Source organism: Lepisma saccharinum, chromosome 25 (genome assembly GCF_977018435.1).
Source record: "Lepisma saccharinum chromosome 25, izLepSacc3.1, whole genome shotgun sequence".
Taxonomy (NCBI): domain Eukaryota; kingdom Metazoa; phylum Arthropoda; class Insecta; order Zygentoma; family Lepismatidae; genus Lepisma; species Lepisma saccharinum.
The window spans coordinates 54,708,159-54,852,337 of record NC_139253.1 but is presented as its reverse complement, the minus strand read 5'-3'; the positions used below and the strand labels follow the sequence as shown (position 1 = coordinate 54,852,337).

The 144,179-nt window shown below is 40.2% G+C and overlaps 1 protein-coding gene across 1 annotated transcript; it reads right to left on the bottom strand.

Moving 5' to 3' along the window:
• Positions 1–59,908: 59,908 nt before the first annotated feature.
• On the bottom strand, positions 59,909–129,347 carry LOC145978789 (uncharacterized). Its single transcript, XM_083111608.1, has 4 exons — positions 129,258–129,347; positions 65,912–66,119; positions 63,055–63,287; positions 59,909–61,144 (listed from the first exon to the last, which is right to left on the bottom strand). The coding sequence occupies exons 1-4, from the start codon at positions 129,282–129,284 to the stop codon at positions 59,909–59,911; spliced, it is 1,704 nt and encodes a 567-aa protein (XP_082967734.1). The 5' UTR covers positions 129,285–129,347.
• Between the last annotated feature and the right edge of the window lie 14,832 nt (positions 129,348–144,179).

The following is a 144,179-nucleotide window of genomic DNA, read 5'->3' as shown; positions in this document are numbered from 1 at the left end:
CATTTGCCTCCAACCACTGCTGGGTGGTGAGTGCTTTGTGTGCTGGGGCTGAGTCCTGCTGGAAGCTCCAGTTCTCTCCATGGAAGATGGTGTCGGTAAGATTCTTGCATCGTTCTTCAAGCACTGTCTGCTGGTACACTTTGGCTGATGTTTTTACCCCTTTTTCACAGAAATGGAGCGTGCCCTCATAGCAAATGTTCCAGACTTCATTTCCACTTAAGATTGGCCTTCTGCAAGTCCGGACCTATACCCTTTGGACTACAAATTGTGGTCCAAGCTTCAGGAGATGGCTTGGAAGAACAGACATCCCAATATTGAAAGTTTAAAGCGGTCGGTCTCTTCTGAAGGCAGTTGCTCATTCTCCAGTCGATGTGTTGCGTAATTCAATTGATGCGTGGCCACGAAGACTTCAGAAGTGTGTCAGTGCTAAAGGTGGCCATTTCGAATAATTATTTGTGATTTTGGTTCATAATGCATCCATGCACCTCATGTTATTCTGATATTACAATATCTCTCACCATTTTGTGTCTATTTACTTACAACTTTGGGACAGTATTTATGGTAAGACTAGGTATATATATATATATATATATATATATATATATATATATATATATATATATATACACACACCCACACACACACACACATACATATAGAATAATGGTAGCCTATCTATGCATAAAGTGGACTTAAAACACCACTTCAAACAAACAGACAATATAGGTTAATTGTTTATAAATTGTAATAATGTATACATTGCAATTATATAGAGCATCTGTATTTCAGACTAAGGGATACATTTCTTTGAGTTAAATTAAATTTCTAGTCAGTGTTAGCGGTGTTGCCTCGTTCCACATGCACTTTTACTTCTTTGAACTAAAATCTGTAAAAAATCGGTGTCGCAATGTGAATTGACAATGATAATGAATTTTAAAAACAGATGCAAAGAGCTTCAAAACAAGACGAATATTGTATTTTTAGGACTACCCAATACATAGAAAAGTTGTTTCGCAAAATTGATAACAACTGTTTTTTGACAAAGTTTAAAAATTTGAAAATTAAGAATTGTGTTTAAAACCTTTCTGTCTGCACCATACTAGAATTTCATCGCGATTGGACCACCCCTTTTATATTTATAGAATTTCAAAGATACCGATCGTTTGCTAAACTCGAAAAAAACGGCACTTTATTTGTTCTCACGACGATAAAAATAGAAGGCATACTCGAAAAAAAATGGTTAGCATAGATTAACGTGGAATTAAATGAGCTGAATTTAATGTAACTCGTTTTTATGTAGGTCTATCGGTTAATTTTCAATTGGAGTCCAAACTCGACAGTAAATGTACTCGTATACAAGATTATCCGTGTGCATTGAATATTAAAAGTTGATAACAAAGCTCACTTTAGTCCACTAGAAGTTTGCAAGTCTCCCGAGGGCTCTGACGTCGCCAGAAATTTTTCTTGGGGTGGGCTCAAGGGTGAATAAAATATTTTTAGGTGGGCTCTGGTCGGGACCATGGCCAGGACCGGCTCTAAGAGTTTTTCAAGGTGGAGCGACGTTCATGAACGTTGTGCTCTACTGGAGCATTCTTGTTCATGGCTCAAGTTCATACTTATAATGCAATTATTACAAATATTTTGTATGCAATTTATATTAGTGTTAAAAATTCGGCATATAAATTTCCTGTATTTTGTAAAAAAAAATATATATATGAAAATAAAGCGAAATAAGCTTCCATCGGTTAAAGAAGTTTCTCTATGTTCTCTTCTCTTTTTACAAGCTTGTAAACGTAATAATGGAAGAATTATATTCAACTGATAACATTAAAAGAAATATATTTAATTTACCAAAACTTATTTAGTCACAGTTACCGGAATGCTAAAAATTAATTCTGGAATAACCATTTTGAACAAATTTATTCAATAATTTTTTCCTATTTTTGTAGGTTTACTCACTGTTTTTAAATGTGTTAAAAGTTTAATTTGATCATTTTGGCGCACGTTAATGAAAGGAAACCAACCTAATGGAGTATCAAGAAGTGAAACTGACTTATATTAGTCAATTGTTAAGGTCGTTTTGTGTGCTTTATACTATAATTATTTATTAGCTTGTTACTTTGCGTTATCTAAATAATATATATCATGTATTCATTCTATTTGGGTGGGCAGACGGGTGTGCTGAGACTATTTTAAGGTGGGAAGCCCACTCTCGCCCACCCAGTGGCGACGCCCCTGCCCGGGGGAAGAGTAACAACTTTTCTCTTGAGATTTCGGCCCGTGTATAGGACCAGTGGCCACCCACCATCGTGAGGAAATTTGGGAGCTCTGAATGAGTAGCGTAACCTGGTCATGGAAATCTACAACGACTGTGGGTTCGTCGTGTTGATCACACGTCATCCTGTAACGGGTTGGATGATCTCTCTCTCACCTCTGGTAGGAGTGAGGCCGGCAGTCGGTAGGTAGGTAGACCCTCACGGGCTGTTACGCCACGAGTTATAAATATTTTACACGCGTTGGCAACTGGAATGACGTCTTCCAACAGACAGTGAAATTATGATGTTAAGAATTGAACATCACCGTCACGTGAGCGATGATTGCAGAAATAAACACAGTTGCGCCATCGCTCACTGGGTTTAACGCTCCTTGCTCAAGGAGTGGTTTAACTGCAGGTTGTGCAATATTCGCATTTAGTTACGACAGGCTCTCTTCAACGCAGTGCTCTTTTTCAGGTTTTAAGTGGCAGTCACTTTGTGGAGTTCCTGTCTTCTACTTGTAGTGTGTCACGCAACACAGTGACATATCTGAGGGCGATATTGTGCTTGAGACCTTGAATTATCATCACGTCTTGACTTTAAAATAAATAATATAATTGTAATATTATGAATACGAAGGCATATCTACAAAACAATAATGTGATTTTCGTATTATACGTACACATATACAGCTATGGACGTCGCCGGAACATTTTGTATTTGGGGGGGGGGTTCAGGCTGTTGACAAAATTGAATAGTAGATACAACAGCAATAATTAATATCTTTAGTATGAAGAATAATAAACTATTATTTTATTGTAAAATTGTATTTTAGTTTTTCCTTGGAGAGACCTTCAGACTTTTTCAGCAGATAAGTGGTTATCCAGTACCACTTTTTCCTTATATTTCATATAGTTAATATACTGGAAAATATACGTGTGTGTGTGTTTATACAGTGGCGGCGATTGGGTTCCAAAACGGGTGGGGGGGGGGCAATGTGCCAAAACTGGAGGCAGGGCAGTTTACTTTCCCTTAGTAGATAAGATTCAGCATAGTGCGGGGTCAAAGGTGGTAAGAAGTGGGGGGCAACTGCTCCCCCCACGCCTTCCCTAAATCATCGTCTGGAGTCACCTTACCAGTACCGAAATGAAAACAGGGAAATAAAATTAAACCTTCGTAAAATTTGCAGGACCAACACCCAATGACTTTTTCTGTAATTTGAGTATGTTTGTTATGTGTGTGTTTGTGTTTTACGTGTAATTTTTTTTACTTTTCTTACTGTGTATGTATTTTTCTGTTTTGATTTTTTATGTTTCTTCTTTGCGTGTTTTTCTTTAATTTTTTCTTGTGCTTTCTTTTCTTTTGGTATCTTAATGTTCTTATTTTTAATATATTTCACAAACAGTTAGCTATAAAAATCAATTTATAAAATGTAAAGTAGAGATAGTTAAGTGGAAAAAAAAATCGCTGCCACTGTGTTTACGTATGTATACGGCTGAACCCGTCATCGGCCGATACCAGTGGTATCGGTATCGGAAAGTATGGGTTGGAATTCATTTACCGATACCAGCCGATACTTTTCCGGCATATTGGTTTTTCACGGTGTCCGCAAAAATGCCACGCGACCCTTTCGCGGAGTCTAATTATCCCAGAAATTATGCAAAGTTGAAACTTTCATTTTATTTTGCACCAATTTTGCACGAAAAACTATATTTTGTGATTACATAATATCTATTTTCATATTCTCATTTAATTATTGAATATTCTGAACCAAATTTATTGGTAATTTGATGCATATGATTGCAGGTGAATATTTACACAGCAATATTGATGACATTTTGAACAAATTTTTATTATTGCAATTTTCAATCATCGGTAAGCAACATATACATATACCTATGAGTAGGCTATATTGATTGAGTTGGTATTTTAAGCGTTTTATGCACAGTAATGCTAATCGGGACCGTACCTACAGTTTAAATTGGGATCCGAACAACTGTGTGCCTCCACCGGGTATCGAACGCGGAACCTTATATATGTGTATATGTATGTATGTATGTATATATATATATCTTCTGAGAAGCTTTGTGTGTGTGTCTCCAGCGGCTGCTCTAGGATCAATCATCTAGGGGTGCTGAGGAGGTACAGAATAAAATTTAGGGGGTGCGATCTTGAAAATAAAGGAATAGTGAAACATGCATGTATGCTTTGGCCACTACATCTAATACCGACGAACTGTGAGAGGGATGCGGGGGAATGGTATCCTTCTCCCGCCCCCCTCCTAGCAAAATGTTTTCAAAGCATCCTCCCAGTTGACCAAACATCGCTCCAGCTAGCAATTTCCATTTCAAACGCCGGAATATGCAGTGATTTGATTCATTTTTCTTGCTTTCTTTGACCACAACAACGACATGTGCAGCAGAGAAGTGCATGCGCCTTCCCTGTTACGTTAGTAATGGGTTTCCTGTATAGGGTTACCAGATCGCTGTAAGGGAAATGTAGGACATGCTGTCCCAAAATGTAGGACACAAAACATTCTCAATAAATAATACATATTTCTATAGAGCACGTTAGAAAGTAATTGAAAAATTACACTTTTCAATTTTAAACAAATGAATTTTTAAATGCAAAATTTCAAGACTTGCAATCATACTAATCAATGCACGTCTTACTACATGATTTAAGTGGTACTTCTCTGAGGACACAATTTTTTTATCAAAATTTCAGGTTTAGTAACACTATATTTATGTTAGAGTGGACAGTCAAACGCTTTGAAATTATAGGGACCAATAACAGACAGACATTTTACAGACTTTATGAAAAAATAATTTCTCTCATTAGTCTGTTGAGCTGATGGTAATAAAAGTACTCTCTGAACATTTTAATTATGACCTGTAATGTTAAACAAATATTCATAATTATTTTTAGTTTGTGTATTTTACTTCCTTTTTTCCTGCAACTTTTGGCTAATCGGGAACATGAGGATGGATTGTGATAAGATGAGGAGATGATGGGAAAATCACAAGCACGTAGGGACGACACAACCCGACAATTATACTAGCAGCGAGTCCAGACACAAGAGCCTCGCTAGTCTGCAAAATGCAGTCTAGGTGGCACTACGTGGAAGGGTAACAATTAGTCAGTTTAAGTAGCTTCATATAGTGTGTTCTGAAGTTCTCAGCAATTACCGTAATTTAAAATTCGAGAAGTTTAAAGTTCGAGAAGTTTCATCTTGGGTAGTCTTTAGTTCAATAACAGGGTGTCTACCAAAATAACATATCCAGAATTATTGACTTTTTCTGGACTTTTCTAGACCTTTTTCCCGCCTTTCTTAACGTTTATTTATCCGACACCTACTTAGGTAAAATTGGAAATTAGTAATTAAGAAAATAAATATTTATTTATTGAAAACCCCTACCAAAGGGCCAGTTAAGATGAAAACTGAAGCTGAATTTAAGAAGAGAATTAGATCTGCTTTCTCGTATTAATGCATCCTGAACTGTGTTTGGCAGATAAGCGAGGCTTTGGCGTCTGGACTCAAGCCAGTATAATCTCATGTAGGGCTTGTGTCGGTTGTCCCTATATGTTTGTGACTGTCCCTTCATCCATCTTACTTTACCGCCATTCATTATCATTTTCGCGATTAACCAAAGGGACAGAAAAAAGTTAAGTAAAATAAACTAAATCAACTAACCAGTCATTATGAAGCAAATATTCTTGACCACAAGAATAATTTATTGCCTTTGTATTGACTTCTTGACCTATTTGTTGATTTCTTTACGTTTTCTTGACTACCATGACTTTCTTGGCTGGTAGACACCCTCAATAACTTTGTTCTCTATACCCCTGCTTTACAATCAAATTATATTGAATAAGAATGGCAACACCTTGTTCCATCAGTATAAACCCTAAGGCAAGAGATTCTGCTCAGGCATTGAACAGTGATGTTATCAGAAAGTGGTCCCAAAACTTTGTTCATTAAGTGCTTCCGTTTTTCCGTATTTTTAATAGCAGGACAAAGTTTTTTTTTCTTTTTGGGCAATGACTCAATGACTGAATCAAAATAAATTTCACAATTGAGTTTGGAAGCGCAGTCCATAGACTTGTAACTTGCATGATTTTTTTCTGTTACCTACTTTCCTAATTAATATTATGTGACGCTCAAAATGTAGGACATTTATCATATTTTTCAAATTCCTCCCGGACGCCGAACATAAGGCTAAAATGTAGGACATGTCCGGGAAAATTCCGACGTCTGGTAACCCTATTCCTGTAGTACACAGTAACAATGGTATTTCTTCAGCACCTAACATTCTACGCTCAGTGATTTGTTTATCGCATGTTTGGTTGCCAGAAACTAATTTTTGGTTATTCTAAACTTTTTATCTGTTAAGAGTTAATAGTATCTTCGAATGAAAATAGGTTATGAAGAAGGGATGATGAAGGGGGTGCGGAAGGAAATCAAATGGTGCGCAAGCACCTTCTCGCACCCCCTGACGCCGCCCCTGCCTCCAACCCTCTCGATCCTGTCGTGCCCAGGATTTTCGACTACCTTTTTTTTAGTAGTCAGCAGTTATTGTGCATCTTTTTCTGCCCTTGACGTTTTTTATTATTATATTTTTTCAGAAGTGCTCGTCCGAAGGACTGGCCAACTTCCGAACTGCCGAAGCTTAAAGTCTGTTTCACACACTGGCCTTCCGTTAAAAGGTTATAAATTATAATACACATTTACACATGAATGCAGCGTTGAAACTATGCGGGGATCATGGAAGCAGATAAAATTGAGAGAAGTGAAGGGAAGGAGCCAGCAATCTGCAACACTCCTGCCATCTACACACAGAACCCTGAACCCACATCCTGAAATAAACATTCATTGAAAGTAGTTCCCATCATGGGCAACAGATGGCAGCAGCATGAGAGGCGTTTAAAATCCCATGTTGGAATTGTGTGGCATCTATCGAGAGCTGACAGAAGTATCAAAAACTCATTCTGCCACCTTTTTCTACCATTCACGTTTTTTTTCTTCTTTTAGAAATAATGAGGCAAAGGAAATAGGTTATGACAGCAGTGATTTATCCACACACCCCTAACACCCCCCCAACACCCTCCCAAATTTTGACGAACACCCCCCCCCCTGTAGGGGGGTGTAAGTATGGATTTTTATATCAACAATAGAATTGTAATAGAATTACAATACTCCAACATAAAGGAACCATTTGTAGCTCTACCAAAAGTGTAGTCCAATGGACCTGGAGGGTGGAATGTTCAGCATGGTCATTTCCTGGAAACACCAGCTTCCTTGACAAGGCTTTGGAAGGAACACTACCATCTGGAAAATATAAAACTGACCTCCCACCCTCCTTCCAGGGAGACATACCGCACACAGTGTTGACAGTTCAGCGTTTGAATACCTAAATAAATATTTCTTAAATACGTTACAGATTTGTAAATTGAACCCCTGAGTCAATGAAATTTACATTTTGTTGCATTTTCCTTTCGATTCGTTCATGTGAAAAATGTACGATAAAAGTAAGGGAAGATATTCAAAGATACAGGTTTGACTTCTTGTAGTGAATTGTGTTACTATGGTTAGCAACACTTTTTTCTTGTAACTTGGGCGAGATGGATGATTTTGGAGTGGTAGAGAAAAGAATGGTCAAATGCCTTAGGCCTTAGGTCAGAATCTCAGTGTAGCATCTCAGTTCGTGTGTTGTCGTTCTGCTTAGTGTAACTGTCTGAAACTTTATTGCAAAAGTGGTTGAAGAAGATACGGGATTTTGACAAAGAGAATGAAATCAGACAGAAAGAAACCGAAAGGGGTGAGTAGAGAAGCAGTAACACTATATGGAGGTATAATTTCTCCCAATGGATATTCATAAAGTCCCGGGTTCGATCCCCGGCCGCTTCAAATCCGTGAACTTTTCTAACGTTGGAAGCGGCCCCGGCGCCCACCCAGCGTCGAATAACATGGGTACCTGGTGGAAACCCTGGGGGGTAAAGGCGGTCAGGGGCGTGATGCTGATCACATCACCCCCACTCACGACCGGATCAAGGAAGTGTGGGGCGTTACCCCCACACCCCCTATACGCCTTCATGGCGTGGTGCTAAGCACAGGGGAGCACTTTACCTTTTTTTACCAATATAAAATTTACTGACAGAGTATTCGATATAAAACGGCAAATATTTCATGAAGAACCGAAGTGATTCATTCACGTCTATAGTTGATGTATTGACCATTTTTGTAGCTCTAAGAGTTCTTAGCTCTGTAAAAAAACTATATATTAGAAAGAGAGTTGTAAAAAAGGGGGGTTCGCACGGGGTGGTTGCCTGGGAGCTAAGTACAAATGGGCTGTCGAACAAGCAAAACAGATAAAAATAGAAAAGCGTTAAGGTCGTGGTGACCTGTGAATTGACTGGCATCCTATTAAATTAAAGTTATTGTCAGTTTGCAAAGATATATATTTAGTAAAAATTGTCTTCCTCTTTATATGTAGGCTAGTCGGTTCCCTGACATAATGACATATTTAATTTTTTGCAACTTTTAAGAGGAAGCAAATGAAGTATAAGGAATTAAACATAAAAATAAATTTAATTTACATTAAGTCCCAAATTTATATCTGACCACAGGCGCACCAGTGGGGGCACGACGGTGCTTGCCACTCACTACCTGCTGGAAAACGTAGAGATAAAAAATTTGTTTGGTTCATTGTGCTCTTTGTGCTGGAAAGTGAAATAAATGCTATTCAATTTTTAAATAATTGAAAATAAAACATTACTTCAATTTAGAAGTGAAAATTCCTTGCCTTCCCTTTGCAGCTAACATGCCATACGTTTATTTGCATATGTTTTTTAGTTTTCTTTTAAGGCAGAGATACACATGACTCCTAATTCCCTAGAGTCTCTCGTCCAGTATTTGAAAGATAAACTCTGAACAGCGTGAAGAGTATTTTCCAAAGTTTTGTAAGGGTATAGGACTTCAATATGAAATTCCTTGACCGATTTCGTTCAAAAGCAATACCAAGCATATATGAACTTGCATTCCAACTTCCGCGACGCCAAGGGACCCGGGTTCGAATCCCGGTCGGGCTTGGTTGTTTGTGAATGTCCATTCATCAATTTCATCATTTCATCACTCATTCCCATCTTCGCAAATTAGCCATGAGGCACAAAACGCGAAGTAAAATAAACTAAATCAATCAATCAATCAATAAAGCATCCCAACTTCCCACTATATTTTAAAGTCTTCATAACCATGCTCTAAATATATACGTAGTTTCATTACTTTATTTCAGTTTGTGAACCATTGTTTAAATAGAGATTTGAAAACAACAGCAGAATTTGTAACTCACTCGCAACATAGAACTATTAAAATTATATATATGCATATTTTCTAACTGAAGCTAAAACAGGAGGGGCCAGGGGGCATGTGCTGAGCTAAAGCGGGCGCCGAACGAGCAAAGCAAGATTGTAAAGAGTAAACATCGTGGGATACTGTGAAATGAAAGTATTGTCGCTATGTTTAATTAATAATATCCATTATCAGTTTGCAAAGAAATAGTTCTAAAAATTTTCTTGCTCGCTTCGCTCGCAGTGTGTTGATTTATTAAAGAGTCATATTATATTTGTATTCAGGCATGAAAGCGCGCACACACCCATGCAATGCATTTTCACTGATATTTCATCGATGAATTGGGCACCCCCTAAGATGAACTCCGTCTTACACCTACGACAAGAAATATACAAATAAAGTTAGAGAATATTGCGCAAGTGTTCCTAATTTCTTTAAAAATAGCTTAAGAATTGCATGAAATGGTTTCTGGTAATAATATGTTTAAATTTTGTGTTTTTCAATGTCATCTCTTGTCTTTTGCAATGTCATCCCTTGTCTAACGATTGATTAAATCAAGTGAACTTTAATGGAGAGCAATACTCGAAACGTTAGACTGAAATGTTAACATTATCACAAAAATCTATTTTCCATCTTTTCCTGCATTTGACATACAGTGAGTGTAAAAAGTGTTTGGACACCATTGATGGTACGTAAACAAGGGATCCGCTCAGGGTTGTGGGTGCAGGTAGGCGAATGGAATGAAAACCACATTTTTCTACCTCATATACTTGTTTATCTGATACAACAGGAAAATACAAAATATAAAAAATAAACCATCTATAAACAATAATAACGAAAATATCACATATTTTGAACACAAAAAGTCTTTGGACACTTGCCATTCTTATCCATATTTTCTGCAAAAACAAAAGCATTTAATATTTTGTTGGATTTCCTTTGGCACGAATCACTGCCCGGAGCCTGTCTGGTACAGATTTAACCAGATCTGCATTAATCTGAGGTGAAATGGCATTCCTTTCTTCCTGCAATACTAATTTTAGGTCGGATTTGTTGGATATGTTTCTTCTTCTTATCTCTTTCTCTAATACACTCCATAAATTTTCTATGGGGTTCAGATCTGGGGATTGAGGGGGTGTGTGAAGTTGTTTTGGGGTGTTATATAACAGCCACAATTTTGTATTAAGGGCGGTATGCTTAGGATCGTTGTCCTGTTGAAACAAGTAACCATTACCCAAGTTCATTTTAGCCGCACTAGCGCTCAAATTATTCTTCAATATATCAATGTACATGTACTGATCCATCGTCCCCTCTATGAAATGCAAACTTGCCGACCCCAGCAGCACTCATACAACCCCATAATAAGAGTGAACTGCCACCATGTTTGACAGTTGGGATTAAGTTTCGCGACTCCAACTCTATATTTCTTTGCCGTCATACCATATGCCTACCATCCGACCCAAATAAGTTGAATTTGCTTTCGCCCGAAAAAATGACTTTGTTCCAGAAGTCTGCATCGTAATTGCGGTGGTATAGGGCAAATTCGAGGCGTTTCTTTCTATTTTTTGCACTAACCCAAAATTTCTTCCTTGCCACTCGTCTATGGTAGGCATTTCGTCGGCATATATTACGAACTGTACTGGAAGAAACTTGCTCAGCTCGGTCTTGAAAGCTTGCAGCCAACGTCGAAGCACTAGCTTTGGGGTCTTTTTTTTATAGTTCGCAAAATAAACCGTTCGTCTTGCACAGAAAACACTCTTGGTCGTCCAGTCCTCAGCTTATTTTCTACTGTTTTTGTTTTCGCCAAAGCGATCTATGATCACGTGCACTGTTGATTTAGGAATTCCAGACAAGCGTGACATTTCCCTTACTGATTTGCACTGATTGTGAAGCCGGATAACTTGCCGACGTTAAAAAACTGAACTCTCTCCTTCCGGAACCCATGTTGCACTATCGTGTTCAATGAGGCGGAGCTACTGCCGGTACTGAGACTTGCGAACTGACAACTGCGAGCCCAAAGGTTGAAGGGGTTAGTGGTATGTATATGGTAGTCCAAGTTTATTGATCGTGTTTCACAGATGTCCTTTTTAATGTTTTTTTTACTAAGTGTCCAAAGCCTTCCTGTGCCCATAATTTGTGGCATTTTTGTTATAATTGTTCATGGATTGTTTGTTTTGATATTTTTATTTCGTTGTTTTGCCAAGAAAAAAAGAATTTGAGGTAGAACCATTGCACTTTTATCCCGCTTACCTAGCATCATCCAGAACGGCAAGATAATCCATTATTAACGTAACTACTGCAGTGTCCAAACACTTTTTGCACTCACTATATCTTTTCTACTGAAATGATACGTGAAGGGAAGGGGGGGTTGATCTCTGGAAACATCTATGAACAAATTGAAGTAGAAACGGTCCAAAATATTTACTTAACATCCCCAAACTTACACCCCCCCAAAAGTTTCCAACACCCCCCCAAGAGAAAAATCCTGGATAAACCCCTGTATGACAGTGGCGTAGGAAACCGCCTAAAGGGGTCTCGCCTTCCATGGAGTTGTAAAGAAAAATGTAATAAATAATGAATAAAATATGGAAAAGGCTATTTTTTAGGGCAATAAAAGTAAAACATTGTTTTATCTGGTTTTAAATTCTAGTTATACGTTAGAATTTTAATGAATACGTCAAATCAGGGGCGTAATATTCAGGCAGACGGACCTTAAGCCTAAGGGGGCCCGCAAAAAGCAAAAATTAACGTCGTATTTCTCATGTGAAACATTCATGCAAAAATTCACGATAACTTGAGTGGACAGTTTTACCCATTTAATATTTTCTTGAATAAACAGCACTTTGTCTTGTATTTTCTTCTTTCTCTTGACTGTGAACTCCCGATTTTAATAAGTTAGGAATAAAGCACCTCCAACTGCCACGAAGCAAGTAAATGCTTGCGTTGTTTTTTCCCCTTCTTATAGCAGGTCCGTACCCAGGATTTTCATGTGTGGAGGGGGGGTCCGAAATGCTGTTGGATTGATTGAGTTAGGTTATAATACGTCCACTTTGTGACACTTATGGCTAATCGCGATAATGGGGATGAGTGATGATATGATTAAATTGAGGAATAATAAAATAAATAAATAAATACAAAAAAAAAAAAAACACCCATGCTCATTCGGGATTCGAACCCGGAAACCAAGGTGTCGTAGCGCAATAGGCCAACCACTCCGTCACGTTGAGCGAAACGTACTAGTTTTGACTACCAATGTTATGGTAGTATTGCAGCTAGTGCTAAGCGTACACCCAATGACAAAAGTACGTAATATATCCAATACTATTTTCATTCACTCTGTTTTCCACGATGTGACGTGATGGGTTGAAATAAAAACGGCACTAAGCAGAAGTCATCAGCTTCACATCAAAATAATTCCATTCGTTAGAACAACACAAGATGTAAAGTCAGTGCCGGATCTACAAGCCGTAAAACCCCGCAGTGCGGGGGGGGGGGGTCCTGAGACTAGTAAGCCTTTAGGGGGCCCTCAGCCATTGACATAGTATAGGGTTCGTATTTGCGTATCTAAAAACAAACTTAGTTATTCATGGGTACAGAAACGAATACAATATATACAGGTAAAAGAAAAGTTATATTCCTTGTGCATAGAGCACCATGACATGAAGGAACATTTAGGGAATATTTTCGATGTCGGCCATCTTGGAGGTGATGTGATCAGCATCACGCTGCGGCTGCCTTTACCCCCTTCCTCCACCGGATAGCATTTGAGTTGAGGTAGGGTGGACCCTAGAGTCACTTTATACGGGGACAAAGCCGGAAAAATTCCGACCTTAGATCACCCACCCGAGTGGCAGTCAGACTAGAATCAAATGAAGCTAGAATTTTATAAGAAATGCAGGATTGAAGGTTTCTTGAACCTATCTTTAATGAGGAAAAAAATATGACTGCATGATTGTTACAAATGCATCACTTTCCAGGTGTGAGAAAACAGTGTACTATATATATCACATAACCCCTTCCCATTTAAAAATTTTGAGTTGGGTGAGTATGTGTGGGTGGGTGTAGGTAGAGGGAGCATTTGGGAATATTTTGCGGGGGGGGGGGAGCAAGACTTATAGATCCGGCACTGTGTAAAGTAAAAACAGAATGAAAATAGTGATGAACAATTTGGCTACTATTATCTTTTCTGTTGACTGTATAATTGTAAAGTTGCAACTTTATAGTCAAAGGTAACTGGAAGAAACAACTAATCGATCCCTCCGTCTCGATCCGACAATCAGCAACACAGTCCTTTACAGACAAAGCTTGTCACATGGCATACTGCATAGTGGTGATTGTTTACATTCAATCCTCAGATATATTCGAATTGTACTGTGGTTTTACATATTTAAATTGTTTTCAGTTTATTTTAAATTTCCTTACACCACCACCATTTAACAGCTATGACAATTATGTGGTTAGAAAATAATATTTTTATAAATTAAATGATACTTAGCTTATTATCCCATTACTGTCCAAATTATTTATTTTTCGAAATTTCTTGTATCCTTTGAAACCCTTTTGTAGTTTGTCTAAAATAATGCCAAAATAATGATTTTTATTTTTTTCGACCAATAGTCTTTTAGTTTTAGCATGTCGACAAATGTCGACAGTGAGCACGGATGGCACCATCAATACTGAATAACAAAACCTTAATAAACATGATTATTTTACTAAATACCGGGCGTCCATTTCGATCTGCAGCCGAGAGATCGGGAGAAGCGTGGCGGGCGGCACTGACGGAGATGCCGACATTTGCGGCCTGAAATGCCCGCTTATTTTTATGGACATATGCAGACATTTATATAAATATTGCAAAACGAGCACTAACCTGTGTTATAAGAGTATGGTTTTAATTTTAGTAGCTTAGTGACTGTATGTGCCGATGATTTTGACACGCCCACCTCTTGTGAAACACGGCGTAGAGGTTTGTTTGGAGAACGTTCTAACGCTGCACCAATATCATCGAGTTTTGCTTCGGTTAGAATCCGTCGTTTTTGCTTAGGTGTTTTAAAATTTAACGATACAGTTTCTCGTAATTTAAGGACAAGATGTCTAACCGTATCTCTGTGTGGAGTTGAAACGCATGGGAATTTCTGTACAAATTACCTACACACGTCTCGACACGAGTTTGTTTTCACGTAGGTACGTGTCATACATAAAAAAAATCTTTGTTCTAACGTGAATCTTGCGGCTGGCATTCCAATCGTCTCACTGACACGTCACACATACACACTACAATAACACAAACAAGTAACTGCAAGTAACCAAGAATAACACTCTTGCGCACAGTACGAAATTAACACGCTCTTGGTTTACATTGCTCGCCACTACATTTACAACTCTGTCTTCATCTAGTCGCGAAGGAACAAAAAACTCGAGCTCGGAGATTTCGGATTGCAAGGAAGCTCACGAACACTATTGACTTTTAACGGTTTCTTCTACAGCGTAATCTTGATACAGTGTTGCACATTCAAAACCTCCAAACGATCCCCATCGGCACAAAACTCTTTCAAGGATATAAACTTAAGCAGGACGTTACTGGTCAAAACTATGATTAAAATGTTTTATTATCTGTGGCTCTTAACATCGTTTCTAAAGCGTATTTATTTGTGCATATAAGAGCAGAACTTGGATGAATTACAGAAGAACTTTTGCGTGTTATAACACAGGTTAGTGATCGTTTTGCAATATTTATATAAATGTCTGCATATGTCTATAAAAATAAGCGGGCATTACAGGCCGCAAATGTCGGCATCTCCGTCAGCGCCGCCCGCCACGCTTCTCCCGATCTCTCGGCTGCAGATCGAAATGAACGCACGGTATATGGGCAGTTATTACAACGAAATTCCACATATTATATATTTTTATTGCTTGACATTTAGATTATATTGATACATGGACATATTTACAAGAAATTACAATGCTCATTCATATTTTTACATTTGCAGCGGTACATAATAAAATTCTATCAATTATTTCTGAATTGAGTTGCTACTTTCGAACCTAACTAAATAAAAACATAATTAAATTTTGGAAATAGAAAACAATGCGACTTTGTGTAAGTGTTGCTCATCTATTTCTGTGTGTGAAATGCCTCTGAACACTGTATATGGCATCCGACATTGCACTTCTTACATTTCTTCCTTGTAGCCTTTCCACAATGTCCACAACGTACTTGCTTGGAAACAGTTTCCAAATGATGTGATGTGCCATCAAATCGCACTTCAGGCAATACTCTGGACGAGACTTCAACGCTTGGCCTTCCTGCTAGTGGACGGTTTTTCACGTACGACTGCATATAATTCCGTACTACGTACCTCGTAAATGAGAGCAGATCAAGCCCATATCTTCTTTTCCTTTAGCTGTCAGGCGGTAAAGTTGCCATGCGTTGTTCATGGAAACGTTAAGCAGATAACTTATCATTGGCCAATACCACTTCTTGTTCCCGATACTAATCCTGTAGCATGCAATGTTTTGGTCCATGCGGTCAACACCACCCACGTAAGTATCGTATAGAGCAACACACGAAGGTTGAGGAACTGAAATGTATTTTTTGTCCGCATTGCTCCATCGCCTTGCATGTCCCAGAGGTGACACACCCGAGACAGTTGATGCTACCGTAACGATGTTGTTATCATGGTAGCGTACAAGAGTAATGCCAGTACTTTTGTCTGTTAGTTGATGGTAACTTCCCCGCTCTTGTTTCCTGCACGAACTAACATCCGGAAGTGGAGCATTTTCTACACGATTTGGGCGAACCGTACCAGTTCCATCGTGACCGTTTGCTTGTAAATGTTCCAGCAGACGAACGGAAGTAAAATAGTTGTCAAAAAACAAAGAGAGCCGTGAACGAGCCGAAAGTTCGGATATCAAATCCATGACTACAGAGCCACCTACTCCCAATTCTGGTATTGTATTTCCCGTCGCAGCACCTTGATACGGCTCTCCTCGAATAAGATATCCAAGACGCGTCGACAATGCCCATACTTTGAAACAAAGCGAATGGGTTTCCCGTGGATGTGCTGTTTGGCGCCATGTCTCCCATAATATGGCACCACTGACTCGTCAATTGAGAGATATGTATCACTTGGATAAAATTGAAGCCAACGCTCATTTATCATAGACCAAACTGGCCTTATCTTCCCAAAACGATCAACAGCGTCTAGTTTTGAATTGTCACAAAAATGTATGTATCGCAGTATTTCTTCAAACCTATTCCTTGACATTGCTTTCGAAACACCTGCGTGATGTACATCTTCAGATAATTCCCAATACATTCTGGTTCTAGCCATTACATTGTATCCAGAAAGGAATAATATTGCAAAGAAAAGTTTGAGTTCATCCTTGCACAATATAAATGCAGGTTTTCCCTTCTGTACAGCATACTCAATTGTGGATTGAACTATAAATTCAATAACTTCATCGTCCGAAAACATTTCGAATAATTGTACCGGTGTGAAATCATTTTGAAGAAAGTCGGGCCGTGTGAACTCGATCGAAGGTTTGTCTCCGATGTCACTCTTTTCCCACTTAGGAACTTGAGACTTTATTCTCTGATGTGAAGGTATAACTTTTACTCCAGTCTTGATTTGTTTACTCTCGATTTGAACACAACTACCGGGATCTTTGCTTGTTGACGCTTCACATTTTGGTCGCTTCTGCGGAGGACTTCCAAAATCAAACTGAGGCACACCGGACACTGAAACAGCTACAACGTTATCGCACGCATCATCATCTGGTTCACCCTGTCTCAAATGCACTATTCCCTTATCGGTGATTTTGGAGCAAACCAGCACTGCACCTGTCCGAAGTTGATTACCAGAAAGTTTGTTCGTATCTCCAACGGGTTCATCTTCATCACTATCACCATCGCTTAGAAGAACATTCTCAGGAGGCTCGGTGTATACAATTGCATCTAAGAGGTCGTCTGTCTCTTCTAATATACAAGCGATCTGCTCTACAGTCAACCTGGAAAAATTATACAACCGATACCGTAACAGGGCCGGTGATGAAAACAGTGGACCCGTCCGTGCTCACGGTCGGCAAATGTCGACACTAAATTATAACGACGTACGTAGAAGATGATAACAACCATTCAACGAAAGTGAACATAGCGTAAATATAACCAACATGTGCTATTTATGCACACATAAAAATAACCTAATTAAGATTTAGGATAATACGAAAAAACATACCTATTGCTAGCAGCCATAGCGCACGATGCAAACACAATGCAAACACGTGTGAACAACAATGACTCCCCAAGCTCTGTGGAGGGAAACTGAAGGTCACTCTGCTGCAGTCGCTGAAGTAGTTGCCAACTCATCCACGAAAGTTATCGTTGTAAACAAATATCACAAAACCCATGAGAAAAAAATTATACTAAATTATTAAATTTTATGTCGACAAATGTCGACAGTGGGCAGTAATGGGATGATTTAAAACGAAGAACATGTCTAAATGTGAGTTAACAAAAAAAAAGAAAAAAAAAGAAAAGCGTTTTCGCAACACGTGTTGCTGTTAGTTTTGTATTAGCAACTAAAACAAATATATTATTTGTTTTAAGAAAGAAAAATACTGAAATCTACTTACGAATTGATGTATATTACACTATATCCCATAATAATAATTAGAACAGTAACAGTGATAATGAAATGTCTTTCTTCTTATCAAAGATTTTTATCATTAATGCAACTTAATTGTGAATGTTATAAAAAGATGACAGTCACAATAATCTCCCCTCCTGGGGTGAAGAAAATATAGACATCATACTTTGATGGCTTAAAAAGATACAAGATTTTAAATATACACATCGAACAGTTACATAACTTTAAAATATTCAACATTCAAAACAACATTTAATACTATAACAAATCTTTCAAAGAATGACAATCAATTCAAAACTACGTTGTTACCCTTGCGCACCTATTTGTTAACATTCAACAACAACTCGTGTTTCTTCTCCAATGAACAGTGAAAGGGTTTGATATTTTGTAAATTGTGTCTACACTTTATCTGTTGTCCATCTAAAGACACCAAGTTCACGAAATTGTTCTTCACTTCCTCCACCAAAAATGGCCCCACATATAAGTCATAAAATTTATGGATAGTTTTGTTCAAGGCAGAACTTCTTGCATGATTCCTAACCATAACCAAATCACCTTGAACAATTGTAGGGGTTTCTGCGTTTGAATGAATCTTCTTTCTAGATTTTGAACGTTTAGTTGTTTCAATTAACTGAATATATTTAGCTTTCCAAGACAATTCGTTCATCTCTTCTGGCCAGTCAATAACAGAAGTTATTTTATCTTGAACTTCCTCGTGTAGAAAAATTTCAGCCGGAGTGAAACCAACAACCTCGTTATATGAGTAATTTAGTAATTTTATAACATTTGTTAAAACTTTGGACCAAGATCTGTGGTTGGTTTTACAAAAGAATCTAAGCAAACGAATGATCTCTTTATTATATCTCTCAATTGGATTCGCATGAGGCGAATATGGTGAAGTGAGAATATGCTTTACACCAATTGATTTCAAAAATTTTTCCCATTCATTGGATTTAAATTGTGATCCATTATCCGTTAACATAACTGTACACATAGGATAATGATGGAAATAACCTAAGTTAATTCTGTTGATAATTTCTCGAGTTGTAGCCTTCCTGAGAGGATAAGCCATAACATATTTGCTGGTTAATTCTACAATAGTCAGAATATGTTGATATCCTTGAGATAATGGCAATGGACCAATCAAGTCTAAAGATAAGAACTGATGTAATTTGTAAGAAATCACGTGAAGCTCCTCTTTGGTAATATGTTGTGTTTTTTGTTTCGTCCTTGCACATTCCACACAATCACTTAAATATATCTTGACACTTCCTCTCATCTTAGGCCAGAAATAGAATTTAGAACACTTCTTATAAAGCTTAGAAAACCCAAAATGGCCAGCCAAATCATGTTGTTCATACAAAACTTTCTTGACAGCTGCTTCAGGTACAAAAACTCTCCAATGATTCGAGTTAGTAGATCTATAAAACAATATATTTTTATGTAGTTTAAATATTCCCTTAATTTCGAAATGGTCATGACCCTTGCCTAACATAGAAATTATTCGTTGACATAATTCATCGTTTTGTTGTACTTTCATCCAATACAAAAAGTATTCTTCTTCAAGTAAATCAATATCTGTGCAGTTTACATGTAAAGTGGAAGGAAACAAATTGTTTTGTGACTTAATTGGATATCTACTTAACGCGTCCGCGGCTGTATTTGCAGAACCACTAACATGCTGAATTGTATAATCATAATTTTGCAATTTCAAAGCCCATCTATTAAGCCTTGGATTTAACGATCTTGCTGAATGTAACCAAGAAAGTGATTGATGGTCACAGTGTATTACAAATGGTCTGCCCAATAGATATATTGAAAATTTTTCCACGGAAAAAAGAATGGCAAGACATTCTATTTCATGCACAGAATATGTTAATTCTGAACCTCGCAAAACTCTGCTCGCATACTGGATAATCAAAGTTTCACCATCGTCAGAATATTGCCATAAGACTCCGCCGATTCCAATTTTACTGCCATCAGTATTTACATGGAAAGTGTTGTTCAAGTTAGGTTGAGCTAACATCTCCGGAGACAAAGCCAATTCCTTCAGACGTATAAATGCCTGGAGATGTGCTTCATTCCATTCCCATTTCTTATTCGTTCTAAGTAAATCGTATAAAGGAGCAGCAATCATTGCAAACTTATCCACAAATTTTCTTCTCCAATTTACCATTCCTAAAAATTTTCTTAACGCTTTTCTATTTGTTGGAGTAGGATATTCAGTTATTGCTAGATTTCTTTCTGGATCTACAGCGATGGTTTCACCTGATACTATGTGACCAAGAAACTTCACTTCAGTTTTACAAAATGTGCACTTCGATAATTTGATGGACATATTTACTTCTTTCAAAGTTTTCAACACGTAGTCCAAATGTTTTAAAAGACTTTGCAGTGATGATGAAAATATAAGAATATCATCCACATACACTATAAGAAATGAACTAGTATCATTGCCAAACACTTTATGCATTCTGTCGACAAAAACACTAACAGCACTCTTAATACCAAAAGGCAAAAAATGAAATTCCATTAAAATACCACGATATGAGAAAGATGTGAACTTATAAGATCTAGGTGTCAGTGGTATTTGAAAATATCCACAAGTTAGGTCAATCGTCGAAAAGAATTTTGCGCCTCTCAACCTAGGCAAAAGTTCAGATATAGGTTCAACCTGTGTCATGGGTGAAATTACATGTTCATTCAGCTTCCTAAAATCAACAACAGGACGCCACAATCCACCTGCCTTTGGAACTATGTGGAGAGGGTTCCGGTATGGAGAAGTACTTTCATGAATTACTCCCCACGTTTTCCATTTCTTTAATTCTTTCTCCATATCATCTCGCCTAGCGAATGGAATAGGGTACGTAGATGCCACTATAGGTTCATTCGTATCTAGCTGTATGTCATAAGATTCCACCTTGGCTGCCTTTGGTTTTTCCGAAAACACATCTTGATACTTCAGTAATAAATTAAATAACTTATCAGCAACTCCAGCTTCACAATATTCGTTGCCATAAACTTTCTTATGGATATCTTCTTCAGAAGCTAGATAAGCAGAATCATTAACATGAGAAGATTCAAATGTCAAAGTTTTACAAGATTCAATTACGGAATTTAGCGAGCAAGTATTATTTGTGGAACTCGGAACAAAGGGAGCTGATACTTCCTTACCACTTGAATGAATTAGTTCAACAGTAGACATACGATAATTAATTATAGCCTTATACTGCCACAAAAATGGTGCTCCCAAGATCAAATCGGCATGTAATTGTTTAACTACATATAAACCCACGTGGAAAAATTCATCTCCCAACTGCATAATGACATATTTAAAACCCACAACTTTTATACGTTGCTCACCAGCGAAACAAGCCAACTGAATTCCTTCTATTGGTTCCAGCTTTATACTTGGTAATAAAGAACTTAGAGTGATCCAAACCTTGTAATCCAACAAATTACATTGACTACCAGTGTCAATGAAACAATTAAGAAACAGGTCACAAATTCTTCCCTGTATTTCTGGTGCTTCAAGTAAAGGTGTAGGAGTTCCTTTATCTGTAACAGTCCACTCAGGCTCTGAATCAAACCACTCCAGCAAAAATGCAACAGGTAAAACATCTTCTTTATCAACGCCTAAATATTTAACTCTATTAAAGTCACCGAGACAAGACTTAACATGCAAAAGGTAAGGATCATAATTACAAGTAAGCTCCATGTGGTCATCCTTTGGCAGGGCGAATTGGAGCGCATTTCCCCGCCTTAGTTGTTTAATGTTCTCGGAGGGCTCCCACTAGTAGCATTAGTTACTGAGGAACATTCTTGATTTAAACTAATGTCATTGCAATTCATTCCATTTCGGAAATGTCCATTGTTCCTTGCTGAAATCTCTGAGTTAGTGTTAATGGAGTCACCTCGCAATTCTGTATTGGTCGGACTTTGAAATCTTCTATTCCTGTTGTATCTAGGTGCATCTGTATTATTGCTATTACTAGCGTTCCTTTGAGTGTTTGTTCTTCGATTATTATTATTATGAAAGTACAAACTTCGATCGTTACCTTGTCGCCTATAGCTCTCTTGATTAGCTCCAGATTGCCTATAGTTGTTTCTGGGATTCCTAGCAGCTGGTTGGCCCATAAGTCTCTCTGAAGCTACTGTTTGGGTAGATGAATCGCTGCATGACTTATTTTCCATAGACACTTGCCTAACATAGAAATTATTCGTTGACATAATTCATCGTTTTGTTGTACTTTCATCCAATACAAAAAGTATTCTTCTTCAAGTAAATCAATATCTGTGCAGTTTACATGTAAAGTGGAAGGAAACAAATTGTTTTGTGACTTAATTGGATATCTACTTAACGCGTCCGCGGCTGTATTTGCAGAACCACTAACATGCTGAATTGTATAATCATAATTTTGCAATTTCAAAGCCCATCTATTAAGCCTTGGATTTAACGATCTTGCTGAATGTAACCAAGAAAGTGATTGATGGTCACAGTGTATTACAAATGGTCTGCCCAATAGATATATTGAAAATTTTTCCACGGAAAAAAGAATGGCAAGACATTCTATTTCATGCACAGAATATGTTAATTCTGAACCTCGCAAAACTCTGCTCGCATACTGGATAATCAAAGTTTCACCATCGTCAGAATATTGCCATAAGACTCCGCCGATTCCAATTTTACTGCCATCAGTATTTACATGGAAAGTGTTGTTCAAGTTAGGTTGAGCTAACATCTCCGGAGACAAAGCCAATTCCTTCAGACGTATAAATGCCTGGAGATGTGCTTCATTCCATTCCCATTTCTTATTCGTTCTAAGTAAATCGTATAAAGGAGCAGCAATCATTGCAAACTTATCCACAAATTTTCTTCTCCAATTTACCATTCCTAAAAATTTTCTTAACGCTTTTCTATTTGTTGGAGTAGGATATTCAGTTATTGCTAGATTTCTTTCTGGATCTACAGCGATGGTTTCACCTGATACTATGTGACCTGTTTCTTAATTGTTTCATTGACACTGGTAGTCAATGTAATTTGTTGGATTACAAGGTTTGGATCACTCTAAGTTCTTTATTACCAAGTATAAAGCTGGAACCAATAGAAGGAATTCAGTTGGCTTGTTTCGCTGGTGAGCAACGTATAAAAGTTGTGGGTTTTAAATATGTCATTATGCAGTTGGGAGATGAATTTTTCCACGTGGGTTTATATGTAGTTAAACAATTACATGCCGATTTGATCTTGGGTCGCCATAATTGTTGCTGTTAGTTTTGTATTAGCAACTAAAACAAATATATTATTTGTTTTAAGAAAGAAAAATACTGAAATCTACTTACGAATTGATGTATATTACACTATATCCCATAATAATAATTAGAACAGTAACAGTGATAATGAAATGTCTTTCTTCTTATCAAAGATTTTTATCATTAATGCAACTTAATTGTGAATGTTATAAAAAGATGACAGTCACACACGACTGCAGTTTGCTCACACCCACACAGTCGGGACAGGGGTTAAATACAATGGACTGTCCCGACTAAATCGGAATGTCTTGTAGATTTGCATCAATGGTTATCAAACAAAATTTCTCAATGATAGAAGCTGCAGACTTATGGAGCTTGCCTCTCTCCCCAAACAACCCATTCATATATGCAAGGACGAAATCGTAATTCTTGCTCAATCTGAAAATCGTCAATGTTATTTTCGTAGTTTCTTATATCTTCACTGATTATAATATTTCACGTCCCCTGGGTACGGGTCTGACCTACAACTTCAGATTTCAGCGCTTGGTAAACAGAGAAAGGCATTTTACGGGTGAATGAAATTATTAAATATCATTTTTGTCAGTAATTTATTATTATTATTTACATATAATAAATTGCTGACGTATCTCTGAAGATTTTGTATCGATTCGCATTGAGATTTCAAATTTAAAGAACGGACGAGGGCCTCGCATTCTAATCTCGCCCAGGGCCTCGCGATATGTTGCCATGCTACTGGAATATGACCCCAATCAACTTCCCCTTGGGCACGCTACTGGCTATGCTCATTCGAAGCAATCTTGAACCTTTAGGCACCGCACCCCTCGGGTGCCTGTGTTCCCAGTTCACGCCAGCGCATTTTCAAGAGCGCGCTTTTCAAACTTGCCGCGAAGTACGAAAAAAATCGTAACTCAAGAAACAATTGACACAGACAGATGGAATTTGTTTTGTTTTCCTTTTTAGCGGAGGTGAAATTTATACATTGTCATTGGCGACTCGAGGCTTTTTTTTAGATGTAGGAAGTTAGGGTAAACAGACCAAGGAAAGACTTTGGAAATTCGTTCAATTAAATAGGCACACGTATCACTTGTACGTACTATCCTTTGCATTTAGAATGATCACTGCATCCCAAAGGCACCATACCCCTCTAACAATGAAATATACACACGCGATCCTAAAAATACATACGAAAATAACATTGACAATTTTTCAGACTGTGAAGGAATTTCGATTTTTCTCTTGCGTAAATGAATGATATGATGATATGATATTTATTCATATTGATACGAGCTCTTCGGCTGTGCGTATCCTACAATATTGTTATATAAACACCTCGCCTTAAACATACACTCCATTGATCATACATTCAGAAACATTTATAAACAGAAATATTTGGAAAGAATTACATATGTACATATATAAATGGCAATGTGGTCCTCTTCTTACATTTGAGATTGTTCATTATCACTACCTTCAGAACACTGCACTACACGCTCCACCTATGCGTGAGCCACTGCTGTTCCGTACCCTTCACTTTCAATGACCCCTTGCAGCATTTTCCTGCACTCCCTCCAAACTGCATGTAAATAGGAGTCCAGGGATTTGATGTCTGCATTCGTTATATCACTCCTTTCCTCCCTACACACAGCCTGGTTCGTCTGCTCAATGCTGTCCCTTGCACTGTCCCCCCTTTGCGTTGTCTGAGGGGTGCCGACCAAACACACTCATGTAGGATGTGAGCCCTCATCTCCTCTTCGCCGCATAACGTGCAGATGGCACGACCGTCCGGCTCCTTGAGTTTGTGTTGTCTCCACCCCCTAGCAGGAACCAGGCGAATCCACTTCTTTGCTGGTATACGTATGTACACGTATTAATATACCGTTTTCTCACTCATTCCACCCACACCCCTGGCGGTTGTGCTGCGGCGAGCGTTACGTTCTCCCTACATTCTGCCATGATGTCTTGCCTGCTACTGTCCACCAACCTTTCCCTTATAATTTGCAACATCCAAGTTTCGCACCTCCCGCCCCTCACATCTTCCCACAGTTCCCCAAGACCCATTCTGTACAAGTCGTCCGTAATCCCACTTGCCCAGTGGCGTTCGAACCCTTCCTCAATCTGAACTCGCAGACACTGTTCTTTCAGTGAGTCTCCAGCCCCTTTTTCCAGCTTCACCCAGTACTTGAAGCATGGGTTGTTTGTGGAGATAGGCAAGCTCCAGAAGTTTGCAGTCTACAAATTTTTGTAGTTTTAATTTTATGACCATTGATGGGAGGCTATCAGACATCTGGATGCCCGATTTAAATCCGTTACAAGAAGCATTGCTAATAAGTATCATTTAATTTATAAATATATGATTTTCTAAACATAGATTTATCATGGCTGTTCAATGATACTGGTCTGTTTTAGGGATGGCCAAACGGATCCGGATCCGGATCCAAAAGTTACGCATCTTTATCCGGATCCGAAAATTCCGGATCCGGGTCCAAAAGTTTCGGATCTGGATCCGGATCCGAAAGTTCCGGATCCGAAAATCGGGATCCGGATCCGAGAGTTTCGTATCTCAATCCCATTATAATATTACCACACCTTAAAAGGTATTATGGTCTTCGATTACAAAGAAATTTTTCATTAGTTAGTCCTACAAGAATTTTTTTCAAGTGTTGTTCCTAAAATACTCTGCTACGCATCGGCTAACACACTCGTGCACAAAAATAATCTTACTTGTTTAACATAAAATGTCAGAGGTGATTTTGTAAATGCCATTGAAACGAATATGTATTCATTCGAATGTGTTGGAAATGGAAACACACATAAATGTGAGACATTCCATTCCAGGATGAAACCTTTAACATATAACAAGATAGAAATGTTATACAAAAATTATACAATTGTTCTACAGTTACAGTTTTACAAATTAAAATAAAACATTATAATATATGCAGTGTTACATAATTACAAAGTGTAAGACTAACAAGGGAGGTTATCTAAGTGTCCCTCTCCGATTTCCATGAAACTTGGCAGGTGTATAGTGGGGCCCAATGGAAGAAATACATGTTTTTTGTTTCAGCTAAAAAACTGTTTTAGGGGGGGGGGAAACCCTCAAATGTCAAGATGAGGACAAATTGAAGTGAGGATCTGACCCTCGTGTTCCCCTCTGATTTCCATGCTACTTGGCAGGTGTGTGTATAAACGGGCCCAAAGGAAGAAAAACGTGTTTTTTAGTTTCGGCTAAAAATTGTTTTAGGGGGCAACCCCCCTCAAATGTCAAGATGAGGACAAATTTAAGTGGGCACTTGGCCCCTGTGTCCCCCTCCGATTTCCATGAAACTTGGCAGGTGTGTGTATAAACGGGCCCAAAGGAAGAAATACGTGTTTTTTTGTTTCGGCTAAAAACTGTTTTAGGGGGCAACCCCCTTCAAATGTCAAGATGAGGACAAATTTAAGTGGGCACTTGACCCCTGTGTCCCCCTCCGGTTTCCATGAAACTTGGCAGATTTATAGAGGGGCCAAAAGGAAGAAATACTTTTTTTTTGTTTCGGCTAAAAAACTGTTCTAGGGGGCAACCTCCCCTGAAATGTCAAGATGAGGACAAATTGAAGTGGGGATCTAACCCCTATGTTCCCCTCCGATTTCCATGAAACGTGGCATATGTATAGAGGGGCCCAAAGGAAGAAATACGAGTTTTTCTGTTTCAGCTAAAAACTGTAAGTCATGCTAAGAGCTCTGCTTTAAACAAAACTATCTACAAATTGTATGATTTGTTTATTGGCCCATTCTTGGTAATAGAAGTGAGAAACAATTGTGCGACTGTAGTTTCTCTAGATGGAAAGGGAACAAAAGGTAGACAAAACCTAGAAAACATTAAACCTTTTAATTGTTTGGAGGAGAAAAGAAAGGAGTTGTTAAGAAATACTGATTTATGTTTTAATTGTACATAAGGGTTGAATTTGTTGTAATTTTGTGCAAAAACGAGTTCAGTTGTTTGCATTATGTATTTTATTATTATGTGTAAACCAGCATGAATTTATTATCTCTGTTCTGTTGATCATCATATTATCTTTTATGTAAGAACTTATATTTGGCTTCTATTCTCATCAGTATGGTGTATGTCAATGTATTGAGGAAGAGTGTTGACACGAATAACAAAGGGAGAATTATACAAAGTGTCTCTCTGGAAGAATGAAGGAATATATATATATATATATATATATATATATATAATGTAAGTTGAATGTAATGTGGTTCGCATTTTTATTGAAGGGCTTCATTTGCACATATAGTTTCAAACGGAAGAAGTGCACTCGTTAAGAATAAAACCTTTTTAAATGGACATAAGATGGTTATGAAATAGTAATGGTAATGAGATTGCAGTAAAGAAGAAATCTACTGAAGATGGCTGTAAAGAAGATGTGAAAGAAATAAGATTGCTGCCAAAGAAGTAGTAGAAGAAGAAGTGAAGATGATACATTGAAGATGTTACGTTTGAAAAATATACGTATTTCTACATCAAAGTATGATGTCAATGTTTTCAACCGGAGGACGAGGCTATTGCAACAGTTCTTTAATTCAAAGACATTTTACAATTATATTTTGTTATTTAGTTGTGAGCATAATCTGAAAAGAATGAAGAAAATTCTGTTGTGCTACTCTGTTCAATTTTGATGTTTTTTTGTTTGTTATTCGTTACTATAGTGACTGTAAAAATTGGTTAATATACTAATTTTGTTAAGTAACATTTGAAAAGTTATTTTTATTTAAAATATTGCAACAAACTGCTCCACACCGGGGACAGTTGCATTCCGGATCTTTAAATTTTTTCGGATCCGGATCCGGTACTTTCGGATCCGGATGCAGTACTTTCGGATCCGGATCCGGAATTTTCGGATCCGAATTTATTGCAACTGTCCCCGGTGTGGAGCAGTTTGTTTGTAAACTTTCGCGCAGCGTTTCAGCGTTCTGATCAAGTCTATCTTGTAACCTATTCTCCAAAGCTTCAGTGTTCTGAAGTAACCTATTCTCCAGCGTTTCGGTATTCTGGAGCAACTTCTCTTGCAACCTATTCTCCAGAGCTTCAGTATTCTGAAGTAACCTATTTTCCAGAGCTTCAGTGTTCTGAAATAACCTATTCTCCAGCGTTTCGGTATTCTGGAGGAACTTGTCTTGCAACCTATTCTCCAGAGCTTCAGTATTCTGAAGTAACCTATTCTCATGTTGGGCCAAACTCAAGTGAAAAGCAGATAAAATTTGGTCAATATTGGGATTTACTGTATCCAAGTATGATTTTAGAGTGAATGGATTGAATTCTGGCTTGCATGCCTTACAGTAATAGTCTTCTTTCATAGAGCTGAAGATTACCCAGTGAATAACTGTAAGACCCCTACAATTTACGTGTTCCCATTTCTTGCATGACGTGCATTCAATCATGCGAGTGTCAGAAAATCTGTTCTTACAACAGAGTAAATCCTTCATTTGCTTACCAGAATTGTCCTCTTCGTTGCTTACTTCAGCAACATCACTGAGATCCGGTTGAAGGCACACACTACTTCGAAGCACGTAAGGCACTTCTCTTTTCTTCATTGTAGCATTATCACTTCAGTTCTTATCAACTTACAATTTTCGAATCCTGGCTCTAGGTCGCCAATTTATTGCAACTGTCCCCGGTGTGGAGCAGTTTGTTGCAATATTTTAAATAAAAATAACTTTTCAAATGTTACTTAACAAAATTAGTATATTAACCAATTTTTACAGTCACTATAGTAACGAATAACAAACAAAATAACATCAAAATTGAACAGAGTAGCACAACAGAATTTTCTTCATTCTTTTCAGATTATGCTCACAACTAAATAACAAAATAAAATTGTAAAATGTCTTTGAATTAAAGAACTGTTGCAGGAACCAACCGGATCCGGATTTCGGATCCGCGAGGATCCGGATCTGGCCATCCCTAGCTCTGTCTATCTGTGGTTCGACGTTCGTGGGGTCCTCCCTGCCTGTTGTCGTGTGTACTGAGGACAGCGTTGCCAACATCCTGATAAGAAGAATTGCTGCTTCAACTCATAAATTATGCTAAATGCAAACTAATTATGTGGTTTTAAGTTCAATTTATGCAGCTAATTTTAAGTTGTGGAACGTTTTGGATTATCCATTATTTACTACAGTTAAGCAAAGTTGTCCATCAAATCAACTACAATGGTTCAACCAATGAAATGGGTTCAGTATAGTGTGCCTGAAAAAAAATTGGAGAAAATTCGATTATTTGTGACCTCCAACTTTCTATCGATTTCCTTTCATAAAATGTTCATTTCCTAATCGGGGAGGATAAGGAAAATATTAAGAGAAGAGGACGTTTCGGGATGTGATTGTAAAAGTTTGTCCTTAAGTCCTTTTGTTTGAAAAAGTCCGCTAGAGAATTTCAAATAAGATATAAATTATATTTTCTCAAAGTATATTCCTTTGAATTAAGTTTGTCTCCCAAGGACGCGCGTTTAGGGCACTTTGCCAAACACTGGGTGCTAGGTGCCAGCGAAGTTCAAATTATTCTAGGTTTAGAACAATAATGATAGGGTTGGCATCACTGAATGAGGAAACTCTCGATGCTTTCTTGCTAGCCATTTAACCGAGCAATCCCCTCCCCCTCCCTTCCACACCCCTCGCCCATCCCGCTGTAGGTGGAAGATCGAGCTTCCTGAGGAGCAGAGAAGACTGTAGTCTTTGGACTGCAGCTGGAGCAAGCGAGTTATAGCAAACCTAGTCAAATGTACGCACATTGCGCTGAAAATTTTATAATGCGCATTAAACTTCTAAAAAAGTAGAAAACTGGAAATATGTGAAAATGAACTGTACATACATGGAGGAATCGCCCCTGTACATTGTGCCTCCCAATAATTAGTGATAAACGAAGAAGAGGAAGGAGAAAGTTGGATTTTTTGTTTTAAGTTGGCATGAATAGACCGAAGTGAATGCAAAAAAATAGTATCCAGCGATGGTACATTCTTACAATCGTGCAAAGTTTCGTTAAAATCAGACTGATACTTCTTGAGGAAAAAAATAATAACCTTATGTAAAGCGGCAATGTTGCCAGCTTTGTACGGAATTGCGCTTCTAGAATCGGTACTATGGAACCTGGATGGACCAATTTTGGAGGGAAGCACGACAAAGACCACTCTATGAGGATATGTGAAACTGAAAAGAAAAACAAAAAAAAAAAACTCTGGAAATTTAGGGATTCGGAAATTTTGCGTAATTACGGAAAATTTCGAATTTTGGGCCTTTGGCCCCGCTTTGCTCCTGGACCCCTAATTTTCGGATGTTCCTTAAAATTTTGATATTTACTCATTCTTACATTTAGAATTGAAATTGTTCAAAAAGACGCAGTAGTTTAGCAACTATAGCCTTTATCTTCAATTTATCTTATAGTAACAAAGAAAAAAGAGGGCTTTTTCAAACGGCGCTTGTTAATAATAGTAACAATGGATGTATTGTTTTGTAATTGCAGCATATAATACCTTTATACGTAAACTAATGAACAAGAAAGACAGAACGGAAATACAGTGTATAGTTTTCAAGAAATGACGCGTTAAGTGCTGCCGTGTGCTAACACGATGTTGGAGCGTACCCCCTGCATCCTTAATTGTCGAACCTTGCTTAGAATGTTGAGTTTTACTTATTCCTGCTTGTAGAATTTTTATTTTCAAAAGATGCAGTAGGTGGTTTACAAGTTAAAGCCACTTTTAAAAATCTATCCCATAATAATATGACTGTAACAAAGGGAAACAAAGGACTTTTTCAAACTTCGCTTGTAGTAATGACAATGGATGCATTGTTTTGTAATTCGAGTAGATCATACCTTCTTCGTATGTATACTAAAGATAAAAAAAGACATAATTGAAATATCGTGCGCAGTTTTCGAGAAATTGCTGCCGCGCGCTGCTGGTCGGAATATCCACCATCCGGCGTTAAGGGGTTTTAATATGTGGCGGCCGAATTTTCGATCGTCAGGCGGCTAAGTGTTAATTGACGATACAATACTGGTCTACAATCAAAATTTTATTTGCTTCAGAAAGGAAATAAGCCGTTGTTATTGATTTCGATATGCTGAGTTCGAAAATGACAATTAAAACATATAATTTGCTCAAATAACCAAGCAAGTGTCAGGTTAACTTTGCAGCAGGTTTTCGCATATGTAGATCCAAACGTGCGCGCAGAATATAGTTCCACTGAGACGGGTTCTATTCCGACACAACTGCATACTTGCAAGAAAACAGTTATTTAATATGTAAAATACAGACAATACAATACATACATTAGCAGGTGTGGACTTGATCGGTTGCAATCACTGTGCAGACGAACTTGGATCCGCAGATTCGCCAACTGGAGTTTGTATTGCGCTGAGGAATCGCTGAGTCGGGCAAGACTGAATACGTTACAGAGCGCGTGGAATCCGTGATACCAGTGTTGCACATCCCACTATTTTAACCATATGTTTATTGTGATTAATAATCGTGCTATACAGCGGCGAGAATGGCTGAATCAAGGTCTTCTGTTCAGCGTGTGTTATTGTGGCTTCATCTGAAGGGAAAAGCTCTTCAAATCAAGCAAGTTGTTTAAAAATGCATAATCCTCCTTACGGAAACAAGATCAAAGTAAAACAGGGCTTGAGGTGATTTGCCGTAAATGTGCACACGAACTGTAAAATTTTATCCCGGGTGTTGAATGATTTGCGGTTTGAGTTTAGGAGGAGGAAACGATTGTTTGTTGTTTGACGACAAAAGAATGTCCGCGGTATTAAAAGATATCCCAGTGAGAAGAAATATGTTTATTATTTGGACCAGACGTGCTTTAACTCGGTGAGGGGAGGGGCGGAGGCGTACATTGATTTTTTTTTTATGTACCATACCACCGTGAAAAACCACCGCCTGGGCTGAAGAAACCGACGAGAAAGGGAGAGGGGAAGGGGACTTATTGTTTCACCCACTGGCAGCAATGAAGTCTTTGTTGAAGGCGAATATTGACAGTTCCGTGCAAAGAAAGGGAAGGATGATTAGCAAGAAATGGACAGACCAAGATTTGAATCCTGGTTTAGTGAAGTGATTCATAAATTGAAACCAGAGTAATAGCAGCAGATAATGCACCTGATTGTATATATATATCCTAATAATAATAATCCTTTGCGCAACAGCCCTGACTTTTTTTTTGCTGGTATAACTTGAAGTGCGTGTGTCTTACAGTAACCAAATTTTTCATAAATGTATTTTTTTATAAACCAAAAACAATAATTTGTTATTAAATTCAAGAGGACCTATCTTTGTTTACTTATATCTTTGTATTTTTTATTTTTCCTGGCTCGAAATATACACACATGCTCATGTGCGTCCGGAAGGGGGACAAGGGGGGCCGTGGCCCCCCTGGAAAATGAAATCAACCAAAAATTATGTATTTCACACATATAATTTCATTTTAGCCACAATAATATGTGTTAATTATTGCATTAACACCATAAATTCAAATTTAAGCAATGTTTTTTTAGGGAACTACATACACTCTTTTGGGGGAAAATGTGACTTGTTTGCCCCCCTGGAAAAAAATACCTTCCTTGCCCCTCCCTGAAAAAATCCTGCGGACGTCCATGCACATGCTCTCATGTTTCGAAGATATTTCGCATTTATATTAAGTAATGACACATTTTTAAAATAATTTATGCGCCGAAAGTACTTCTAAAATGTTATGTTTCCGGAGACAAAAAGAAACAAAAATCCATTCCGCTTGTTATGCATGCGGGTTTTGATGTGTTGTGCGGTTGGCAATACTGTGGATTTCCTCAGTGTCTGCTATGTAAGCAGCTCGGCGGTTGAGGCAAGACTGGCACGGAAGATTTTGAGCTCAGTTCTCGCGCGGATTGATACATAAAACCTGCTGCAAACTTAGCCTGACGCGAGGCTTAGGTCCATTAACTTCAAATTAAACACCGTGTTCGTGTGGAAACAACATTTGCGTAGGTCCAGAACTTCCGGGCCGCCTTTCATTGAGTGACAAATTATGCTGTAAAACTCAACAAAATAGTACTATGCAATTAAAAAAAAACTCTTCAGAAGTTAAAATTTTATCCTCAGTGTTCTTCTAAATAATATAATGCCTTGCAACAGTAGATTAAATCCGGGAACTTTTCTAACGATGGAAGCGGCCCCGGCGCCCACCCAGCGTCGAATAACATGTGTACCTGGGGGAAACCCTGGGGGGTAAAGGCGGTCAGGGGCGTGATGCTGATCACATCACCCCACTCACGACCGGATCAAGAAAGTGTGGGGCGTTAGCCCCACACCCCCTATACGCCTTCATGGCGTGGTGCTATGCACAGGGGAGCACTTTATCTTTTTACCTCGCAACAGTAACCGAAAAGAGAAATCTTACATCGTTAATGAAACTTGCGCAATCGAAATATTCCATCCTCTGTACACGTACAAATTTACTCTTCCGAAAAGGGGATATTTCATTTATGATGAATTGACTTATCCTTCCCAATGGAGGTGATACCATCTTCGTAGTAGTTACAAGTTAATCTTCTGAAAAGAGGTGATTCCATACCTGAAGTATTCATTGATTGATTTGGTGTTTTAAATCCACTTTATACACAGTAAGGCTAATCGGGACTGGACCTACAGTTTATAGTGGGATCCAAACCACGTGTACCTCCACCAGGTATCGAACCCGGGGCACCTTGATTACAAGGCGACGACGCTACCACTGCGCCATCGGGGAGGCCCCAACACTTGAAGTATTTACAAGTTAACCTTCCGAAGGGAGGTGATTCCATGTTCAAAGTATCGTATCGTTCCCTTAGGAACGCAGGGATCTTAACCCGGGACCATTAGATGTCCGACGAGTAGCGATAGCGCCTTGCATCGCAGGCGCTCGCTTGGGGAATAACTCTTATGCAGAGGTTCTACTCAAATAGCAATGAATGGCAATGAACACTCCAAACACACAATATTGGATAGTAGGTCTCACTACGATTGTATCGGCATGGTGTTAGGAAAATACCTGATTTAACTAGAAGCTGTAGATCTCCGATGTCTCGCAGTAACAGGAAAGAACGTTTACTTGTCCTTTGAGTCGAGATGTAGGTAGACAGTAATAACTTCTCTGCTCCTGGTGACGGACCATCATCGGCCCTATAGCTTGATGTATAGGGACATTGAATTTTCGCGATGCGCGAAATCGCGAAATGTGAAAAAAAGATGCAATTTTGAACATTCTGCACGTAACTACACCCCCAATGATGAAATATGCATGATTTTCATTCGCGAAGTAATGCGAAATGTCTGCTTTTCCACGAAATGAACGCTTTTTCTCGAAATAACCGTGAAATATAATCAAATTAAGTAGAACACACGCAAAAACCGGCAATCGAGGTTGTGCGCGCGTTGAAAAACGTTTTATCTTCGATCACATCAAAAAGATGCTGCAAATTGGGATTTCCCAATCACATAATCACAGTTCGAAATCTTCGCTCCCTGTCAAGCTGCATTCCTTTCTTCCCCCGAATGTCTACTCAACTTCCAGTTTCATTGAACTTGCTAGCTGTAGCAGCGATAACATTAGTCTGTTCCCGCACAACAAGGGAAACAATGGTGTCATTTGTGTTCAGTCATGAATGAATTTTGTTTATCATCATGTGATTTTCAACATGTGTTTGTGTATGTGCAGTAGTGATTATTTTATTTGTTGGACAGCAAGGATATCCTTTAAATATATACAATGAATAAATCACTTGAGATATGCAATTTAGAAATGAAGTGATTTTGTGTTGATGTTTACTTTTTGGTTGGACAGCTAAGTACTTGTGTATGTGTACAGTATATAAAAATGAAGTAGTTTATCAATTTATAGCTCTTTTGTATGTTGTTTTCTCTCATAATGAAAAAGTGTGTACCAATTTTTTTTTCACCGCTGGTATATACCGCTGATCTATCATTTTATTTACCGCTCTCCTCAGTTTTTATTTACCATAAATTTGTCTCCCTATTGATGTACCAAGACTGACTGCTCCCTCTCGTAGTACGTATCTTGTCTCTGATCTCGTCTGACCTCGTCTGATCCCATCTATCAGAATACACACCATTTTATTCTCCAAGGATTGCTGTTGTAAATACCAGGTTCATGCGCTTCTTTATTTCACGAAAGTTATTTGTTACCTGGTGGCTTACTAAGATTGAGGTAACGCCTTTACTCAGCAATACTCAGAGTTCCTAGCGACAACTTCCTGGCTGCGATTCTGATAGTTGAGAATCGAGAGTAATTACCTTTGTTCTTAATAAAGTAGGTATCGTAGAGAAATTAGTAGAGAGAAAAAGAGAGTTCACCGGACGACCTTGTCCAAGGTCATTGGTACCATAGCCTATTTGGACTAAAATTAAGCTATATTTTCATATCTTCTGGTGGGTTTAGCTAATTTGTAGGTGTAGCAAATTGCCTAAACCTACTACGAATTCTAAAACCATCGTACTAGGGTTTAATGTAGTAGATAGCAACGGGGAACCCTGGTTCATCCGGAAGAGCCGAAGCCTTTTACGTCCATTTTCTGTGTGTGTGTGTGTGTGTGTGTGTGTGTGTGTGTGTGTGTGTTTGTAGGTGTGTGTGTACGCCCACTAGCGCACAAACGGTTGCACGTGCAATGAAGAAACTGTATAAGAGCAAGACCAAAACATGTATTTTTACAAGTACGTGAGTTCTATGTAGAAGGGACCTTTAGTAATATTTTGCAGGAGGATTCAAAATTTATAGATCCGGCACTGATCATGTTTTAGGGACAATTGAAATAGTAGGATTTTCAACCCATTTATAATTGTTTCCTTCAAAATGTTGACGATTGGCCCTAATTGTCAATTTTCATTGTTAGATTCGTATTCACCACCCTTGAATTTCTAAAATCTTGGTACTTTGGTTTCCGAAACAGTTTGACTGTAAACCAGTGTAACTGATCACAGTAGCTTCGATTACTTTACTTGGTACACAATACATCTACCAGCTTACTTGTTGAGATGTGAAAGGTAAAGCCAATTGTTGCCTCATTAATACGACTCACACGTGACAGCAGTGTTCACACTACTATTATACAGTCCTTTTAAATGTATGAATTCCGCCGTTGCTGTTCTACATTTAAATTCTTCCAAAGTAGTTTTAAAATATTTGAAATATTTTACTTCGCTTATTATGACTATAATTAATCCACACTCTATTTGCTTTATCGACTATGTTTTCCTTACATTTACTTACATTTCTTATCTTCGACCGAAGCCTCCTTCATGCGTATAGATCGTGCATAGTCCTTATACGGGGCTACATCTGCAATGCTAAAATGTCTGATGACGTGAAAAGATTAGTCATATGTTTTTATGAAATAAGCTGGTAGTTTAAATGAGATTGTAGTTCGAAAGATATTTTCCTGTAAGTTTATTTGATGAATAATTATAACCGCAAATGAAAAATGATTATGTCCCTATGAATTATATGTACATTTGTATGCAATATAAAAGTCAATTACATTTTAATATAAAAAAAATGTTTGTGTTGAAGAGCGCAAATTGCGACGTAAGGATTTGTGAAGTAGGTGATTGGTAAGTGCGGATTTTAAAGCCGGGAACTTCTGTAGCAAGATGGAAAATCTAGAATACAATTTCACGCTTGGGAACCGAGCTTGTAAAAAAAGAAATTGTAATTTAATATCTCGACTGATAATGAACACTTGTTTATGCTCTCTCTCTCTCTCTCTCGGGGCAAATGTTGCATTGTCATGCGATATCAAATTAATTGAAAGCCAGCCGGAGCATTTCGGAATGGAAGTAGAAACATCTATTGTCAAAATAATGAAGAATTGAAGTTGACAGGAACGATAAGACCATTATAAATTATAAATGGTTGTCGCGAACAATTTACAGTGTGACGCTTCCATTGAATTAAAAGTCCTTCACAGTGACAAGGCTAATGTTTATGTTCATAAGGAAGTTTATAAACAGAATATGTGACCCTTGTCATCTGATAACTAACTTTGGACAAAAACTGGTTCATAACGTTCCCATAAGTGTTCTGGTGTTCTTCCCTATTGAAAAAACTCTGTAAAAAGTACCTTCTTCCATAAGCAAGGATGAAAAAAAAACTGTTTATTTAACAAATCCAAGTAGCCCTAAGCATTTAAGGTTCCGTTGATGGAAAATTGACTAACCAATCGTGTTCCACACAGCACGCCACACCATTAACTTACCAACACTAACCATTCAGCTTTGATCTGTCGAAAATGGGTTATCAGATAAAAATCATCGAATATTCTGTTTATAAACTTCCTTATGAACATAAACATTAGCCTTGTCACTGTGAAGGACTTTTAATTCAATGGAAGCGTCACACTGTAAATTGTTCGCGACAACCATTCATAATGCACAGCTCTTCATGGATGTATCCGATTAAAATAATGTGCAATGGCATGCGAACGTCTCTCCATAGACGTCACTTTGATCTCGATGCATTACCGAAGCGCTAAACAAATTTTAAGGCATTTTTCTAACACCTCGAAAATGAGCAAATTGGTACAAGAATTCAGTCATAACGTTTTACTGGTTAAAGATACGTCGAAAAAACCTTCACCATTCCATTTCTCGTAAAATTCTAGCCCATTTTGATATGTCGCACGACCCCCTTCCCATTTAAAATTCTGAAGTTGAATTCAAGATGGCGGACATCAAGATGGCCGCCGACCGTGTGGGTGGCGTCAATGTGGTTCCCCCTTGGCCTGATAACGATTGGTCATCACCATTTCCATGTTGCGCACTGCAGTGGCCTTGTACTGAGGGTGTTAAGTGACTTATTGAGCCACCCTGTAGATTACAGAATCACAGAGCAATGCCAGTACTAGTCTATAATCCCACGCACACATACAAAAGACGAAAGTAATCCTTCATACGAGGAGCACAAAAGAACCGGAGGAAAGAACTAGTTCAACCTCAACTGCCTGAAAGATAATCGTTTACTAACATTTAACCGCTGTTTCTGGTCCTTATTCCACTTTGACATTAGCTTCATTTCTATCCTTAACTGCATGGAAAATTAACCTTATGCACCTAATAGATTTGGACAATACGATTTCACTCATTCAAGTCACTCGATTCGACAACTGAATGAATCGGATACTCTTCCTGTGCTATAGCAGATTAAGGTCAACCGATTGATATGTTACAATTCGGCTACGGACAGTTTGAAATATTCTTACAATAATCGAGGATTGCTTAAAAAGATCGAATATCTCGAATTATTAAAATAATCGAATTAAACTATTATTTTAATCGATTATGCCCATCACTAGGAGTGGCTAACACAGCGTGTGCTGACGAGGGTACTGGTTTCGAATCCGTGCGCGGGCATGGTTGTTCTGTGTGAGTGTTTCTTTCTCAATTTCATTCTATCGTCCTCATCTTCGCGATTAGTCAATAGTGGCTGAAAGGTGACGCTAACAAACATCAAAACATTTTTTCCTAACACTCGTATATATATATAAATATAAATACGTACATACATGCATATGTGTATCTATGAATATATGTAAGTATGTATATATACAGGGTGACTGGTAATTAGATGTATTCCCTGAAAGGGGTTAAAGTAGAGACAATTTGCAATAAATTTGACCATATGATACCGCGTCCGAAAATTAGTAGTTTTCGAGATAATCGAGTTTCTATTGTTTTTTCTAAAAATGACAATTTTCCACATAAAAAGATGAATTGAGAAAAAAACTGATAATTGTAGGGAACTTATTTAAGCGTTTTCTGATAGCTAACAAACAAGTGGTTCGTTTAAAAAAAAGTTTTTTCCAAATAACAATCACATGTAAGTACCGGGTGAGTCTAAACTTACAAGTGATGATAAAAAAAATGCACTCTTAGTTTACTTGGCAACGTATTAATAACAAAAATGGTATGACACGAACCGTACAAATTACTTAAATTACTTCCTTGAGTCATCAGCTATCCAACAAGGTACAAATGTTGCTAACATTTACATTTGTGTACAAGAAATAATACTTCATTCATCTTCATGTGTATGGAATCAATGAACAATACAATTAAAGAACATTACACGTCTTGCTCAAAGTGGGCACCTCCGTTACGAATGCAGGCACGCAGGTTTTTACGGGTCATTTGTTCTCTTAACTCGTGATGTGATGGTGGCCTTGACGTGTTGACCAGCTGTTAAGATCCTCTCCCTGAACTCTTCTTGCGAGTTTACCGGTGCCTTGTCATGTGGCTCCAAATATAAAAGTCGCAAGGCGTCAAATCGATCGGGGGATCGAGCCGGCCAGGGAATCGGTCCGCCTCGGCCAGTCCATTTCTTTGGGTACTTTTCATCCAGCCACTGTCGCACGCCCAGGCAGAAGTATGGATGGGCGTAATCAACAATCATTTCATCGAGCCATTTTTCCTGCCCCAAATCTTAAATGGCATCACTTATGAACATTTTTTGAGGAACGGGATGGCAATGTTGTTGGAGGATGTGCCTCTAGCTACAAGACGTGACATGATTTATCAGCATGATGACTGCCCAGCTCGATCCCCCGATCGATTTGACGCCTTGCGACTTTTACATTTGGAGCCACATGACAAGGCACCGGTAAACTCGCAAGAAGAGTTCAGGGAGAGGATCTTAACAGCTGGTCAACACGTCAAGGCCACCATCACATCACGAGTTAAGAGAACAAATGACCCGTAAAAACCTGCGTGCCTGCATTCGTAACGGAGGTGCCCACTTTGAGCAAGACGTGTAATGTTCTTTAATTGTATTGTTCATTGATTCCATACACATGAAGATGAATGAAGTATTATTTCTTGTACACAAATGTAAATGTTAGCAACATTTGTACCTTGTTGGATAGCTGATGACTCAAGGAAGTAATTTAAGTAATTTGTACGGTTCGTGTCATACCATTTTTGTTATTAATACGTTGCCAAGTAAACTAAGAGTGCATTTTTTTATCATCACTTGTAAGTTTAGACCCACCCGGTACTTACATGTGATTGTTATTTGGAAAAAACTTTTTTAAAACGAACCACTTGTTTGTTAGCTATCAGAAAACGCTTAAATAAGTTCCCTACAATTATCAGTTTTTTTCTCAATTCATCTTTTTATGTGGAAAATTGTCATTTTTAGAAAAAACAATAGAAACTCGATTATCTCGAAAACTACTCATTTTCGGACGGGGTATCATATGGTCAAATTTATTGCAAATTGTCTCTACTTTAACCCCTTTCAGGGAATACATCTAATTACCAGTCACCTGTATATATATATATATATATATATATATAAGTAGTTGTATTTACGGTGGGATAAACCCGAGAAAGTATGAACCCCCCCTCAAGCAGATTTGCTATACTTAAAACTAGCTCAACATGCATACATGAGCTTTTTGCTCAAGTGTGGAACCCCCGTATAATCCAAGATTTTTGTAAAAAAGCCCTCATGGATTCCATGAGAAAGTATGACCCCCTCAGATTGATGAGGCTACACTTATAAAAGGTACTTCTGAGAGATAAATTTGTTAAAAATATGCCCCTCTTGTGGCCACACTTAAAACTAGGCCACACACACACACACACACACACACACACACACACACACACACACACACACACACACACACACACACACATATTTATTTCTGGTTTAAGTTCAATTGGATACCAGCTTCAATTTGTTTATCTAATATTAAAACAATGTAATTCTTATAACAATGTAATATATATTTGATAAGCAACAACAACAGGCCCATCTATGTGCAAATGTCTGAACTCGGTGAATACTTGGGAACAAGTCAATTTTTTTCAATATATATATTTGATAAGCAACAACAACAGGGGCCATCTATGTGCAAATGTCTGAACTCGGTGAACACTTGGGAACAAGTCCATTTTTTTCATTATGTCGATATTTTTAACTTCTTTTGCCAGTAATAGGGAGTGGTAATAAGCAATAAACAAAGTACTTTGGAGCTGAAAATGCCTTTCTTAAGACGTCGTATATTACTAAAATATCTTTAATTCACATATTTCTCATACCGCCGTATCTTGTTCTATTAGGTTTGTTCAATAAAATTGCCTCTTCAAGAAAATTGCTCAAGGGCAAACGAGGTACCAATGGGGCAAGATACGGCGGTATGGGGATATGTGAATTGTTGGTTTCTTCAATTCAGATAAATGGATTGAATAGAAACTGGGATATTTTGCATTTGTTACATTCAGTTTCTTTGTTGTAATCTGTTCATATATAAAATCAAGCACCGAGAGGATATAAGATCAATACTTGAACAATATGTGCGCATGACGGCCCCAAAGCGGTGGGATCGATACTTTCCCGGTGCACAGTTCTATTGCACGGTGCACAGTCCTATTTGCCTGCATTGAGAGCTCCGGCAGTGTTATTGGCATCGATTAGTTCCAGACAATTCCGCTTCCCTAAGCATGGAGGCGCTGCGGTATGGATTGCATGTACGCTCAGCAGAAAAACGGGATACACTCAGAAGAAAGTACTTCGGCAAAAATGTTAGAGAATAGCTCATGTTTCTGAATGCACCCCCACAGTGTTTCTATTGGCTCTGAAAAACTATAAAAGCCAGGGTACAGTGCAGATTCTTCACCATTGCTGGATTGGAGACTTGAAGCATATAATTTGGCGGAATAACCCAAGTAAGATCATATATACATACACATACAAAGCACAGTGCTGAACCCAACTGATCCAGCATAAAGTTTTGATTTGAATCCCAAGAAATTGTATATAAATACCAAAGCCAAAAATATTAAGTGCATACACACATATATACATATACACATACAAAGCACAGCGCTGAACCCCAACTGATATTTTTTATTCAGTATAAAGTTTTGAATTGAATCCCAGGAAATTGTATATAATAAACAACAACAAAAATGCCGAATCAAAAACATTGTAATCAGTGCAATAAAAATATATCCAGCCCCAATTGGGCCAAGCACCAAAAGATTTGTAACCCAGATAAATACAGAACTCCCACAAAAATTTGCCCCAAATGCAATAGAAAATATAACATGGAATATTTCACATATAAACATAAAGGTACTTGCTCTGCACAACCATCCACATCTGGTCTGAAAAGAAGGCACGAAGTACCTCTTAATGCCAGAGCAGCAAAGCAGCCACGCCATGAACCCATCCGTAGCAGTTTTAACGGCCAATTAAGGGATCACAAGTTTGTATCAGAGCCAAGATGTGGCATTGAGAATTTCTTGAACAGTATAAATTCTAATCTGCAAACAATTCTAAATGAACAAAATGGCTCTTATAAGCTGTCCCTCAAATTGTTTGTACAATATAAGAAACCAAACGGTACAAAATTTACACAGCCCCACATAACAGAAACTGTACCTGTATATTCAAATTCAAATTCAGACACAATAATAGGCAATTTGATAGATCAACTGAACATTAAACACTCTGAATTTGCAGCAAAAGAGTCCGGATGGAGCCTATGCGGTTCATCACACAAGTTATATGTTAATATTTCTGAATTCAGCCCATTACAAGGTTCCACTTATGTGCCATTACCTGCCAATATTAAAAACAGAAGAGCCGTGGTTAATATAGAAAATACCGACCAGAAATGTTTTCTGTGGTGTATATTAGCTGCTTTGTTTCTAGTTTCAAGGCATCCTGAGAGAATAAGTTATTACAAACAGCATGAACATATTTTTGACGATGCAATGGAGGGTTTAGAATATCCAATGTCTGTTCAGAATATTGATAAATTTGAAAAAAGGGCCAGGCACATCAATGGCAAACAATTATCTATTAATGTATTTACTTGTTCCACTGGCAATTGCTTGATAGATCCTCTCAGAATCAGTACACTTGATGATGAATCTGCAATTCCGATTGATCTGCTCTTAATTGAAAAGGATGGCACATATCATTATACTCTGATACATAATCTTGAAGCTTTAGTCAGAAAACAACTAGACAAATATAAAAAAATATTTAAGTTGTGCAGAAGATGCTTAACTGTATTTGATGGTCAAAAAATGGTGAAGGGGGTTCGGGAAGAGAGTGCAGAAATTGCCAAAAACAAGTTAATTGAGCATCTGAAATACTGTGGCAACCATAAACCTGTTCATATGGTAATGCCCAATCCAAGTGAAAATTGCAAATTCAAAAAGTATGAGGCCTTGTTGGAACACCCAGCATATATTGTCTGTGATTTTGAATCGAATCTCAAATCTCTTGCATTCTGTAGCCCAGATCCAGAAGAATCATCAATTACACCGTACCAGCAACATGAACCTTCCAGCTTTTGTTATGTGGTTGTACAGAATGGTGTTGTTACTAAAAAAGATTCATACATGGGACCAAATGCCATCAAAGAATTTGCACATAGAATAGAAAATGTGTGCCGTGACATAGCATCTAACATCTTATTAATATCAAAACCTATGTTGCCTTTAACAGAGAAACAGATTGAAGATTTCAACAATGCAGAAAAATGCCCGGTATGTGATTCTGAATTTTCAGATACAAATATCAAGGTACATCACCATTCTCATACAGATGGTAAATTCTTAATGGCCCTGTGTAATAGCTGTAATATTCAGATCAAGAGACCAAGATTTGTCCCCATATTTTGCCATGGAGCATCCAATTATGATTTCCATCATCTGATCAGATACGAGGGGTTTGAGAAGCAGAATTTAAATATTTTAGCTGAAAATGATGAAAAATATATATCTATTAGCAAGATAATTAAAGTTGATGGTGTTCCTATTCACATAAGATTTCTTGATTCTTACAGATTTTTATCTGCTAGCCTGGCCACACTGGCCACTCAATTACCTGATGATCAATTAAAAATTACACGTGCCTCGTTTCCAAATCAGGACCTGAAATTAATTAGGCGGAAGGGTGTATATCCATATGATTATGTTACAGATTTTTCTAAATTTGATGAGTGTTCTCTGCCACCACAAGAAGCATTTTATAGCAAAATCAGAGGATCTGGAATCACTGATGAAGATTATCACCATGCTCAGTTGATGTGGAACAATTTAAAATGCAAGACATTTGGTGATTATCACATGGCATATTTAAAACTTGATGTAACCCTCTTAGCTGATGTAATACAGGTATTCAGAAAATCTTCTATGGAAAATTATAAACTGGATCCAATATATTTTTTCAGTGCCCCGGGCCTAGCATGGTCTGCAATGTTTTTAAACACCAAAAATATATTGGATCTAATCCAAGATCAAGATATGTATCTGTTTATGGAGAAATGTATAAGAGGAGGGATGGTGCAATGTTCCCAGAGATATGCCAGAGCAAATAACAAGTATATGCCTGATTATGATCCAGCACGGCCATCAAATTATATACTGTATGTAGATGCGAACAACCTCTATGGTCACGCCATGATGCAAAAACTGCCATATGCAGAGCTTGAATGGGTTGAAAATTTCAATATTGAAGATCTTAAGAATTATGATGACAGTAATTATGGTCTCATCTTAGAGGTTGATCTGATAATTCCAGATTATTTGCACAACAAATTTTCTGATCTGTCCCCAATTCCCGAGGTTAAGTGCTCACCTGGCTCTAAACAGAAGAAGCTCATGATGACTCTGGAGCCGAAACAAGGATATGTCATATATTACAAAAACCTCCAGTTCCTGATGAAACATGGTGTTCAAGTAACTAAAGTTGGCAAAGTCTTGAGGTTCAGGCACTCAGAATGGTTGAAACCATATATTGATACAAATACAGAGCTTCGAACATCTGCAAAGAGCCAATTTGATAAGGGCTTGTTTAAATTGATGGTGAATTCAGTGTATGGCAAAACAATTGAAAATGTCAGGAAACATACCGATGTTAAAATAATTACTGACCCCAGCCGGAGCAAAAAATTGGTTGCAAAGCCCAACTTCAATTACAGAAGAATTTATGATGAGCACATGGCACTTTTCAACATGATGAAAACAAAGATCAAATTTGATAAACCTATTTATGTAGGGGCTGTGATATTGGAATTGTCCAAATTACATATGTTAATATTGTATTATGATGTGCTGAAACCTTTTTATGGTGATCGTGTAAAATTATTGTACATGGACACGGATAGTTTTATTCTTGATATTCAAACAGAAGATATTTATCAAGATATGTCACAGCCTGAATTGTTTCAATACTTTGATACCAGTGAACATACATTAGTTCAACCCCACAACAAAAAGGTGCCTGGCAAGTTAAAAGATGAGACACTTGGTGATGTTATTGTGGAATTTGCTGGGTTAAGTGCCAAGGTGTACAGTTTTAAAACATGTAGTGCTGTTGTCAAAAAGGCCAAGGGCGTTGGCAGAGTTACTGTGGAAAAAGATCTTGAATTTGAAGATTATAAAAATTGCATCAAGTCCCAGAATTCAATCAGAACATCAGAAAATAGAATTCAGAGTGAGGATCACTTATTGACTAGCAATATTGTAAGAAAAGTGGCCCTGGACCCACATGATGATAAGAGATGTATTTTATCATGTGGCATACATACTTTACCTTGGGGGCATTGTGATTTGAAAAATGGGAATCAATGCCCAAACACAGAGCATGATTTGAAATAAATAAACATGCCTATGAACTTATTTGGGTTCAAATTATGGAGCTGCCGACACCACAACCCTCTTCTGATATGATATCTAAACTGAGTGGCTTGTTAATTATTCATCTGAACAGCATACTTACAGATAATAATGAAGAAACAGGCAAAACATTGTACATATTTAACAATAATTTAAATCATTACCAATTACCTGTAGGTGGGCAATTGCAATTTATTACAACCCCTGAGGGTGATGTCAAGATTTCAGTAGGGAGAAATATTTATAGAATTAAGCACTCAAACATGATTTCTGGCACTGTATATACTGTTTCTGCTGGTGACTGCTTATATATTGAGGTCCCGGGATCATATGACAAGCTCATACCCTTTTTTATAGAATTAAGAATCAGATACTCTATAATAAATAACCATTAAAACAAAAATGCCTAATGATATATTTGGCCATACAAGACATGAAGATCACAGTGATGAGATTCTGATGCTTGATGTCAGAGTCAAGAAATTAAGAAGTGATTTACAAGCTTTGCAAACTACACTCAATGCCAGTCTTCAACTAGAAATTACAAATTTACAATCACAATGCATGGACCCTCTTCTTAAAATTGATTCTGAACTCAAATTGTTGCTTCAAAAATATACTGATCTGGCAACATTAGATAATTTTCAAAGTTTAGAAGAAGCTGTAGCAGCTCTTCAAGCCAAATTTAAGACCCAGGCTAACAACTCTGAGCAATTGAAACAGCAATTGGAGGAGCAGATTAATAATGTCCAGACACAGCTCCAAACAATTGTCAAAAGCATAAAATCACAAGAAGATTTTGATCTAGTGATTTCCACTCTAAAGGAACAGATTCAATCACTCCAGATACCTAATCTGGACCCCTTGAACAATGCCATAGCCGAGGTTAAAGAAAAAATTGAGACACTTGAAAATTTTATGAACAATTTGCCATCTTCTGATGCTTTGAATGCAATAACTCGGAGTGTTGCAAACATTAAGCTGCAACTCGAAACATATGAAGATTTTGGAAAAATTCAAAGTACCATAACCCATCTTGAAGGTACAATAGCAGCAGTGCAAAGTGATTTGGCAAATGTACAAGAATCCCGATTGCCTGGGATTGTAGATACTCTTGTCAGTGTCCAGCACCAAATCACAAAGCTTGAAAACCTCAACACTGAATCTGAGCTATCTCATTTTCATCACTTGATCGATGATATCCAAACAAAACTTGAAATTTTACAACAATCCACACCCTCTCAGGCAGATATAGCCCTGCTCCAAAATGCTATGCAAAATGTGGCTGATGCTTCTGAATTAAACAATGTAAAATTGGCACTTGAATCTTTGCAAAATACAGTATCAAATCTTCCTACATCACAGGAACTTAAAAATATTAAGAGGGCAGTGAATAGGATATTGAAATCAGAAGATATCAAGAATATCCAAGCAGAGATCAAACATCTCACTCAGACAGTGGCCACTCTACCAACCAATCAACATATTAATGAACTGCATGCCCTGTTTGAGGATATCAGAAGACAGGTCCATGATCTTACTGCTCAAAATTCAAAATTGGCAGTTGTTGAAAATTTGCAACAAATTGTAGCTAATATCAAGCAACAGCTAGGAACCATGGAATCCAATCAAGCAAATGCTCTGTCTGTTTTTGCCACCCAGCTTCAAGAGATTGTGCAACAATACAAGAAACTTATTGTGGACATAAAAATCAAGCCAGGCCACGATGATGTTGTTAGGACCATCAATGAGCACCTTGAATCTGTAACAAGCACATTGCTTACAGCAGAAAAGGAAATAACAGGCATAATCGAGAATCCAAAACATACAGTAATTCTTGAATTGTACAGCATCCCCAACAAAGAATATGATTCTCCATTTACACCAGGTGGCAAAATATATATATGCTGTCCCCTGCACAATTTTATTACCAGTTTTTTGTTGGGGACACACTGAGACCAATCAAGATCAAATATTGGCATCAACCACAGGCACACCACTACCCTACCTTATCAATAACAAATGCTGAGAACAAAGTAAAAATCACCAGTGTAGAGTTAGAGGATTTTACAGATCCCAACACATTAGAAACATCTTATGTTGAAGATGATGGCACTTTGGAATTTAAAATACAAATAGGGGACAAATTATATTTAGAAAATCCTGTAGTATCAGCTGCTGAATACCCCATAGTTGCAATATTCTTGTTTACATATTATGTCTAGACAAATTATCGTTGATGAATTACACAGACAAGCCAGACATCATTTTAAGAGACTCCCAGTAGTCACAAAGGGCATAGATGATTTATGGCAGAGCGACTTGATTGAGTTGTCAAGTGGACAGTTGAAAAACTTAGACAAAATCAACAAGGGCTACAAGTATCTACTCACTGTAATAGATACATTTTCAAAATTTGCCTGGGCTGTGCCACTCAAATCCAAGACTGGAAAATGTGTTACAGAAGCCATCGGGACAATCATCAATCAGAGTGGAAGATCACCGCGCTATTTGCAAACAGATAATGGCAAAGAATTTTATAATTCAGTGTTTCAACAATTTATTAAAAGCCAGGCAATAAAACATTACTCGAGTTACAGTGATCTCAAGGCCTCAATTGTAGAGAGATTCAACAGAACCTTAAAAAATCTTATGTATAAACAATTTACACTTCAAGGTAATTATAAATGGATTAATATTCTTCCAGAACTTCTACATAAATATAACAACTCGGTCCATTCCACAATCAACATGAAACCCTCTGAAGTAACTTCATCTGATGAGCAAAAATTGATCAGTACTGTTTATTATCCTAGATACCAGCCAACAACAAGAAAGGCCAAATACAGGGTGGGGGATCAAGTAAGAATCAGCAAATATAAGCACTTATTCAAAAGAGGCTTTACAAGAAACTGGAGCACAGAATTATTTACAGTGGTTCAAGTTAAACCCGGGACCCTTAATACATATATAATAAAGGATCACCGAGGAGAAATTCTCAAAGGCAGATTCTATGAACAAGAACTCAGCAAAACTAAACAGCCTGACACATATCTCATAGAAAAAATAATCCGCAGAAAAGACAACAAGTTATTTGTCAAATGGCTGGGTCATCCGGAAAACAGCTGGATCGATGCAGACAAAGTGATAATATGAGCACCTGGGATGTTATAAAGAGGCTGCCAGAACCTGAACAACAGAATAAGAGAAATGGAAAATTGCTGCCTGATAATATTAGGTGTCTTATTGTTGGGCCATCTGCTTGTGGTAAAACTACACTCATGGTTGATAATTTTTTATTGGCACCCAACTGGTTAGACTGGAAAAACAGGCACTTGTATGTCTTCTCTAAGAGCTTGGAACAATTAAAATATCAGCAGCTGATGAAGCTATATGATGGATTGGATATAGCCACTTTTGAACCAGATGTTAAGCCACTCCATGAATGTCTCGATAATTCTGTTGTTGTGTTTGATGATGTTATACTGGATAATCAAAACAAGGTTAGAAATTTCTTTACACAGGGCCGACACAAAAACATTGATTGCTTCTACCTGGCACAGACTTTTTCAAAAATACCGAAGCAGCTGATCCGAGACAACAGCAATTTTATATGTGTGTTTCATCAAGATCATACCAACCTCAAACACATACATGATGAATATGTAGGTGGGGACTTGAGCTACAATGATTTTTCCAAGTTTTGCAGCAGGTGCTGGAACCAGGACAGTTATGGGTTTGTCACTATTGATATGACAAGAACACCCAATAGCGGCAAATACAGAAATAAAATCAACGATTTTCTAGACGTTGAAACATATATAAATAACCATGAAACGACCAGTCATTGACGATCTTAAGTTAAGAGATTATCTTGTAAAAAGATTTAAGGGATGGAAATCAGAGAACCGGGGAATTTATGAAAAACACAAACAAACAGAACAGCCTGTAATTGATGCTATTAATAATTTAGGTAAAAATATCAAAACTGTTACAGAGCAAAATCAAGATTTGATCACAGAGCTTGTGCCTGTAGCTGCTAGGAATATTTTAGATTATCCATTCACCCCACTTTCCAGTATTCATACACCTAGTCCTGTTGCTCCTAGAAGAATTGAAGCTACACAGGATCCTATTGAATTGGGTCTTCTTGCTCAAAAATATTTAACCACACCTAAAGACAACAAAGATGAGGTGTTTGGCTTATATGCTGACACAGAGCTTGACGGCAGCATCATTCATAGAATTGGCAATTTCAGAGTAACATTTATGGGAGATGATCTCATTGTATATTCAGAATCTCATCTTGGACAAAAAGGTGGTTTTGTTAAATACCCCGGCACACCTGGATTGTGGGAACTGATGACTAGGAAGAGACCTGGCAGCTATACAGATCAAGACTATGAGCACTACAAAGAAATATTAATAAAATCAGATGCTCTATACCAGAACAATGATCCCACACAAAAAAGAGTCAAGTCTAGCAGTGGGGCAAAATACAATAATTTAATCAAGCCCATATGGTCACAGATCAAGACTGGCAGTGGAATCAAACAATACAACACCCTGCCTAAAGAATTTGTGTGGGTTGATGATGTCAGGAAACTTGTAGATAGGTTGCTGGTGATAGCTGGGGAGGAAAATGCTGGGAACCACAATTTTTACAATGAAAAGGTTGGAATTATGGACATGATAAGCACCAAATTATCTAATTTTATAGTGAATGACCCTAAGGGGATTGGATATCTCATAAAAATTATTAATACTCTACCACCTAAATTTTGGAATATCTCTGAGGGTCGGGGGTTGGTTAATGACATTATAAACAAGCTGCCATTTGAACTACACATTCCAGGCTATCAGTATTGTGGTCCAGGCACAAAATTGGACCACAGATTAAACAGAGGGGATCCTGGTGTTAATCCCCTAGATGCTGCTTGTAGAGACCATGACATAGCATACAACACACATACTGATCTTGACAAGAGACATGTTGCAGACAAGAAATTAGAAGAGGCTGCATTTGGTAGATTTGTAAGCAAAGATGCTTCTTTGAGTGAGAGAATATCAGCATTGGGAACCACCATAGCTATGAGCACCAAACAAAAACTGGGGTGGGGGCTGTGAATATGTATATAATAAACCTACAATGAAGGCCAAGGGTGTTATGTATCAAATACCTTATGCAGGTCTCAAATCTCTTAAAACTATTGATAGTCTCTTGACCAAAAAGCAGCGCAAGAAAAAAAATTCTTGTATTGCAAAGGGACATGGTATGAAATTGTTGCTTAGTACCCCCCAATTAAAAAAATTACAGCAATCAAGGAAAAAATCACATGTGGGGGGATTCATATTTACTATCCCTGCCATCTTAGCTGCTCTCGGGGCTGTTGGGAGCTTGGCCGGGGGATCAGCCGCCATAGCAAAAACAGTAATAGATGCCAAGAAAAATAGGGCAGAATTAGATGAGCAGAGGCGCCATAACCTGGCAATGGAGAAAAAAGGCAAGGGTGTTAAGAGAGCCATGAATAACTTTAAAAAAAACAAGAGCCGCTTACAAACCAAGATATTGAAGCTTTAATCAAGCCACTGGGCATCAAACATTTTAGAGGTGTGTACATGTCTGATTCTTTGCCAGAACAACCACTCAACAAAGAGTGTGGCATTGTTAATTTGGATCAGTTCAAAAATCAGGGCACTCACTGGATTTGCTATCTTAAATATTTAAAAGATGAGGCATTTGTGTTTGATTCATTTGGAGGTGTTCCACCTGAAAATTTAGTAAAATATCTAAAATCAGCTAATCTTTATTACAATAATGCCCGTGTTCAAAACTTCAAAGATGTTAATTGTGGACATTTGTGTTTATCTGTTCTCAGATATATGTCTCAAATAAATAAACCATCAATTGAAAATTTTCAAAAAGCCCTGTGGTATTTAAAACATCATGGGGGTATTCCATCTCACCAGCCAAAATTCAATATTGAAACTCAAATTGCATGATGATATAGTGTATCCTAAAACAATAGCCCTCAGAGCATTTTACGGCATGTACTTGATCCCTAATATTACGCACCACAACAACACAATTGCAATAGGGGATCAAAAAATTGTCATCACTCCAGGGCAATATAATCTATCCACTCTAAATGCTCAATTACCCAGAGGTGTAGTGTTAAGTCAAAATTCTGTCACTCACAGAGTAGAGATTGTATCTGCTACAGAAACAGTGGATCTGGGTACTATAGGAGAGCTGTTAGGCTTTGAGAACAACACAAAACTTGAAGCGGCCATCAAACACACTGCTATGAATATACCCAAATTCTTAGCCATAGAGACACTGAATATTCACTGTAATGTGGCTGAGGGTATGATCACCAAATCAAATGGCATAGGCACTCACAAACAAACTGGCATCATTGCAACATTCAAACCTAATTCTGAATTTATGGAGCCAATCATCTACACTCCATCCCCAACATTATATTTTCCTGTGTGTCATAATAGAATAGATAACATTGAGTTGATGGTCACTAATGAAAAAGAAGAATTAGTTGATTTTGCTGGAGCCACAACAACTGCTATCATAGAGATTAACATTTAAATAAAAATACATACAATGGAAAATATTGAGAGTTATGAGCTACAATCATTCCCTCCAAACAGGAGGACATTTGCAAATTTAAATCAACCCAACACAGAGATTGAGGTTGATCTTGATGTAGGGGACGGCTTTATACACCCCCACAGAGCAGATCTATACATCAAATTTGATGTTGTAAAGCTCGATGGAACAGATTACCCTGCAAATTCAAACATAAGATTGGTAGATAATTTTGTGCCGCATCTGTTCTCTGAAATTGAGATCAGAAAGCATGGTGTTGTTATAAACAGAATAGATTATCCCGGCATTACCTCCACAGCTTTGGCCACACTAAAATTATCCAAAACCGAAGCTTCATACTACAAAATAGGGGGATTTGAGGCTGGTGATAAGATATTATCTAAAAATCATACAGTGCTGTTCCCCATGCGCCTGTTGCCAGGATTCTTCTCAGATTACAAAGATATTATGTGGAAGGGTGGGTTAAGAATCACATTTAGAAGAGCTGCAAATGATAATAATGCTTTGATGAGGTACAGCACATTAAACCCTACAGGAGAAGCTCTGCCCAATACCCTACCTGATGAAGGCAAATGCATTATTCAGACTATGGAGCTAAGAATCCCAGTTGTTGAATATGAAGCCAGTTATGCTCTTAAATACAAAGCAGATATAGTAAAAAATCCACAGGTTCCTCTGCAATTTTATACATATCAATGTGTACAGAAGCCCGCATCTGGCACATATTATGAATTTGATGCTACAAATTCATTCTCCAGTATACAATATGACATGCCGGATTTTGTGGTGGTACTGTTTCAGACTGGAAGACACAATAACCAGGAAAAAAATTCGAGTAGATTTGATAACTGCAACATCAAGAACATATATCTTAAAAATGGCAGAAATGAGGTTTTTCCTAGAGAAAATTACAATTTAGACATTTCCAAGGATGATTTTCTCAAATTATATGAAGCTTTTTCGGCTTTCAAGCGCGTCACTACTGGCAGTACTGACCTGTATTACGCACCAGATGAATTCAAAGCACGGAGACCCATGTTTGTAATTAACACTTCAAAAAGGAAACAAGTTGTGGTTAATGACAGGACAAACATTAAAATTATCTGTGAATTTCACGAGGCATTACCCGATGATACCATTTGTAGTGTTATTCTCATAGGAGAAAAATCATATGTTTATGATGTAAGAAATGAGAGAGTCACGGAGCAATTCTAGAAGAATTACATTATCTTAATATTAGATAAACAAATTGAGGCTGGTGCTCAATTGAACTTAAACCAAAAGTAAATATGTGTGTGTGTGTGTGTGTGTGTGTGTGTGTGTGTGTGTGTGTGTGGCCTAGTTTTAAGTGTGGCCACAAGAGGGGCATATTTTTAACAAATTTATCTCTCAGAAGTACCTTTTATAAGTGTAGCCTCATCAATCTGAGGGGGTCATACTTTCTCATGGAATCCATGAGGGCTTTTTTACAAAAATCTTGGATTATACGGGGGTTCCACACTTGAGCAAAAAGCTCATGTATGCATGTTGAGCTAGTTTTAAGTATAGCAAATCTGCTTGAGGGGGGGGTTCATACTTTCTCGGGTTTATCCCACCGTAAATACAACTACTTATATATATATATATATATATATATATATATATATATATATATATATATGTGTGTGTGTGTGTGTGTGTGTGTGTGTGTGTGTGTGTGTGTGTGTGTGTGTATGGAAATCTAGTATAACGGTTGGGAGTTAGACGTGCTGACCTCACGTCACCGCAATACCGGTTGAAGAACTGCGCACCTCTAGGCAGGATTGTGGGAGGGAGACTGGCAGTCGGGATATAGCCCGAGGGCTGTCGAGCCACGGACTATTATATATATATATATATATATATATATATATATATATATATATATATATATACTATATGTCCAGAAAAGAAATGCTAAATGCTTGGTTGATGGTGGCGTTGCAAGCAAAACTTCAAAGATGAAATTTTTTTAGTTCAAATGTGTGACTGAACACATCATTCCCATCTCAAGATTTTTTAAACTAAGATATTCTCTTTTCTGGGAGTTGCGTCACAATAATGTATTCCATAAGTATCTCCATGGGTGGCAGAAGGTAAAAAAATGTATCAGTCTGGAAAACAACTACATCTGACATTGTTACATTTTCTCATACCATCGTTAGTTCCAGATTTGGCCACAGCCACCGAACATTCAGTTTCTGGACATATAGTACGTATGTATGTATGTATCTATATGTATGTATTTAGTGCTTTTCTCTAGGTAATTTGCAACGGTGAATTGACACATTCTGTCAATTTACTTCACTTTTACCAGAATTGGTATCACACCAGCGGATAATTCGATTCATATCAATAGTAATATTAATCACAGCATCAACACCAACTTCTCATTTTATAAATCTATGTGTTGACTTAAAACAGAAATCAAAATTAGAACAATGCAATAAATAAATTAAGACGACTCTAATTAATCACTTTTATTGTCTTGTGAGCTTCTTTAACAAACTTCTTGAAAATCTAATAGTATAAAAATTTCTCATACACTTAATACAATTGCACGTATTGACGATTAACCACAGCTATACATATACACCACCATGAATGCTAACATTTATCTTAGTAAACCAGAAAACCCTCAGCACTTGAGGGACACTTGAGGGAAAGTTTGAGCTTTATTGAATAACAGAACAGTTACATATTGTTATGTAACGTGGCGTAGCGTTTCGTCCGAATTCCAGGAACAGGCAGCTTACGGTTACCTGACAGAGTCGCGTTTCGTCCGAGGGCTACCATCCTAATAGTGTTTAATGAAACTTTAAAACCTATTGTTCATTGCTTGGGTTTACAGTGCGATAAGATCCATTGTTAGCACCAGCCAGGACTTTGTGCCCTCTTTAATTGTCACCTACCTCTATGAAAAAAGAGATGGGCCTACCGTATAGCCTCGCACTCGGCATGCACGACAGGGGGTCATAAGTGACCCACGGACGCCATGGACCCGCACGGATAATCCATGGATGTTTTAAGTTATTTTTAGAATGTTTAAAATGCTTAACTACTCTATGGATTTACCGCACTCGGCCTTAAATTTAATAACAATTTAAGGCCTAGTCCCAAAATTAAATTGCATCTTGCACTTTGCCATTTATAATGTGTTACACAAAATGCTTGGTATAATTGTATACTTCAATTTTAGCAGCTGCAGGCGTCTCTAGTGCCTCCTAAATCTACGTGAACTGTGTACAACTGAGCAAACTGCTTGCTAACACTCTTAAATGCTCCATCCAAGAAAATATTTTTTTGTTGTTTTGATATTTCTTTCCCTCTGAAATATTAATAACCTCTCACCTTCACAGTCATCAGCTAGTAAGAAAGTGTTGCCATCTGCCATGACTAAAATTTCTGGATCCAAGTTCACTTCCTGTCGACGATTTGGCTCAGTTTGCACTCCCTGCGCTGCACTCCGCTGTCTATGCAATGTAGTTTTAAAAGTTGTAAACTGAGGTATCCTAGTCACCAATTCCACTGCTGCCACGGGTCAGTCAAGGTGTGACTCATCATCAGCCAGGCTCGGACGAAACGCAACTCATTAAACCGTCGCGGACGAACTGTAGCATTTTTCTACGAATTTCGCTTTCGGAGGAACTGCAACTCGGACGAAACGCTACTGAACCTTTTGTAAGAACATTTTAGTAATATTATACCTTCAATTTCATGTGGTAGCATTGAGAAGGTACCTTACTTTTGTTTTTCAAAAGTGTACTTTCTTTCACTGTTGTTATTTTTGTAGGTAGTGATAATTATATCTAATATTCTTGTTATATTACTTAAATATAAAATTCCATTTAAATGACAAATTATTACTGCAGGTCTTTTTGCATCCTTTCTCCACCAGCAGAATTTTCATTCATATCTCTGCATTGGAATTTGCACTTATGGGTTTACCAAGAAAGGTTAACACTGAATAGAATAGAAGGGTGTGATCATGAGCAGCTCAAGATTAACGAACACATTATACTCCTAAACATATCTCCTTTTGTACTTATGTGTATACCTTGATATATTACAATATTTCTGTCAAATTGATGTAGATCAAAGTTGCTCATATCAAACTTCAATTCTACAAGAAATAACAATATACATGTAAGACCCAGTGGCCCCTATACTGTGTCCAAGATCTGGACGATCTCAATACTACACGTGGTCCTGGGCTATGGAGAAAGGGGGAGGACTTGACCCAAGTAAAAACCTTGTACAAGTGGTTACATTAGTAAGGTGTATGTGCGTATTTCTTTATTTGTTTAACATGAGACATTATGTTTCTTATAAATGACAAGAAGATAAATATAATAACATAAGAAAAACCAGTTTGTTAATGTCATAGGTATGAGAACTAATGCTCCCACTGTGACCTCTGAAAAAATTAAAATTTCTTACTTTCTTCGTATTACGTAACACAGATATCGCAATCATCTTCTTTTCATGTTAGCTTTCTTTAGTTACTGCCTCATGTTTCTCATTTCAGGCTGAGAAATGAAATAACAACGGTACGGAAGTGTATTACCAGCCTTCAAACAATTTCTCAAATGCTTGCAGGGATGGAAGAAAATTTATGGTGTGTTTATTGTATTTTAAATTAATAAAGAGATAGAAGTAAATAAAGTGACAGTTTCTGTTCTCAGAGTTACTTGGAATGCTTCAATTATTAATAGTGACTGCTCTAATATAGAATAGTCACCTAGTTCTAGTATATACATTTTAGCATAATTAACAGTAATGTAATGAGTTCAAAATTATATTGTGAACAGTATCATATCCAATTTTCCATTTCCATTAATGAAAAGTAAGTATGACACTTACACCTAAGTTGTTCTCCAAACGAAACACATCTTACTAATTCTAAACAATCTATAATAAGCATGAACATCATAGCATCAGTAGTTACAAGTGAGCTATAAAAGTTATGAAATCGGTTTCGTTTAAAGGGACATGAAATAACTTTTAAAGTATGACGTCAAGTTTATTTATAAAACAACAAGGTTTGTGTAAACGTCTGACGAATGATGAACGGTAAAAATAATGTTTTTATAATAGTCATGTTCGTAAGAAGCTATATTTACCCGTGTACTGCAGATACGATGTGTATCTAGCCACAACGGACAAATGTTAATTGATTTGTTTGCTTTATTTTACTTCACTTGGCACAACGAACAAGAAAATAACTGCTTGCTCGAGTATTATCCACCCTTCCTCCCCATTTTTTGTTTTCGACTTATATATCAGGGAAGTAGCTTCTGGAAACTATATCAGAATGATACAAATCTGTGTGATAAATTACTTGAAGAGGGAATTGAAAAAAAAATGTTTTACTTAACGCAGTTGGGCAACCAGAATCTTCCTTGGGGGGAGCGAGGATGTAAAGGTAAAAGGTAAAGTACTCCCCTGTGCTTAGCACCACGCCATGAAGGCGTATAGGGGGTGTGGGGGTAACGCCCCACACTTTCTTGATCCGGTCGTGAGTGAGGGTGATGTGATCAGCATCACGCCCCTGACCGCCTTTACCCCCCAGGGTTTCCCCCAGGTACCCATGTTATTCGACGCTGGGTGGGCGCCGGGGCCGCTTCCAACGTTAGAAAAGTTCCCGGACCTTGAGCTTGGTAGCCAGACGCGTTACCGACTGAGCCACCGCGGCCACATGAGGAGGGTTCATGTGATTTATATTAGTACATGATCGCTTGTATTTTTTTTACTTAATACAATTTTTAAAAACTGTGAAGTTTCACATGTGCATGCACAGTCGTTCAAAAAATACTGTTGGTGGTCTCCGTGACCGAGTTGTTAACACATCGCACTAAGACGCCAGGGGTCCCGGGTTCGAATCCCGGCCTGAGCATGGGCGTTCGTGAGTGTTCATTCATAAATTACATCATATCATCACTCATACCCATCTTTGCAATTAGTCAAAAGTGGAAGAAAAGCGAAATAAAATAAACGAAATCAATCAATCAAATAATACTGTTTTGGGAAATTTCTTAAAGTACAGTGTCAGATCTCCTTTGGACTTTGAGGGATGAGGCTTCAGCCTCAAAAGCCACCCGCTTGGACAGCCGATGAAGGATGGAAAGTCACTCACTTATTAATATTTAATAATGATTAATATGTTCAAACAAACTTATAATTTCAGATCTGGGGATTGAACTAAGTCGGTGTTGTCGGTGTTGACCCAGTATTACACATTTAATTGGAACCTACTAGAAAGAATTAGAGCGACGAAGGGACTCGATTCACTGATCATGCGTCACTCAAAGAATAGTCAATTGGAAGGGTTTGACCCTCAAAATGTTGTTGCTTTCGGGGAAGTGGGTTTTGCAAAGAGATCATAATCGCACGGACTCATGTCGGATGAGAAGTCGAATCTATTCTATCCTAATTGTAATATTTACTTTATTTATCTTCTTCAATGTTCGAGGCTTCTGCCATAGTTGGAATGCCTTGCGTCAGCAATAAGAATTGACGCTTCTGCGCGGGTTACATTATCAGTCCTGGGACATCAGTGTGCCAGAGAAGAACCTACATCATTTTGTTGCGCTCAGAAAACAATTGAAGGCCAGGGCAGTCATTACGGACTGGTTCCATCCTTACCAAAAAAAGCAAATCTTGAAAATTTTCATTGCTTTCAACGACAACTTTGAAATACGTAAAGTAATTAAATACACGTCTGAATTATACAATCGTCATTAAGTATAGTTTCGCATTTTGTTGATTTTGAAACCAAATTTGGTAAAACAACATGCTCTCTTACGTCAATCATATTGTATAAAACAGCAAGCTTTGATATTGATTGAGCTGTAACACAGCACTACGTAACGTCACAAGGCTGAAGAACCATGTGTTCAAGTTCTCCCATGGTACTTTTGGAGTGTTCCAATGCCAGCTCCTATTATTTTTTTTTCCCAAGCACATGTAGCAAACTAGCTTGGACCTACTTAAGTTTTCAGGTGAAACTGATACTTTTATCATAACGATCCTACGCAGAGGCATTACATAAAGACGCTTTTCAGAAGGGGCTTCTTCCTCTGAAGTAGCGGCTTGTAGGAGTGCTGGTAGATGGAGGCCAGGCGCCAGTGGTCGGGGTAGTCATTGGTCGAGCTGCCCGGCCAGAGACTGAACGGAGGCGCCAATGTAGGAATGGAGTAGCTTTTCTTCGCGAAAGGGATTTTTGGCTTAGGAACTTCCACTTCTGGTTTCGGAGTGAACGGTCTCAGGTTGGGCTTCCCGGCTTTGAACGCCAATTTGTATTCGGACTTCTGGGAAGCATCGGGCACAGGTTTCAGTTCGCACGCAATGCACGGGCGAGCCTTGAGCAGCCGGGGCCACGTTTGGACCCCGACGGAAGTGAGGTTAGGGGAGCTTTTGGAGCGTCGTCCCACAGACTTCACGTTAGTGTCTGAGTTTGACGTTGAACTGTTCTCTCTGGCAACTACCTCGTTGTATCTCTTCTTGTCTTTCACTTTGGCTGTCTTGGGGCGCAATTTTGTCTTCGTCATTTCCTCCTCGGTATTGGTTTCGGGGAATGTTTCATCAGCAGTTTCCTGGTTCGAACTGCTGAAATCGTTAGCCGAATCTCTGGGAATGTCTGTTGGGGCTTTGGCCTCGGAAGAACCCTCCGACCTGCATTCATCCCACGCCACTTTGGGCTGCGCACGCTCAAGCTCAAACGACTTGACTGTGCTATGGCCCTCCGTATCGGAATGCTCCGGAATTGGCGAGGCTCTGGAGGAAGACGGAGTCATCCCGTGGACGATGTCCCATCCTATAGCCAGGTCCATCTCGGTCACCCTCTTCTGCCTTCGCAGCTTCGAAACGCTGGTCTTCGGTCTGGACGACGACTCTGGTTTCTGTCCGGAAGCATCGCCGGCCGTGCGGGGTCGGAAAATCCTCATCTTGCTGCATTCCGTGGGGCCGGGAGACTTGTAGTCCCTCCAGCCCACCGCAGAGGCCCCTGCAGACGGCTGATGCCTTCTTCCTTCCTGCTGGAAGCGCAGGTCCATCTCACGGTAAGCGCCCTCCTGCACGACGTCCGGCAGCGGCTGGTGGCGCCTGTTCTCCATCGACAGGTTCCGGGCTATCTGAAATGCCGAGTACGCGTCCGCCAATGGTGGTCCTTCGAAGCTTACCTTGGATGGGAATTCGCGGAAAATCGTTTTCTTCTTTGGGCTTGGAGAAGCTGCATTCCCGGCATCCAAATCCACACTCTCCTCGTCAGGAAGAAATTCCTGCAACAAAGGAAAAAATGTTGAACCCCCTGAATATATCATTCAGGTTGAGAAAACATTCTACAAAATTATAATATAAGTTTACGACTTATTGATATCAGCCTAACTGAAGCTAATTCAATGACGAATTACCAAGAAACACTTTAAGATGTTGTGCTCTTGGAGCAGCTGGCATACATATCAACATTTCATTTTACACAGACGGTGATATGTTGGCTCTATTCCAAAAAGAAGGGGAAAAAACTTCTAAGCCAAGTAAAACTACTAATTAATGTTTAGTGGTGTCACCGAATATTACTTACTCACAAAACTAGGATGAAAAAGCAGAAATGCATTAAACTGCCATTTTCTGTTGCCTCAATCTAAGTCACACTGAATCAATTAAAAAATATATTACAAATGTTATTTTACATTGGTTATGATTCTAAACAGGGATTATCCAACATGTATATAATGCCTGTAATGTTTTCTATTTAAAGAATAAACATAAATAACTGTCTGCTGTAAAATATAATTTTTTAGGTAAGTGCTTCTTTCCGAACAGCTTAGAAATATTCCAAAATAAAAGAATAAAAAATCACTCGATACTTTACGATGAATTTTTCCTATGATAAATTTCATTTAACCTGTTTTTTTATCACCTTCATGTTTTAGCCAAATAAATGTCACCACAGACAAACAGTGGCCTTAAGCATTGAGAACTCTGCAATGAGCAATGTCATAGAACACTTTTGCAATGCTGGATGCACAAATTTGATCGTTCATTTTAAAAATAATAATAGTCTGAGAAATAACGTTGAAAGAACTCGACAGGTATGAGAGGTTAGTAAATGTTACAAAATTTACGTTCACATACGCAGAAACACACAGGCATGCACTTCGAGAATGAACATTACATTACAAGGTGTTGCCTTGTAAAAAAATATTTAATAAATGCAGGTGCAATGACAGAAGATATATATATCTTTCCAATCATACTGACAACTTCTTAATACCGACATCGGACGTAACGATCCGATAGAGAAAAATAGTAAATTCTCAGTATTGTGAAAGGAAGTAAAAGGTTCCTTATAAAAAATACAGAAACCTTATCGATTAATCAATATCGATATGTCAATATTATATCTGTCAGCATCAGCGAATTGTTTTAATGTTCAATTTAGTGCGACACTAATTGTTCCATAACAATTATGTGCCTACGCGCCTTAATGGAAATGACAATACACGGGAGATTGCTTTACTTTTATGCCATCACATATACGGGAGGTTTACATAAATTGCTTATAATTATATATTTATTTCTTACATAGTAACATTTTGCTTCTAGTTAAGAACAAATATATTATACCTTGGTTCCATTAATAATAGTAAGAATAATTATTATTATTATGTGAATTTCTTTTGTCAACCGGAATTCCTAGAACGACTAAGAAATAGTTTTGATTTACTCTTTTGTAAGAAAAATTACTACCCATTAAAAACCGTTCCATCTCAACTTAAATAATGAATACACTAGACAATACTATTGAAATTTCATATTTTTTTATTTATATTTCTGATCCCATTTCGTTGTTGTTAACTTTTAATGACCTTTACGCATAACATTCGCATCAATTCTGAAAGTAACAAAATATACTAGCTTTTACTTGTTTTTGTGTTGACAAATGCAATTCTATTTTAAATATTAGTAAATCAATAAGTGAGCATTAGATATTGAAAGCCGATGCTTCTTGAGTTGAGCTCTGTAGCATTTATCAAGTATCAATTTATTTGAATGGATTGGACAGTCACAGGTCAGTTCTATATGATCTTTTCTGTCAACAAATTTAAGTTAATTTACTGAAACATTCTGCTTTTGTGACGCTGCTTAAAAGATGTATTACCATTTTATGCCAGTTAACAATACTTACATTGTGATTTTGAGTTGAGCAGTGGAAGTCAGATGTGTCGGGAGTCTGTGGTGTTTGATAACTGAAAGGAGTTGGTTGCTTCGGTTTGTCCTTGTCATTTCTTGGCACAGCAACGAGAGAATTGATTCTGAAATTTTCTTTATCTGAAGAATACTGATTGAGGGTTTTTCTAGTCTCGTTTTCTGTTTGTCTGCACCCACCCGCTGTCTGAGGAGGGGCCGTAAGTTCTTCCGCTAAAAAATGGAATAACTATGTCAAATCACTTGTAAGAATAAAATAAAATCCAAGTATAAAGCTTTGAGAAATGTTTTAAAATCAAAATTAATTCACTGGGGAAAATGGTGTCCAAACTACACAAATAGCTGTAGTAGGAGGTCCACACTACATTTTCGTCAACGTTCAGAGGTTTTGAAATAACACGGACCAACACCAGTAAAGTTAAACTTTGACTAACATGTGTATTTTTATACCATTTTTTAAATCAGTGTTATGTTGCCATTCTTGAGTTGTATTATACTTTTGCGTATAACTCATTACAGTACTGTTTTAAAAAGTACTACCATTTAAGCTACGACGCCAGGGGTCTTGGGTTCGAATCTCGGCCAGGGCATGGATGTTTGTGAGTGTCCAATCATCAATTTTCATCATGTCATCACTCATCCCCATCTTCGCAAATTAGCCAAAAGTGGCACAAAAAGCGAAGTAAAATAAAGCAAATCAATCAATGAAAAAATACTACCATTTAAATTGCTGGAGTTAAAGGATTCTACAGAAGAGTAACTTTTAAATCGTTGGAAGATATAATTCATTTACAAAGAACTACATGTTTGTAATTGTACAATGAATCACAAAGCAGACCTTTACTTATGACCCGAAGTATATTATTAATTTTTATTTATCTAAAAGCACAATCACAATCGAACACAAGGAGAATCCATACATGAGACTTAGTTAGAATATCCACACTACGGTAATATCGTTATCCATTTACAGAATTATACTGGAGAAGACTGCAATATATGCAAAATCTTCACAATGATTGTGATTAGAAAAAGTTGTAAATGAAAAACGTACAGTGCGAAACTTTACTCTGTACTATTTTGGTCGCGTTTAATTTTTCCGCCAGGTTTATGGGAAACGAATTATGATGTAACTTTCAATTAGAGTTTTGATGGTTCGGTAATCATCCAATTCGCAGATTAAATTTGAAATATACATTCCCAAATTTAGAATTTCGTCTTTAACAATATGAATTAATTTATCCCTCTTGAAATTTAAAGTAGGAAGATATAAAATAAAGTCTTTACTCACATACCCGTTATTCTGTAAAATGGCCGCCATATCAACTGAAATGGAAACTCTAAAGTTTACTCTTTTCAATTTTTTTTTCTTTTTCCCCGTAAAACTTGCACCAAAATTTGAAAGTGATCGAAGCCAATGATATAATTTGAGGAGACTAGACTAAGGTTTTTTGGTTAACATTGTGGTATCGATTCTGTTCAAAATCACTTGCTAAATTATAATTACATTTCAAGCTTCCATTGGGAACTCTCATCACATATTATTCATCGCAACTCTTCATTAAATAAAATATTAAATAATATATATAAATAAAATATAATAAATACATATAAATATTATAATAAATAATATTAAAAATAAATAAATATAATGAAATAAAATATGAAATAAAAAGAAAATGTTATTTTAGATTTGATATTGTTATCATCATACAGACTACACTTATATTTGGTAGCATCTATCACCAATAACGATCCTTAAGATCGATAAGGTAAAAGAAAGATGACGCCAAGAAAGCTAAATGGATAATAATAATAATCCCACAGATGAAGACATCGTGGAAATATTGAACACACCATTAAAACTTAAGAGTGTGATTATTCTTCCACTTGTTTACACAGCAGATTAAAGTCACAACCTGCGGCGTGGATCTGGCTACAGAGAGCAATGGCCAATATCGTATCTAGCAGTAGGGGCAAGTGCGTTGCTTACATGCGTCATACAACGGCATCTATTGACAATATTGAATATTAGTCCCACAACAAGCTAGCCATGCTTATTAATATTTGAATATTTTAAATTTTGCCCTGTGGTATTACGAGCGGAATAAAATATTACTTTTTATTTGTAAGCATTGCTTACAAAGCTTAATTGCATGCCCCGGGTTTGTCGTTCGATTTAATTTTGAATTTCTAACAACAGGAGGATGATATATTGATATTTTCATCTATATGATATTATTTCTCTTCTTTTCAGAATTCACACACATTGCTAAATACCAAAAAAAACTTGCACCATTGTAATGAACTGTATTAGAGTAGGTACTGCATGGAACCACTTTCGCTCGCTCGTACTCGTTTGAGTCTCCCAGCCTCGAGCGTATACAATGGAATATCATTTTAATGTGATAATAATCGTAGACACATATGTAAAATATCCCTCCTGGTAATTTCAGCCCACAATCATTTATTTCATTTTCATATGTCACTGTGTATTGATAAGATAGATTAAACTACATTTTAAAATGGAGATAATGGGTATGTTTACTTTAGTTTCAATTTCACTCCTTATTTCACCTCATGATCAATATTTGAGAGCCCACTACCAGACAAATTACGGGTATACTACTGGATGTCGAGCGTCTACAGCTCGTTTTGCTTGTTCGAGCGTTATTCGCTCGAGCGAAGAAGCTCTCGATTTCGTACGCTATCTAGCGTTGTTCGTGCGAGCTATTTGGCGCTCGAGCGAAACGTTCTTCCCACATAACTGTAGACTGTATTGCATTTAGTACTTCTTACGTTAATTACTATTACTTCTTGCGGTAAATACATCTTACCTATTTTTCGCGTGATTTTCCGTGGAAGGTCCCATGTCCCCACGTACCGTCCCCAGGGGGTTTGTCCGGAGCGAGCGACTCCTGGCAGCAGATGGCCCCTGTCGTTGGCGATGAACTGCGTCGCCGTCTTCCGGAACTTGGGTCTCTCCGGGTACCACTTGGGCACCTCCCAGTTCCTCAAACGCTGGGGCTTGAATTCCCGGTTGTACTGGAAATAAATAGAAAGGAATCAAATGCAACAATTACCACAAACTTAATAAAAGCTTACATCAGTTCATTTCTAGCAAACAAAATGTTCGGTGGAATCAGACACTAACCAACAAGAAGCTAGACAACTTTCCACATGTGATGGCCATGCAAGCAGACAGAGATAAGCACTGCGGAAGACAGTCTAGCGATGTTGCCAGAGTTTTTGGTTGACATGCCTTCGCTAGAACAAGCTTCAATAGAAGGGACACGGATTGGCTGTCGCAACGTGACTTTCAAATGTGTACCACACATATTATATGTTGTGGTTATTATATATGCAAGATGTATAATTTAAAATATATATATATATATTTTAAAAAAAATGCATATACCATCACAGTGGAAAGAGAGATCAAACATATTTGTTGTGTATCCTCTTTTGGGTTCAGAAATTGTGTACAGCCACGGACCATTCTGGGTTGTAACGATCCCATCAAAGTCAATGGGAGTTGTTACAACACAGAAGTGTCCGTGACTGTACAGGTAAGTTTCAACGGGAAATTTGCATCTCCAGCCTCAAAACTGCACAAATTACTTGAACATATGGGTTAGCTCATTTTCTCTGCCAACACGTTTTCAATATTCTTCGTAGTAACAATACAGTGGTAGCTATTTCTTGTTATTTTATTATTTTACAGAAGTACAATTTCAAGTCTTTATCTTCAATGACCACTGCATTGATAATATCTTCATCCCGTCTTCTAGAACGTCATCAAACATTTTAACTTCACCAACTGGCAGGGCTGAATTTGATGGCACCAACTTTTCATAACCCAATAAATTCACTGTAATCGAGATAAAGAAATGGCATACTGTTGGATGTTAATTTGTGTTCTTTTATTCTAAACCTAAAGTTTCAATCAGCCGGATTCTTCTTGTAACGTGTCTCTATCTATGTTGGAACAGTTGGAATAATTCTGAATATTGGGGTATCAGAAAAGGACATCGTTTCCTACGTATCTGTCATGGACTTCTCAGTTAGTTACGTCTTTGAAAAGATTTTTCCACTCTAGGCATTTTCGAGTTTTAGTTGGATTTACACCCTGGCCTTGTGAAATTTCCACATCGTACTGTATCAAAGAAAAAACATTACTGAATCTCCTTATTTATTTGTATCTATTATTTTAGAGTAGTTCCGCATCGTGGTTGAGTCTCCTGGGGTAAGCGTGACAACTTTTCTCTTGAGATTTCGGCCTGTGTATGAGACTGGTGAATTTATACCTTCGTGAGGAAATTGGGAAGCTACGAATGAGTACCATAACCGGTCATGAAAACCTACAACGACTGGAAGTTCATCGTTTTGACCACACGTCACCCTGTAACTGGTTGGATGATCCACTTCGGGTGAGTAGGAGTGGACCGGCAGTCAGTAGGTAGTCTCAATGGGCTATTATTATTATTATTATTGAGTACTTACAGATAGCATTATCTAAGGATGATACCGAAGCAAGATAAATATTTGTCTCTGCTAGAATTTTGAGACAAGACCGAGACTATCGATCAAAAAATAGATACGAGAATGAGACTATGAACTTCGAGATTTGCTAAGACAAGACAAGAACGAGGCAGACGTCAGCGCATTTGAAATAAGATTGAGCCTTGATGTCCCAGACTCTTTTCTCTTTAGAGGATTTTATTTTAAAATTCAATTGTCTTTTGTCGTTTCCTTACTATTCCTACATCACAATGGTATACACAATGTTCTAGTAGACAAATAATCCTACGCAGGTATCCAATCGAAAAGTATATGAAGCAAGATGTAGTAGTCTGGAGTACTCTTAATGAAGCAAATTTTGAGAGGAAACGGGGTAAACCTCATATTTAAAAAGCGTCTAAATATTAGCAATAAATCATAAAGTGATAATTATAAATATTGTAAATGCAACGTTAGTATCAATTTGTTATCCGAAAAATATTGCTTTAGACTATATCTTGAAAAAAAAAAGTTTTAAATTTGGCATAGAGCTTTTGAGAGAGAAGAGTGTCGTAAGTAACTTTCTTAAGAAATAGCAAAAATACACACCTTAGATGGATTATTTCCATCAGCAAATAAACCTGATATGACCCTCATCCGCAACACCACCGTCATTGTCTATATCATTCTAAAGTTTCACAACAAATGCTTTGTTTGCAGAACACATAAGACGGTCGGAGGCAGGGTATTAAACCTTAAAAAAAAGGTTTTCTACTTGTGTAAAATACGCATAAAGTACGTAAAAACGTGTAAAATACGAGGGATGATCGAAAAAAAAGGTTACAAAGCATATAACTTTCGTTTTATTCACTGTAACGTAACGAAAATTTATGTGTAAATGAATAACATGTTTGTCTTGTTGCGAGTTTGAGGATTCGGATTCTGACCATGTATACCCGAGAAGCGGACATTTAAAATGGTGACTCGTCTAGAATATTGGTCAAGAGTAGAAGTGAGGGCAGTGGTGCGGTTCCTGTGAACCAAAAACACTACACCTGCTGACATTCATAGGCAGATTGTGGAGGTGTATGGGGAGGGGACAATTTCAAGGCAACATGTAGCGAAGTGGTGTCGTGCCTTCAAATAAGGACGGACCAGTATTGTTAATGACAACCCTGGACACAGCGGTAGGCCCAGTACCTCAACCACTGACGTGAACTGTGCTCTTGTGGATGAGTGTATTCGTGAGGACAGAAGAAGAACATTACGCTCAATATCAGCTGAGCTGGGACTACCATTTGGTTGGCTTGCCACCATTATCTGACATGTGATGATGTCAAAAGAGCTGCCTCACGGTGGCTACGAAAACTTGACGCGGAATGCTGTGCAACCGGTATGGAAAACCTCATCTACCGTTGTGACAAGTGCTTGAACAAAAAAGGTGATTACATCGAGGACTAGTGTTGAGTGCCCTCCATCATCAGGTGTATTGATCTTCCAGCTATGTCTAACACATACGCCATAATAGGCTTTGTAACCTTTTTTTTCGATCATCCCTCGTACTTTAAAAAACGTACAAATCTACTGATTGTAAGGAGCCATTTCATGTGAAAGTGGACAAGGTTAATTTTATTATTATTCAAAGTATCACTTATTATGTATGAAATTAAAGGGAAAACTATGCAGAAATTGTAATTATTAATACAAACATTAGTTTCATAGCTTTTAAATAACATATTGTTTCAAACCTATTACTTTTTATAGTAGAAGTGGGATTTTATGTGTGTCTCCACTTAATTTAGTTTCATTACTAAAAGAAAGCTAAATTAATTCTAATTTATTTTCTCATTGATTACTTCTATATCTTACGCTCTGAAGTATCATACTTCATTTCTGAAACAAACCTTAGTTTGAAGAATCTATTTATGATCATTTTCTTAGTCTTCGCAATGTTCCATAATCCTATAAAGTAAATAATGTGCATGGTGTCACACCCGTCACAGGCAAAATTATAAAAAAAGTATGTAGTAATATTAAAACCATTAGTAAAAGCATCTAAATTTCGAGTAAAGTTTGCATTGTGAAAATAAAAAAATGTTTTAGTAATCTCATACATTTCACAGAGTTTTCTGAAAGACTATAGAAGGTCCTAAAGTCAAGTCTCAGAAGTGTCACACCTGCCACAATTGAAAAAGAAATATTTTCTGTAGGTAAAAGTTGAGATGGGTGAGGAATATTCTGAAATTAAATTACTTTCATCAAGGAAAATTATATTACATGAATTGATAGAGTTACATATTTGAAGGTGCTAAGAAAATATTTCAACAATAAATAAATGTAAATTTGTATGAATGTCACACCCATCACAATGAAATTGCCCTAAGGTGCTTCGTCAAGAAACTATAGTAATATATATATATATATATATATATATATATATATATAATTAGGTTGGTTTGTTCAAGCGCGATATTAATTTCTGGCTCAAATAGACGGACAGATGGGAAAATTGAGTTAGCATAGGTGTCCCTAAGCTATCGATTAAAGAACCGGTTATTGAAAACTGTATGCAGATCCAGAAGTTGCTCGGAACTCCAAGTACAAACAACACAGCTTTTAACTCTATGATTTGTTGCCTGCATTTTAGAAGCAAGCTGGAAGAGAACGTAACCTCGGAATAATACGTTCCCTCCCTACGTTTACAAATCATTAGCCGGCCTTAACACTTATCCTCCCACACGAGCATCTGCTTTGCCCGAGTCTTCCCGTACGAGCATGTTCCGTGCGTGCAGGCGATGCCTGCCACCAATTAAGGAAGGGGTTGCCTCGCTACCAGGAAACCCCGCGATGGAAAAAAATTCCCTCAGGAACTCGTCCGGGGGTGTTAGCATAATTTTCCCGTTTCGGAGATTGTTGCGGGAGTTTTGCCCATACAAAAGGCTCAATCGATAACCAACCTTGTGTGGAAATGTGTCTCCGGCCTCAGCTCAACCAGATGGTTAATTCTGCTCTGGTAAAGCCGAGGGTTCACTGGATTAGTGTGAAAAATTGCTGTAACGCAGAATGTCTCTGGTAGGTGCTTTGTTAACCATTAATTTACCCTGGATTAAGAAGAGGGGACAAGATAGTTTCTGACTGATTTCCCGTCATTCAATGATTCGACACGTTCGTTGCGGAGTGATTGTAAGTTACAGGGTCATATTTAAACATTTTCTTATTCGGTGGTCTGCTCGGTAGGGCGTCTGACTACCGCGCGGGAGACTCTACTTCGATTCTCGGTGTCGATGACCTCAGGTCGGATATTTTCCGGGCTTGTCTCCGCATAAAGCGGCTCTGGGGTTCACACAGCCTCAAATAAATGGGTAACTGGGGGCAACCCTGGGGTAGAGGCGGCTGAAGCATGGAGGTGATCATAACCGAGATCGAGAATGTGTGAGGCCCTACCCCCCATTCCCTAAATGTGCCTTCATGACACGGTGCTATATGAACGGGGGACTTTGCCTAATCAGAACCAAACTGTTTCTTTTAAGTCCACTTTACGCACAGACAGGCTAATCGAGACTAGACATCTGGCTTAGCGTTGGATCGAAGCCATTACGTGACGCCATCGGGAATCAAACCCAAGGCCTTTTGATTACATGGCCACAGCGTTACCACTAGACCAACGGTGAGGCCCAGAGCTGAACTTGTGCCACCTTGGTAGCAGAGTGCATTGAGCGGTCAACAGAAAATCTCGAGAAAGAAAGTTTCATATTCGAGCCCCGGTGTAACGGAGAACTCTGATTCCGTAAAAAAAATACTGCAAGGGTACTTTTCTACCGGAAATAAATTACTGTCCACATGAATACACAGTATTTAAACAGGAAGTTAAAATTCCTCGTAGAAAATTGAATGAACCATCGTTTACTATCAAATGAGAGAAGAATCACAATTCTCCGCAGAAAAAATATTGCCTACCTAATTTACTATTGAATTGTTGTTTTAAGTTCATTTTATGCACAGAAAGACTAATCGGGATTGGACTTACAGTTTAAAGTGGGATCCAAACGACTGCACCATGTGCCTCCACCTGGTATCGAGCCTGGAACCCCTTGATTACAAGTCGACAACGTTATCACTTTTTTAACAAAAGAAAAGCTCCTGAGCAGCAGCTTCCCTCATCAGTAGTAGTGTAAGTGTATTGTTTCAACGCAGTACTTGGTACGAGTGCTTTTTTAGCCTGTTTTTTTATCAATTGAATATCACTTTTTGACATATTTTGACAATTTTTTGTGACGTTTTAGCGTTTAGCGATGTTTTTGTAAAAATTCCCATTTTTTCCCTTTTTTCCCACTCGTACTTGGTACGAGTGCTTTTTTAGCCTGTTTTTTTATCAATTGAATATCACTTTTTGACATATTTTGACAATTTTTTGTGACGTTTTAGCGTTTAGCGATGTTTTTGTAAAAATTGCCATTTTTTCCCTTTTTTTCCCACTCACACTTGGTACGAATGCCACGATATTACGTGATATAACTTAACCTATCCTTTCTTTGTGCTAAACTACACGAGAGCCTCTACGTGCTAGTAGTACAGGTGTCCCGGTTCTGCAACCTCAATTGGGGATCAAAAAAACCTCAAAAACTCACTTTCTCTCCACGTTCCGCGCCTCATTTATTGCGCTGACGATGTTTCGCAGCGAAGAAAAGAGCACCAAAACATCAAAAACTCACTTTACTCATTTGGGGTTCACCAAAACCTCAAAAAAAACTCAACTTTTCTCCACGTTCCGCGCCTCATTTATTGCGCTGATGATGTTTCACAGCGTGTTTATATATCGTGACCTTTGTAAACCTCTCTCGGGAACGATGTGTAGTGGACTTTAGAGAGTTCTGCGTCCTTAAGTGAGGTTCGGTGTTGCCAACCCCCAAAGAAAAAAAATGAACAGAAAAAAAAATCTCTGGCATCACTTTTTTCAAGCTCCTCCTGCTCTTATGCTACCTCGTCCTTTGACCTACACACTTTTGAAATGACTTACCTATAAGTCTGCTGTCTCCTCTTACTGTAAGAGGTCCCTCAGTGTAATCTACTACGACCTTGTGCGCTCTCGGCGTAATCTGCTACGATGTTGTTGTTTTTTTTAAAAAAAAAACCTCATGTGTGTGATCTTCTGCGGTGTGTTTGTGTGTGTGATAATCAAAATAATTATTTTTGTTAAGACCCTAACAAAAATAGAATAAAAAATTAATATCCCCTGCCATAGAGAGAGGGGGTGCGTGGTGGGGTTGTGTTGCTCAGCGTCTGCAAGAAACACATCGTGTGGCAAAATTCGCAGCACGAGTCAGGTACGTCGCAGCAGGAGAATTCTATGCGGATGTTGTTGCCCGGGACGAAATGGAGCAAGCAGCACGCTTCGTTCTCCTGCTGGTCTATCTGGTCGAGGATCAAGCTGAATCCCAACTTCGGGGAAACGACCGCTTTAATGGTATTGTTGTTGCTGTTTGCCTCGAATCGCCTGGCTCCGAAATTGCGATCATCTTTCATGTGAAAATAAGAAAAGAGCGTTCGCACGACGTCGACCCACGGCGAGGGGATCTTTACCCAGTTCACGCGCTCGATGCGCTCCCGAACGAATGCGGAATCCTTTTTGGGGAAGTAGCGTTCTTTGCTCGCGTCCAGGTTGAGAGAATCGATGTACGTGGCCCAAGACCACACTTGGTGGTGCTGCTGCTCGCTGCCACCCTCAACAATCTGGTGGAAATGAAAATTATCCGGCAGAATTGTACGTTCAAAAGTTTTGTACTGATTCGATATTCTTTTTTCCGTCCTCAGGAGGCGCAGAAATTGAGTTTTGAACGCGTCAGTTTCAGTCACGTCCTGGTACAAATCTTTTAGAACGTTTAACTTATTTTCCAAAACAGTATAATGCAACACCAGGTAATTGATGTTGCAGTGTATGATGAAGAACGTCGGGATGATGCAGCAGAATCGATAGATCAGACCCCAGCCGAGAAAGTAATGCGTGTGGAAACGATGCTGGGTCGTCCACGTAAATTCGTTCAGAACGTGGCTGTCGCAGACGGTATTCGGAAAAATCGTTCGCAGGTACCTGGCCGGATCCTTTCCGAAAACCTTCTCGAAAACGTGTGACGCCAAGCCAGAGCGTTGATGCAGTCGCTCTTGAAACTAGCCAACGGGGCGGACAGATCGAGCTTCCTCCCCAGATCGAATTGCGTCGCGTGCCTTTCCACGAACTCCAGGTAAGCCTTCGCCGTGGGCCACACGATGCTCGTGACGATCTGTTCCACCGAGAAATTCTATATAAAATAACATACCTGAAATTCTATTCGCAGTATAGATTGAATTTTTTTTTTTTTTGAGTTTTGTAATCACCCCAAGAAATTCTATATAAAATAACATACTTGAAAATTGTATTCACAGTATAGATTGAATTTTTTTGAGTTTTGTAATCACCCCGAGAAATTCCATATAAAATAACATACCTGGAAATTATTTTTTTGGTTTGTGTGATCTGAGAAAGCATAATGGAATCCACCAGTTTGATCGAATGTGTTACTTGCAAAAAATTAATATCTAAAACTAATATTAGCAAGCACAGGGCAAGATGTAGCGAAACAGCTTCGAGAATTAATCGTTCGTTACCTTCTAAGCCTTGTGCTCGATGCGGAAAGATGATCAGCATTACAAATTTAAGTAAACACCTGAAAATTTGCAAACCATCGACCGAACAAGGAACAGTGAAAAGAAAAATCGATGATCCAGGAACCGAAGCTTCCACTTCCAAGCAAATTAAATTATGTAATGAACGAAAACCAATTAGATCTGCATTTAACCGTCATATTCAGGATTTCTCTTTTACTTCGGAACCAGGCTGCGACATTCTTAGTTTCTTGCGTGAAACGAAAACATCCGTGATAAATATTCTAAAAAATAAATTGGAAAATAATTCCATAAAAGTATACGTTGATCTGTTTTCCGAATACGAAAAAGTCAACGGTACAACAAGTATTTTTTATCATCGAACAAAAAACCAGGCTCTTCATTTGGTGGACGTCGATAATTTTGACGGATTTTATTCCGATCTTTCAAATGAACTGGTTAAGAAACACGACGATTTCGAGGCTAAAGGGTCGGGATGGTCTCTGTGTGGAAGTCCTCACACGTTAACCGTTTACGTGAACCGATTCTCGCCTCTTCGCGCTTCCAGCTACGTTCCTCTTCCACCGAACATTCAACACAAGAGGGCTGTGTTAAATATACAGAACAGCGATAACAAGTGTTTTCTCTGGTGTGTGTTGGCGGAACTTCACCCGATTCATTGGTCAAATCATCCAGAACAGGTTTATCATTACAAGCAGCATGAACCTGAACTGGAAAATGCAATGGCTGGCATCGAATACCCGGTGACCATTTCTGATATATCAAAATTCGAAACACGAGCACGAGATGCAGAAGGAAAACGCTTAATCATCAACGTGTATTCCTATACGTTGGATAAACATGTCGTGCATCCCGTCAGGATAAGCGATGTCGACGATGACGATGCTCGTGTGATTAATCTTCTTCTAATTTCAAACGACAGTGTTCACCATTACTGTCTCATTCGTTCACTATCACGCTTGGTCAGAAGTCAATCAACCAAGTATGCAAACAACATCGAAGTTTGCCCGAGATGTCTAACCACGTTCAACGATCGACAACAATCCGATTATCGAAAATACACCGGACGTCAGATTGCTATCGATAAACTTGTTCAACATAAAATATATTGCGGCAACAACAGACCGGTTCGAATGTTGATGCCCGAAAAGAACGAAGTGGAAGAATTCAAAATGCACAAGGCGTTGTTGGAACATCCGGCCATCATCGTTGCTGATTTCGAGGCGTTCCTCAAACCACTCTCGTACTGCGATCCGGATCCCGAAGTTTCTTCCACCACACCTTACCAGCTTCACGAACCAAACAGTTTCGGTTACGTTGTCGTGCGACGGGATAAAATAGATGAACCGTACGTATACCGAGGATCCGATGCAATCGAACGCTTCTTCGAAAAGATGGTCGAGGAGGTTGGGAAAATTGGATGCATGCTGCGAACATCGAAACCGATGCTTCCGTTATCTGCTATCGAACTTCAAAATTACTATGACACTGTCAAGTGTCCTGTGTGCGATAACCACTTCACAGACGACAATCGTAAAGTGTTTCACCATTCGCATACGGACGGTCGCTTCATAAGCGGAATCTGTAATGCATGCAACCTCAAAATCCAAAAACCAAAATTCGTACCCATATTCTTTCACAATGGTTCTAATTACGATTTTCATCCCTTAATTAGGAAACTCGGATACAACACTCAAAAAATAGATATTCTTGCTCAAAACGAAGAACGATATATCTCTATAAGTAAGAAAGTTATGATTCCTGAGACTAAAAATACCATCGAGATGAGGTTTCTGGATTCATACAGATTTCTCTCTGCAAGTCTGGATGCTTTAGCGAACAAACTCACCGACGATCAATTTAAAATAACTAGAGCTAGTTTTCCCAACGTAGACGTAGAACTCGTTAGACGTAAAGGGGTTTATCCTTACGAATATGTTAGTGATGGTTCTAAATTTAACGACGACGCTCTTCCACTTCCAAGAGAATTTTACAGCAGACTCAGAGAGAAAGGAATCACGGACGAAGAATACCAACACGCGCAACTCATGTGGGAGAAATTAGAATGTAGGACACTCGGAGACTACCACGATGCCTACTTAAAATTAGATGTGACGATACTCGCGGATGTTTTTCAAGCGTTCAGGAAAACGGCAACGAATATTTACAAATTAGATCCAGCGTATTTCTACAGCCTACCGGGATTAGCGTGGTCGGCAATGTTATTCCAGACAAAGGTCAAGCTGGAACTGATATCGGACGTGGACATGTTACTTTTCATCGAGAGGGGGATTCGGGGCGGGATGGTACAATGTGTGCAGAGATATGCAAAAGCCAACAACGTGCACATTAAAGAAGATTACGATTCAAATCGAGCATCGAATTACATCTTCTACGTCGACGTTAATAATCTCTACGGACATGCCATGGTCCAGAAACTTCCTTACGGAGGATTCGAATGGGCATCAATAGACGTAGAAAATTTCGACGATAGTGAGTATGGCTTCTTCGCAGAGGTGGATATCGAATTCCCCGACCATTTACACGATCTGTTCAGCGATTTACCACCGGCATCCGAGTTCAAATCTTCGCCTCATTCTAATCAATGCAAGCTTTTATTGACTCTAGAGGGCAAAAAGAGATACGTTCTTCATTACTCGAATCTCCGATTCTTGATCGGGAAGGGTGTTAAGGTAGCGAATGTTAGAAGAGTCCTCAGGTTTAAACATTCCGAGTGGCTCAAACCGTACATTGAAACAAACACGCAACATAGGACGGTTGCCACTTCCGATTTAGACAAAGATTTTTTTAAATTGATGAATAACGCGGTGTATGGCAAGACGATGGAAAACGTGCGGAATCACGTAGACGTGAAATTAATTTCCGATAAGAATAAATGTCGGAAGTGGATAGCCGATCCTAGATTCAAGTCGAGAAAAATTTACAACGAGAATTTGGCACTTTTCAATCTAGATATAAAATTGATGAAATTCAGAAAACCAATTTACGTTGGCGCAACGGTTCTCGACTTGTCGAAACTTTACATGTTCGAATTTCATTACGACGTGATGAAACCCTTCTTCAATGATAAGATGTCACTTTTGTACACGGACACCGACAGCTTCATTTACAGCATACAAACACCTAACCTATACGAAGACATAAAAAATCCTTCCATGCTTGAGTATTTCGATACTTCTGCGTATCCTCAACCCAACAGATTTGGAATTCCATCTCGTAACAAAAAAGTCCTAGGTAAACTGAAAGATGAATGTAACGGTGATATTATTGTCGAGTTCGCGGGTTTGCGTTCGAAGATGTATGCCATGAGAACAGAGAGTAGCGTCACGAAGAAAGCAAAAGGTGTGGGCAAGAATACGGTGGAGAACAAACTCACCTTCCACGATTACATCGATTGCCTTTACTCACAATCGACGATACTAAGTATAGAACAAAGAATCCAAAGTGTAGACCACGTGATTACAACAAACGAAGTTAGGAAAGTAGCATTAGATCCGCATGACGATAAAAGATGTATTTTGTCTTGCGGAATCCACACGTTGCCTTGGGGACACTATCGTTTAGAAATTAGTAAAAATTGTAGGCAATGCAAATGAAAAAAAAACTTAAACTGTCTCACATACACGATAAGTAAATAGCAAAGGACAATGAATCTTTTTGGTTTCCGTAAGCAAACAATGGAGACTGTACACCGCACGACGACAGATCATGAATTTCTACCTTCCGTGTTAACTAAACTCAACGGTCTGTTGATCGTTCACCTCAACAGCATTTGGACGAAATTGGACGAGGACGTTAGTAAAATGTTTTACGTCTTCAACAACAATTTACATTTCTACGAAATTCCGATCGACGGGAAACTTCGGATCACCGTGAATCCCGAGAACGCAGGCGAAATCAAAATTTCTACCGGCAAGAACATTTTTCGAATGAAGCACGACAAGGTGCTTTCTAACATGGCGTACGATGTTTCAGCAGGAGATTGTTTATACGTGGAACTCCTCGGAGATTACGACAAACTCGTTCCTCTCTTCGTAGAATTACGAATCGTCTATCCTATTATAAATAACCGTTAACCAAAAAATGCCTAACGACATTTTCGGCAACACCAAGCGTGTGGACCACGCAGAAGAGATTCTCATGCTGGACGTTCGTGTTAAGAAGTTGAGGAGCGATTTGATCGCTTTGCAGGAGACCTTAAACAAAAGTTTAGAGTCGGAAACGCTACGCTCCAAACGCAATGTCTCGACCCCATTCTGAAAATCGATTCCGAGCTGAAAACGCTCATAAAAAATTACGTCGACGTACCTTCCTACGACAACGTTCAAAATATACAGTTGAGCGTGGATTCGCTTCAAAATGATTTGGCCAAATTACAGCAATTTCAATCGAAAAATGAAGATTTGGAAAAATTGAAACTCGAAATCGAAGAACGAACTTCCGCAATCGAAAAGAATTTCTCTGAACTTCAAACCGTCGTGAACGATATCGATGTAGAACGTTTGCACGTCGTCGTTTCCAAATTACAAGAAGAATTCACCGGCACGTTGGAAGAAATTAAATCCAAGTTGCAGACTTTGGAAGATACCATGACGAACCTACCATCGTCGGACGAACTGCAGGTCATCGGTAAAAGCGTTGCGAACATAAAAATTCAATTGGAGGCTTATCGAGACTTCGAACACATTCAAACCACCATCGCTACGCTTCAGGCGTCTCTGGAGTTGATCAACGAAGAAATTAAAAATATTCACGCTGAAGCAAGCGCGTTGACGAGCATTCAAGACACGTTGAGCACGGTTCAGCAGAAGATCGAATATTTAGAAAATTTGAACGTCGAATCCAATCTCGCTCATTTTCATCACGTACTGGACAACATACAGGGTGACTTGGAATCGTTACGGACGAGCGTGCCTTCGAGCGAAGGTTTGGAAAAATTGAAAACGGCGGTGACGGCACTATCCGATTCGAGCGACATCAAAAGTTCGTTGAGCGATCTCGCGAGTAGGGTGGCCAATCTCCCCACCTCCAAAGAATTGCACGCTTTGAAAAGGAACATATCTCGAATGCTGAAACGACTGGAAACTGAAACGGCGAACGTGGAACAGATTCGAGACGAAATCAGTTCGCTGGTGTTGACGCTGCCCACTTCGCAGAGCGTCGCCGACCTTCACACGCAGTTTACAGAGATGCGAAGCATCGTGAACGATCTTACCGAGAAGAGCTCGAAATTGAATCAAGTCGAGAACCTTCAGAACATCGTCGTCAACATCAGAGATCAAGTTGGAGTGCTGGAATCCACGCAGGAATCGACGCTGGCCTCTTTCGGTGCCAAGTTGCAAGAACTCAACGAAAACTACAAGCAGTTGAACGTGGAAGTGAAAATCAAACCGTCGTTTTCTACCGTAACGGATACCATAGTCGAGCATTTGCTGCCCATCGAAAATAAACTCGGACACGTTCACAGTAATCTGCTCGGCGTCGACACTAAATTCGCCAAATTGTTCACCTTGCAAGCCATCGAAATCAACAGCGTACCCAATCAGCAGAGAATCTCCACGTTCGTCGAAGGTAACAAACTGTACATGTTGCATCCTTATCATCCGTACTACAAGTTTCTCCTCGATGGCACGATTCAGGTAAACGAATTTTCGTACTGGTCTCACGGCAGAAAAGCTAGCGTTCCCACCATGACCTTAATATCGAATCGTGGTGTCCAGAAAGCAGGAAACATTCCTCTGGCACGTTGGAATGAAACGCGCAACATATATGAAATACACGAAGACGAAGATCTTACCGTTTTCGACGTGAGTGCCGGCGATAAGCTGATCGTTCAAAACACAGGTGAGGTGCCACCCTCTTTGAATCCCATCACGCTGGTGCTTCTCTTCAAACGTAATCTCTAAAAAAAAAATGTCTAGGCAAGCCATCGTCCAAGAATTGCATAAACCTGCACGCCGCAACTACGAACGTTTGGCGGTGGTAACCAAGGGAATCGACGACCTCTGGCAAAGTGACCTCGTGGAGATGAGCAGCGGCAATCTAAAAAATGTACATAAATTGAACAAGGGCAACAAGTACCTCCTCACCGTCATAGACACATTTTCGAAATTCGCATGGGCTCTACCTTTGAAGGCGAAAACGGGAACGTGCGTCACGGAAGCATTCAAGACAATTTTTCGCGAAAGCAACAGACGACCAGGGTTTTTGCAAACGGACAACGGTAAAGAATTTTACAATGCCGTATTCCAAAAGTTTATTCAGAAACATGACATTCGACATTATTCGACCTTCAGTCACATCAAAGCCAGCATCGTGGAAAGATTTAATCGAACCTTGAAAACACACATGTGGAAACGATTCACGCTTCGGGGAAATTACAAATGGGTCGACATCCTGCCGGAACTCGTCGACACCTATAATGATACGGTACACAGAACGATAGGCATGAAGCCAGCTGACGTTACCAAGTCTGACGAGCAGCATTTAATTTCGACAGTTTACTGTCCAAAGTACACTCCCACGACTACCAAGAAATCAAAATTCAAAATTGGAGACCAGGTGAGGATCAGCAAATTCAAACGCACCTTCGAGAAGGGATTCACAAAAAATTGGAGCACGGAACTTTTTACGGTGGTTCGAGTTTTACCCGGAAACCGACACACGTATATAATAAAAGATAGTAGCGGCGAGATTTTGAAAGGAAGATTTTACGAAGAGGAACTCTCTAAAACGAAACACCCCGACACGTACCTCATCGAGAAAGTATTGCGTAGGAAAGGTGACAAACTTTTGGTCAAATGGCTGGGACTTCCAGAAAAGAGTTGGATCGACGCGAACGAAGTGATCTTGTGAGTACGTGGAACGTGGTGAAGCGTCTACCGGATTCGGAATGTCAAACGAGAAAAAAAAAGAACGGCGAGTTGCTTCCCGACAGCATCCGCTGTCTGATCGTAGGTCCTTCGGGGTGTGGGAAAACGACACTGCTCGTGGACAATTTTCTGCTCGCACCGAATTGGTTAGATTGGAAGAACAGGCACCTGTACGTGTTCTCGAAAAGTTTGGAGCAATCCAAATACCAGCAACTGATGAAACTGTACGATGGTCTGGACATTGCAACGTTCACCTCGGAAATAAAACCACTCGACGATTGTCGTGAAAATTCAGTCGTTGTGTTCGACGACGTCATCCTAGAAAATCAAAAGGGAAAATCGCAACTTTTTCACGCAAGGTCGTCACAAAGGAATGGATTGCTTTTACCTAGCTCAAACGTTTTCCAAAATTCCAAAACAGTTAGTACGCGACAACGCTAATTTCATATGTTTGTTTCGTCAAGATCACACCAACCTCAAGCACGCGTACGATGACTACGTAGGCGGAGACATGAACTACAATCAATTTTCGGAACGCTGTTGCTCTTCTTGCTGGAACAGTGACGATTTCGGATTCGCGACGATCGACATGACGAGGAAACCCAACGACGGAAAATACAGAAACAAAATCAACGTCTTTCTAAACGTTGCAACGTTGTGAGAAACGACGTGTATATGAATAAACGTTATGACGAAACGAAAAATCGAAGACGAAAATCTCAAGCTTCGCGATTACCTCGCGAAACGCTTCAAAGGTTGGAAATCCGAGAATCGCGGATTCTACGAAGAGAAGAAACGTCAAGATCAACCTGTGATCGATGCCATCAGCGGTCTAGGTAAAGAAATTAAAAGTGTCACGGAACAAAATAAAAATTTGATCAACGAACTCGTACCACTCGCAGCTAAAAATTACGCTGTACCCACGCCCATTTCGAGCATTCCTTCGACGCCGTTCGAACTGAAGGAAGCACCGGCACGACGTCGAGCCATAAGCAGCACGTCGTCTTCGGATAAAATCGAGTTGGGACCTTTGGCACGAGATTACCTGAGCACGGGGAAGTTCGACAAGGATGAAGTGTTTGGATTGTATCCCAGCATGGAAACCAACGAAGACGGTGGTGTGGTGTGGTAGATTGGGAAATCGAAGGTGACCTTCGAAGTCAACGACATTAAAGTTAATTTAGGCGAGAAGGATAGTTGGACCAGGTATCCCGGTACTGTGGGACTGTGGGAACTCGTCGCCAAAAAGCAGCCGAAAGATTACACCGACGAAGATTACCAAAGTTACAAGGAAATTTTGATCATGACGGATGCCTTGTACCAAAACAACGATGCCTCGCAGAATAGGGTGAAATCGAGCAGCGGCGAGAAGTACAGGAATCTCATCAAACCGATTTGGAACCAGGTCAAAACAGGCAGCGGCGTCAAACGCTACAACACGTTACCCAAAGAATTCGTTTGGGTGGACGACGTGAGGAAACTCGTGGACCGATTGTTGGTGATAGCCGGCGAAGAGAATGCAGGCAATCGTAATTTCCACAACGAGAACGTTGGCATCGTGGACATGATCAGCACGAAACTTTCCAACTTCATCGTGAACGACGACAAGGGCATAGGTTACCTCATCAAAATCATCAACACGCTGCCTCCGAGATTCTGGAACGTGGCCGAAGGAAAGGGACTTGTGAACGACATCATCAACAAGTTACCTTTCGAGATGCATTTACCTGGCTACCAGTACTGCGGACCGGGTACCAAACTCGAGAAAAGATTGGAGAGAGGAGACAAGGGTGTGAATCCGTTGGACGCCGCATGCAAAGATCACGACATCGCTTACAACACCACGCAGACGGATCTGGATGCACGTCACGAAGCAGACAGAAAGTTAGAGCACGCAGCTTTCGAAAGGTTCGTCAGCAGAGACGCATCGTTGGGTGAACGGGTCGCCGCACCGGGTACCACCATCGCCATGAACACGAAACAAAAACTTGGGTGGGGTATATAAATAACATAGAGTAAAAAAAAAAAAAAACAACATGTCTCGTATAACAGATTTGCCGCCGGAGCTACTATCTAAAATATTTAAACACGCAGTAAACAAAGATTGTGAGGATGTACATAAACTTGTAATCATAGCAAAAACGACGCCGGAATTTCGCATCCCTTGTGAAATGGTTCTCAAGGACCATCTTCGGGAGATCAGCGGCCTGAGGTGCGGTGATCTCGACATTCTGCTTTCGGCCGCAGGCAAAAAATTAAACGAAACGATGGACACGGACGATTGGTGTAAGTCTGAACAGAAGGCGGCAGATATTGTAACGCACATCATCTCCTTTTCCGAAGCACGAGCTTTCTTCCTCTTACACACACTGTGAAAAAAAAAATAATATACGTGTCAAAAAAAATATACGTCAAAAAAAATGTACGTCCAAAAAAAAATTGCCATGGCAAAAATTTTTATCGTGAAAAAAAAATTTGTCGTCAAAAAAAAAAGTTGACGTCAAAAAAAAAATTGCCATGGAAAAATTTTTTATCGTCAAAAAAAATTTGTCTCGTCAAAAAAAAAAGTTGACGTTAGAAAAAAATTCTTATCGTAAAAATTTTTTATTGTCAAAAAAAATTTGTCTCGTCGAAAAAGTTGACGTGGAAAAATTATTACCGTCAGAAAAAAAGTTGCCTTATCGTAAAAAATTTTTATCGTCAAAAAAAAATCTCGTCAAAAAAAGTTGACGTGGAAAAATTATTACCGTCAGAAAAAAGTTGCCTTATCGTAAAAATTTTTTATCGTCAAAAAAAATTTGTCTCGTCAAAAAAAGTTGTCTTATCGTAAAAATTTTTTATCGTCAAAAAAAATTTGTCTCGTCAAAAAAAAAAAGTTGTGGAAAAATTATTACCGTCAGAAAATAAAAGTTGTGAAAAAAAATGTACAAGAAAAAAAACTTGATATATAAATAACACACATCGTGAAAAGTAGAGTAAAATTGTGACTCCCACTGCAACTCTGATTTCTTGACTAAACGACCACAAAAAGTTGAAAAACTCACTTTCTCTCCCCGTTCCGCGCCTCATTTATTACGCTGACGACGTTTCACGGGTGCAAAAAGGCAGTGATGAGTGAAAGAGGAGCTCTCCTCCTCCTCCTCCTCTCCTCTTCCCATCTTCTCATCTTCTCATTTTCTCATTTTCTCATTTTCTCATCTTCTCATTTTCTCATTTTCTCATCTTCTCATCTTCTTATTTTCTCATCTTCTCATCTTCTTATTTTCTCATTTTCTCATCTTCTCATCTTCTCATTTTTTAAGGACCAAATGTTTGTAGATCGTGATCTTCGTAAACCTCTCTTCTTATCCTCTTATTTTCTCATCCTCTCATTCTCTCATTTTCTTATTCTCTCTACCTTTAGAACATTGTCGTCAACATTAGAGATGAAGTTGGAGTGCTGGAATCAAGGGGGCCAAATGTTTATATATGGTGATCTTCGTAAACTTTTCTCTCGGGGGGGGGGGGGAAAGATGTGGCATATACACATGCGCGCGCTCTCATCTTCTCATTTTCTTATTCTCTTATTCTCTTATTTTTGAAAGATGAGTGTATTTTATCGTAATTTTCCAAGTCCGGGACCAAATGTTTATGTATTGCGACCTACGTAAACCTCTCCTCTCATCTTCTCATCTTCTCATTTTGAAAAAATGAGTGCACCTTATCGTAATTTTCCAAGTCTGGAGCCAAATGTTTATATATATCGTGACCTTCGTAAACCTCTCCTCTCATCTTCTCATCTTCTCATTTTGAAAAAAATGAGTGCACCTTATCGTAATTTTCCAAGTCCGGAGCCAAATGTTTATATATATCGTGACCTTCGTAAACCTCTCCTCTCATTCTTTTATTTTTGAAAGATGAGTGTATTTTATCGTAATTTTCCAAGTCCGGGACCAAATGTTTATGTATTGCGACCTACGTAAACCTCTCTCTCGGGGAGGGAACGATGTGCCACACACATACGTGCGCGCGCTTATATATTGTAACACAAACAAACAAACAAATAATAATTGTTGTTTTTTAGAATGCCTGGCCCCTATAACCTCGCCAGGGTGCGTGGTGCCCAACCAAAAATGTAAAAGTTTTCTAATGGCTGCGGTTATAGATTACCGCACCTCTGTAGAGTTTCACGTGTTTTTTTTTTTCCCCCAAACTTCCATGAAACCCTACAGAGGACCTCCGTAATGCATGCAACGTGTACTAACAACTCTAGTATTATTTGATGTTGTGATATTTTTTGGATATAGAGTTTTATTATAAGATAGATAAAAATGATTATGTTTATTATAATATTTTCTTGATGAAGATGGAGAATGTATGTGTGTGTGTTACAAATAAAGTTGCATGCTTATTTTCTAGTGTGTGTGTATATGTTTTTGATGTTTCGACAGCATCTGAAACGATAAAAAAGAAATTTTATTGTTAATTTTCACGTGTAAAAACAACAACAAATTTTTTTGTGCAAATTTTCTGATTGTCTCGTGCTATAGTGCAAAAAAGATATTGTAGCTGATAGCTAATGAAATTGAGATTTGTAACTGATCTGAACTAGTGAAATTCGTATTGTGCCATTGTAACTGATTGTGCTAGTGCAGAAAATTTCTTATTGTGCAAGAAAAGATGTTAAAAAACTTGTTAAAACTGCTCTGTGACCCTCTCATTCTTCACGTCGTAGGCGAAGGACTTCTCTGCAATCAGGATGACACTGCATAGGGTATCCTCGGGCAAGGCATCGTGGAACTCGCAGACGACCTTGATGTTGGTTCGATCGTTGACCACCACCTGCTTTCTCTTAGATGTGTTGATGACGGTCATGGGTCTCCGTGCTTTGAATTCGCTGGGCGTGTAGTACATGTCCACACTTCCCTCGGTCACGCGTTTGTAAGCCGAAAACGCTTCGTAAAGTTTGAGGTAATCGTTTTTGGTCACGTCAAGATTGTAATTCTCGCGCGGGAACACTTCATTGCGTCCATTCTTCAGATAAACGTTCTTGATCTTGCAGTCGTCGAATTTGCTGGAATCTTTTTCCTGATTTTTGTCCCTCCCGGTCTGAAAGAGCACTACGACGAAATCTGGCATGTCGAACTGTATGTTGTTGAACTGCGTCGTCACGTCGAATTCCATGTGACTTCCCGACGCCATCTTCTGCACGCACTGGTAACCGTGAAAGTGAATCGGTACCTGCGGACTTTTCAAGATCTCCGCTTTGTACTTGAGGGCGTAGTTCGTTTCGTATTCCACCACCGGCATTCTCAATTCCATGCTTCGGATGACGCATTTCGCTGCTTCGGGTAAAGTGTTGGCTATCGGCGTGGTGCCGTCCGGGCCCAAAGTAGCGTATCGCATCAGTGCGTCGTTGTCGTTGGCCGCTCTTCGAAACGTGACCCTCAGTCCACCCTTCCACATGATCTCCTTGTAGTCCGAGAAGAAACCAGGCAGCAGACGCATGGGAAAGAGCACCGTGTGACTTTTCGTCGATATTTTGGTCCCGGCTTCGAATCCCCCGGCCTGGTAGTACGCTGCGTCCGTTTTGGATAATTTCAACGTTCCCACTGCCGTCGACGTGATGCCTGGATAATCTATTCTGTCGATGACGGTGTTGTGTTTCCTCACCTCCACCTGCGAGAACAGGTGAGGCACGAAGTTGTCCACGAGTATCAAGTTTGCTGCTGCGGGAAACGCGTCTCCGCTTTCTTTCTTCACCACGTCGAATTGAAGGTAGAGGTCTGCTCTGTGAGGATGAATGAACCCATCGCCTACGTCAACGTCGTATTCGATCTCCCTGTTCGCCTCGTTGAGATTGGCGAACGTGCGACGGTTGGGAGGGAAAGATTGCAATTCGTAACTTTCGATTTGCTCCATTTTACATGTATGGTTATTTATTATACGTTGATCTCCACGATGGCAGTAGTTGTTGCACCTGCGAAATCCACCACGTCTCCTTTCTCGTTCGTCACCACCAACTCTATGTCGTCTATGCGGTTGCGACATACTGGAAAATAGATCGGCGAAGAGGGCGTGTAGATGATCGGTTCCATGAATTCGGAACTTGGTTTGAAAGTGGCTATGATTCCCGTCTGCTTGTGACTTCCTAACAATTCGTCCGAGGATTTCGTGATCATACCTTCTGCCACGTTGCAGTGTACGTTCAGAGTCTCTATGGCCAAAAATTTAGGAATGTTTGTTGCCACGTGCTTGATGCCAGCTTCGAGTTTTGTGTTGTTCTCGAAACCTAAAAGTTCTCCTATGGTGCCCAGGTCCACGGTCTCCGTCGCCGACAGGATTTCCACTCTGTGCGTGACCGAATTTTGAGAAAGGTACGTGCCTTTGGGTAACTGAGCTTGCAAAGTGGAAAGATTGTATTGTCCTGGCGTGACGACGATGTGTTCGCTTCCGACGCTAATTTTGTTGTTGTGCTGCGTAACATTAGGTATGAGATACATGCTGTAGAATGCACGCAGAGCCACGGATTTAGGATAGACAATGTCGTCGTGCAGCGTGAGTTTCAAGATTGAAGATTCGCTCGTGAGATGGAACACGCCCATCCTAGTGATGCTGTTTCAGGTTCCACAGTACTTTCTGGAAATCCTCGATCGTAGGGTTATTTATTTTAGAGAGAAACGCGAGCACGGAGAGGCAGAGATGACCGCAGTTCACGTCTCCGAAATCTTGAATGCGTTCGTCGTTGTAGTATATAGAGGTTTTGCTCGTTTTCAGATAATGAACTAAATTTGTAGGTGGAACGCCTCCGAAAGAATCGAAAACGAATGCTTTATCATTATCGTTTTTGTGGTAACATATCCAATGCGTGCCTGGATTTTCTTGACCGTCCAAGTTGACTACTCCGCATTCTCTTCTTTTGACGCTTGAAGGTAACGAGTCGGACATAAAAACTCCTCTGAAGTGTTTGATTTGTAACGGTTCGATCAGAGATTCAATGTCTCGGTTGGTGAGTGCTTCTGTTTCTTTTTTTTATATTTCTTCAAAGCATCGAGGTTGCTTTTTTGTTTTTTGGTTATACCTTTCCCCTTCTTCTCCATGGCCAGGTTGTGACGTTTCTGTTCTTCCAATTCCGCCTTGTTCTTCTTCGAGTCGATGACGGTTTTCGCAATGGCGGCACTTCCGCCGGCCAAACTTCCAACGGCCCCCAATGCTGCCAGGATGGCCGGGATGCTGAATATGAAACCTCCGATCTTTTGCTGTTTCCGCGAACGCTGCAACCTTTTCAATTGAGGTGTGCTGAGCAGCAATTTCATTCCATGTCCTTTCGACAAGCAAGAACGTTTCTTCTCGCGTTGTTTCTTGGTGAGTAACCCATCAATGGTACCTAGATTTTTTAGATTCGAATATGGTATCTGGTACACGACACCCTTGGGCTTCATGTTGATGCTCTATGTGTTATTTTCACGGTATGTTATTTATATATATTCTGAGATTTTTTCTTGTGTAGTTTTTTACGGTATGTTATTTATATATTTTCAAGGCCTCGCAGTCGTTACACAAATTCTATAACGTGCTTTGTTTTCTTGCCAAAAAGTTCCTTTGTCCCCTTGTACACGATTCGAGTTTTGTTCTCGATTAAAATAGATAGCTTCTCATCCGATAACATGTTAGCGTATCGATCTGGTAAAAATAGACTGTATTGTGCGTTGAGCAACAGGCGTACCTTAGGACCATACTGGGTAGAAACGATTGAACCGGAAGTTATCGTGTAAGATTTGTCGACTTCCAATTCCCGAATTTTTACATACTCGACTGACAAATTTAGCATTTGTTTTAATGCCTGGAGATCACTCATTTTTTCAGTTGTCATATCGAAGAAGAGAAAAATTTCAGTGTGTGTGTTAGAGAAATTTAATTGTTTTTTTTTCACGATGTGTGTTATTTATATATCAAGTTTTTTGACACGTATATATATTATTATTTTTTTAACAGAGGAAGAAAGTTCGTGCTTCGGAGAACGCGATGATGTGCGTAATGATATCTTCCCTCTCCTGCATAGACTTGTACCAATCATCAGTATACCGTCTTCTTCCCTGCATTGCCTCGTGCAGTTCGTCCGACCTCTCCTCCAATTTTTCCCCTGCAGCCGAAAGCAGAATGTTGAGATCACTGCACCTCAGGCCGCTGATCTCCCGAAGATGGTCCTTGAGAACCATTTCACAAGGGATGCGAAATTCCGGCGTTGTTCTTGCTATGATTAGAAGTTTATTAACATCTCCGTCTACTATCTTTTTGAATATTTTAGATAGTAGTTCGGGTGGCAAATCAGTTATGCAAGCCATGTTGTTTTTTACTGTATGTTATTTATATACCCCACCCCAATTTTTGTTTCGTGTTCATGGCGATGGTGGTGCCTAGTGCGGCGACCCGTTCACCCAGCGATGCGTCTCTGCTCACGAACCTTTCGAAAGCTGCGTGCTCTAACTTTCTGTCTGCTTCGTGACGTGCGTCCAGATCCGTCTGTGTGGTGTTGTAAGCGATGTCGTGATCTTTGCATGCCGCGTCCAACGGATTCACACCCTTGTCTCCTCTCTCCAATCTTTTCTCGAGTTTGGTACCCGGTCCGCAGTACTGGTAGCCAGGTAGATGCATCTCGAAAGGTAACTTGTTGATGATGTCGTTCACAAGCCCCTTTCCTTCGGCCACGTTCCAAAATTTAGGAGGCAGCGTGTTGATGATTTTGATGAGGTAACCTATGCCCTTGTCGTCGTTCACGATGAAGTTGGAAAGTTTCGTGCTGATCATGTCCACGATGCCAACCTTCTCGTTGTAGAAATTACGGTTGCCTGCATTCTCCTCGCCGGCTATCACCAACAATCGGTCCACGAGTTTCCTAACGTCGTCCACCCAAACGAATTCTTTGGGTAACGTGTTGTAGCGTTTGACCCCGCTGCCTGTTTTGACCTGGTTCCAAATCGGTTTGATGAGATTCCTGTACTTCTCGCCGCTGCTTGATTTCACCCTATTCTGCGAGGCGTCGTTGTTCTGGTACAAGGCATCCGTCATGATCAGAATTTCCTTGTAACTCTGGTAATCTTCGTCGGTATAATCTTTCGGCTGCTTTTTGGCAACAAGTTCCCACAGTCCCACCGTACCCGGATACCTGTTCCAACTATCCTTTTCGCCTAAATTGACTTTAATGTCGTTGCCTTCGAAGGTCACCTTCGATTTCCCAATCTTCCACACCACACCACCACCTTCGCTGGTTTCCATGCTGGGATACAATCCGAACACTTCATCCTTGTCGAATTTCCCTGTACTCAGGTAGTCTCGTGCCAAAGGTCCCAACTCGATTTTATCCGAAGACGACGACGTGCTGCCTATGGCTCGACGTCGTGCCGGTGCATCCTTCAGTTCGAACGGCGTCGAAGGAATGCTTGAAATAGGCGTGGGTACGGCATAACTTTTAGCTGCGAGTGGCACGAGTTCATTAATCAAATTTTTATTTTGTTCCGTGACACTTTTAATTTCTTTACCTAGACCGCTGATGGCATCGATCACAGGTTGATCCTGACGTTTCTTCTCTTCGTAGAATCCGCGATTCTCGGATTTCCAACCTTTGAAGCGTTTCGCGAGGTAATCGCGAAGCTTGAGATTTTCGTCTTCAATTTTTCGTTTCCTCATGACGTTATTTATATACGTCGTTTCTCACAACGTTGCAACGTTTAGAAAGTCGTTGATTTTGTTTCTGTATTTTCCGTCGTTGGGTTTCCTCGTCATGTCGATCGTCACGAATCCGAAATCGTCACCGTTCCAGCAAGAAGAGCAGCCTTCCGAAAATTGATTGTAGTTCATGTCCCCGCCTACGTAGTCATTGTACGCATGCTTGAGGTTGGTGTGATCTTGACGAAACAAACATATGAAATTAGCATTGTCGCGTACTAACTGTTTTGGAATTTTGGAAAACGTTTGAGCTAGGTAGAAGCAATCCATTCCTTTGTGACGACCTTGCGTGAAAAAGTTGCGAATTTCATTTTGATTTTCCAGGATGGCGTCGTCGAACACAACGACTGAATTTTCACGACAATCGTCGAGTGGTTTTATTTCCGAGGCGAACGTTGCAATGTCCAGACCATCGTACAGTTTCATCAGTTGCTGGTATTTGGATTGCTCCAAACTTTTCGAGAACACGTACAGGTGCCTGTTCTTCCAATCTAACCAATTCGGTGCGAGGAGAAAATTGTCCACGAGTAGTGTCGTTTTCCCACACCCCGAAGGACCTACGATCAGACAGCGGATGCTGTCGGGAAGCAACTCGCCGTTCTTTTTCTTTGTTTGACTTTTCGGATCCGGTAGACGCTTCACCACGTTCCACGTACTCACAAGATCACTTCGTCCGCGTCGATCCAACTTTTTTCCGGAAGTCCCAGCCATTTCACCAAAAGTTTGTTGCCTCTCTTGCGCAATACTTTCTCGATGAGGTACGTGTCCGGGTGTTTCGTTTTAGAGAGTTCCTCTTCATAGAAGCGCCCCAATAAAATTTCACCGCCACTGTCCTTTATTATATACGTGTGACGGTTCCCGGGTAAAACTCGAACCACGGTAAAAAGTTCCGTGCTCCAATTTTTTGTGAATCCCTTCTCGAAGGTGCGTTTGAATTTGCTGATCCTCACCCGGTCTCCAATTTTGTATTTAGCTTTTTTTGTCGTGGGTGTGTACTTTGGACAGTAAACTGTAGAAATTAAACGCTGCTCGTCAGATTTGGTAACGTCAACTGGCTTCATGCCTATGGTTCTGTGTACTGTATCATTATAGGTGTCAACGAGTTCCGGCAGGATGTCGACCCATTTGTAATTTCCCCGAAGCGTGAATCGTTTCCACATGTGTGTTTTCAAGGTTCGATTGAATCTTTCCACGATGCTGGCTTTGATGTGACTGAAGCTCGAATAATGTCGAATGCCATGTTTTTGAATAAACTTTTGGAATACGGCGTTGTAAAATTCTTTACCGTTGTCCGTTTGCAGAAACCGTGGTCGTCTGCCGCCGCTTTCGCGAAAAATTGTCTTGAATGCTTCCGTGACGCACGTTCCCGTTTTCACCTTCAAAGGTAGAGCCCATGCGAATTTCGAAAACGTGTCTATGACGGTGAGAAGGTACTTGTTGCCCTTGTTCAATTTATGCACGTTTTTCAAATTGCCGCTACTCATCTCCACGAGGTCACTTTGCCAGAGGTCGTCGATGCCCTTGGTTACCACAGCCAAACGTTCGTAGTTGCGGCGTGCAGATTTATGCAATTCTTCGACGATGGCTTGCCTAGACATTTTTTTAGAGATTACGTTTCAAGAGAAGCACAAGCGTGATGGGATTCAAAGAGGGTGGCACTTCGCTCGTGTTTTGAATGATCAGCTTATCGCCGGCACTCACGTCGAAAACGGTGAGATCTTCGTCTTCGTGTATTTCATATATGTTGCGCGTTTCGTTCCAACGTGCCAGAGGAATGTTTCCTGCTTTCTGGACACCACGATTCGATATTAAAGTCATGGTGGGAACGCTAGCTTTTCTACCGTGAGACCAGTACGAAAATTCGTTTATCTGAATCGTGCCATCGAGGAGAAACTTGTAGTACGGATGATAAGGATGCAACATGTACAGTTTGTTACCTTCGACGAACGTGGAGATTCTCTGTTGATTGGGTATGCTGTTGATTTCGATGGCTTGCAGAGAATGCAGTTTAGCGAATTTAGTATCGACGCTAACGAGGTTGCTGTGAAGCTGACCCAGCGTGTTTTGTACGGGCAACAAATGTTCGACTATGGTATCCGTTACGGTAGAAAATGACGGTTTGATTTTCACTTCCACGTTCAACTGCTTGTAGTTTTCGTTGAGTTCTTGCAACTTGGCACCGAAAGAGGTCAGCGTTGATTCCTGCGTGGATTCCAGCACTCCGACTTGATCTCTGATGTTGACGACAATGTTCTGAAGGTTCTCGACTTGATTCAATTTCGAGCTCTTCTCGGTAAGATCGTTCACGATGATTCGCATCTCTGTAAACTGCGTGTGAAGGTCGGCGACGCTCTGGGAAGTGGGCAGCGTCGACACCAGCGAACTAATTTCGTCTCGAATCTGTTCCACGTTCGCCGTTTCCGTTTCTAGTCGTTTCAGCATTCGAGATATGTTTCTTTTCAAAGCGTGTAATTCTTTGGAGGTGGGGAGATTGGCCACTTTACTCTCGAGATCGCTCAATGAACTTTTGATGTCGCTCGAATCGGATAGTGCCGTCACCGCCGTTTTCAATTTTTCCAAATCTTCGCTCGAAGGCACGCTCGTCCGTAACGATTCCAAGTCACCCTGTATGTTGTCCAGTACGTGATGAAAATGAGCGAGATTCGTTTCGACGTTCAAATTTTCTAAATATTCGATCTTATGCTGAACCGTGCTCAACGTGTCTTGAATGCTCGTCAACGCTCTCGCTTCAGCGTGAATATTTTTAATTTCTTCGTTGATCAATTCCAAGGACGCCTGAAGCGTGGCGATGGTGGTTTGAATGTGTTCGAAATCTTGATAGGCCTCCAATTGAATTTTTATGTTCGCGACGCTTTTACCGATGACCTGCAGTTCGTCCGACGATGGTAGGTTCGTCATTGTATCTTCCAAAGTCTGCAACTTGGATTTAATTTCTTCCAACGTGCTGGTGAATTCTTCTTGTAATTTGGAAACGACGACATGCAAGCGTTCTGCGTCTATATCGTTCACCACAGTTTGAAGTTCGGAGAAATTTTTTTCTATTGCGGAAGTTCGTTCTTCGATTTCGAGTTTCAATTTTTCCAAATCTTCATTTTTCGATTGAAATTGCTGTAATTTGGCCAAATCATTTTGAAGCGAATCCACGCTCAACTGTATATTTTGAACGCTGTCGTAAGAAGGTACGTCGACATAATTTTTTATGAGCGTTTTCAGTTCGGAATCGATTTTCAGAATGGGGTCGAGACATTGCGTTTGGAGCGTAGCGATTTCCGACTCTAAACTTTTGTTTAAGGTTTCCTGCAAAGCGATCAAATCGGTCCTCAACTTCTTAACTCGAATGTCCAACATGAGAATCTCTTCTGCATGGTCCACACGCTTGGTGTTGCCGAAAATGTCGTTAGGCATTTTTGGTTAACGGTTATTTATAATAGGATAGACGATTCGTAATTCTACGAAGAGAGGAATAAGTTTGTCGTAATCTCCGAGGAGTTCTATGTAAAGATAATCTCCAGCGGAAACATCGTACGCAATGTTGGAAAGCATCTTGTCGTGCTTGATTCGAAAAATGTTCTTGCCGGTAGAAATTTTGATTTCGCCTACGTTCTCCGGATTCACGGTGATTTGAAGTTTCCCATCGATCGGAATTTCGTAGAAATGTAAATTGTTATTAAAAACATAAAACATCTTGCCCACATCGTCATTCAGTTTCGTCCAAATGCTGTTGAGGTGAATGATCAACAGACCGTTGAGTTTAGGTAACACGGAAGGTAAGACTTCATGATCTGGTATGGTTTCCATAATGATCTGTTTTTTGAAACCGAACAAATTCATAGGCATGCTGGTTATTTAAGAATATGGTCAAAGTTTTTTGTAATGACAGTCAAAGTGTTTTTTTTTTTTTTTTTGTTTTGTTTTTATGAATCTTCTGTTGAAGATGGACATATGTTGCAGGTTTTGCTTTCTGCTAAGCGATAGTGCCCCCACGGCAATGTGTGAATACCACACTCGAGGACGCACCTCTTATCGTCGTTGGGATCCAGGGCAATTTTTCTAACTTTGTTTGTGGTGATGATATGGCCGACGCTCTGGATGCGCTGTTCTTCTCTTAGAACCGACGACCTGGTCTTGAGGCAATCGACAAAGTCCTCGAATGCGAGATGCTCCCGAACCACCTGTCTGCCGACACCCTTGGCCTTCTTGGTAACGCTGCCCTCGGCTTTGATGGCATAGGCCTTGGCGCGAAGACCTGCAAACTCGAGAATTACATCACCGTCCTTCTCGTCTTTGAGTTTGCCAGGCACTTTTTTGTTTCGGGGCAGGATGCCGTACTGGTTCGGCTGGGGATAGCCCGAGGTGTCGAAAAGGTTAACCAAAGCTGGTACCGTGACTATATCCCTGTATGCATCGGCTGAGTGGACGTGGTACACCAAGCTGTCCGTGTCCGTGTAGAGAAGCGAGATGTTGTGGCTATAATGTGGACGTAATATGTCGTAGTACGTCTCGAACATGTGCAGCTTGCTCAGGTCTAATACTGAGGCACCAACATAAATTGGCTTGTCGAGTTTTACCTCACCCTTCCTCATATGCACCAGAGCAAGCTGCTCGTTATAAATGGTCCTCGATTTAAATAACGGGTTCGCTACGAGCCTGCGACATTGTGCTTTGCTCGTTACCAATTTTATGTCCATGCGATTCCGTACATTCTCCATAGTTTTGCCAAACACCGCATTGTTCATAAGCTTGAAGAAATCCTTATCGAGCTCGGACGTGGCTGCGGTGCGGTGTTTGGTGTTGACTTCAATATATGGCTTCAACCATGGAGAATGCTCGAACTTGAGGATGCGGTGAACTGCGCGGACCGTGACCCCTCGCTGCATCAGCCACCGGAGATTCTGGTAGTGCAGGACATAACGCTCTTTGGACTCGAAATCCATGACGAGCTTCTTCTGGTTGGAATCGGGTGGACACTTGAACTCGGGTGCAGGGGGAAGATCGCAGAACAAATCCTGCAGCTTCTCGGAGAACTCAAGGTCCACCTCGGCGAAGAACCCATGTTCCGAATCGTCGAAGCTTTCGACGTCGAAGTTGGAAGGGTCAGCCCACTCGAAGCCTCTAAAGGGGAGTGGCTGCATCATGGAGTGTCCGTAGAGGTTATTGACGTCCGTGTACATGATGTAGCTGGACGGTTGTGAGGGGTCGCATCCGGTGGCCATGTGGTGATTGTTGGCGTGCGAGTGTCGCTGCGACACCTGGACCATTCCACCCCGCACGGCACGTTCCACAAACAGCATCATGTCCACGTTCGAAAGAAGCTCCAGCTTGATCTTCGTCACCAGAAACATGGCTGACCACGCCAGTCCGGGGAGACTGTAGAAGTAGGCGGGGTCCAGCTTGTAGATCTTCATTGCGGTCGCACGGAACGTCTGGAACACGTCGGCAAGGAGCGTCACGTCAAGTCTGAGGTAGGCGTCGTGGTAGTCCCCGAGAGTTCGACAGCCCAGCTCGCGCCACATGGACTGGGCATGGTGATATTCTTCGTCGGTGATGTTCGAGCCTCGCAGCTTGCTATAGAAGTTTGCTCGAGAAGGTAGCGTCGTCTCCGCGAACTTGGAAGGATCTGTGACGTATTCGTAGGGATAGACCCCCTTACGCTTGAAGAGACCTGCGTCCAAGTTCGGAAAGTTCGCGGAGGTGATGAGCATTTGCTCGTCGCTAAGCTTCCCTGCGAGAGCATCGAGGCTGGCCGGGAGGAACCTCAGGGAGTCGAGGAAGCGAAGCTCGACGGTAGAGTGTGATCCTGGGATTCGCACCCACTTGCTCACACTGATGTAACGCTCCTCGTTCTGCGCCAGGACGTTGATTCGCATGTCGTCGTACCCAAGATGCTTGACGAGGTGGTGGAAGTCGTATCCCGAGCCATTGTGAAAAAACACAGGGATGAAGCGCGGGTCCCGGGCCATGAGGTTGCATCCGTTGCACCAAGGACCAACATACCTACCGTCAAAGTGATCATGGTGTTGGACTTTACGATTGTTGGCGGTGTACTCCTTGACGCAGACAGGGCAAGCGATGGACTCGTCGTGTCTACGCTGATCATCGGGGGACAGTGGGAGCATAGACTTGGGGGCCAACAGTACCTTCCCTATCTCGCTGGCTTCCACAACCATCCTCTCGAGGAAGTGTTTGACTGCGTCGGGACCGCGATACACGTAGGGCTCGGGGGCGATGTGCTGGTCTCGTCGCACCACAACGTATGCATAACTCGAAGCCTCGTGGAGTTGGTAAGGGGTGGTGGAAGAAACTTCGGGATCTGGATCGCAAGTGGACAGGGGTTTGAGGAAGGCCTCGAAATCCGCGATGATGATAGCGGGATGCTCCACCATGGCACCGTGCATGTGGAAACGCTCCACGGTGCCAGGTTTGGGCAAGACTGCCACACCAGGCTCGTTGGCATTGCAATAAAGTTTGTGGCTGGCAAGCTTCTCTGCAGCGATGTTGGGACCTTTGATGTGCTGATAATCCTGCTGTTCTCGATTGTCAAAAGTTGACAAGCACCTGCGACAAACTTCTATGCTACCATGATGCTTGCTTGTTTGGCTCGACACCAACCGGGAGAGGGAACGGATAAGGGTGTAGTGGTGATGGGTCTCGTCCTTGATGAGCAGAAGGTGAATTTCCTGCGCACCATCGTCCTTTACGTCGCTCACCCTGATGGGGTACACCGCATTTTCGTCAGTGAGACCGTAAACGTTGATGGCCAGCCGAGCACGAGCCTCAAACTTTCGAATGTCCGTGACCTCTACCGGGTAGTCGATCCCAGCCATGGCAACTTCCAGCTCTGCCTCATAGGGTAGGTAGTGGTTAACTCGGCGTGGTTGGTTTTTCCGGTCGACAGGGTGCAACGCTGCAAGCACCGACCAGAGAAAGCACTTGGCGTCACTGTTCTGAATGTTCAGGACGGCCTTCTTTGCCACAATGGTAGGTGGTAAGGGGACGTAGCTGGAGGCGGAGAGAGGTATGAACTTGCAAAGTTTGACGCACAGTTCGTGAGGCTCGCCACACAGCGAACCCCCCGAGCCTTTAGCTTGATGTTCTTCTTGTTTTGCCACCAGCTCATCGGCAAACTGGTTGTAGATGACCTCGAGGTTGTCGACATCCGCCAGATGCAGCGTCTTCGCCTTAGTATTGTGGCAGAAGCTGTAAATTTCGTCAGACGGCTTCTTGTACTGGCAACGTAGCGATGCGTAGAATTTAGTAGAGTGCGTTGCAAGCGCATCGCCGAGGATGGAAATGATTTTGGCTTGCACGTTCTCCAAAAAGCTACGTACGTCGCATGAGCCCTCCGAAGTGATGACAAAGTCCTCTAACAACTGCTGGAAAGCAGACTGGTTCGCTTTCGCCACAGGCTTGACGCGTTTGGCGGATGGTGCATTGATGGAGGCTGCTTCTGCCTTCCTCTTGGTCGAGCTGGTCGACGGTTGGGGAACAGGTGCTCCGACGACAACTTTGCATGATGTTATATGCCTCTTTAAATTATTAATGGTAATATGTATACCGCACCTGGGACATGGTTTTTTAGCGGTTACACGCTTACCAGGTGCGCAGGTACGACAATGTCTTGCAAAATGTGCGCTTGATATGGTTATCTTGCACACAGGGCAACTTTTCTCAGATTGCATTTTTTTTTTGGGGGGTATGTTTATTTATATGTGATCTGTTGGTGGTAGAGTGTTTACAAAAAAATGCCTTACGAGAAAAATTTTGTAGGCTAATTCTAATTAGTGTTAGTTTGAGGGGTTTATTTATATATGGGTGGCGTTGTTTTCCTCAAATATGTGCTTTAATCAACTCTGTAAAAAAATTAAAAAAAATATATAAGAAAAATATGATTGTAGATAGAAAAAAAAACACGTGAAACCCTACAGAGGTGCGGTAATCTATAACCGCAGCCATTAGAAAACTTTTACATTTTTGGTTGGGCACCACGCACCCTGGCGAGGTTATAGGGGCCAGGCCTCCTAAAAACAACAATTATTATTTTGTTTGTTTGTTTGCGTCACAACGTTCCCCCGAGAGAGGTTTACAAAGGTCACGATATACGGAGTTGGAAAATTACGATATGGCGCATTCGCTCGTTACTGTTGCCGGCCATAAATCTCTCTCTCTCTCTCTCTTCATCTTACAGCAAAGTTGGCATCTCTATTTTTTTTTTTAGTTGTAAGTAAATTGCCAACACACTCTAGTTAATAATGCTACATATTATACGCACACACGCACACACATACTATATTACCATCCACCCATCTCTCTCTCTTTTACGGCAGTACATATTTGTTGTCGGCTCTCCTTGTTTAGTGTGTGTAGGTTGGCAATGCTGATCTCCACTTGAGGGCGGTCAACCGGGTTGATTGCACAAGCAAAGTTGTCAGCTCCTTGCTTTAGGCTAGGTTAGAGCAAAAAAAACGTTGGTGATTTTTTTTTTCGAGTGAGGAGTTGGCAATGCTGATCTCCACTTGAGGGCGGTCAACCGGGTTGATTGCACAAGCAAAGTTGCCAGCTCCTTGCTTTAGGTTAGGTTAGAGCAAAAAAAAGCTGTGGGTAAGCTGTCGGTTGTTTAACTCTTCCCTCTCTCTTTTTTCTTGTAAAAGGCTATGGCAAAAGTACCAGTGGGTTGGCAACCTTGCTTTATGTACTGTAAGACAAGCCTCAAGCAAGGTTGCCAGCTCCTTGCTTTAGGTTACGTTAGACCAAGAAAAAAAAAACCTTGGTGATTTTTTCGAGTGAGAAGCTGGTAACACTGCGAGAAAAAGGTTGCCAGCTCCTTGTTTTAGGTTAGGTTACCCCAAAAACCTTGGTGATTTTTTCAAGTAAGAAGCTGGCAACACTGCGCCATCAAATAGAGCTCATGCCTTACAAGAAAAATCCATTAAGGCAAGCTCACCACTTCAGCTCACCACAAGAGGTTTCTCAATTCCCCAAACTGCACTACTGTGAAAAAAATCTACAAGATCAAAAAAAAAATTCTTCGGTAAATAAATAACACACATTGTGAAAAATTAAAATTCTCTAACACACACACCTCTTCGATATGACGACTGAAAAAAAATGACTGATCTCCAAGCATTAAAACAAATGCTAAATTTGTCAGTCGAGTATGTAAAAATTCAGGAATTGGAAGAAGTAGATAGTAAATATGCCTTTGACGCCAACTCTGATTTCTTGACCAAACGACCACAAAAAGTTGAAAAACTCACTTTCTCTCCCTGTTCCGCGCCTCATTTATTGCGCTGTCGATGTTTCACGGGCGCAGAAAAGCAGTGATGAGTGAAAGATGAGCTCTCATCCTCTCATCCTCTCATCCTCTCATCCTCTTATTCTCTCCACCTTCAGAACATTGTCGTCAACATCAGAGATGAAGTTGGAGTGCTGGAATCAACGGGACCAAATGTTTGTATATCGTGACCTTCGTAAACCTCTCTCTTGGGGGGGGACGATGTGGCATATACACACGCGCGCGCTCTCATCCTCTTATTCTCTCATCCTCTCATCCTCTTATTCTCTCTACCTTCAGAACATTGTCGTCAACATCAGAGATGAAGTTGGAGTGCTGGAATCAACGGGACCAAATGTTTATATATCGTGACCTTCGTAAACCTCTCTCTTGGGGGAAGGATGTGGCATATACACACGCGCGCGCGCGTATGCCTCTCATTATTTTCCGTATTGTGACGCAAAAAACAAACCACTCATCCTCTTATTCTCTCATCCTCTCATCTTTTGGGGGATGAGTGCACCTTATCGTAATTTTCCAAGTCCGGGACCCAAATGTTTATATATCGTGACCTTCGTAAACCTCTCATCCTCTCATCCTCTCATTTTCTCATCCTCTTATCCTCTCATCCTCTTATTTTTTGAAGAATGAGTGTACCTTATTGTAATTTTCCAAGTCCGGGACCAAATGTTTATATATTGTGACCTTTGTAAACCTCTCTTTTGGGGGAACGATGTGGCATATACACACGCGCGCACGTGCGCGTATGCCTTTTATTATTTCCGTATTGTAACACAAACAAACAAACAAACAAAATAATAATTGTTGTTTTTTAGGATACCTGGCCCCTATAACCTCGCCAGGGTGCGTGGTGCCCAACCAAAAAAAGTAAAAAAGGTTCTCTAACGGCTGCGGTTATAGATTACCGCACCTCTATAGAGTTTCACGTGTTTGTTTTTTTTTCTCTCAAACTTCCATGAAACTCTACAGAGGACCTCCGTAATGCATGCAACATGTACTAACGACTCTAGTGTTATTTTGATGTTGTAATATTTTTGGATATAGAGTTTTATTGTGAGATATAGATAAAAATAATTATGTTTATTATTAATATTTTCTTGATGAAGATGGAGAATGTATGTGTGTGTGTTACAAATAAAGTTGCATGCTTTTTTTTCTAGTGTGTGTGTATGTGTTTTTGATGTTTCGACAGCATCTGAAACGATAAAAAAGAAAGAATTTTATTGTTAATTTTCTTGTGTAAAAACAACAACAAATTTTTTTGTGCAAATTTTCTGATTTGTCTCTCGTGCTATAGTGATGAAAAAAGATATTGTAACTGATAACTAATGAAATTGACATTGTAACTGATCTGAACTAGTGAAATTCGTATTGTGCCATTATAACTGATTGTGCTAGTACAAAAAATTTCTTATTTGTGCAAGAAAAGATGTTAAAAACTTGTTAAAACTGCTCTGTGACCCTCTCGTTCTTCACGTCGTAGGCGAAGGACTTCTCTGCAATCAGGATGACGCTACACAGGGTGTCCTCGGGCAAGGCATCGTGGAACTCGCAGACGATCTTGATGTTGGTTCGATCGTTGACCACCACCTGCTTTCTTTTTGTGGTATTGATGACGGTCATGGGTCTCCGGGCTTTGAATTCGCTGGGCGTGTAGTACATGTCCACACTTCCCTCGGTCACGCGTTTGTAAGCCGAAAACGCTTCGTAAAGTTTGAGATAATCGTTTTTGGTCATGTCGAGGTTGTAATTCTCGCGCGGGAACACTTCGTTCCTGCCGTTCTTGAGATAAACGTTCTTGATCTTGCAGTCGTCGAATTTGCTGGAATCTTTTTCCTGATTCTTGTCCCTCCCGGTCTGAAAGAGCACCACGACGAAATCTGGCATGTCGAACTGTATGTTGTTGAACTGCGTCGTCACGTCGAATTCCATGTGACTTCCGGATGCCATCTTTTGCACGCACTGGTAACCGTGAAAGTGAATCGGTACCTGCGGACTTTTCAAGATCTGCGCTTTGTACTTGAGGGCATAGTTCGTTTCGTATTCCAGGATCGGCATTCTCAATTCCATGCTCCGGATGATGCATTTCGCTACTTCGGGTAAAGTGTTGGCTATCGGCGTGCCGTCGGCGTTCAAGTTGGTGTATCGCATCAGTGCGTTGTTGTCGTTGGCCGCTCTTCGAAACGTGACTCTCAGTCCTCCCTTCCACATGATCTCCTTGTAATCGGAGAAGAATCCTGGAAGCAGACGCATGGGAAAGAGCACTGTGTGACTTCTCGTCGATATTTTGGTCCCCGCTTCGAATCCCCCGGCCTGGTAGTACGCTGCGTCCGTTTTGGATAATTTCAAAGTTCCCACTGCCGTCGACGTGATGCCTGGATAATCTATTCTGTCGATGACGGTGTTGTGTTTCCTCACCTCCACCTGCGAGAACAGGTGAGGCACGAAGTTGTCCACGAGTATCAAGTTTGCTGCTGCGGGAAACGCGTCTCCGCTTTCTTTCTTCACCACGTCGAATTGAAGGTAAAGGTCCGCTCTGTGAGGATGAATGAACCCGTCGCCTACGTCCACGTCGTATTCGATCTCCCTGTTCGCTTCGTTCAGATTGGCAAACGTGCGACGGTTGGGAGGGAAAGATTGCAATTCGTAACTTTCGATTTGCTCCATTTTACACTATGTATGGTTATTTATTATACGTTGATCTCCACGATGGCAGTAGTCGTTGCACCTGCGAAATCCACCACGTCTCCTTTCTCGTTCGTCACCACCAACTCTATGTCGTCTATGCGGTTGCGACATACTGGAAAATAGATCGGCGAAGAGGGCGTGTAGATGATCGGTTCCATGAATTCGGAACTTGGTTTGAAAGTGGCTATGATTCCCGTCTGCTTGTGACTTCCTAATCCGTCCGAGGATTTCGTGATCATTCCTTCCGCCACGTTGCAGTGAACGTTCAAAGTCTCTATGGCTAGAAATTTAGGAATGTTTGTTGCCGTGTGCTTGATGCCAGCTTCGAGTTTTGTGTTGTTCTCGAAACCTAAAAGTTCTCCTATGGTGCCCAGGTCCACGGTCTCCGTCGCCGATACGATTTCCACTCTGTGCGTGACCGAATTTTGAGAAAGGTACGTGCCTTTGGGTAATTGAGCTTGCAAAGTAGAAAGGTTGTATTGGCCTGGCGTGACGACGATATGTTCGCTTCCTACGCTAATTTTGTTGTTGTGCTGGGTGACGTTAGGTATGAGGTACATGCTGTAGAATGCATGCAGAGCTATGGATTTAGGATAGACGACGTCATCGTGCAGCGTGAGTTTCAAGATCGAAGATTCGCTCGTGAGATGGAACACCCCCATTGTCGTGATGGTGTTTAAGATTCCACAATGCTTTCTGGAAATCTTCGATCGTAGGCTTATTTATTTTAGAGAGAAACGCGAGCATGGAGAGGCAGAGATGACCGCAGTTCTCGTCTCCGAAATTTTGAATGCGTTCGTCGTTGTAGTATATAGAGGTTTTGTTCGTTTTCAGATAATGAATTAAATTTGTAGGTGGAACACCTCCGAAAGAATCGAAAACGAATGCTTTGTTATTGTCGTTTTTGTGGTAACATATCCAATGCGTGCCTGGATTTTCTTGACCGTCCAAGTTGACTACTCCGCATTCTCTTCTTTTAACGCTTGAAGGTAACGAGTCGGACATGAAAACTCCTCTGAAGTGTTTGATTTGTAACGGTTCGATCAGAGATTCAATGTCTCGGTTGGTGAGTGCTGTTGTTTCTTTTTTTAAAACTTCTTCATCACGCCCTTCCCCCCTTTCTTCTCCATGGCCAGGTTGTGACGTTTCTGTTCTTCCAATTCCGCCTTGTTCTTCTTTGAGTCCATGACGGTTTTCGCGATGGCGGCACTTCCGCCAGCCAAACTTCCAACGGCCCCCAATGCTGCTAGGATGGCCGGGATGCTGAATATGAAACCTCCGATCTTTTGCTGTTTCCGCGAATGCTGCAATCTTTTCAATTGAGGTGTGCTGAGCAGCAATTTCATTCCGTGTCCTTTGCTCAAGCAAGAACGTTTCTTCTCGCGCTGTTTCTTGGTGAGTAACCCATCGAGGGCACCTAGATTTTTTAGATTCGAATATGGTATCTGGTACACGACACCCTTGGGCTTCATGTTGATGGTCTATGTGTTATTTTCACGATATGTTATTTATATATATATTCTGAGATTTTCTCTAGTGTAGTTTTTTTTCATGAGATTTTTTGTTTCATGTAATTTTTTTTCACGGTATGTTATTTTATATATAAATGTTCTGAGATATTTTTTTTGTTTCGTGTAACTTTTTTTCAAGGATATATTCCTCGCAGCCGTTACACAAATTCTATTACGTGCTTCGTTTTCTTACCAAGAAGTTCCTTTGTCCCCTTGTACACGATTCGAGTTTTGTTCTCGATTAAAATAGATAGCTTCTCGTCGGATAACATGTTAGCGTATCGATCTGGTAAAAATAGACTGTATTGTGCGTCGAGCAACAGGCGTACCTTGGGACCATACTGGGTAGAAACGATTGAACCGGAAGTTATCGTGTAAGGTTTGTCGACTTCCAATTCCTGAATTTTTACATACTCGACTGACAAATTTAGCATTTGTTTTAATGCTTGGAGATCACTCATTTTTTCAGTCGTCATATCAAAGAAAAATTTCAGAGTGTTAGAGACAATTTTTTTTTTTTTCACGATGTGTGTTATTTATATATACTTTTTTTCATGAGATTTTTTTGTATCGAAGATTCTTTTGTGTGTGTGTTAGAGGAAGAAAGTCCGTGCTTCCGAAAACGCGATGATGAGCGTAATGATATAATCCGTCTCCTGCTTAGACTTACACCAATCGTCAGTATACCGTCTTCTTCCCTGCCTTGCCTCGTGCAGTTCGTTCATTCTCTTGTTTAATTTTTCCCCTGCGCCCGAAAGAAGAGTATGGAGATCACCGCACCTCATTCCACTGATCTCCCGAAGACGGTCCTTGAGAACTATTTCGCATCCCATGTGAAATGCTGGCGTCGTTTTAGCTATGATCACAAGTTTATTAACATCTCCGTTAACTACCTTTTTGAATATTTTAGATAGTAGTTCGTGCGGCAAATCAGTTATGCAAGCCATGTTGTTTTTTGTTTTTTTACTGGATGTTATTTATATAACCCACCCCAATTTTTGTTTCGTGTTCATGGCGATGGTGGTACCCAGTGCGGCGACCCGTTCACCCAAAGAAGCGTCTCTGCTGACGAACCTTTCGAAAGCTGCGTGCTCTAACTTTCTGTCTGCTTCGTGACGTGCATCCAGATCCGTCTGCGTGGTGTTGTAGGCGATGTTGTGATCTTTGCATGCCGCGTCTAACGGATTCACACCCTTGTCTCCTCTCTCCAATCTTTTCTCGAGTTTGGTACCCGGTCCGCAGTACTGGTAGCCAGGTAGATGCATCTCGAAAGGTAACTTGTTGATGATGTCGTTCACGAGTCCCTTTCCTTCGGCCACGTTCCAAAATTTCGGAGGCAGCGTGTTGATGATTTTGATGAGGTAACCTATGCCCTTGTCGTCGTTCACGATGAAGTTGGAAAGTTTCGTGCTGATCATGTCCACGATGCCAACGTTCTCGTTGTGGAAATTACGATTGCCTGCGTTCTCTTCGCCGGCTATCACCAACAATCGGTCCACGAGTTTCCTAACGTCGTCCACCCAAACGAATTCTTTGGGTAACGTGTTGTAGCGTTTGACGCCGCTGCCTGTTTTGACCTGGTTCCAAATCGGTTTGATGAGATTCCTGTACTTCTCGCCGCTGCTCGATTTCACCCTATTCTGCGAGGCATCGTTGTTTTGGTACAAGGCATCCGTCATGATCAAAATTTCCTTGTAACTCTGGTAATCTTCGTCGGTGTAATCTTTCGGCTGCTTTTTGGCAACGAGTTCCCACAGTCCCACCGTACCCGGATACCTGGTCCAACTATCCTTCTCGCCTAAATTAACTTTAATGTCGTTGCCTTCGAAGGTCACCTTCGATTTCCCAATCTTCCACACCACACCGCCGCCTTCGTTGGTTTCCATGCTCGGATACAATCCGAACACTTCATCCTTGTCGAATTTCCCCGTGCTCAGGTAGTCTCGTGCCAAAGGTCCCAACTCGATCTTATCCGAAGACGACGACGTGCTGCCTATGGCTCGACGTCGTGCCGGTGCATCTTTCAGTTCGAACGGCGTCGAAGGAATGCTCGAAATAGGCGTGGGTACAGCGTAACTTTTAGCTGCGAGCGGTACGAGTTCGTTGATCAAATTTTTATTTTGTTCCGTGACACTTTTAATTTCTTTACCTAGACCGCTGATGGCATCGATCACAGGTTTATCCTGACGTTTCTTCTCTTCGTAGAATCCGCGATTCTCGGATTTCCAACCTTTGAAGCGTTTCGCGAGGTAATCGCGAAGCTTGAGATTTTCGTCTTCGATTTTTCGTTTCGTCATGACGTTTATTTATATACGTCGTTTCTTACAACGTTGCAACGTTTAGAAAGTCGTTGATTTTGTTTCTGTATTTTCCGTCGTTGGGTTTCCTCGTCATGTCGATCGTCGCGAATCCGAAATCGTCACCGTTCCAGCAAGTAGAGCAGCAGCGTTCCGAAAATTGATTGTAGTTCATGTCTCCGCCTACGTAGTCATCGTACGCGTGCTTGAGGTTGGTGTGATCTTGACGAAACAAACATATGAAATTAGCGTTGTCGCGTACTAACTGTTTTGGAATTTTGGAAAACGTTTGAGCTAGGTAAAAGCAATCCATTCCTTTGTGACGACCTTGCGTGAAAAAGTTGCGAATTTCATTTTGATTTTCCAGGATGACATCGTCGAACACAACGACCGAATTTTCACGACAATCGTAGAGTGGTTTTATTTCCAAAGCAAACGTTGCAATGTCCAGACCATCGTACAGTTTCATCAGTTGCTGGTATTTGGATTGCTCCAAACTTTTCGAGAACACGTAGAGGTGCCTGTTCTTCCAATCTAACCAATTCGGTGCAAGGAGAAAATTGTCCACGAGCAGTGTCGTTTTCCCACACCCCAAAGGACCCACGATCAGACAGCGGATGTTGTCGGGGAGCAATTCGCCGTTTTTTTTCTTCGTTCCACTTTCCGAATCAGGTAAACCTTTCACAACATTCCACGTACTCATAGAATCACTTCGTTTGAATCGATCCAACTTGTTTCCGGAAGTCCCAGCCATTTCACCAAAAGTTTGTTGCCTCTCTTGCGCAAAACTTTTTCGATAAGGTACGTGTCGGGGTATTTAGTTTTAGAGAGTTCCTCCTCGTAGAAGCGCTCCAATAAAATTTCACCGCCACTGTCCTTTATTATATACGTGTGACGGTTCCCGGGTAGAACTCGAACCACGGTAAAAAGTTCAGTGCTCCAGTTTCGTGTGAAACCCCTGTCGAACGTTCGCTTCAATTTACTAACCCTCACCTGTTCTCCAATTTTGTATTTAGCTTTTTTTGTCGTGGGTGTGTACTTTGGACAGTAAACGCTAGAAATTAAACGTTGCTCGTCAGACTTGGTAACGTCAGCTGGCTTCATGTCTATCGTTCCGTGCCGTGTGTGATTATAGTTGTTAACGAGTTCCGGAAGAATGGTGACCCACTTGTAGCTTCCCTGAAGCGTGAAGCGTGACCACATGCGCGATTTCAGAGTGCGATTGAATCTTTCCACGATGCTGGCCTTGACGTCACTGAAAGTCGAGTAATGTTGAACGTTGTGTTTCCGAATAAACTTTTGGAATACGGCATTGTAAAATTCCTTCCCTTTGTCCGTGTGCAGAAACCGAGGTCGTCTGCCGCCGCTTTCGCGAAAAATTGTCTTGAATGCTTCCGTGACGCACGTTCCCGTTTTCGCCTTCAAAGGTAGAGCCCATGCGAATTTCGAAAATGTGTCTATGACGGTGAGGAGGTACTTGTTGCCCTTGTTCAATTTATGTACGTTTTTAACTTGCCGCTACTCATTTCGACGAGGTCGCTTTCCCAGAGGTCGTCGATTCCCTTGGTTACCACAGCCAAACGTTCGTAGTTGCGGCGTGCAGGTTTATGCAATTCTTGGACGATGGTTTGCCTTGACATTTTTTTTTAGAGATTACGTTTGAAGAGAAGCACCAGCGTGATGGGATTCAAAGAGGGTGGCACCTCGCTCGTGTTTTGAACGATCAGCTTATCGCCGGCACTCACGTCGAAAACGGTAAGATCTTCGTCTTCGTGTATTTCATATATGTTGCGCGTTTCGTTCCAACGCGCCAGAGGAATGTTTCCTGCTTTCTGGACACCACGATTCGATATCAAAGTCATGGTGGGAACGCTAGCTTTTCTGCCGTGAGACCAGTACGAAAATTCGTTTACCTGAATCGTGCCATCGAGGAGAAACTTGTAGTACGGATGATAAGGATGCAGCATGTACAGTTTGTTACCTTCGACGAAGGTGGAGATTCTCTGTTGATTGGGAACGCTGTTGATTTCGATGGCTTGCAGAGAATGCAGTTTAGCGAATTTAGTATCGACGCTAACGAGGTTGCTGTGAAGCTGACCCAGTGTGTTTTGTACGGGCACCAAATGCTCGACTATGGTATCCGTTACGGTAGAAAATGACGGTTTGATTTTCACTTCCACGTTCAACTGCTTGTAGCTTTCGTTGAGTTCTTGCAACTTGGCACCGAAAGAGGCCAGCGTCGATTCCTGCGTTGATTCCAGCACTCCAACTTGATCTCTGATGTTGACGACAATGTTCTGAAGGTTCTCGATTTGATTCAATTTCGATTTGATTCTTCTCGGTAAGATCGTTCACGATGATTCGCATCTCTGTAAACTGCGTGTGAAGGTCGGCGACGCTCTGCGAAGTGGGCAGCGTCGACACCAGCGAAGCAAGTTCGTCTCGAATCTGTTCCACGTTCGCTGTTTCCGTTTCCAGTCGTTTCAGCATACGTGATATGTTCCTTTTCAAAGCGTGTAATTCTTTGGAGGTGGGGAGATTGGCCACCCTACTCTCGAGATCGCTCAACGAACTTTTGATGTCACTCGAATCGGATAGTGCCGTCACCGCCGTTTTCAATTTTTCCAAATCTTCGCTTGAAGGCACGCTCGTTCGTAACGATTCCAAGTCACCCTGTATGTTGTCCAGTACGTGATGAAAATGAGTAAGATTGGATTCGACGTTCAAATTTTCCAAATATTGGATCTTCTGCTGAACCGTGCTTAACGTGTCCTGAATACTCGTCAACACACTTGCTTCAGCGTGAATATTTTTAATTTCTTCGTTGATCAACTCCAGAGACGCCTGAAGCGTAGCGATGGTGGTTTGAATGTGTTCGAAATCTTGATAAGCCTCCAGTTGAATTTTTATGTTCGCGACGCTTTTACCGATGACCTGCAGTTCGTCCGACGATGGTAGGTTCGTCATTGTATCTTCCAAAGTCTGCAACTTGGATTTGATTTCTTCCAACGTGCCGGTGAATTCTTCTTGTAATTTAGAAACAACGACCTGCAAGCGTTCTACATCAATATCATTCACGACGGTTTGAAGTTCAGAGAAATTCTTTTCTATTGCGGAAGTTCGCTCTTCGATTTCGAGTTTCAATTTTTCCAAATCTTCATTTTTCGATTGAAATTGCTGTAATTTGGCCAAATCATTTTGAAGCGAATCCATGCTCAACTGTATATTTTGAATGTTGTCGTAAGAAGGTACGTCAACATAATTTTTTATCAGTGTTTTCAGTTCGGAATCGATTTTCAGAATGGGATCGAGACATTGCGTTTGGAGCGTAGCGATCTCAGACTCTAAACTTTTGTTTAAGGTCTCCTGCAAAGCGATCAAATCGGTCCTCAACTTCTTAACTCGAACGTCCAGCATGAGAATCTCTTCTGCATGGTCTACACGCTTGGTGTTGCCGAAAATGTCGTTAGGCATTTTTGGTTAATTGTTATTTATAATAGAATAGACGATTCGTAATTCTACGAAGAGAGGAACGAGTTTGTCGTAATCTCCTAGGAGTTCCACGTAAAAATAATCTCCTGCAGACACATCGTACGACATGTTAGAAAGTACCTTGTCGTGCTTCATTCGAAAAATGTTCTTGCCGGTAGAAATTTTGATTTCGCCTGTGTTCTCCGGATTCACGGTGATTTGAAGTTTCCCGTCGATCGGAATTTCATAGAAATGTAAATTGTTATTGAAGACGTAAAACATCTTGCCCACATCGTCATTCATTTTCGTCCATATACTATTAAGATGTACAATTAGTAGACCATTGAGTTTAGATAACACGGAAGGTAAGAAGTTATTGAAATTTGGTGATGCAGTGTCCATGTTGCTTTGTTTGCGGAAACCAAAGAGATTCATTGTCCTTGTTAGTTATTTAACACGTTGTGCCTTTGCCATTCTTCAAAAAAACAGACGGAGGAAAAGAGGAGCCCTCGGGCGATGAAAAATAAGAGTTGAATTTAATGAGCCTCGGTTTGGAGCGGGCTTAACAACATAATAACAGCTTGCAACTTTTCATCGCCCGAGGGCCCCTCTTTTCCTCCGTCTGTTTTTTTGAAGAATGGCAAAAGACACAGCGGACTTCATGGCTATGGGGTTACAGTTAACACACGTCACATTTATCGCTTCCATTGCAGTGGCCCCACTCTCTCGTGTGGATTTGACAATCGAGAACACGTAACTTGTTGTCTGTTGCATCCAATGCTACTTTGGTTACGCGCGTCGTGTACAAATCATGCAATTTACTTGTAATGCGATGATCGGCGCTGAGTTGCCTTTTACCATGAAAAAGGCATTCCTTGTAGTCTTGCATGCTAAATTTGCTGGTACTTATTTTTCCCACACCCTTCGCTTTCTTGATCTCTTTTTCTTCTGCAATCTTTACACAGTACATTTTGGCACGAAGCCCCGCAAATTCGCTGATGTACTTCCCGCCAACTTCATCTTTGAACTTTCCTATGGTCATTTTGTTTTCTGCCGAATGTAAGTGATGGCCTGATGGTAAGTTGCTAAAATCAAACAGATGCTTCATCTTAGTCAGATCACGTTCGAGGTTTGGTGTGTTTTGAATTAGAAAAATGAAGCTATCCGTGTCAATGTAACATATTTGGATGTTATCTCCATAAAAAGGTTGAAACTGATCGTAGTACGATTGGTACATGTGCAATTTTGATAGTTCAAGGACGGTGGCACCTATGGCAATCGGCTTGTTGAGCATCACTTGCTTCTTGTTCCTCTCGACGAATACTAGATTCTCGTCGAAAATGGTGAAGTTTTTGAAGTAGGGGGACCCGACGATCTTCTCAAATTTCTTTTCCTCCGTGACCAACGTTGCGTCGATGTAATTACGCACGTTCTCCATCGTCTTGCCGTAGATGGCGTTATTGAACAGTTTGTACAGATCCTTGTCTGCAGGCGATGTCGATTGCGCTCTGCGGCGCGTGTTCTCGGTTATGTAGGGTTCCAGCCATTTGCTCTGTCGGAACTTTAATCCTCTATGAACTTTCTTCAACTGCAAGCCGTGACTTATGTAAAATTGGAGGAGTCGGTAGTGCAGAATGTAATTCCGCTTGTTCCCCATACTTAGTATTAGTTTTGGCTCCGATGATCCTCCAGGTGGCTTCTCTTTGGTGGGGGCCAGGGCCAATCCGTGATGTTTCTCGTGAAGCCTTTCGGGATAATTGAGATCGACTTCCAAGAAACAGCCCCATTCATTATCTTCGCTCCAGTTGAGAAAATCTTCGCAGGAGAGTTCCTCTTCGGTCATCCACGCGTAGTCGCTGATGGGAAGACACTGGGACATGGAGTGGCCGTACAGGTTGTTGACATCCCAGTAGACAATATAGGTGTTGGGCTTCGATGCATCGTAACCAGGCGTATGAGGATTGTTTGCCTGAGCATGGCGTCGGGGGCATTGGACGATGCCACCACGTATCGCACTCTCCATGAAAGCATACTGTTCCTTCTCTGCGATGAGTCCCAGTTCCACGTTGGTATATTTCATCATCGATTCCCAAGTCAACCCCGGCGTCGTGAAGAAATACGCAGGATCCAACTTGTATATTGCGATGCATCTCTTACGAAACGATTCGAAAATGTCCATGAGGAGAGTCACGTCCAATTTCAGATAGAGATCGTGATAATCGCGAAACGTTTGGCAATTGAATGCCGTCCATACACTACGAGCGTGTTCGTAGTCCTCTTCGGAACAGACGTCCTCCGTGAGATGAGAATAAAATGCCTCCCGGGGTGGGAGTTCCGTCTCGTCAAATTTCTCGAAATCGTTGACGTACTCGTAGGGGTAGACGCCCTTGCGACGCAACAGATTCAAATTCTCATCTCTCCCCGAAAAACATTTTTGCTTGGTGGCCACAAGATCTTCGTCGCCAAGTTGAGATGCAAGGCTTGCGAGGCTGGAGGACAGGAAATTGTAAGAGTCCAGGATTCGCACTTCCACACTTCCTCCTTCTTGGAGAGGGATCCACACTCTCACCGCGATGTACTTCTCGCTCGTTCTCGGAATGATGCTGATTCGAGAAGTTATGTTGTAGAGCTCTTTAACGAAGAGATGCGTATCGTACTTCTCCGTGTAGTGCAGAAACACGGCAACAAAATGCGACTCCTTAATCTTGAGATTGCACGAATTACAGATGGTGCTTAGGAATAATCCATTCTGGTGGTCATGGTGGACGACCTTGTAATTTTCGGCGGTGAAAGCCTGGTTACACTCCGCGCATCTTGTCGCCGCGTCATGTCCCCGTTGTTGTTCCGTCGTGAGAGCAGGTGGAGAAACGTAAGAGCCTTTCAGGCTGGGTGCAAGTTCTCTCGCGCATTCCGCTATCTTCTTAACAAAATGTTTTGCCGCATCGGGTCCGCAATACAGGATGACATCATTTAATTTTTCTCCGTAGATGGAGAAACTGCAAGGCTCGTGGTGAAAAATTTGTATCGTGCTTGAGGTAGAGGGATCAGGGTTGCAAGACGTCATGGGAACTTGGAAGCTTTCAAAGTCGGCATAAAGGACAGCGGGATGGTGGAGAAGAGCCTGGTGTTTCTGAAATTTCATCTTGGTTCCGGGTTCCGGCATGACATCTTCGGGTTCTGCATTCACGGAGCCAAAACACTTGTGCTGATCTTTCATCTTCTTTCCCTCGCGAAAAATTCTCAAGCATCGATCGCAAATTTCGATCTTATCGTGATCCTTGGTGATCTGTCTTCCTACTAATCGTGAGAAATTCCGTATCAAACTGTAACGGCCATCTACAAGCAAGAGTCGAATTACATTATTCTGCCTTCTCGCAGGTCTTAACACACGAATGTTGTCGCAATCGTCAACCCCAAACACAGAAATATTGATATCTTCTCCTTTTTCCTCTCTATAGTTTTTTTCAAATTGATTGATCTTATTCAGAGGCACAGGATAGGAAATTCCTCTCATCATATTCTCGTATCTTCCCTCATATCCTCGGTAATTGGACAGGCGTTGGGGTTTATCATTATTTGCTGGGTGTAATGCGGCGATGACAGACCACAGGAAACTCTTCGCATCATTACTTTGTATGTTCAACACTGCATTTTGCTTTTTTTTTTTTGCTTGTTTTTTTGAGCGCTGCGTAACGGTTTAAAATTGCAGACTCGAAGTTCTAACGTGTGATTCTCACCGCAAAGAGTCCACCCACTTCCTCTACCTTCAAAGTCTTCTTGTTTTTCTCCCAAGTGCTCGAATAGCCGTGTCACAATTTCCTCCAGATCCTCGTTATTGTCATCGTGTAAGCATTCGCACCCTACGTAAAAACTGAAAGTGCTTGACTCGGACGAGACAACTTTCTCATACAGCAGGGTCAAGACGAGATGAATTTTAATTGCAACATTGACGAGGCAATCACGTAATTGATGTACTACCAGAGATTTCACTTTGTCGAGGAAGGTGCTCGAGTCACACTTTTCACTTCCAGATTTATAGGTCATGATGCGTGCACTTTTATTCAAAGCACCGCCTTCATGCGCATCAATGCGAGATTTCTTTGCCGGCGGGACTACGACATCATGATCCGGTAGACGACATTTTTTCAAATGCCTAGCAATGTTAGGTTTAGAAATCAACTTCTCACAGTTGCGACATGCCACTTTCCCGCAAAGACCGGAGGGACCTGGTTGCGATTCCATTTTTTCCCTCTGTTATTTATATATATATATACAGAGAAATTTTTTGGGGGGTTGTGGTGATGGTGGTGGTGGTAGGAGAAAGCGCACTGAAACAGAAGGAAAAAAAGTTGAAAAATGTTAAACATTTTTTTTTCCTTCCACAAGTACATATATATTAGACGCGAACAGTGCACACACTGTTGTAGGAGGTGTGTGTGTCAATTTTTATGATTCCTCTGAATATGTGTGTGTGTGTGTGTGTGTCAGACGCAAAACAAAATAAATATATATATATCATGAAAAAAACTTACCTTTCAAGAGAGATAGAGAGACTTCAAAAAAACTTGTAGCTCACTAAAACTTCCACGATGATATATATGTATACTGTCAGACAAACAAATTAAAGAATACTGAACTGCCACGATTGACGTTCACTATGATAATGATGTACAAAAGGAGAAACTGGTGTGTTATATAGGAACCCCACCCACTCGACCCCCCCTTTTGGTTAAAACACAGTATCCTAGCAATGAACCCCCCCGTTGACCGATTCACTCATGCATGTGGTACAAACGAACAATTCTATACTTTTTTCAACAAAAGACTTTTGTGATGCACACAATATCCTGTGGGGGACAAATAACAATGAACGGGCGTTGACAGTTCCACCCATGCATGTATTGTCGACCTCTATATTCCACGCCCCGTCAGGGTGTAGTATGTGAAACGGGCGATCCCCCCCAGCACAAAACTCAACCATGCCTGAAAACAAAGCATCCACTTGTTTCGTGCTTGTGATTCCACGTGCAGCAATGCAGCTTGTGAATCGCTCCAATATGCGGGCACGGAACAAAAAAAATAGGTAAGGTTTTGAAGCCACGATGAACGTTCAAACACACCTGTCGTCGTTTTTTAAAATTGCATTATTGTATGATGTCAGTTTTTTGGAAATGCTTGCAATATATACTTTGCACGTTACGTGAAAACAATAATTTCACCTCGGACGAAACAATTATTTCTCGCTGTGCAAGCTCCGGGATGGCAGCTAACGTTTTGAGTTGATGCTGCTCTCAACAAATCGAAAATTAATTTCAATATTTTTCCAAACCACTGTCGAATGACATTCGGTAATTTTGAATTTGCGCAAATGCTTCTGGGTCGGTTCGTAAAATAGTTTGGTCCGTGATGACATTGAGCGATGAAACACAATTTCTCCACAGGGACGGGAAAAGTTCTACCGAGCGTCGCTATCCACGCGAACATTAGAAATTGCCTGAATGCTTTGGGGGGGCTTTGCATAGGATTATCGATTTTCGTTTTAGAGAATAATCTATGTAAGATTCTAGCATTGAGAACGAACAACGTTGATTGAATTTTTGACAACATTCGCAGTACAAATCTAAATGGGTGATGATTTCGCCGCCACCACGCACCCTGGCGAGGTTATAGGGGCCAGGTATCCTAAAAAACAACAATTATTATTTTGTTTGTTTGTTTGTTTGTGTTACAATACGGAAATAATAAAAGGCATACGCGCACGTGCGCGCGTGTGTATATGCCACATCGTTCCCCCAAAAGAGAGGTTTACAAAGGTCACAATATATAAACATTTGGTCCCGGACTTGGAAAATTACAATAAGGTACACTCATTCTTCAAAAAATAAGAGGATGAGAGGATGAGAGGATGAGAGGATGAGAGGTTTACGAAGGTCACGATATATAAACATTTGGGTCCCGGACTTGGAAAATTACGATAAGGTACACTCATCTTTCAAAAAATGAGAGGATGAGAGGATAAGAGGATGAGAAGATGAGAGGAGAGGTTTACGAAGGTCACGATATATAAACATTTGGGTCCCGGACTTGGAAAATTACGATAAGGTGCACTCATCCCCCAAAAGATGAGAGGATGAGAGAATAAGAGGATGAGAGGATAAGAGGATGAGAGGATGAGAGGATGAGAGGTTTGTTTTTTGCGTCACAATACGGAAAATAATGAGAGGCATACGCGCGCGCGCGTGTGTATATGCCACATCCTTCCCCCAAGAGAGAGGTTTACGAAGGTCACGATATATAAACATTTGGTCCCGTTGATTCCAGCACTCCAACTTCATCTCTGATGTTGACGACAATGTTCTGAAGGTAGAGAGAATAAGAGGATGAGAGGATGAGAGAATAAGAGGATGAGAGCGCGCGCGTGTGTATATGCCACATCGTCCCCCCCAAGAGAGAGGTTTACGAAGGTCACGATATACAAACATTTGGTCCCGTTGATTCCAGCACTCCAACTCCATCTCTGATGTTGACGACAATGTTCTGAAGGTGGAGAGAATAAGAGGATGAGAGGATGAGAGGATGAGAGGATGAGAGGATGAGAGCTCATCTTTCACTCATCACTGCTTTTCTGCGCCCGTGAAACATCGTCAGCGCAATAAATGAGGCGCGGAACAGGGAGAGAAAGTGAGTTTTTCAACTTTTTGTGGTCGTTTGGTCAAGAAATCAGAGTTGGCGTCAAAGGCATATTTACTATCTACTGGAAGACGACAAACCCTACACGATAACTTTCGGTTCAATCGTTTCTACCCAGTATGGTCCCAAGGTGCGTCTGTTGCTCGACGGACAATACAGTCTATTTTTACCAGATCGATACGCTAACATGTTCTCCGACGAGAAGCTAGCTATCTTAATCGAGAACAAAACTCGAATCGTGTACAAGGGGACAAAGGAACTTCTTGGTAAGAAAACGAAGCACGTAATAGAATTTGTTTAATCACAGACACCCCCGGAATATATATATATATAAATAACATACCATGAAAAATACGACAACTTGTCTAACTCAACTTCCTCCCGAAGTGTTGCACAAAATATTTACGTTCACGTTCGACGGGGATGTAACTAAACTCATAGACTTGTGTAAAGTAACGCCAGAATTTCGTTCACCGTGCAAAATGATTTTCATGGATCACCTCCGAGAAATAAGCGGAATGAAAAAAATGTTCCGATCCCCAGAGACTCTCTTTCGAGCCGCAAACAAAAAAATTGACGATAAATTAGACGAGCTGCACGAGTGTAGGCAGGGGAGAAGAAGATTTACCAAAGAATGGTACGCGTCGAACATTGAAACTGACGATCTTGTAAACCACATGATAGCATTAGGCGAAGCAAAAACTTTTTTCTTTCCCAGAATACATATATATAAATAACACATCGCCACAGTTTGTTTTGAGTGAGACGATATAAATAACACATACCTTGAAAAAAAAAATTACACAAGACAAAAAAAATCTCAGAACATTTATATATATAAATAACATACCGTAAAAAAAATGAAGCCTACGGGTGTCGTGTACCAGATACCATACTCCAATCTGAAAAAGCTGGGTACCCTCGATGGGTTACTCACCAAGAAACAACGCGAGAAGAAACGTTCTTGCTTGTCCAAAGGACACGGAATGAAATTACTGCTCAGCACACCTCAATTGAGACGCTTGCAGCGTTCGCGGAAACAGCAAAAGATCGGAGGTTTCATATTCAGCATCCCAGCCTTCCTGGCAGCATTAGGGGCCGTTGGAAGTTTGGCCGGCGGTAGCGCCGCCATCGCGAAAACCGTCATCGACTCGAAGAAGAACAAGGCCGAGTTGGAAGAACAGAAACGTCACAACCTGGCCATGGAGAAGAAAGGGGGGAAGGGCGTGATGAAAAAGTTTAAAAAAAAGAAACAACAGCACTCACCAACCGAGACATTGAATCTCTGATCGAACCGTTACGAATCAAACACTTCAGAGGAGTTTTCATGTCCGACTCGTTACCTTCAAGCGTTAAAAAAAGAGAATGCGGCGTAGTCAACTTGGACAGTCAAGAAAATCCAGGCACGCATTGGATATGTTACCACAAAAACGACAATAACAAAGCATTCGTTTTCGATTCTTTCGGAGGTGTTCCACCTACAAATTTAGTCCATTACCTGAAAACAAACAAAACCTCTATATACTACAACGACGAACGCATTCAAAATTTCGGAGACGAGAACTGCGGTCATCTCTGCCTCTCCATGCTCGCGTTTCTCTCTAAAATAAATAAGCCACCACAGGTGGAAGATTTCCAGAAAGCGCTGTGGAACCTCAAACAGCATCACGACGATGGGTGTGTTCCATCTCACGAGCGAATCTTCAATCTTGAAACTCACGCTGCACGACGACATCGTCTATCCTAAATCCGTAGCTCTGCGTGCATTCTACAGCATGTACCTCATACCTAACGTCACGCAGCACAACAACAAAATTAGCGTCGGAAGCGAACATATCGTCGTCACGCCAGGTCAATACAATCTTTCTACTTTGCAAGCTCAATTACCCAAAGGCACGTACCTTTCTCAAAATTCGGTCACGCACAGAGTGGAAATCGTATCGGCGACGGAGACCGTGGACCTGGGCACCATAGGAGAACCTTTAGGTTTCGAGAACGACACAAAACTCGAAGCTGGCATCAAGCACGTAGCAACCAACATTCCTAAATTCTTGGCCATAGAGACTCTGAACGTACACTGCAACGTGGCGGAAGGCATGATCACGAAATCCTCGGACGGATTAGGAAGTCACAAGCAGACGGGAATCATCGCCACTTTCAAACCCAGTTCCGAATTCATGGAACCGATCATCTACACACCCTCTTCGCCGATCTATTTTCCAGTATGTCGCAACCGCATAGACGACATAGAGTTGGTGGTGACGAACGAGAAAGGAGACGTTGTGGATTTCGCAGGTGCAACGACCACTGCCATCGTGGAGATCAACGTATAATAAATAACCATACACACATCATGGAGCAAATCGAAAGTTACGAATTGCAATCTTTTCCTCCCAACCGTCGCACGTTCGCCAATCTGAACGAAGCGAACAGGGAGATCGAATACGACGTGGACGTAGGCGACGGGTTCGTTCATCCTCACAGAGCGGACCTCTACCTTCAATTCGACGTGGTGAAGAAGGAAAGCGGAGACGCGTTTCCCGCAGCAGCAAATTTGATACTCGTGGACAACTTCGTGCCTCACCTGTTCTCGCAGGTGGAGGTGAGGAAACACAACACCGTCATCGACAGAATAGATTATCCAGGCATCACGTCGACGGCAGTGGGAACGTTGAAATTATCCAAAACGGACGCAGCGTACTATCAGGCCGGGGGATTCGAAGCGGGGACCAAAATATCGACGAGAAGTCACACGGTGCTCTTTCCCATGCGTCTGCTTCCGGGATTCTTCTCCGACTACAAGGAGATCATGTGGAAGGGAGGACTGCGCGTCACTTTTCGAAGAGCGGCCAACGACAACGACGCACTGATGCGATACGCTACTTTGGGTCCGGACGGCACCACGCCGATAGCCAACACTTTACCCGAAGCAGCCAAGTGCGTCATCCGGAGCATGGAGTTGAGAATGCCGATCGTGGAATACGAGACGAACTACGCCCTCAAGTACAAAGCGGAGATCTTGAAGAGTCCGCAGGTGCCGATTCACTTTCACGGTTACCAGTGCGTGCAGAAGATGGCGTCGGGAAGTCACATGGAATTCGACGTGACGACGCAGTTCAACAACATACAGTTCGACATGCCAGATTTCGTCGTGGTGCTCTTTCAGACCGGGCGCGATAACGATCAGGAGAAAGATTCCAGCAAGTTCGACGACTGCAAGATCAAGAACGTTTATCTGAAGAACGGTAGGAACGAAGTGTTCCCGCGCGAGAATTACAACCTCGACATGACCATAGACGATTACCTCAAACTTTACGAAGCGTTCTCGGCTTACAAGCGCGTGACCGAGGGAAGCGTGGACATGTACTACACGCCCAGCGAATTCAAAGCACGCAGACCCATGACCGTCATCAACACATCTAAGAGAAAGCAGGTGGTGGTCAACGATCGCACCAACATTAAGGTCGTCTGCGAGTTCCACGATGCCTTGCCCGAGGACACCGTGTGTAGCGTCATCCTGATTGCAGAGAAGTCTTTCGCGTACGACGTGAAGAACGAGAGGGTGACGGAACAGTTTTAAAATTCATAAAAAAAATTGCCACATACTAAAAAAAAAAAAATCAACAAGGTTATATAAAATTCAATGTAAGTTAGTTCGGTGCGCAAATAAAAAAAAATAATAACTAACTCGTGAAACTCTATCTACAGAGGCAAATGGCTTCGATAGCCATGACCATTATAGAACTTTGGTGTTGTGGGCACCACACGCACCCCCCCCCTCTCTCTCTATGGCAGGGGATATTAATTTTTTATTCTTTTTTTGTTAGGGTCTTAACAAAAATAATAATTTTGATTATCACACAAACACACCGCAGAAGATCACACACATGAGTTAAAAAAAAAATCGTAGCAGATTACGCCGAGAGCGCACAAGGTCGTAGTAGATTACACTGAGGGACCTCTTACAGTAAGAGGAGACAGCAGACTTATAGGTAAGTCATTTCAAAAGTGTGTAGGTCAAAGGACGAGGTAGCATAAGAGCAGGAGGAGCTTGAAAAAAGTGATGCCAGAGCTTTTTTTTTCTGTTCATTTTTTTTCTTTGGGGGTTGGCAACACCGAACCTCACTTAAGGGCGCAGAACTCTCTAAAGTCCACTACACATCGTTCCCGAGAGAGGTTTACAAAGGTCACGATATATAAACACGCTGTGAAACATCATCAGCGCAATAAATGAGGCGCGGAACGTGGAGAAAAGTTGAGTTTTTTTTGAGGTTTTGGTGAACCCCAAATGAGTAAAGTGAGTTTTTGATGTTTTGGTGCTGTTTTCTTCGCTGCGAAACATCGTCAGCGCAATAAACGAGGCGCGGAACGTGGAGAGAAAGTGAGTTTTTAAGGTATTTTTGATCCCCAATTGAGGTTGCAGAACCGGTGCACCTGCACTACTAGCACGTAGAGGCTCTCGTGTAGTTTAGCACAAAGAAAGGATAGGTTAAGTTATATCACGTAATATCGTGGCATTCGTACCAAGTGTGAGTGGGAAAAAAGGGAAAAAATGGGAATTTTTACAAAAACATCGCTAAACGCTAAAACGTCACAAAAATTGTCAAAATATGTCAAAAAGTGATATTCAATTGATAAAAAAACAGGCTAAAAAAGCACTCGTACCAAGTACGAGTGGGAAAAAAAGGGAAAAAATGGGAATTTTTACAAAAACATCGCTAAACGCTAAAACGTCACAAAAAATTGTCAAAACATGTCAAAAAGTGATATTCAATTGATAAAAAAACAGGCTAAAAAAGCACTCGTACCAAGTACTGCGTTGAAACAATACACTTACACTACTCTCATCGTACTTCATATTCTTATATTACTTTTGACTCAATTCTCTATTTCATTTCTTTCAGGACAGGCTAACGCAAGCACCCATGTCAGAGCCAGGATTCCAACCAGGGACCCCTGGCGTCGCAGCGCGCTGCGCTGACCACTCCGCCACGGAAGTCGATTACTAATCCACATTATAACTACGCCATCCGGGAGGCCCTAATTTACTATTAATGAGAAAAGAATCACAATTCTTCGCAGCACAATTTGCTATTGCAAATCGTGCGAGAACTTGCACCCTGTGAACAGAAAAGAGACAAATGCAACATTTCACACCTGAGCCACATGACACACACTACACATGTCGCTTAGTTGTGAAAGCTTGCAACGTACACTGGTGCAAATTGCCTAAGGTAGTGCAACTAAACTTTTAATGGTGATGATGAATATTGATTGTGATCCTTTCCTTATCGATTCTCCTTTAAAATATTTCGTTTCTTTTCAGGAAAAGGTGCGTGACCAATAAATAGAATATTCCTTTGCCTTTCTGTCTGATTTTCATTTACATTCTTCCGATGACTCTCATCGTGGCTACCTAACCTTATAATTAGGGAGCGATTTTTTAGGTAAAACATATTTTTTCTGTTGCTTCGAAAGTCGGCCAAACTCAGTAGGAGTACTGTAATGCTATGTAATCTGCGGTCTTATTTCACATATAAATGCATAATTTTACCTTTATCATATAAAACACATATTTCTATGGAAATAACATAAAAGATACATATTTTAGACATTCTAGGCAAAATAAAGTTTCCGAATTTCCAATTTCCAAATTCATTTCTGCCAGATTTGTGCGTTTTCTAACCAATTCGTATGAACATAAAGTATAAAAGAAGAGAGCTGCTTTGGTGTAGCGGAGGGGTCAGTGGTTCGATTTCCGGTGTGGATGACTCCAGGAGAATTTTACTTTTAACAATGTGGTGCTTATCACATCACCTCTGCACACCTCTACAAAAGATCGAGATCCGTCTCTTCACGGCACGTTGCACAGAGCAGAGAGTACCTATTTTGCATGTAAAGTATGACAAATTTTATCGTTGACAAGGCCGCCCGCAGGATTTTTTCTCAGATGGCCAGCAGTTCCTAAAGTGGGGGAAACATGGAGTGATGCTTTCCCCAGTTAAGAGAATTCTCATATAGCATCTCCAACACTAGGATAACTTAAATAGGCACTTAATTTGCTGTCTTTCACGGCACCCCTCGTCCATATTTTCACACCACAATTTCAAATTTGAAGTATATGATGTCTTTTCAAAAATCTCAGCTCCTCTGAGGGCGCCCATGATTGTTCAGAATGCATACGAACCTATCTCCGTTCACTTCTTACTGGCAATATTAGTGTAACAAAAGGAGAGATTTTACATGTATTCAGTGGCGACGATTGCGTCTCAAGGTGTCAAAACTGGAGGGGCAAGTATAGTGTATTTCCCTTTGCATGTAAGATTTAGCATAGTGCGGGGCAAAAGTGGCGAAAAGTGTGGGGGGCAACTGCCCTCATCACCCCCCTAATCGCAGCCACTGCATGTATTCCGTTCTTCTTAGCATTTCATGTCGCTTTTCTCGCTGAGCTCATCGTAAAGATGAGTATAAGATTAACTTTATGAAGGGACACTCACAAAGAAACATCCATGTCAGTGCTACAGCTCGAGGAACCTATGTCGTCCGTCGAACACTCAACCCACTCGTCCAATAAGAGGGGTGCTTAAGCGGTAGATTTCCTGTCTCGCTAGCGAAGGTTCCAAGTTCGAGACTTCGACTAGATTTGGATGTTTCTTTGTCAACGTTCTGTCATCGTTTTCATCTAATCGTCATTCATCCGGTTCGATTATCCAAAAAAGGCAGAGATAAGATGCGAAAAAACAAAAATATACGAAATACGACTATACATAAATAGCCAAGAATTTAGGGGGGAGGGGTCAGATCAAGCAAAGCGTTCATTAAAAGTAAGAAAAAGTGACGGAGTGTGAAACCGCGTTGCTGGTCCTCTAGGGGCTTCAACTGGTCACAGCTGGGTTACTCCGAATCGGACTTTTCAGCTTGGCTTATGGAGTGATAGGTACCCCTCTATGAGAGTTACTTTCATGTCAATAGTTTCAAGGACTCACCTATAGGGACGCCGCTTCCTTCAATTTATATGTTCAGGACGCTCCTATATGACGGCCGCTTTTCAAATCTCAGCATGTTATGGAGATCAATGTGAACACATGTAAATTATATTTTAACAAAACAAATAACGCTGCAGATATTAGATAAAATTATAAGTTAAAAGGATTGATAAAAATTAAAGAATAATCTTAATATATTGCTTATAAATTGTGAATAGCCAGAAAAGCTAAAAGCTAAATTCTCCCCTTGGTTACCTCAAACTGCTGAAAGTCGTTTTGCAACGCAATCAACAAACTTCCGCTATAAAAGCGAGAAAATTTGATAGAAATATGGAGACATCTGTGGTTTTCACTGGTATGTGCTCCGCTCCCAAGTCCCTCCAAGTCAGGATTTTTAATCAGTTGGACGACGACTTAGCTGATTGAGGATCACTTCGGAAACCTAGAATGGGGATGAGGTATTGACCTAAAACCAACTAGGACCTTTCGATTGATAATCACCAGCAGAGTCTAATAAGGCGACCTGTGGTTTTCAGTCGGGTACCTTTTTCTTACCGCTAACAAGCATTTTGATCTTTTCGCAGGCAACAGCAACTTCAAGAAATCCTACGCAAAGCTACGTCTTCGAATAGTGGTATCACATAAAGCTGGTGATATCAAATCAAAGAATTGTGATCAAGAAAGCAGCGACAACATCAACAAAATGTAACCAATAAATACAAGCCGTTCGAGGATTAGAACGGAAGATTCCGACCTGTATCGCTGGCAACGGACTAGGTGTTACCTTAGCATTAAAAACTAAGTCCGATACAAGAATGTAACGATACCTGTGGTGTCCAAAGAAGCCGGACGCGGGTACTTGACAAGTAACAGATAACCAGGCCCTAACTGATCACGGTGTCCGATTGCCTTTTCTATGTGAAATGAATATGTAACTGGCGGGTCTGTAATAATTAATAGATTCAAATCTCCTAACAATTTCGTAGAGGGATCTATCCATGGCCTTTTAGGTATCTCAGGAACAAAACCCGAAGGCTTGCAAAGAACACTTTCGACAATCAGAAAAGTAGGCCGTAGAACTAACACTTTTGACTTTTTTATAGTAGAAATTTGTTTACAAAATGTCTAGACCAGTGGTATTCAACCTTTTTTCTCCGCGTACCCCTAAAGAAACTTTTCCACTCAAGCGTGTACCCCCCCCCCCTTTTCCCGAGTTATCCTTAATTCGGGCAAATCATTACCTATTAAATAATACAGTTTTACTATAAAAAGGAGAATTATAAAATAAATAAAGGAAAATTACGGGTACAGCAAAAATATATTATGAACTTTAATATTTCTTACCTGTTAATGAGATGGCTGAACTTGTTTTCTGCTCACCAGCTCCTCGATTCGTGGCTGAATCTTCGTTAGTGCGAGTATCAATGGTGATTCTTGATTCAGGCGATTTCTGTTTCGTTTTGATGGCTGTCAATGCAGAAAAACACTGCTCACACAAATAAGTGGAGGGGAAGGGAAGAAGGCGTGTGATGGCAGTGTCACTAAGTTCAATATACTCTTAGCGTGCGCAACACCAGAACTCGCAAATAGACACGTTTTCGAATATTATTTCAAGTGATCTGTCAGCAGACTTTCTTTTAATTTTACAGGAAGATCAGAGGAATTGATGGCGGTGGTGGAAAACGGATTTGTAATCCAATCTTGTGTGTTATCGTCTTTCTCAATTTCTGGAAAGCATTTCAGAAACTGTAACCTGAGATTTTCTAGGTGGAATTTGATTATTTCCTGAAGTTCACCAGCAATACTAACATAATTTTGTCCACAATATTCCAACACAGTTGGAAAAACTGCAATATTTCCTTCATTAACGCAATCAATCCAAAGTAATACTTTCTTATAAAATCCCTTCACTTTCTCACGGGCTTTAAAAATATTTTTGTCGAAGCCTTGGAGTTGAAGATTGAGATCGTTAAATTTGTTGAATATATCCGTCAAGTAAGCTAGTTGGCAAAGCCACTGTTCATTCTCAAAATACTACGTCACCAGATCGGATTTTAATTTTGAAAGAAAACATTTTACCTCATTTTTCAGTTCAAAAAGGCGAGTCAATACGCGTCCTCGCGATAACCACCGCAGCTCGGTGTGCATAAGCAGTTGTGTGTGCGGATCCCATCTCCTCGCACATTTTTTTGAAAATACGGGAGTTCAGTGCACGCGACTTGATTAAGTTGACTACTTGTACAGCAATGTTCAGCGTTTCGTGTAAATCAGTAGTCGCGACCAAATTTTCTCTGTGTATAATGCAATGTTCTCAATTTATTTGAGGGTTCATTTAGCGAATACGAGCAACAAGACCGGTTTTCTGACCTGTCAGTGAAGCAGCACCATCTGTGGACAAATTTACACAACAGTCCCACGACAAATTTAATTCTAATGTTATGAAATTATTAAGAATTTTAAAAATATATCAGAGTTAGAATACTTTAGTCTGGTGGTCGGTGGGAGGAGTAACATGAAATCCTCAATCGATCCCATTTTATATTTACTTTGAGGAAAATGTTGACAAAGAAATGTCTATTTTCTTTGCTTCCCTTTATTACATTTTCAAGTTATCTCTGTCAGAAACAGTTTTCATTATTTATAATTATTTTAAATTGTGCGTACCCCCTAAAAAGTCCTCGCGTACCCCCAGGGGTACGAGTACCCCAGGTTGAATACCACTGGTCTAGACAACCCGGCCAATATTTAAACGTTTCTGTGGATTTAGGGCCTATAGAATTACATCATGTAGTCTTACCATTTACAATTTTTATATAAAATACAGTGTTCCAAAATAATATTTACACTCTTTGAATGTCAATAACAGGAACACTACTAACAGCAAGTATGAACTTTTTTTGTGTCGCATACCTTAAAGTTAGAGATGTTTATTGCCAGCAATACAGAACACATCAAAGATTGAAAAGAAACAGATATGGTTTCCACGGGAAGGGAAGCACAGGTAGTCTCAATCACATGTCACATGTCATCCAGTGTCCGTGGCTTTGTGGCATCGTTCTTAGTTCCCCACAGGTAGAAATCTAACCGTTTTAAAACGGGAGATCTGGATGGATATTCGACACTTCTTACGTTGCTCGAAAGAAAAATTTCTCACTTCTGTAATTTTGTGTATACTAATGCCTACCGCCTGTCGGGCTGTGACGAAACTAAAGGCAACAGAATGCCTACACGTGCTCTCACATACTCATCGTAGACATTGCAGCTTCAAAAGTTCAGTCAAGTTAGCCTATTTTTAATATACGCTTTATACAATGTACAGGGTGGCGCAAAAGTCGCTTTACCCATACACAAATTCAAGTTTATACACAAAATTCTACATACAAAATTCAAGTAGATACACAAAATTCAAGTTTCAGTGGTTTTGTTCAGAGTGTCCTCCATTGTTTGCAATACTTTGTGTGCAACGATGAACAACAGAATTGCAAACACGATGCAGTTATCTTGTATGATTGTTGATGACATGAAACGCATTGATAATTGAATCTTTCAGTGCATCCAAATCTGCCGGTGATGATGAGTATACCATATTATTAACAATTCCCTACAAAGCAAAATCGCATGGCGTCAAATCACAAGAACGTACATGCCAATCAGTGGTACCACGGCGTCCTATCCACTCTTCAAATGTGTCATCTAAAAACAAGCCAGAGACTCAACTGTCGACAAAAGAATAACGAGTGCTCTGTTGCCAGTGTCACACGACAATGTTCCCAACTAGCGTTGCCCACGTGACGAGACGGGACAGGCTTTTAAAAATTCGAGACGAGACGAGATTGACCATGTGCCATAAGACAAACGAATATTTTCGAGACGAGACAGCATTTCCAAGAGACTCCACGAGACGAGACAGGCCAAAGTCTCGTCTCGTGGGCAACACTATTCCCAACCGTATACCTAAAATATATATTACTTAGCACAAGAAGTGCATACACCATCGTAATAATATTATCAATGTGCTTTTTGGGTAAACTGACTTTTGCGCCACCTGGTATTCTCTGTTATTAACATTCAAAGAGTGTAAACACTTTTTTGGGACACTCTTTAGATAAACTTGAGTTATTTCAGATAAACTTGAATCTAACATACCTTTCTGAAAAAATTTCCGAAGCCAAAACAAATTACAAATGTTATAATTTTTGCTTCTGAATACAGGTAAAATTTTCTTCCAGAATATTCGAAATGTGTGTTTGCCATATTCACAGATACTTCATTTCCGGATTACAATGCGCGAATGGTCAGAATCGACCGAGGCGACACAAGTGTAAAGGTTGACCTTGTGGTATAAAGCACCCTAAATTCTACCTCACCTCTTCGGAGAACACTCCGGTAACTGTACGAGGCTCTGGCTCCTGACCCCTCGGCCAGGATATCTTCCTACTTGATTGCCCTTTTGTAGAAGATGCTGATTGTACCTTCACAGCCTCAGCTTTTAACTAGGGTATGGAAATGTTATCCTCGGAGATAGTACAGTTTTATTTCTTGTTAAGTAATGAATGAAATTATTACTTTTCAAAATTGAGTGACATTAAGAGACATATGTCTCGGACCGTGGCCATGCGGTCAAAGTCGTCATACGTTAGGCTCCTGCTACGGGACGCGCGCAAGTTCGAGTCTCCTGGGGGAAACGTAAGAACGTTTCTCCTGAGATTTCGGCCTGTGTTTGGGACCGGTGGTCACCCACCACCGTGAGGAAATTGGGGAGCTACGAATGGGTAGCGTAACCCGATCACGGAAACCTACCAGATCGAATGGGGGTTCGTCGTGCTGACCACACGTCACCCCGTAACTGGTTGGATGATCTCCCATCTCGGCAGGCGGGAGTGAGGCCGGTAGTCGGTAGGCAGGCCCTGGCCCTCACGGGCTGTTGCGCCACTGGTTAATGATTTTATTTTCTTGTTTTAGGGGCCTGTGCTCAATCTTGTTTTAGTCAAGGGTCTTATCCCGTATTGCGTGACGGGGGAAAATTGCCTATGTGATGATGTGCCAATAATATAAAACTCAATCAATCAATCAAAAAAGGCAACTTTCAGTAATGGAATAGTTGCAGACACACACTGTCGTAATTAAATACTTTATGTGGATTATGATATGATCTGGGGGAGAGGGAGACGCGCCATTGCCTTGGGAGGGGGGCGTTAGTTCTAATACCTATTAAATCATTTCACCTATTAATGCGATCGTAAGACTACGGTTTAAAGTTCGATCCGAACGATGTGCCTCCATCGGGTGTCGAATCCAGGACCCCTTGATTACAACACAAATGTGTATTAATACTACGAAGTACATAATATATATATATATTGGATTTATGCACAGATATTGGCTAATTAGGACTAGACTTACTGGGATCTGCACTCTTGACATTTACCTGCACAAACTTACGCAATAAACACAGAGGAGCGTACATACCTGGTTCGCACTATAGTTACACGACATCTTTCTTCTCTCACAGCAATTTCACTGTCACCTGAATACATTCAAGGTATCCATTGCAGTTACCAGTCACAAACCTCAAAATAAAGGGGAGTCAAGTCATGATGCCTTAAATCTTAGGAAGCAGCGGGGAAAACTCCTTCTGCTAGGCACGGTGTCAACAACCGGCGTTACCTAGGAAACGATCAGAGACATCTGCTGGGAAAATGCTCAACTACATAGAAGCAGAAGTTAGAAGCCAAGAAAATACATTATTCGGGTATGATGAAGGAGTGGGGATAGATAATGCTAAAAAACAAGTGAAAGAAAGCAGTGCATTGTCTAATACAGAGCAAACATACAAAGTAAACATTCATTTTTAACCATTCGAGCTCAGAGAGTATCGATCAATGCTGCCTACTCGACGTTAAACACGAGGAAGCGGGACGATTGATTGATATCACGGAATAGCCGACCCTCTTTTCTACTGCTTGTTACCCCAACCAGCCAAGTGGAACAGTTGGCGACCTACAAAGGCGAGGGAGGGGGAAGTCATGATGATGGGGAGAGTGAATGCAATGGATTGTAATTGGCGCTAACGATAGGTGAGAATTATGTAACATTTCCTCTCAACACTTCTTCAGCAAAAGCGGATTTGCTTCAGTTAATCATTCGTGAAGACATACTGCTTGGCGACTAATAGGAAGGCTAATCCCTGAACGAGATTTGTCTGTCAAAGGATAGCTGTTGCTAAAGTTAGACTTACATTTCTATTTTTTGACTTCAGTATCGTCTATTTGCTAGGGTACACGGAGATGAAAATATGACGCGGAAAGTGTTAGCATTTTCATACGCGAGTATCTAAGGATCCGCAAGTGGTACGGTACTACCACTAGCATACTTACATACCTACATACCATCACTCACACTAGCGTAAGCACGGGGTGAGGCAACCTGATGAGGCTATAGCGTTATAACCGCTTCCAAATTTTTTGAAAAAATTAAAAATATCGAGTGTAACAAGTAAAAAAAAGTCTGTAAAACCCAGTGTAAAATGGCCCCTGATAACTATTTTTGTCTTTAAACAGCATTAAGAATGAAGTTTCAATATGATAATTACGAAATTGTTTAAAGTGTATAACCTCCTAGAACGCTGTTATGTAATACCCACCTTGACAATTCGATCGCCCCCCCAAACAAAGGTCGTGCGTACGTTAGTGCTCACTCTATTTTATTGCAGGTTGAATGTTTTACATATTGTTACAAGTTTAACCCACAAAATGCAACAATTTGCAATGTCACAAACTATTAAAGATCTAGGTATATTGCGAATGAAATAAGGAAAGTGACACAAGATTTCAAATTTTGCAAATAGTTCCAACAAATTATTTGATAATAAACTTGATTGCTTTAATTGACTGACAGAATTAGCTTACTTTATGTAGCTTTTCTTCCACTTGTGTCTAATCGCGACAATGGGAATGAGATAGATGAAGGGACAGCAAGAAACACATTTAGACACCCCGACGCAAAACCTACAGAAAATTATACTGGCTGTGACTCTAGACGCCAGAGCCACGTTAAACTACAAGAAAGAATGCAGACGAGGGTGTAATACGTGGAAGTGAAGTTGACATTTGAATCCCCTTCTGAAAAGGCACACCTTACACCCCTAAACTTGATTGCATCATAATGCATGGCGTTACTTACTGTTGAAATAAGATTTAATAGCCTACAGAAATGTCATACATGTTTGCAAAGTACCTACAATTGTCTATATTACCAAGCATTAGTTAATTTTCAATTATTTCTGGTCATTAAAAATGTTCTATTAAATGTTATTTTCATATAATTTCTTGTTGATTCCTTGAAGCTCTCACCCTGTACCAGTGGCGCAGGAACGGTTGGTACAGGTGTACAATGTACCTCAAAAAATTTTTGAAAGGGGGTACAGTACCCCCTAAATCCCTGATCCAAGCTGTACCCACCCCCTCACGTAATTTGACAGTAGCAAGGTGCTGCTGTTCAAAGAAACTGTTTTAGTAGCTGTTCAACGAAACTATTTTCTAGTACCTAAACACAAAAAGTTCCTTGTTTTCAAACATCATCTTCCTTTCGAACAGAATCAAAACCACACTTGATCTGCACTGCGGGAAAACTTTTCTAAGGGCATGAAAATTAGTGTAAAATGGTTGATTATTATAAAGTTTGGTTTTAGGAAACTAATCTTCAGCTTCTATGTGTAGGGGGGTACACAATTCTAAAGATGTAATTGATTGGAAGAATATATAAATATGCTTCAGAAGAGTAGCGCTAAGCTTCACTTTCGAATTTTCGAAATGGAATTTTCAGACACTATATACTTCAACTATAAAAATAGTTACATTTTATCGAAACTATACCGTAAAGTTTGAAAATTTGAAATTTTTGTACAATAAGTTTCAGGAAATAAATGTTGCATCGGAATGAGTAAATGAGAAAGATTCTTCTCAGCTCCTTTTTAACAGAAAAAAGTAGGGAATCATGGCAAAATTTTAACATACTCTAAAATGTTATCAAGTCGTCAAAATATTCAACGTTCAAAACTGAACAAGTAAATACATACCTATGCCTAATTTCGACAATTTAGGCATGTGGATATGCGACGTTCTTCTACGCAATTACGGTGAAAAGGAGAAATAAGTGACTGTTCTTGCATTTTAATGCAATTTCCTGATGCCAGAAAGTCGTTAGGATTTACCGATTTTCTGCACCTACCATTAATGGACAAAATCACATGAGACTCACGGATGGTGGAGAGAGCATGAAATTTTGTATTCTAACTTCCATAAAACCATAAGAAAGTAAAACACACTAACTATTTAATAACAAAAATTCACTTTTCAAGTCACTCTTGGTTAAAATTTTCTTCCTCTTTTCCTCTCTTTGATGCAATTGTCACAAAAGATGTGGATTTTTAATACTTTCGAAACATATAAATTAAATATATTCATATTCCGTCATTATAAGCAGAATTTATATTTTCGTTATTTTGCCCCAAAATATAAAAAAATAATGCACCGAAAATGCCATGTAATTTTAACAAATAAATAATTTGCAGATATTTCTATGACCTTATACAGCCAACTTGGAACAATGAAACACAATAGAATGAAACCACAGACTGAAATACTCACATCGTAGTATGTCATATTTAGCATTCAGCAGCTAATTTCTTCAGTTTTCCTGAGGGAGCTCACCGATTTTCTTTTTCTAAATTTGTCAAGGGATGAAAAGTATAGTTAAACCTATCTATAGAGATTATTTTGAAAATAAATATTGTGCTGATACGTACAAGTTTCGGATTCCTCTCGGTTTCGCCTCGAATTTACGTAACTATGTGAGTTATTTCAGACATAATTGACAAATAAGTCATATAGCCTATTTTGTTTATTGCAATTGCAAAGTTAATCAAACAGTTACAGTTGTAAGCCCTTGCTGCCTGATTTCATGTATTCAGGATAAAATTCGCATTTCTAGGGTTCACAGCATAGAAATGATAAATCAAGCTGAAAAAGATTTATTAAGAAAAATTGTTTGCAGCAATGACCTCTATACGTTGTGAGACAATGTATACATTGCTTATACTATATGTTTCATGACTTGAGGCGAAATAAAGAGCCTCTTCATCCCTCAAGTAGTCTTTAGATTGATCCAGGAAAGAGGCACATGTATATTGGTTCCCAGTGGCGGCGAATGGGTTCTAAAACGGGGGGGGGGGGGGGCAAGGCAAGTTCACTTTGCCTTGGAAGATAAGGTTTAGCATAGTGCGGGTGCAAAAGTGGGAAAACGTGGCGGTGCAAGTGTCCCCCACGTCTCCCCTAATCGCCGCCACTGGTGGTTCCAATTCCAATTTAAACCTATATCCTCTCCTGATTAGCCTATCTGAACATAAACTGGAGCTAAATTAAACTTTGACCAACTTTTGAGTCGAGACCGAGACGAGAATGAGAACAAATATTACAACAGGTTTAAAAATCATATATTTAAAATAACTATAAAATTCTAAATAGCCTAAATAAAAACTATGCGTGCAAATTTTGCATTATTGAACAGGAAACCCATGTTTGTTGTTATAAAATGGCATTTCCGATGCTCCCCTCTCACACATATACGTATATCCATGCGTGCATGTGTGTATAGAGCTCGAATTTTGTAACCCCCAAATTAAAAACGTTCCTGCTCCAATGCCCCGTACTATAGGCTGTTATAAACCTTAGCGTCTGATTAGTGTACATGCATGTTTGTACACTACGCCACAAACTGGGCGGTCGGAAAATACTAACGCTATATCCAACGTGGATACGGGCAGCACGGTGCGTGCGGGGCAATGCGAGCAACGCGGCAGTCGTATCCGATCAAACTTGTAGTCAGAAATGAGCCTGTCCTACGTCCGGTGGCCAGTCGCCAAGAAAGATGGAAGGGCTTATTGCAGAAGTGCAAAGAAGAAATATGTTGTGGGATAAAAGAAACCCTCGTTACAAAGATCGTTTAATTGTTGATAAGGAGTGGGATTCCGTAGCTGAGAGTACAGGAATTGCAAGTAAGTAATAATGGAATACACATACAGTCTTCACTTTTTAATTATGTGAAAGTCGTGAGTGGATGAACAAAACCATCAAATTGTATTCACTGAGAAGTAATCACAGAATACGGTTCGTACATTTTCTGCTGCTCTCGAAGCGCGGTTGTTTGCCTTCGAGAGCTGTAGGTTGTTGTCCATCACATTTTCTTCCAAGACGTTTACAAGAGGATCTTTTTCTATGTCAATTATAACATTATGCAGAATGCAAATTGCTTTAACAATATGAACAGCATGCTGTACACTAGTTTCAATTGGTTTCAATAGGATCCTAAATTTCGCAGAACTTATGCCGAAAGCACACTCCACTGTCATTCGAGCACGCGATAAACGGTAATTGAAATATGAGGCGGCTGCATTATTTGAACTCTTCTTTTAGAATATGGTCTCATAAGATATGTTCGTAATGGAAATGCTTCGTCTCCAACAAACACAAATGGGGCTTTTTGATGGAAGTTGGGCAGCTGCAAATCTTTTTGTAACGATAAGAAACCATTTTCGACATTTTGATAAAGTGCTGAGTTAGAAAATACACCAGAATCACTTTCTTTGCCATATGCACCCACATCGATCATTAAAAATCTGTACCTTGCATCAACAACGGCCAAAAGCACTATGGAGAAAAACTGTTTATAATTGAAAAACATGCTGCCTGACTTGCTTGGGCACTTCATTCTTATATGTTTCCCATCGATACTACCAACACAGTTAGGGAAGTTCCACTTTTCAAAATAGTCTTGCGCAACTCTATTGAAATCTGCAACAGTAGGCACAGGCATGTGTTCTTTCTGAAGAGAATCCCAAATGGCTTTGCACACCTCAATAACTATAGACGTAACAGATGATTTAGATATGCGAAATGTGAAGGCAATCTGTCTGAATGCAATTCCAGTCGATAGGTATCTGGAAGGAAAAAAACCCACCCATTTTAGAGGCATTGCACTCCAGTCGATGGCTTAAAAAAATATAGTCATCATGCTTTTAACACGAATAACCCCATATGCTAAAGAATTCTCGATGATTAACTTGTGTATTGCAATGCAATTTGGGAAAGTAAGGTTAACTATGTAAGAGCTATGGGGTTTGAGAAGAATTTAAATATTGTATAAGTTGGAAACAAGTGGATGAATTATCTCCACACCCTTTCACAGTTGCCCGCAGTATGTAGTGAGACAGATCAGATTGAATTGCATAAGCATATTGATTAGCTTGTTCAGACGATGCTGATTTGTAATGAAATGTTGTACAAATTTATTAATACTCACAAATGCAGAACAATTCATCAAGGCAGAACAATAATAAATAGGTTTACACAATGCAATTAGAGTTAGTTAGTTAGTTACTTAGTGAGTATCTTCTCTTTTGATTTCAGAGGATTAAGCTAGAAAGAAATGACGCAATTTACGAGACCAATTTGCGAAAGAGTTTAAGAAAATTCCGAAATCCAAATCGAGCTGCTCCCAAGAATGTGCGGCAACGTATCGTGGAAAGTGGCAGTATTTTACGAAGCTACTTTTTCTAAAGGATACAGTAGTCCCCAGAAAAACGGAGGGAAATGTTTCATTACAGGCATCAGAAGATAGACAGGTGTCTGGAATGGTGAGTGACGGTCATGAAGGTGGTGATTTGGAAGAAGATGCAAGTGTCGACGAAAACACAAATACTGAACTTTCTCAGGTGAGTTTCAATGAAACACAAACAGCATCTGCTCCTCCACAACGAACAACACAATCTTCCCCATTCAAAGCAGGTACGTCTCGTCTAAGGAAGAAGAAACCACACGAAGAGACAATTGATTGAGAACGAAAACTGCTGGATATTGAGTCCAAAAAACTTGCTCTACTTCAAACACCCGAAGATGATAATTTACTGTTTATGAGGTCATTATTACCATATTTTCAAAGAATGAATCCCATCCAGCAACTACGAGTTAGAACGAAATTTCAAGAAATATTGATGCAGGAGCTGTCGCAAACTCAAATCAGATAGTTTCCAGTCTCCTCTTTCAAATTATTCTTTTATGAGTTCAACTACTGCTGCATTGTCTGTTCATTCTAATTTTCCACACATTTCTACACCTGTTTATCCTGCCAGTTTAGCTTACCCCAATATTTCGCCGTCATATTCCTTTGCAAGCCTCCCTTCGCCTCATGCTACAAATATATATTTTTCCAGAAAACAATTAACTCAGCAGCATTCACCAAATGTGTATTCCCAAAATGTATTTCAGCAATAGTGTAATAAAAGTGTCATAATACTAATACATAATTGAAATCTCAGTTCCTTACCTCAAGGTTAGCAGCAACCTCTCTTCTACAGAAATTGGTCTTTGAAAATTTGTGGTATAATGATAACAAGCACCATCCAATCTTTTCACAATATCGTATCAATCCCTAAGATTGTATGTTTATTTTATTTAAGTATCTCTGAACGCTTCACGTTGACCAGGGCATTCACTTGTTTTTCTCAGCTGTCTCAAGCCTCTTAGGCATGTTTACAATGCATTGTGTTGTGCCATGCAAACCTCCTGAGCATTCAGGAAACAGGTAACACTTCTGGTTATAGAGTCGGCGGTTTGCATGGTAGCAATTAAATAACACGATTCGGCATTGAGGAGGAGCTCGATGGCCTGGGAATATAGAGGTGAGACAAGCTGAGGGAGGACTGACTTTTGGGATTGAGTGGAGAGAGAGAAGGTGGTCAGCAAGGCAGTAGGTGAGGAGTAGAACGACGCTCTGGTCGACGAATAGGAGAGAAGCTTACAGAGGACTTCGCTTATTTTGATTCAGCTAAAGACTTCAGATAGACAGGTAATTATCCTACACCCAGCCATGATTCAGGTTCAACGGTTCGGAAAACCCAATGAGTGACCATTGTCTTTTCTGTAGTTTAGTTCCTAGTGTAACTTTGTACCTTTCGCATTGCCAAGCGATAACTCGTCATGCTAATGGCAAGTGGTCTCATCAAGGATGAATGATGACCAATTTACATCACCCCAGCAATTAATTGCATAAACAACTGGTTCAGATACCTTCATTCTTTAGAATGATACGATACGATATAGTCAAAGGTGTTTATTGTCATTCTTGTATACTGATGAAATGCATTTTCATCTGCTCGTAGCTGCGGATACAGATGATGAAATTCTCCATACGACAACCTATTCCTGAAGATTGTGTGCGTCTTTTGTCTGTGACGTCTCTTGTGTTCCTTCAATATTTTCATTTTAATTACACTGCTTTCCATTAATAGCACGGAGCGCACCGAACTGGAAGCCATGTTCGTCGCAACTGCTCAACACAATCGCACGCAGTAACGTTGGACACTCCCGGCGTTCAAGCACATATCTGCGGTGCGGCGCTCGCATCGCACCGCACGCACCGCGCTGCCCGTAACGCAGGAATTCGTGATTTAAAACAAACGTGCAGTTGGTGCAGATGTAACGAACGCTACGTTCCCTCGCGAACGACAAATAAAATAGGTCGCAAACATGACAGCTGTGCGCATCCTGACGTCACATGAAACCCACTTTTGATGTTGATAAAAAGACAGAAGAAGATCATGAAATTATCAATAAATCAGCATGACATAACATGCTCACATTTCATCAGAAAACTCGTGAGACGTTACCCATGGATTGATGAGATCTAAGGCTACCCTTTAATCTTTTCTTTCTGTATTTTTGTTGAATAATCTAGTCATGCCACTGCAAGTTTGTCATTATTCTCTCTCTACCTACTAACCTACCAGATTTCTTCACCATTTATTTTCAACAACCCTTTCCCTACTTTAAGCATTTAATCACTAAATATTCTTGCCCATCAGATGTTCTCTTGAACCCTTAAAACCATCCATTACTTGATCCGTAACCAAATACCGTGCAAAATGAAGGAGAGGAAGCGTGAATGTATATTTTCACATATATAGCCTCTAACTCTGCTAATATACATTATGTACCTACAGTGGCGGCGATTGGGTTCCAAAACTAGGGGGAGAAGGTGCCAAAACTGGGAGGGGACAAGGACAGATTACTTTCGCTTGGTAGATATGGTTTAGCATAGTGCGGAGGCAAACGTAGCAAAATAGGGGGTCAACTGCCCTCACGGAACCCCTAATCGCCGCCAATGTGTACCTAATTTACATGTCGACTCTTAGTACGAGGTCTTATTTAGTCATCCAAATCTGAATTTATGCTTTAATTCTAAGGGTGGGGACATCCAAAAATATTATAAATCTGGCGTTTTTACAGGACTTTTACAGAGGTGCTGAGAGTGTGTGCATGTCATATATCAAAAAATTGCAACGTTCACTGATCGTATTTTGATGCAATTTGAAATACATGTACACTTGCGAAATATTATTTAACCAAGCTCAAATCTTTGCTTAATTTATTTCATTGGGTTGTTTTCTGAATTAAGTTCTTAACTTAATTGATTATTATTATTACTCGATCTTTGTCTACTATTGACCTTATTTGAAATTGAATCTTTATACATCATTTTTTACTTCTCTTACTTCATTTTAATCGCTTTTTACTTTTTTGGTTCTTAACAAATTCGGGTACAATTAGGAAATCATTGTGATAGGCTCAGATATAAAATGATTACAAATATCTTCTCATTTCTTTTTTCTTCAACGCGTTGCCGTTGTTTTATCGTACAACAAGAACATTTAACTGTTTACACAAATACCACATTTTCTCTAGGTAGTAGTTTCGTCAGTGTAACTTTACAGTCTAAAATAACAGAGCAAGGCATGTTTTGACCTGGCAGTAAAATTCTCCAGTTCTGAACTTATCAGTGTAACGCTATTGAAGGAACACAGGGTAATCAAGTATCGTTACTTCCCAGCTCTGGTAACTTGCCACCTTCAATTTGGATATTGACTTGCTGCTGTTGCATTTTTTATATATATTGATATTTGTGCTATACACTATTTTACATGGTTCGATACCCGGTGGAGGCACATAGTGGTTCGGATCCCACTTTAAACTGTAGGTCCAGTCCCGATTAGCCATACAGTGCATAAAGTGGACTTAAAACACCAACTCAATCAATGAATCAACTATTTTACATATGCCAGTTTTTACAGTGTTCACTCGAGGGTCTTCCCATGGAATAGTTGTAACGTCGTCGCCAAGATCGATGGTGGTGGAGGCATATAGCGGTTCGGATTCTCACTTTAAACTGAGGTCTAGTCCCGTTTAGCCTATCTGAGCATAAAGTGGACTTAAAACAAACTTTGGTTGGATTTACAGTATTTACTCTGAAACACTGAAATATTTAAACGTTTTAAGAGTTATGAGCCTACATAATGTAAGTCAATTTTAAAAATTTATCCTTACAGTAATAGCAGAGTGTAGTATAGCAATATTATTGTAGTATAGTACCTACAATAGAAACAATCGTGTAATAATTCACGCATGCAGTTCTTGGTTTCCTTTTAATCGTCCTCCGTTTTCCCAATTCCAGGGGAAATCATAGGCATACATTTGGGGTGTAGTTCTCACACAGAAAGACACGCTAGTTCGTAGTTGCAAAGTTTCTTACCACGTTTTAAGCATTAAACAGGACAAGGGAAGGTTTCCGAAGTCGGATTCTCTTCTCTTGTTCCCTTGAACTGTTTTTCCAGGGTCGAGAAACGATTGTCGAGTCCCTTCCAGCGTTGACGATTCATGAAATCAGCGTCAACATCGTCTCGATAATCCAAGGAAAACTTTATGAAACCTCGATGTGTTAAGGTTACTCTGCCTACTATATTAAGTGAATCCCACGTTAAACTGTTACTACAGTCCCGATTAGCCTTTCTGTGCACAAAGTGGACTTGGAACAAAAACTCAAAACGCTTTTATTACTATTTATTCCGAAAATAGAGATATGGTCCATTTCAATTTACCATTATTCTTCTTTTAACCTTTGTGTCTTCAGTCCTCATGTCCCTGTGCGATTCATTGACCATACTCAGAGAAAGGCAAGCTGCCGACAGCCAAAAAGAGGGAGAAGTCGTGACAACGGTTTCGACTGTCAACTGTGGCACGCTCTATAGTTTCGATAGAAAGAGGAGTGGGGGTAAGGTCTTTTACCTGTGGCAAAAGCAAAACTCAGCAACTCTTAAGCAAAATTGCAAAATTTCTAGACAAGTTACAGAATTGCAAGAATTTCAACTTTTCAGCGGCGACCTCATACCGTGAAATGTCTCCTTGAGGCTTTTGCATCAAGAATGACGTATTTGTATAACATCATTCGCAACAACGCAGGTCGACATGGCTGTAGACATCACACATATATTGCTTCCAACATTCCAAAAGATTTAGGAGGAACGTGAGTACTCGTTGGTTGCGTACCGCTCATTGAATTTATCCTAGTGATCCAAGAATTTGCCAAATTTATTATATTTCCAATGTTGTATGTGATTAATGAAATCACTTGTAACTCTTCACTAAATTCCCAATTGCACATGCGTAGGTCCACATGGAAACATAACACAATAATTAGTGTGACATTTTCAAGAGTATTATGGAAAACATTTTTTCACAAGTGTTTCTAGGAACTCATTTGACATTTTTGATAAGACTCCCTATTATAATTATTTTCTTTGCATGTGGACAAGATGTATGAAATGAGCTGCTCTTACATGAAGAGATCGGTAGCAATAATATTATATCTAGGGTATTCGGGAAAAAAGCACTTAAGTGTCAAACTGCGATATTCTTTTGCCTTCATTTAAGTCACACTGAATCAATTAAAGAAATATTATAAGTATAATTTAATATTGGACATGTGTAAAGATTCCTAACAATAATGATCCAACACATGTATGATCATGCCTGTAATGTTTCTATTAAAATAAGATAAAACTGCCTGCTGCAAAATTTCATTTTTTGTCTCGAGTGCTTTTCCCGAACACTGGAGATATAACACTTATTTTGGACTCTGCGTAACTATAGGGTAGTTACTTACGCATGAATTTTGACGTTAACTTATGATGTATTTTATGGTGATTTGATGTGTTAAAACACCTGCAAATTATCCATCTTTTACGATGAACTTTTGTGCTTCAATGCTTGAAATTTTTTGCAGCATAATGATATTTATGGGTCATTTATTCGAGGTCATATTGGAGAAATAAAGCAGCAATTCATCCGAAACAGGTTATAAATATACTATTATTAAATAATTGTAATAATTAGTATTCGTGACTTTTATTAATTCTATGACTGTTAATGACAATGGTTCATTATTGTCATACAAATGTTATTGGACATCATCCATTGTCTAGTACTTTTACTGCCTATTCCGGCACCTCTATTCTCGTCTTCAGATGAACCATTCTTTTTTTCAGGTAGTGTGGTGGATCGATAGTACGTATGTAGACCATAGAAGAGTTGCTAGGTAGTAGAAACTCTAGAAAATAGACAGTGCTCAATTAGCATTGCATACTAGTAACTTATATCCATAAGATTGAGGAAAATGTTTTCTCTTTTCATAAGTGTGAGGAAACAAAGCGAATGCACAAGTAAATGCAGTAAATGCAATCACTGGATTTTCAAAGAGCAAAATACCTTCAATTAGACATGAAATAATTATGTGCAAGCGCTACATGAATTGCTTCATCCATGAGTAATGAATAAAGCTCACAAATATTTTATATTTATTACAATGATGACGTCAGAGGGGTCAGTGTGGGCCTCATATTAGCAGTCTACCAGTCTAACTCCTTGATGCCTTCAGGAAACATATTTTAAAAAGAGAAAAGATATATATGTTCTTTTATCCCAAGCATGCTTTTTTGTCTGTTATTTAGGATGACACAAATATATGTAACTGCCCCTTCTCTCTCTCTCTCTCTCTCTCTCTCTCTCTCTCTCTCTCTCTCTCTCTCTCTCTTTCTCTCTCTGTCTCACTCATTTTTGGTACCTTTATTGATTTATTATGTTTAACGCAGAACTAATTTCACTTGGTAATTTTCATTTAAAACTGCTATACTAATCGCAGGCTTAATTGGAGGCTGACCTACATAGAAAATCTATCCACCAATCGTCTAAGGGGTGTATGGCTCGATGACTTTCAACAACGTCTTGCGAAGTGAAAGCTGTATGGGTAACATCGCTCTTCCGTTACACCGTTGTCAAGCGTACGTCTGTTTTTCTCAGTTGTTTATATTAGCTTGTTTATACAGTGTTTGGGTGTTTTGTGTACTAATTTTCCTTGCTTTGCATACTATGTACAACTTTTATCCAGTAACGGCTCTCTCTCTCCACCGTTTTACAGTACGTTTGGCAACATGATCAGGCCCGGATTTCCCAATAGGTCTCATAGGCCCGGGCCTAGAGCGGCACTTTGGTATGGGCGGTACGATTGTTTGTTTTAAATTTATAAGGAATACCTAATTCTCGGATTGGTTCATTATTTTTCCGGACACACGAACGGAATGACTTAATGTAGTTGTATTGTAAATATTAATATAAGGTGTAAAAAAAAGATAAAGTGCTCCCCTGTGCTTAGAACCACGCCACGAAGGCGTATAGGGGGTGTGGGGGTAACGCCCCACCAGTGGGGTACGCAATGGGGGGTTACGGGGTTTAACCCCCCCTTTGAGCTTGTGAAATATTATGAAAAATGCTGTGGAAAAAAATTAAATGGCCAATTTTTCAGTCAAAGATCTGGGACAATAATATTACTATTACTACTTCTACTACTACTACTACTACTACTACTACTAATAATAATAATAATAATAATAATAATTTGAATTATTATTTCCATGCAGCATGGAGAAAAGCACAGCATTCCAAACACACGCGTCTTTCAGAGTGATGCCTTGAAAATAAACACTAGTTTGTGAGGTTAGGTTAGGGTGACTATGATTTAAAAGAGAAAAAAAGTTGTTTTGTATCTCAGTTGCAACAATGTTCAATACACTGCCGTACGCAGGATTTTCTTTTTCGGGTGGGGCTGGAATAGTAAATATGGATAGCACATGGCTTCGTTTTGGAGGGCAGGATGCATAATAAAATATTTCGTATTTTTGGAGCTTTTCAGTTTATTAAAATTGTATTCAAAGACAAAAATGGTAATCGGGATTCACTTTAAAAGAGGTTTCGCATTTACACATTTTGATTTTTTAAAGTTCTTAAAGGATTTTTATTTGAAAATTCTGATTTTCTCAAAATTTCGGTAGGGGCTGGAACACCATCGGCCACCCCTCTACGTACGCCAGTGTTCAACGAACATGTATTTTTTTGTGTGTGAACAATGAGAATTAACTAAATAAAGTTGTTGGTGCGTTGTAAGAGGCTAATGTATAGACAAAGGCTAGGCGGTCAAGAATACAGTCACCAATTCGCGTTCCCATTGTATTGTTTACCGCAGCACGTTTCAATGTATCTTTTTAAAATGTGTCACCTTGTAGACTAGACAATTATTCAAACGACAATAAGCTTAACTATTGTAAAATGTTTTATTGGTAAGAACAGGGAGACAATCCAGATGTGAATTATCGGGGAAGAAGCCGGAAAAATTCCATATAATTTCGGGAATCGAATCCGGATCTCCAGCGCGATTGTCACTAGTCAGACGCTCTACCGACCAGATCACCGCAGCTTCTTGGATGAGTTCCATACTTTGATTATTTCAATTTATTTTAATATATTTTCTTGTATTTATGGATCTTCTTCACCCTTGAAATGTCTCAGCTCGTTGACCAGACAATTATTTCGTAACAAAGAAACAAAAAAATGCTCCCAGGATTTGATAAAAATCGAATGACTAGAAAGTAATTTCGTTCTAATGTTTTCATAAATACTAGATTTATGTAGATCTCTACTACTTAATAGTAGTAGTAGTGGCATTAGTAGTATTAATTTAGCTAATTAATTAATTATAAGTATTATTAATTAATTGTGATTATTATTATTTAATTAAAGTATAATAAAACAATGGTAATGTGAATTTGGAAAAAAGTTTTAGAAATAACACCCCCTTGATGAAATCCTGCGTACGCTACTGCACCCCACACTTTCTTGATCCGGTCGTGAGTTGGGGTGATGTGATCAGCATCACGCCCCTGACCGCCTTTACCCCCCAGGGTTTCCCCCTACGCATGTCATTCGATGCTGGGTGGGCACTGGGGCCGTTTCCAACGTTAGAAAAGTTCCCGGATTTGAACCGGTCGGGGATCGAACCCGGGACCTTTAGCGTCAGACGCGTTAGCAACTTTTTTCCCCCACTACACGGAGGTATCCCCCACCATTCACACTTTTTCTCACTTCTACACGTTCAATTTTTACAGTTTCTCAG

Coding starts and splice junctions, on each gene's coding strand:
- LOC145978789 (XM_083111608.1), bottom strand. CDS start 129,284: ATGTCGTGTAACTATAGTGCGAACCAG. Junction 66,120..129,257: donor GTAACTATAGTGCGAACCAG/GTATGTACGCTC, acceptor ATTTATTTCCAG/TACAACCGGGAATTCAAGCC. Junction 61,145..63,054: donor GCTCAACTCAAAATCACAAT/GTAAGTATTGTT, acceptor CCTTTGTTGCAG/GAATTTCTTCCTGACGAGGA.